This window comes from Anguilla anguilla, chromosome 3 (assembly GCF_013347855.1).
Source record: "Anguilla anguilla isolate fAngAng1 chromosome 3, fAngAng1.pri, whole genome shotgun sequence".
Lineage (NCBI taxonomy): Eukaryota > Metazoa > Chordata > Actinopteri > Anguilliformes > Anguillidae > Anguilla > Anguilla anguilla.
The window spans coordinates 42,135,001-42,279,179 of record NC_049203.1 but is presented as its reverse complement, the minus strand read 5'-3'; the positions used below and the strand labels follow the sequence as shown (position 1 = coordinate 42,279,179).

Here is a 144,179-nt window from a genome sequence, read left to right as displayed (position 1 = left end):
GAGAAGTCCTTGCAACAGTAGAGTACTCTGAGTGCAAACAGAGCAGAAACACACAGGGAAACGCATTTCTCAAAATGTTTATTTACACAACCAGAAGAAATGCAAGAAACCACTCCAGCCATTCTATTTTTGAATAGGAAACAAATTCCACTGTCCTGTGTGAACTTTTTGTGCCAAAACCACCAGGAATGTGACAACCAGAGACCACTCACAGATGAAGGACAACAATCTAAAGCATGTGAGGTGACAGTATTGCCAAGAAAGCCTGTTTTATATATACAGTAGGTGAGTCAGATGAAGCTCATAGTTACATACTGACTCATCAATGGAACAGGATAGGAACCCCAGAGTAGCATAAGCCTTTTCAAACTTTTTTATGCATATAGATAATGATTGTTGTTGTCATAATCAAACAAAAAGTCAGAATCAAGCAAAAATGAATATCAGTTTCCATTTAATAATATGTTGTTGATTAAAAAATATATATCTGAGGCTCCATTTTACAAAAGAGAGAAGAAACTGGTGATAGCATGAAGTCAGCAGGTAGGCTAAAAGATAAATTTGTTAGAGGACACTTAGGTTGTAATTGTATTAGTATTATTATTGGGGTTTTTAATAGGCCAGATATATGCAAATATAATGAAGCAGTTGAAGTTAAATAAGAATTTATACTGAATACTGCACACAGAATTCTTAGTGTACTTATGATTTAGGTCTACAATTTAAAAAAAAAAAATCTTACCTATTAAGAACATTGTTTAGGACATTTACATAAATGAAAAATGTGTTATGTTAGCATTCAAGATTTAGACTTGTATATAGGCTTGGATTAGATTTATAACCTCTTAAAAATAAACCACTGGCCTGTCAGTTCTTTAATTTGTTTTGTTGTCTGCTGAAATGCTGAAATCAAAATTGATGCATGAGCTGTGCTGATTACATTTGAAATGGAAGTCTGACTGATATTTCAAATGCCCACACTGTCAATGCATTTTGCATCTAGGTGCATTTTCATTCATGCATATAGAACCATCCATCTGTGTGTGTGTGTGTGTGTGTGTTTGTGCCTGCAAGCATGTGCACATGCACGTGTACAAGTTGGCTGGGTGCTTATGCATTTTTGTTGTGTGTGTCTGTAATAATAGGGCAAGTAGTCACAGGAGGAAATGGAAAAGTACCAGCCGGTAAGCAGCTGCACTGACACAATGTGGCCAGTGGAGACACATAAGCGCATCTTCTGCTCAGTTAACAAGAGGGAAGCAAGGACAAAGGAGGGGGGAGAAAGGATAGGACAAAGGAGAGAGGAAAGGAGGAGGTTAAGAAGAAAAGAGGGAAACAGGGAAGGAAGAAATTAAGCCAGTAAAGGAGAGAAGTATTTGGGGAAGAGAATGAATGAAGAAGAGAGTGGCTCCTATTAAAGAACAGTGTAAAATAATCAAGAGAATGAAGTGGAAACAGGAAGAGGAGGGAGTGAGGTAGAATTATGAAAATGAGAAAAGGAGAACATGCTGGTTTAAGAGGAAGAATGAAAGACAAATATTGCCTCCACCAGACTGTTTCAACAGTGTTTTAATAATCTCCCTCTTTTGTTGTCAGTATCAACGTGTTCCCTGGCTGTGGTTAAAAACCGGTTATTTCCTGGCCTGCTCACAAATAGCTCCAGTAGTTCCTTAGTTTATTAACTATCCTTGAGTTTTGTCTGCGGTGATCATCGAAAGAAAAGGATAGAAAAGCTATGGTGTGTTCTCTGCACATTGTACTGCCTTCTTGCTGTGAAAAAATCATGAATAAACATTACAGATTATACCAAACTCTGGATGCTGGAATTAATTTCTTTTACTGACCGACTGCTGGAACAGTCTGAGTCTTACCTTTCTGTGCTTTTTCCTAAAGGTGCATTAACAACTTTCCCAGCTTTTAAATGTAACAAGGACTAATGATTCTCAGTAAGGTCTGGCCATTAATACCATTAAGTTTGCAAATGCGCACACCTACACAATATTATTATTAATACTGCAAGTAATACTGCAACATCAATAATATAGAACAGCTCTTACATCCTCATTAAATGATATCCTTACATACTGGTAAGAAATAGACATTTGGATACCCCATGAATGTGTCCTTGTGAGCAAATATGTGCCAAATACGTGGTAACCTGAGAATTGTGTCTGTGTGCATGTGTGTATGCCTGTGTGTACAGTAAACTGCATGCATGCATTCACTAAAAGGCAGGTTGTTCATGGGCTTATGATATGAAATATAAGGACAAAGATTATTGCCATAAACAAGCTTGCTATCACCATCACCCCACTATTTTCCTTCATTCATTTTTCTTGTTGAACTCCTCCACATGGGGTAACAGCCTGTGTTGTAGTTGTTTTTAAACAATCCCATATGATAGGCAGAATGGTTTTCCACAGAAAAGAACCAGGACAGGGGGGGTGGTGGTTAATTTCTAAATTCAGACTACCCATATCAATACAACAGAATTCAATCCTGAAATGCGTTGAATACCTGGAGCTTGCATGCTGCACAATGGTAGTCATGTAGCGTCAACAGCAGCAGCTGCCAAGAACTGGACACCGCTGCATAGGAGCACAGAGGCCGGGTCTGTTAGAAACAGAATCTGGATCGTGGCCGCAAGCAGTGTGATCTCATGTCTAACGGACAAAGAGGTTCACTGTCCTACCCGGGTGGGAGTGGAGTTGTGTTCCTCTGCATGGTGTCTTAGGAAAACTCTTGTATGTTTGCAGTGAGGAGCCATAAGAACTGTCCTAGAGGCCTACATTCCATCTTTATTGGGAAGCAGGGCCCTGGGCATATTCAATGCGTTAACCTGTGGCTCAGGGCTCTGAAAGCCACTTTGCTGAGCGAATCACACGCGCCTTTCACCAATAAGCCTGCTAAACGAGAACACTAAACAATCCCCAACACCTCATTATTTAGACAGCGTCGCAGAACAAACAGCAACAGAAACAGTCAAATGAAACCTTGGGGCATATCCCTCCTGTGTTTGCATGAAAATACATGATTTTTTTCAGTTCTCATTCTAGATATGACCCTCATACACTGACATTGTCAAATCACGATCCTATAATGATAGTAAAATAAAATGGTATTTTGTGCAAACCATATACTTTATACCTCCATAGTGTAGGCAAAAGCACTGCATGAGGGTCTTGAGCTTTTTTCACTAGCTACATCCCCATCAGGATGGAACAGCAAATTTACTGCAAAACAATCACTTATCCTTTTTTTTGTTTAAAGGAGAGCCTCACTTCCATCTGTTTCAAAAAATTCAGACAGGTATAAAGCAGAGGGGGTAAGAGCAAAGGGACCACAGCTCAGAAAGTGCTATGGTTGGTATCAAACATGGGGAAGTTACATATAACCAAGATTCAGCTGCCATACGGGCTGTACCACATGTTTGGCCACAATCATTTTTTCTTTTAACATCCGCCAAAGGACAAGTGTTTCCAGGTTGCCCGCTGTTTGTGTATCACAAGACTAGAAGAAAGCCCTACATGTCAGTTCATGAAAACCTTCACAGTAGAAAAAGGTGGTTTTTCTGATGCAGCCAAGGTGACAAGGCAAGTTTTATCATGAAGAATTTGTTTTATTCATTTAATTACCTTCACTTTAACGTGCACTTTGGCCAACTATTTAGCATGCATTTTCACAGCCGTACTCAGGTCCAGCCCCTTGTTAAAGTAACCTACTTTCTATCCTGCTGTTCGTGGGCCTGTCATGCAGAATTGACATTGGAAATGCAAATAGAAATTGATCCATAGACAAATCTAATGCCACACACTTCCTGTACATACGCAACTGTGCAAAATTGTGTCCCTCCTCGTTTGAGAAAATGAAGGTATTGGTGGACAACGGCGGAATCTCTTTCCTCTAAGCCAAATAAAAATGACAAATGCCTCAGTGCAGTGTTGAGGGATGATACTGTGCTGGAGAAGGTGTTGCCCCTCGGATGAGATATTAAACTGAGGTGCTGACTCAGCATGGCCATTAAAGGTCCTGTGGCAAATTTCAAAAATACTTAGTATGGTGCCGTGGGTTAAGTGATCAAAAAAGACTTGCTGCATTTGACAACCTTACCATTTGTTGATCTACATGGTAAAATAAAAAGTAAAATCAAATAGATACATTTATGCAGATTAAGGACCACTGGATGGCTCATCCGTTTAGGAAATTGTTCTAGAGCATGGATGGGCTCCATGGTATATATTGAATATCTGGACAATGTCAGTGCCAACTGTGGTGAGTAGTCCCATGGCACGGTAGACAACTGGCCCTAGTGTTTCCCAGGGATGGGTTTCAGTTGGCCTGGATGATAGCATTTCATTGTGCACTACTGACTCTTGTTGGTCAATCGGACACATGTGAGTTCACCTGCATGAGCTCTGCATGAAGTGGTTCTGAGGAGAACACATGCGGACTTGCACTCTCCAAAATCAAGACCAGAGTTTACAATGTGGTCATGAAAGGTTATTTCAAACGGAGGAGGAAAGTGGGAAAAGATTTAAAAAGATTCATAAAGATTTATAAAGTTTACATTTTGCTATTGCCAACATGGTTTTATTCTTTGCATCATTTGCATGCCATGAAAATGATTCATGAATACCATTGTGCCTATATAATACCACCTGCTAGTGAGTACATCATAAGTCAGTGGGGAAATTGATATTCGGGTTCTAGAGTATAGATTTCAGCAGAGCAGTTTGCATAAACCAACACATATACTTCCTTTGGGCCCTCCTCTGAGTGGAACATTTTCTAGAGGCAGTCAACCAACTCAAAACAATCACTAATCAGTACACAACCACAAGGCCATTCTGAGACCTGGCTTATCTCTGGAGCTCCAAAAAGCGTTCAAATAGTGACATTCCATTATGGATCACGTTGCAGACAAGCTCTGTGTTTTCGTGCGCAAATACAGTAGTATCAGTAAGCTTGACCACGTGTCAAATGGAAATGAACTTTGACTGTGGTGCCATCATGGCCCATGTATGTACAACAGGAAATCAAAAGTTGTGCTCCCTGTAGATACTGTAACCCCCATACTACCACATTATAAGCAACTGACGATAATGCAATATGTTGTGGAAATAGAGGAACACAAACACAATGACTAAAATGGAGCTTAAATCAACAAAAAAATATTGATGAACCTACCCTTTGTTTATCTGAAAATGAGTTTTGTTGTGCCGCTATGTGTTGTTATTGTTGATGCTGTTCTTCAACCTTTTGTCTATCACTGGGATTTGCATGCTCCCCATGGGTTTTAAACCTTGAACATGTTGTACTTGGGGCTCCAAAGAGTGCTTAGGATAACAACAGTCAGCTGCAGGTGAAAAATTGATAGCTCTTTCATCTGCTTATCTGTTGGAGAAATCTTGAAGGCTGCTCAAACTTCCCTTTCTTTTGTTGAATACATACTTGGACGCTGAATGAATTTTCTTATCACAGCATTTCAGGGCTTCTGAAAACCCAGCCAACATTGAGCCTGATTCGAGCAAAACTCTGGAGACACTCTAAAATGGTTCAAATTTTACAGGCTTGCTGCAAGAGCATTTACCATCACTCACTAGCACCTGAAAAAAATATAAGGAAAATAGCAGATGTACATTTTCGGCACGTCTGCCAAATGGTTTAATAAGCTGCAAAAAAGGGCTACATTGAGGATTCAAATCACAATGTGTGATTTGTAAACTGTGTTTCAGCCTGTGTCGGTGAACCAAGTTGGCAGTTTGGAGGTGTAGCAGTTTGGCACATCTAAGAGGGCTTTTATTGAGCACCAGTGGCAGTATGTCAGCCTCCATGTGCAGGCTGGCGCTGTGTACTGTCCAAGGTAAACAGCACACAGTAGGTGGGGGCTGCTGGCAGCCATGACAGCCCTCTGGCCTGTTATTTATAGCTGTTAGCGTATGGCGGTTAATGTGTAACAAGCCCATGCTGCTTACTATTCATGCTACTTCAACAAGAAGGAATCTGGGGTGAGGCCTTGCGGTGCAGCTGCTTTCATGTGTTATCTTCATGGCGAGGGGAGAGGGTGAGTAGCCACTTTGGGAACGGGGACTGCTTCAATACACAGGCGAAAGGACAAAAGGTTATTCAGTTCAGCCTGCAGGATGGTCACATGATCCTTTCTCTTTTTTCTGTGTGGCTATTTATATACAATTCATGTAGTTTTTCAATCAACATAACCTTTAAAAAACTATTTTGTATCCCTAAAAACAAAGGGTGACTTTTTTAGTACAGGCCCCAAAACTTTGGAACAGTATGTCTCTTAGGTTTGTCACTTTTAAAGACAATTTTTTTAAAGAGTGCCATTTAGGGTTCTATTTTCTGGAATCATTGTCACATGGCACATGGGCACAGTTGTGGCACTAAAGGGGGACAGGGCATGGCTAGTGAATGCTGGTATTTTTTTGATTCATTAATAGCCAATCAAATGACTTCTTTTCATTCCCTTTAAAAGCCATGTGAATTGTGCAGGACGTACTGCCAAACTTTCGATTTTTGTAGTCTATGACTGAAATGAAAGATGAGGATAATGATATAGTAATCAGATGTTTCTCACAAGGCATTCTTTTGTGGGAAGTGCAGAGTAGGGCGTGTGGTTTACATATACTGTGGTGGCATTTTTCTTTTTTTCAAAAATTGAGTTTTAATGAATCTCATAAATAAGAGAAATATGTTCAAATTTTCTGCCATCAGAATTAAAATAAAACATTGCCTAAACTTTTACTATAGGCCTGTTTTAATTTCCCATTAAACCTGTAGCTAACTATGCTATGACCAAAAAATAATGACAACAGTATCCTGAAGTTTTATTAAACAAAATAGAACCAGGAAAGATCGGACAATGTGAGTGATCTCGTTCACAGCAGTAAAATTACTTGATGTTGCTCAAATGAAAGAAAGAAGAATTATAATGCAAGTCCATTAATTAACAACTATGGTATGACTTAACTGATGAGTTGTATTTTTGTCATGTCTTAAATACACTTATTTTGATCATTTATCTCCTGGTTCCAAATCAGCATAGGTTTGACATGTATTGCTTACTCATAGACACTGATAAGCATTGAAACAGCAAGTCTATCCCTATGCAGCATGGATGTAACATCTACATATAAAATGTAAATAGAACATACAAATAGAAGGGTATAGAAAAGGTGAAACCTGGTTTATACCGCACACATGATTAGTAACTGGTCAACAAATGAGGGAAGGCCTACAGAAAATCAAGATTTGCTGAAAAAGGTTTCCTTACTCTTACCTATTGACATGACTCCATTAACATGACGACGAAAGACAAAATAAGTGTATTTAAAACATGATGAATCCACAACTCATCCAATTCCTTTTTTGGTAATAAAATTTAAAAAAACATGACCTTCCTATTCGGGTGCGCTGAGTCTCTTCCCACTTCGGTGCACGGCAAGTCATAAAATTGTCAAATAGCTCAGGTGCGTTAAAATCCATGACAAAAATACTACTTTTACAGTGCAACAGCTCACAACATGTCATGTGCTGGCTGGAAAAACTAGCCCTTCATTTTTTTCTGTTTTTAAGTTACATATATCTTAGTTTGAAAGCCGTACATAAATTCATAATGTATCTTTGCTTTTATTGTTCTGACATTGTCTGTTTTTTATAATTATTTCAATTGATGGTATACCCTAAATGAACATTTTGAGGACACGGTTCAGACCTAGGTATTCCAAATGAGATGTCAATGTCGGGGCAACTCTGAGTGCTGTAAATCAGGCATACGAAGCTGAATATGTCAAACCTATGATTAAATAAGTGGAGGTAAAAGACTGGCTGGAGAAACAGTGACACTGTAACCCTACCATACCGGAACTGAAATCCTGCTTCTGTTGGATTATACAAGCCATTGTGTTACCGAGACATTCTCAGTTTCCTGATCCTTTGAACTCACCAGACAATTTTAGATAGACAGTTCTCCACTGGTAATTTTATATCTCCCCCCCCCCGCCCCTATTACATGTAATTGTTATCCCTCAAGGGTCCATTTTTGGTACACATCATACTGCACATACCTATAACATCCCTTTTCACTTTTACGCTGATGATATGCAGCTCTACTTGTGAACTCAGACATTTAAATGTGCTAAATGGCTGACTAAATGACATTAACTGTTTGATGGCCTGAAACTTTCTACGGCTAAAAAAAGATAAGTCAGAAGTTTTAATTCTCGGTCATAAGCTCGCAGTTTCCTTTACAGAAACTAAAACTCTCTTCCAGAAAACTTTGGACAAAAGGGCAAAAGGATCTTGATACAAGCCTAAATTTTGAGAAACACTTAAAAAGGTAAAGCTACTTCCAGATGCGAAAAAATATTTAAAATTAAGATATTTGTCCATTGGTGATATTGAGAACATTATTAATTTGTTTATTTAATCACAGTTTGACTATTGCTATTATTTTTATACTTCTGAGCCACCAAAATTTTGTTCAAAATAGCACTTGCCTTTCTGCAGTGGCTCCCAGTGGAAATGAGCTAATTTCATAACGCACTTTTAAAACAAGATTTGGGCTAACATTATTATTATTATTATTATTATTATTATTATTATTATCCCCAACTTTGAATGGCTAATTAAAAACTTGTCTCTATTAGACATCTCTGTGTTTCTCAGTTATGATTAGTTGGAAGGCACATCGCACAGCTGTTTCTCCAAGCTCTGTTTTAGGACACATAAAGTGCATGGATTATCTGTGGCTTGTAGCCTCACAGTGCAAAACCATTACCCAGGAAGGGAGGGATTCAGTCAACCGGGGAGACTGTGTCTTTCTCATCGCTTTCCAGTGAGTCAATCGGGTAATTACAGTCTGTTTGCTCAAACTGCTCATGAAGTGTCATACTCAGTCTCATGCCTGCGTGAGCTCAAATTGTGGCCTGTAGTGTGAAAAGAAGCAGAGGCTTCAGATCCTGTGTTTCGGAGGAGAGGACGTGCTTGTCCGCACTCTCACAAATTCATAGCAGAGGTTGGCAGAAAGTATGATTGTGTATTTAAAATTGGGAGAATTAAGTGAGAGAATAATTTTTTGAAATTTTTTGGGGGATGGGGGGTGAGTCCTTATCACATGGCCCATAGTTCCCCGCCATAACACTTTCAAGATTATTTTTTTCTTGATTTGGCTCTGTACTTTGGACAGTGTTTGTTTCCCAATCAGCCCTTGGAAGAGTTTTCTATAGTGCAGACGCTCTGCTTAATTAGCTATTGCCATGCTGGCATTTGTGCATACTGATGAAAATGCTGACATTTCAGTGATGGCCATTTTGTTTCTTGTGAAATCTTACCTCTTAATTATTTTGTACCATTACTGTGACACAACAAGCACAGCCAAGCACAGCAGTCGATGCACAAATGACAGCATTCAAAATGACTCTTGACTTTTCTCTTCTATTCCCTAAGGGAGTAACCCAGAAAATGAGTTAAACTCCAGCATGCAGGGGAGGACGGGGCTGTGCCGCAACACATTACATTCAGTCATGCAGTCACATCTTCCAAAATGGCGACACATTTACTGTGTAATCCCTGTACTCAAACATCCCATGAAGCTTTGCTTTATTAACCAGAACACCTGAATCAGACTCCAGTACAGAGAGATTCATTGTTTATTATTGTTCTACCAGCATCTATTACCTCCTTCATATAAAAATAAATATGGTTCTGATAACCATCCAGGTGTTATTTATGTTTCAGAAATATCCCAAATGCTGGATTAGAGAGGACATACTGAGCAGGAACAGGATTTGGGGGGGGCTGTGAGCTTTGGGGGGTGGGTGTCTGAGAGAGAAGGACTCATGGAATTTTCCACTTACCCATTAAATATTCACCACGGCTGCTCTAATGTCACTGATGCCATACTGCACACGTTAAATTGTCTCGGCTCACCAAACAATTTCCTTTTTTCTTTTCTTCTGTTTTCCTTTTCAGTTTCTCAAGGTGTTTCCATGAAGAGCCAGGCTTTGCAGTGCCTGGCCTGTGACAAGCCACTCAAGGGCTTTTGGGAAGGGAGGGGTGGAGCTCAGCTGCCAAAGCTGCAATACCACAGACAAAATGAAATCAGGAGAAAATAAGCATTCTGGGTTAGAGAACTGTGTCTGTTTATTGAAGAAGAACCACAGGACATCAAAGTTAGCATGCTTTATATTTGGGAGCTGCTGGGTTGTTTATTGCAGGGAGCTCTACAGTGTTGGTGTGAGCAGAATGCAGGTGGTGCAGGCTCCCAAAGCTTGGTTCTTTGAGCAGTGGGAGGTTCTGGGTTGACTTTTCCATAAAATCCAAGGTCATTGGACCACTTGGACCATTTTAATCCTTTCCTTTCTCTTTAAAAGCCTCTGAACTGTTGTTGCATCATTCTCTCTCCCATGGGGCGCCTCTACCTTCACATTCCCTTGTGCACCCTCACTGTAAATTTCCACAATACAATATTTCAGATCAGAGTCATGGTAAAAGCAGTTCCTGTTTCTGTAATTACCTGCTGCACCAGTAAGGCTGGGGCAGATCCTGTGATATAATCATCGCCCTGAAGAGGCTCTGGAAAATACAGTGCACTGAAACATTGAAAGAGGATTCAAAGAGAAGCATGCTGGGAAATATAATGATTTCAGCATCTTTCACACAAAAAACCATTCTGTTACATCAACAGGACTCGAAGCAAAACAAAAGAATGCCAAAAAATAACACATTTACATGCACATATGCGTGTGCACATGCATACACACATGCACACTCACTCATGAACACTCTCACACACATACACATACCCACACATATTCAAACATCTGCGCACATGTATACACATGCATACTCACAAGCACATGCACACAAACATACACGCACAAAAAAACAAATTGTCATTCTAAACTAATTTTATACTGATAAACTGTCGAAACAGTGCCATGGTTGACATCCAAGATTCGGTTGATGGTATCATATTTGACTCACCCACAACCTAAATTTAATCTAACCTAACCTCAGTTTGTCAATTGACAACACTACACTTACGAGCAAATTAAAGTCTGTGTTTAATCACTCTGTGAAATGGGATCTGACATGGAGAGGGAGAGAAAGTTTAGTGAAATTTATTCCGTTAGAATTTAAGAGACTCTATTTCACATCACATTCCAGGCCCACCAAAATAGAGAGAAAACTTGGCTTTGCAAAAACATTTTTTTTTACACAGAGGGTAGAAGGAGACCAAGGGAGACAAGGAGAAAGAGAGAGAAATAAAGAGATAGGGAGAGGGAGACAGAGAGCTGCTGCACTGCTAGAGAACAGAACAGCAGAAACCCCTTGTCTGTGACAAGCTGCTTGTGGCAGCGCTAATATAAAAGGGGCTGACCCAAGTACTTTTCCATTCGCTCCTCCAGCAGATGGGCTCCATCTTATCGCCATAGATACAGAGACGCAGAGGCAGCACTCTGCCTGCTTTGTTTCACCTATCGATCTAGCAGCGTGGTAGCCAGTCACACACCAAAAAGACAGCCCTTTTTACAGTATGCAAAGGGACCATTTACATTATTTGAGCCCATTTCCACCTGTGTGGTCATATATCCTACATAAACATCCGACCTCTACACAAACACAGACAAACCACCATACCGGTGGAGACTGATATTGAAAAAGGAAATTCAATAATCAAAATAAAACTAAATAGAATATGGAAGGGAAGAGGCAGTTTTTTTTCCAGCTACAGTACATTGCTTAGAAATTATTATAGATTGTAGAGGGTGTGTCTCCAGGGTGAGTTTAATATAACAAACAAAGATGTTTAAGTTATTCTAAGGGCAGAGGGGAAACAATGGGGAACATAGTTCCCTTTCGGTTTGACCATTTTCACCTTCCATCAGTGGCAGCGCTCAGGACAGATGTTGCATGCCTCCCTCCAGGTTCTGTACTGTTCAGCTCTCTTCCAGTGTTGAACTCCTTCCTTGATTGTTCTGTCTCTAGGAGACATGGAAGGGGCAGAACACTGTAGACAGCTTTTAGAAAGGCACATCCAACTACTGACTCTGACTGATGGTGAAGATTGTAATTGCAATTCTGAAGAGTAATTCTAGATCATGTTTTTTAGCTGTTAACATGTTTTTTACAGTACTGTGCAAAAGTCTTAGGCATCTGTAAAAAAAAAAAAAATGCTGTACAGCTAAGATGCTTTCAAAAATAATGAAATGAAAGGTTGTAAATATCGAAAAAATAATATAAAGAGCAGTAAATAGCTAAAAACTGAATAAAATCGATGTTTGGTGTGACAACCCTTTGCCTTTAAAACTACATCAATTCTCTTAGGTACACTGTCCTGCAGTTTTATAAGAAAATCGGCTGGTAGGTTGTTTCAAGCATTTTGGAGAACTTGCCACAGTTGCCAGCAGATGTTGGCTGTTTCACTTGTTTCTGGCTTTCCAGGTAATCCCAGAGACCCTTGATCAAGTTTGTTTCTGAAAAGTAGTCTATTACTTAAAGTTATAATCTCGAAGATTTCCGTTTCGTTCTCTTTGGCGGTACCAATGGCGAGAAGCGGTAATTGCAGGTGTGTTTTTGGACCTCACTTCCCATAGATCCAGCCGAATCCAACCAGTGTCACCTGTGTGACGTCGGTCAGTTGGCACCTGGGCCACGCCAACTACAACACTTACTATTTACTGAATAAAAAATCGTTGTTATAAAAGTAACATTATGTACATGCTCATTGTCTAACATTAGGCTAACTTAAGCTGTCTTTACACTGCCGAGCCGGGTTAAAATGCTGTAGCAGACCTGGGGTAGAATTAGTGATGATAAATTTCCACAAACGTTCTTTATCCACCTTTTGCCCGGTATGAACATATTTACACTGCAGAGAAGAATTCACGGGATTCGCTGTGGCTCGTGCAATTATGTATCTTGCGCACAGTAAACAGTCTTTTTCGTGAATGATTATTGTGTGATATTTTTGAAACAACTACCTTGCAAAATGTTGCCCGTGGTGTTTCTAGTTTTGGTTTTGCTAGGTAAACTGTTCGAGAATAAAGCTGAACTGGGTGTTAAATTAGCAATCAGAACAAGAAGAATAAAACAAAAACAAAGGAGATTTCATCAAAAAAGGGCATCAAGGCTGAAGGATATGAGGAAGCGTAATAAAATAATAACAACGCTAATCCATACTTCCGTATTCTTTTATTTAGTTTTCTCCGGCTTGACATCTTTACACAGAAATCAGACCTGGCTCTGCTCCACCTATACCCCGGCTTTATTCCGATCATTATAATATATTGATGCACTTCATGGCAATGTAAATAACGGTAACGTTAAGGCCAGTTCAGATCAATGATTCGCAACGAGACAAAACGGTTTTAGAATGTTGCAGCGGTGTGAACTGGAGTCCAGTCTCGTTGCAAATCATTGATCTGAACTGGCCTTTAGTTAGCCACATTGCAAAGTTGCAACAAAGTAGCATTGCATCCGAGAGACGGTTTGCGAGATCGGTACCGGTCGGTAGCGTTAGCTAGCGTTTTTTCTAAATGGTAAATGGACTGCATTTATATAGCACTTTTATCCAAAGCGCTTTACACTTGATGTCTCGTATTCACCAGAGCAATTAGGGGTCAGGTGTTTTGCTCACGGACACTTCGACATGCCCAGGGCGGGGGATTGAACCGGCAACACTCCGACTGCCAGACAAGCGCTCTTACCTCCAGAGCTATGTCGCCCCAATTATCTTTTTTTCTAATTGTTAGCTGACATTAGATTGTGTTAAGTACACTAGCTAGCTAGCTAACGCAACGTTACCTGATATGAGAGATGGATACTGCGCGCAACGTTGTCTAAACTAATGTTACCTTTCTTGACATGGTCCGGTAGCTAGTGTTAGCTGTGCAAATAGCTATGTAATTTAGTAACGTCACATTGTCATCAAATGTAATACGAAATCTATATCAACAAATAATATGACCTCTCATGTTACACAAAAACTTTTTACCGTTCCATAACCCCCCCCCCCCCCCCTTCTCTGTTATCGTAACGCTAGCAGACACCGGAAAAAACAGTACGCCGCTCACACACAAGTGACTTGAAGAGCGAGCCTGTTGCGTTAGCTCCACCTACCCTCTCTGGCGGACCAACCACTGATGGGTGATGGAAAATGCGTCACTAACTATGCGCCGCTTGTGATTTTTTCCCAGGAATGTCGCCACAGACATTATAATCATAAATTATAATAATAATAATAATATGAATTAATATAATAATAGGCTCAATTACCATTGTGTTACCTAATTCGGCGATAGATAGTGACTTAACAGACATTCATTTTAATGAAAATCTTAGAGATTATTACTTTAAAATATAACTTCATTTAACAAAATACAAAAATGTATCGGTAAAATTACATTTTTTGGAAAATTCATGTTTAGAAATCTCAAATTTCCTCTTTTCTGCTGACACACTAATGCAGAAAACAAATAAACATCTAAGACCAAATATATACTATATGTTATATTTAAAAATCTAGGGTGCCTAAGACTTTTGCACAGTACTGTATATATACTTTATAATTTTAAGACATTTTAATCCATTCCATTACTTCAACACTTCTGAAATAAAATCATTTGGCCGGGGGAGAAGCACTGTGTTGGTACTGCTCTCTAACGTTTGAAATTTTCTTTCCGCAGTACGCTCTAGCCCCACCCCAATCGTGATATCAGATGTCTTTGGAAGTGCTACTACGTCATATAACTGTCTATCAAGATATCGAGTAGGAAAATAGTTTCCCACAAATTTGGCTGTTTACTTTTTTTACTTCATTCTTTTAAAACTTGCCCTAGTCAGATAGTCTGCTGTTAGGGATCAATACGATGGAACACTGCCAGAACCTGATTGGTTTAAATGCACTATGGTCCTTGATTTCAAACCGGACAGCCTGTTCATAAACTTTCCAATATTCCACCAAAGCAGTCCATTAAAATATGTTTCTGAAGACATGTGAGGTGGGAAATAGGCCACGTAATTGCTGAATCTTGATTCATATTTGATCTGCAACACCTAGTTTGACAGCTTGATCCGAGTTTCATGTCCCAGGCGCAGCTGCCCTGTATGAAATCATTTGCATACAGATTACTTTATGCAAATGAAGATGGACACACCTACTCCAATCGGTCTAGAAAGCATTTTCCAAGAAAATGTGTAGTAGGGCGGAGCCAGGCTGGAACATGGAGTGTCAAAACAGGTGGATTAGGGGAGGCAATGTTCTCTAGTATGTTTGTTTATTCTAGAAAGAATTGCACTAGAGTATGTTGCCTGTAACCTGATGCTGTGGCCTGGTAGCCTGACATGCCTCTGTAGCAGGTGCCAGGTGCAAAGTTATGGTACCGGGAGATTCCGCTCAAAGTCCATAAAATGCATCCATCTATTTAACAATCTAAACATTAATCTAAACACCTTAATCTTTGTTTAACATTTGTTCTCACCCATTTTTGTCACAATTTTTTGTCTTCCCTAGCAATACAGGCATATGGTAGTTGTGTTGGACAAAATGCCTGTTTTACATCCCTCACCGAAAGACAGCTACACACTGAAGTTGACAGCGAGTTGAATGGACGGTTGGCCTGAACTATAACCTCACTGCTGGAAACCCTTGTTATTGAAGTCATATAACAAGGGCTTCTGTCAATGGGGCTATAGTTTACTTTATAGCGTATTTTTCCCAAAATAGGCCTCAAATCCCCTACTGTTATTGCAAATGTGGTAAATATTGCTTTTTGCCATTCAAAAGCTTTTCCGCGGAATAATTCTACAATTTGAGGAATCCCGGCAACGGCAGGTGGTATTTATGGAATGCATTCAGCCCATGTTTGCCTCATGCCCTGGGTCATATTTGATCACATTGCTGAGGTTCTTATCATATTTGGCATGTTGCTGTTTTGCCTAGAGTCTCTCAGGCACAAAAACCAACTTGACAAGTTTACATTCTCATATGGCTGAGTCGTGAATACCACTGACTTCCAGGAAAAGTTGCTGATTTTGTTCAATCGTTTAATGGATTGTCTCATCCTGACTGTTGTGAAAGTGTATAGTGCTGTTTCCCAGCATCATTCCTGGGGGTGGGGGGCAGGAATGCTATGAGTGTTTTTATTTTTCTGGTTCCATCTATGTTCTATTGAAATTTTGTTTGAGCTGTTAAGTACATTTCTGGATTGTACATCACTTAATGAGCACCTGCTGTTTGGTCATTGTTAAACATATTTCATCTTAGTAAATGTCTTTGTTCTAATGTATGAACTCAAAGTAAAGATGATTCTATCCATGTGGTTCTTACAGGCTAATTAGTGACACCAGCATGAATTTAACCACTGAAGAAACGGGAAGCCTAATAAAAGATCTTCAAGTCATTCAACGGGGCCTAGTGTAGTTATTTGTTCAACAAATTGTGCTACACAGAGACAGCTTCTCATTGTAATCAAAATATGTTGCATAAAATTGTTGTAAAAAACAAAAAAAACATTTGCACCTCCAAAAGCGTATTTCTTTTACAAAAGAATTTGTGGAAAAGTAAGTGCAGAAATAAAGATCTGTGTTCAATTAACAGCTTGATGAAGCTAATTACCTCAGGAACCATATACACAATGCCCTTGGGACAAGGGTTGGAAACACAAGAACATTGGATCCAGATGACTGTGTGGGTTCTGCTGTGTCAGTGAACAGATTTTTACAAGTGCTCACGAGTACTCAGAGTTTTCGGAGGAACATAAGGTTTGACATAAGGGTCCTGGAAGTAAGCATGCCAACACGTGCATTTGAGATGGTTACCTTGTGCCCTTCACTTTCTTCACTGGATGTCACCTGGCGAATGCCAAAACCACATTTACAGCCCTCATCCTCCACCTCATTTGTTTGCTGGTCTTGGTTTCCATGTGACCTGCGTGCCCTGTGTAGCCTGGGGGGAATATGTTATGCTCTATGACATAGTGCATACAGCTGTGGCTTACAGGCCTGAGCATGCGGCTAAATCGCTATACATTTCAGCCGTTCAGGAGAACATAAGCAGTAAGTGGAGGCAAGACCATTTATATGGAGGGGTACACTACAAATTATATAGATACCCTGCTGTGAGCAGCTGCATCTCTTTTCTCTCTTTCTCTCTCGTCTTTTTTGTCTCCCTTTTTTACCTGTTGCCATGGCAACCTTCAGGACACGTACCATTACACGGTGAAGTGCCCAGTGAATTTCCATCTCCGAGCCGTGGGGCATTTCTGTGGTCTGTATCTGCTTTTTTTGTGGCTGTTTTTCTCTTTTCTCCTCCTCTCCTCAAAGTGGCAGGCCATCCGAGGTGAAAGACAACATGACCATTGTTTGCAGCAACAGGAGGCTAACCACCCAGCCCTCACTTGTTTCCACCCAATACACCATTCATTCATTCATTTTTTAGCTTCCTTCATCACATGCCTAGGAGCAGAAGTCAGAAATAGAGGTTTTGTTTTCTATTTTAAAAATTAGCATTATGCTCTAAAATGGATATCATTAGCTTATCATTGATATATTTGATGGGGAAGCCAAGGAAATTTGTTAGTGCATCTTGATTGTTGTGCTAAAGAGGTGCTCATGGGACCTGCACATCCATAGCAAGGCCACTGAGGACATTGCAAGTTGCAGTTAGCTCTTCCACATTGATTTTCCACAGCACCAGTCAAAACAATCGTGCAGGTGTGTCTCCCAGTGTCAATCCAGATACAGGGCAGGACTGCTAATACCCAAGGATTAGGCATTTCAGTTTTAAGATGCGATTAACCTCAAAACATCACTAAACCTCCAAATCATAGTCCATCATGCCAAGCCACTATTATAGAATTCAGAAGGATGCCTTTTCAGATTCTTTGTTAATTATCTGTCACCCATCTTATCCAGGATTAGTCCAGTATTTGAAGGCGACCGGTTGGACTGTGTGAATGCTCTGCTAACCTTGTGGCAGTGGAGAGATTGATGAGTGGTGAATGCCAGATTGTCTCTCCAGTACTGCCAGGGATATTTTTACCAGGTCAGAGTGTCTCTCCAATTCAGCCAGGGATATTTTTTACCCCAACAAGCTTAGTGCTGGTTCTGTTCACAAATGGATGCTTATTATGGGCCTGTCTGGGCAGTGTGCGGTTTTGTGTGGGGCGATGTAGGGGCAGTTTGGGTTCTGTGGGGAATTCTCTTTCCAAAAACAGAAGCCTCCCCCTGTCTGTGTCTCTCATGCACAGCATAAACAAGAAATAGTATTCTGTTCCTTTCCTTTGTGTGGACACTAACTCCGTTTTCAACATATCATGTATGAATTTATTATATTAGTAATGAAAGTGCTGAGGAAGTCTTACCAAGGGTGGTCCAGCAGCATATAGGTCCTATCACATCATGTGTCATAAGTTAACTAGGTTGTTTTCTACCCAACTATTAAGTAATGGAGAGTCTTGTCCAAAGGGAAGGTAAACATGCAGGGATTATGCTTTTAAAAGAAAAATTTAAACAAAAACCCCATTCATAGGTCCAACTTGTTTAACAAGGGCAAATCATCATCCAAGTCCAAGTGGCAATGTCTCTGCAGTGTAAATTAAACCTTTATTTGTATTTGTAGAGAGGAGAGTGGGAAAATGGATCAAAGAATGTTGTGCGCATCACTTCAGTTTGCATGTGTTGTTTCAGGCTGTCATCGAGCGTTTCATCTGTTTTTCATTTACATCTCAAGCAAACTTAAATACATTGTGATCATTTTCAGTCTTCTCATTAAATTGTGTTTCAATCACGGGAGTCAAAGTCAATCCATAGTCAAATGGACATAAATACATTTCAATGATGGAAAAGCAGAATTGGCACTCAGAAGCCACCTTCCCGGGCATCCTATAAAGACATTATAGCCCATCTCATACAAGGAACCCACAACAATTAGCCTATCCAGGTTAGGTAGTGGTTTTCCCCATGACCTAGATTTTCACACTAGATTTTTCTACTATAAGACTGGGCAAGGCAGGATATTTACCCAATTTTATTTATTTATTTATTTATTTATTTATTTATTTATTTTCCATCGCTAAACTGTGCCCGTTCAATCATCATCATAATCAACAATCAACATTATTTAAAATTGTGGATACATGTACTCTTTGTTCTCTACACTGTCACTTTGAGAAAAGTCATTAAATGCACAGAATTTGTCATTTTAACAATATTTAAGCACATGTTTTGTTAAAGATAGCTTTTTAGATTTTTTAAAATAATTATCCTACTCACTCCCTCACACACAAACACACACACACACACACAGTTATACGCAGGTATTGTCCAAACAAATGCATGCAGATATATTGTCCAATTACCGATATTTATTACTTCTTTTAGGGTGCGGCTGGTGAAAATTCTGAGTGGCTAATGACTGTGGGAAACCACTATCCACAGTGGCTAGTCAGACAAAAGTTAATGTCTAGCCCTGAATGCAATGTTACATTAGTTAATCTGTAAAACAGTTGAGTACTTCAGTGAATAATAATTTTGGCAGAGACGTAAATCCTATCAACACAACACAGTTTAAGCGTTACCATTTTAAGATATGGTAACATCTTCAGCCAATATAGCTCAGTTATATGATCTCAAATAGCTAACATTAGCAATGGAAGTGTGGTTTATTGGCTAGAACACAATACTTATATGTGGAGTTGTTTTTGGTAAAATGCAACAAAAAAAATTTTGTTAGCCAAGTTAAATAGCTAGCTGTATTTGCCATTGATATGAGGCGCTAGCCAGTTTGCTACATTGGGAAAAAAAGCAGCTTAAAACTGGAAGAGCCTGACACAGATGTTTAACAGGGAAAAGTATAGCATACACAAAATTTGTGATGACAATTTTGTAATGGTGTTCTTACAAGTAAGAACAGTGAGAAGTGTTGTTTCCATTCTTAAAATAAATGTTCAAATTTCCCCCTCAATGTCACACAGCTCTAATATTTTTGATGTGCATAGTCTCATATTTGTGAAAAATTGTTGAGCGAGAAGATTCAGTGTATTTATCACAAGAACTGTGCCAGACACAAAAGGCCTTACGCAAGAACCTGTAACCATTTACCTGTTTCATCCCGGAATGTTACCGTTTTTGTTCACACAAAATTTTTGTTCACACAAGAATTCTGTAATTCTTAAGCTTCTTTCACACTTGCATCATAACCCATTAGTGTTTCAGTAATTTTCCATGTCGGTCTTGCGTGAACAGAGCCAGAATCGATTTTCTGTGTAACCTGTTCCCCCAATTTTCCGGGTCAGAACCCTTTCACACATGGAACCCGTAACATTTCCGGGTTCAATTCATCTGGGTTAGACTGGCCTAGTGGCTTTCTCTGTTCACACATGGGTCTCCTACATGGAAAATGTATTTGTCGAGCCTGTTCGCACATGACATGACCATTCCGGATAGATTAGGTAAGGCAGGACCCCAAGCGATGCAGGACAATCAATATTAACGTTAGTTTTCCTTTGAAACAGGCAGATATTTAGCTCAATAATAGTCTTCCAGCTATTAACTGGTTTCTTATTTTACAGATCTTCTCCCTTCTCAGGGACACTGAATACTGTAATTGAAATGATTTTTTTTTTCCATTATATGTTCAGATATTTCTCATTCATACAGTAATAATGGCAAATTCCCTGTATTCACACAGTCCTTATGAGAAATATGGCATTGTTCCGCTGTACTGTAAGCAGTATAGACAAAAATATTGTTAATAAATAAAGAAGTTATTAATATCTGCTGACCTCAAAAATGTCACTGTGACACTGAGTATGATTACTTGCATTTCAATTTTTATTGCACTGGCACTGAAGCTGAATTTTTTGTGGGATGTGTTGCTGTCTGAAAAGACAGCATGAGCCAAACCCAGATAAAAGATCAGTATCAAATCCAGATTACAAGCACCAGGGAATCCAGAATGTCTCCTCAGCTATCTGTTACATCAGAGGAGTATATCTGTCTACTGATTTTTTCAGTTTCAGTTCAGTCATTTGTTTGTAATGGTAAATGGACTGCATTTATATAGCGCTTTTATCCAAAGCGCTTTATAATTGATGCCTCTCATTCACCAGAGCAGTTAGGGGTTAGGTGTCTTGCTCAGGGACACATCGACACGCCCAGGGCGGGGTTCCAACCGGCAGCCCTCCGACTGCCAGACAACCGCTCTTACCTCCTGAGCTATGTCCCCCCTGTCGTTTGTAAAGCCAGCAACTTGTTCAGACCATGATTTACCATTGAATTTGTGGGTAATGAATGGACAAGATGATTATGGTGGCTGAATCTTTCAAACTGGTCAATCTGTAATCAACAGAACTTACATTGTGTGATTTTACCCCCCAATTTTGGCAATGCCAAGCAATATTCATAGGTCTTCATCACTGTGTGTACTCCATCAATCAGAGACAGGACAGACAAACATATGTCTCCTGTGAAGTCCATCCTGCTAGGTGCCACTTCTTTTCTCTCAGTGGTTCAGGGCCAGCTGCATAGTCACTTTGTCCCAGAATAACCCCGCAATAAACCATGTAGCCTGTTCACACACACATTTTCACTCATGCTCAGAGCATGAATGAAACCTTATAGCCTTTGGGTGTTCCGTTTACTTTATGCTTTGCATGATGAAAATAAATTATATGCTGAATACTCATATTTCTTGTTGCACAGATCCCCAAGTTGTTGACAGTAACTTATTTGGAAAGGCATGTTTTTTCAGCAGATGTGCTTAGACCGTTTATTGAATTTGTTTGGATTAGATCTTTATTTTCACCAAGGGAAATTTGTCCCATACATACACAAGGTTGGATAGATTTGGATTCCAGCAGAATAGATGCACGAATACCTGCATCCCATCCAAGCATGGCACTGGAAGAAAGCATTCTACTATATATATGTATATATGCATTATTGCACAAGTGTATACGTTGCTTTAGATAAGGACAGAGCAAAGGACCAGATATCTACAAAGAGCTGAAGTTAAAGTTTAGGTTAAAGTGTTATACTTTCAGGAATTGAAAATCAAAAAGAAAAACATGCCGTAACAAAAAAAAAACAACAACAACACACGTTGGTGGTCAAGGAAGGTAAAGCTTTATGGTGTGAGAGGAAGACTTGACTCGGTTTCCATCCTGGCTGAGAGACTCTGAACCATTGACTCAGATGCTGCTGTTGTATCAAATTACAGAAATTTTGTAGAGTGAACACGAGGAATGGAAGTGAAGAATTACTTGGAAAGAAACAGGCCGAAAATAACAGCAATGGCAATAGTCAAGTCTAGTCAAGTTTATTTGTATAGCACATTTTCATGCACAAGGCAACTCAAAGCGCTTTACATAGACAGAAATACATTACATAAAAATGTTGTTAAAAAAAATTAGAATTAAAAAAAATCTTAATAATAACAGTCTGTAAATATTTAAATATATGCGACACGGAACATTCATGTTTTTAGCTTAGTTTTAAAAGTGGTTAGAGTTTGGGCATTTCTAATATCTTCTGGGGGTTTGTTCCAGCTGTTGGTAGCATAGTAACAGAAGGCTGCCTCTCCATGTTTAGTTTTAACTCTTGGAATGGTTGATAAGCCAGCATTAGATGACCTTAAGGCTCTGGGGGGTTTGTATGGCACGAGCAGATCAGAGATATATGAAGGCCATAGCCCTTTTAGAGACTTGTACACAAGCAGCAGTGCTTTGAAGTTAATTCTCTGATTAATTGGGAGCCAGTGCAAAGACCTAAGAATTTGCGTGATGTGATCAAATTTCTTTGTTTTTGTTAACACTATAGCAGCGGCATTTTGAATAAGTTGCAGTTGGCGAATCGCTTTTTTTGATAGGGTTGTAAATAAGCCATTACAATAATCCAATTTGCTGGAGATAAAGGCGTGAATAAGCTTTTCTAGGTCCTGTTTAGGCATAAAGTCTCTGATTCTTGCAATATTTTTTAGGTGATAGTAAGCTGATTTTGTAATTGAATCGATATGGCTATTGAAATTTAATTCTGAGTCCAAGATTACAACAAGATTTCTAACCTCACATTTCGTCTGAAGGGACAGGGTATCAAGGTGAGTACTGACTCTCAGTCTTTTGTCATGAGCGCCGAAAACGATTATCTCAGTTTTATTCTTGATGATAGACATCCTTGTATGTTTAGTGTGTATACAGTACCAGCGATGTCCACCTTTTACAAATATATTAACAACTTCATGATTCACAATATTGACATTCTTAAGAAATATATCCCCTGACTTATTCCAAAGAAGCCACCTTGATTTCCCCAGAGGAAATGTAACTCCGAGGAAGATGTAATCTGTATCAACACAAGTTCTACCTGTATGCCACTTGAGCACAGCAGTGCTCTATGCTAAGCAAACGTTTACAACTTGTTTTTCTGGGCCTGTTCACTTATACTTGATTCATCCTGTGTGGAAGTGGCTTTGGGTAGGCTATGCAATGCATTTTTATTTGTGTGTCTGCACTAGTTTAGCATCCTTTACTCCTTTGCTTTCCAACACATACCCACTGAAGCTCACACCGTAAACCAGAGATCGCAAACTGCTGGTTTTTGACGTGTTCCTGCACTTAACTTAATTTAAGTCATGGATTGGCTAAAGAGTCTGCACACCTTGTTTCCAAGGCTTTAATTGGCTGCTGAAGGGAATCACAAAAACCAGAGACTGTGGCCCTCCTGGACTGGGGTTTGGGACTCCTGGCTTAAAGATGGATAGGTGTACTTGGTGTTTAATTACTCAGACTTGTAGTTGTTTCGCAGATGTCTAGTTGCCTTCCAGCCAAAAGTCAGTGCAAATATAAAAGGACAGGAAGCAGGAAGTATAAGATCTTTCAGAATTCAGAATCCTCCTTAAAAATGACTTACATATATGTGTGTGTACTGATAAAATAGCCTGGTCACAAACATAGAAATTCACATTTTTAAGTGTAAAAATATTGCTTACAGCAAAAAAAGTGAAAATGTGTTGCAGGTTAGAAATACCTTCAAAATTTTGTCAGTGTTGCAAGATACACTGCTATGAAAGATACAATATACTACTCAAGTGAATTTTAATAGTCTCAGTACTAACTGACAATCTTCAAAAGGCTTCAAAAATATCTAGCCATCTTTAAAAAAAATGTAAGAAATCTGGGCCCTCATTTATCAATGTTACATATGAACAGAAATGTTTGTAAATCATGTGTGTGTGATTAAGAAAAGTGTGGGATTTACCTATTTGTACTCATACTTGAGATTGTGCTTAAATTTAAGCACGGCTTTAACTGTGCTTACACACAGCACCTTGTGGTAAAAAAGAATAACTGTTGAAATACCATGCCATTTTACAAAGCCTATTTTGTTGGTTCTCTGCTTCCAACTTTTCTCAATATTGGAAAGGGAGACAAAATGCACCAATGCCATCCCATTGTATACACAGTGTAATAAAAGCACAGTCATTCAATGAATTCAACTTTGTCAACAGAAAAGGCCAGATTCTACTCTATCTGAGTTCAATATATCAGAATTGTCCTGCATCGATTTAACACAAGATCAGGCACTCCTCTCTGGGTGATGCCACAGGCAACTATTTTGCCAACCTGAGGGGTTGGTGGCTGTAGTCAGTTGACACCAGGTTTGGTTCCAGACTCTGGGGCATATTACTATGGTGACCCTTGTCTGTTAGCAGGATGAGTCCCCCAACTGCTTTGTTGTGCTCATAATTTTATCTCCCATGATTACAGGTGTCCCTGAAATGAGGTGTAGGTGCAGGACATTTCACACCAGCTCTGTCCCTCTGCATCACATAAACCGCTGGTGACCTGTAACACAAAAACTTCCTGTAACCTTATATGGTCTTACACTACAGCTGACCTTTAACCTTTTGTGGGCTTATATCACAGGGGACCTTTAACACCTTATGTGCTCCCAAATTGAAGGTGATACAGACTCCAAATGTCCCACATAGCAGATTCTTAACATTCAAATGCTTAACAAACTTTCTCTTCAGTGTGCTATAATAATATAAACTTGAGAAAGCCTTGAGGCTTTATTTTCGTTACATTTGCTTGGTAAAGAGAAACTCTTGTACATGTCCCTGAGAGGTTGGCAGTGGCTCAGCAATGGAAACTGTAATTTATGATTTAGACAGGTTCCGCATATGTGTTCATATTCAAGTCCTCTATATCATGAGTTCTACATTGTATGTGCTGTTAGCTTTATCGCTATGAGATATTCAAACCACAGACTGACCTCTCCCTTACCTGTTCAGTCCCATGGGAGCATTAAGCTGATCAGTGTTTTTGTTCTCATGTGTGTCGAGCATTCTGTGCAAAAGGTCACGGTTTCCTGCCTTATAAAATTTTTATTAGCACTTGAAACACAAGCTACGATTTTTCTTTTAGAAGAGGAGAGAGACACGATGCATTCAGTGACAGGTGTTCTGATATTATGTTTTCCATTCTTTTTTATTCTCTTTTGTTTTTACAAGTAGAAATCATAACTATGCATCATCTATGATCTCAACAACCCTGTAATAACATTTTCACCTTAGTTTCCATTGAGTTAGAGGATTTCTGCACCTGTTCTTTGTTCTTCCAGCCTAGTCATGAGCAGTATGTGTATTATGCACTGGATAAGGGTGTCTGTCAAATAAATGTAAAAAATACCAACTTTAACTTCATGTTCCGACACATTGAACATATGTGATTGTGTGTGTTTTTTAAATGTTTTTTTTTTCAATAAAAAATAATGATAAAAAAGCAAAAAATAAAATAAAAAAAATAAATAATTCTAATGCGTTTCTGACATGCACATGACAGCCAGAGTGCTGGATAATGAAAACAGATAAAGAGTTTTGTTTTATAATACTATGCAGTAACCCTGCCCTAATGAACTGCTTGCTTTTTTACCATGCTGATCAGTCAATTGTTTTTGGTTTCAAGGACACAAATGGGCAGGCTTGTCAGGGCATGCTCTCTCTTGCCTGTGGAAAAATACCAGCCAGAGAAGAGAGCAGAGTCTACCCTCGTAATAAGCAAGAGAGGGGGAGAGAGAACAAGAGATGCTGATAAGATGTTTAGTCTGTTCAGAATACCGCATTATCAAAGAAACACAAATCCGTCTCAGGCCTATCACAGGATTACAGAATCATTTCCAGTTAGTTATGTAAACAGATTATGAGTATTTCTTCATTGCGGGGTCGATTGGGGCCTGTGCTCATATAAAAGCTGCCAAATGAGAAAATCTCTCCGACTGCAGAATGAGTTCCACCCCTACTGTGTTTTTTCAGTAATTCATAATTACTTTCAATAGTATGGTATCAATACAAATGTTCTTTTTTTTATTGACGTGAAAGCGATTGGTACATCCGGCAAAGCCACATGTGTAATGCAATAATGAGTCAATATACAGTATGTGTGTGGACTCGCACATGTATGTGCATTTGTATGTGGAAGGGGTGCCGCTTGTTTCTTAAAGCTGTAATTACTCCTGTATCCTTCAGTGAGTCTCATTAAAAAATAACCCCCGCATACTCCACCAACCTCAACTTCTAGGATCTTGCTATTGTACCCCATAGGTGGGTACAAGGGCCTCTGTGATTAAGGTTAAGGTTTACTTTATTGTCTCCCAAGAGAGAAAATGGTCTTGGATCAGAGAGATCCAACTGCATAAAAAACAAGATATATCACATTCACAATACATACATTACAGTATAGACATTAAAAATAAACATACACATACTCACCATCTCATATTATATCAATCCATCTGTCTGCTATCTGTCTTCTGTCTATCTATCCATTTGTCTATCCACCTCCAGTTGTTTATTAATGAGTGTCATTGAGAGAGGGATACATGAGTGTTTGTAGTGGTTGTACTTGCACAAAGGCACCCTATACCTCTTTCCAGATTTCATTAACTGGTACACAGAATACAATACATGAGATGGATCAGGCCTGTCTGATTACGGATTGCTCAATGATGTCTTGGAGAGTGTAGGGTACAGGCATCCCTATCATTTTCCCTGCTATCTTAGTCAGTCTAAGGATCTGGGATTTGAGCTGTGCAGTAAGCTACCAAACCAACTGGTAATGCCAAATCATAAGGTGGACTCAACAGTGGCACTGTAGAAGATAAGCATGATGTTATTGTCAACACCATAGACTGTAAGTCTCCGGAGAAAATGGAGGCGCTGGTGGAAATGTGTGCATACACTTCTGACATGGGTACACCAGCCAAGGTTGCTCTCCATATGGACCCCTATATATCTATAGCAGCTGACTTGCCTGATGTTGTGCCCATTAATGGCAATAGGGCTGTCGCCTCCAATGGCATGGGGATCAAGTACCATGTCCTCTGTCTTTCTGACCTTGATGTGCAAATGAAGATCATCACACCACAAAGCTGTTAATCTCTGCTTTATGCTAATGTCAGAATTCTCAGTCAGTAGACTGAGAATTGCAGTGTCATCAGAGAATTTGACTGGTGGTTTAGATGGATGTGAAACAATCTTCCCCATCGTGGAATGAACATGTCAATTACCATTCGTGGATCACACCCAATATTTCATTTGTGGTGACAAATGTACAGTATGTAATTTAGGTTTGAAGTTGCACTTTTAATTGTGACTAGCTATTGTTAGGTAGGTAATAGGGGTGAGTCCACCAGTATATTATGTATTTTTTCCAGATATCACTGCAGTTTGATTACTACAGACCAATAATCGTGGTCGAAGGGACACATTGCATATTTTAGGTGAATGTACGACTGTATGCCTTCGTTGATACAGGGGTTGGCTGGTAGGTCACAGCTTAGGCTTTTCCATCTGCTGAAGGGGGAAGCAGGCCTTGCATCAAGCTACAAGGCAGGAGAGGCGTATGACTTTGCTACAATAGAAACACGAAGCTAGACTATGTAAAGTTGCAAAAAAAAAAAAAATCAGTAAAAGCAACAATGAAATTATGTTTGTGAATGTGTGTGCTCATGTTACCAAATTTCGCCATTCTTCCAGGCAGGCTAAAACACACTGAAACCTATTGGTGCTGTGCTAGTAGTGACTAGTTCCATCACCATTAAGCTAGAGCTAACTACCCCATAACCTTTCCACATATGACAGCAAAGTGGGAGTTTTGGCTACTGGATATGACCGTCAAGCATGAATGCCAGTATTGCTGTATTTTTGAAAGAGATCTGATTCTAGCAGTCTGTAGTACGATGTTACAAAGCTACTGACATGAGTTACGTTTACACCGCCTAGTAAAAGTGACCCAATTCCTATGTTTTCCTCACGTGGCACAAATCGGACACATACTATGAACGTGCAAACAGGAAAAAAGCACATGACATTTTCGGATCTGTTTTTGGCCACATTCACATGCAGAAATAAATCCAATAGGAATTGGATATCTGCCAATGGGACTGTCATCTAAATGCACAAATCAGATTTTCCCATTATTGGGATTCACACATCATTCAAAATGCAATATTCTCATTCTTTTGTTGCATTTGAATGATGCGTAACGTATATCAAATGCAAAACACTCTCCACATGTAACGGTAAATGTTTAAAGAAGTTAAATGGAGGACAAAGGTTCAGTACAGTGGCAAATGCCAAGGTTATGTGACTTTTAAGTATGTCGAGCGAAGAGAGTCAGTATAGGCCAAAATACAGGGGATGTTCATTGTAGACCTAAGACGCTTCGAAAAGCAATAGCTTGAACTATTATTTCTGTCTCATTTTGTGCCCAATGTAGAAGACAATATGGTCGTAGAGGTGTGGTTGTTTACCTTCGTATCGGTAACCAAACCCTTGTGTACGCATACAGGTTGCTTCAAGTGTAAGCCGTGTGAGCACAGGTATGGGAATTGGGTCACTTGTAAATGTAGATATAAATGGGTGGTCAAAAAAATAGGATATAGGCAAAAAATTGGAACTGGGCATCAAGACCAACGGTGTAAATGTAGCCATAGCTAGCCAAAGCAAAATGTACACCTAGTTGTTTTGTTAGTGCATGAGCTTTGTCCTATTTGGGGTGTAGGTGGGGTTGAGAACGAAGGAGGAGACATTTTGATTGAAAACACAGGAACAAGGGGAAAAATCCTGCATAGTACACCTTTAAAAGTCTTATAAGGCGAGTTATTTTAATTAATGAGTCCAGTTTTAAAAGGTAATTTTCATTCATGAACTATAACTAGTTTCTATTCTGTCATTTATTTCCTTAGTTCAGGATTTCCTGAAACACTCAACACATATTTTTTTATTCTTTGATACTAGGCCACTCCTAAAAATGAATGCAGACACACGCAAAACATTTTATGTATTTATTTTAAACCAATACATTTTACAGATATTGTATTTCCAAAATAAAGCATTTAGATATTTCCCTCCACACAGATAAGCCCTCTCATTGTACAAAGTACATTTTTGAAAGGGAAAACACTTGTCCAGGGCATGACCAGTTCACATTGGTGAACTTAACTGATATGTTTACTGTAAACCTCACAAAAAGAACCCACCAAAGAACCTCTATGACTTCTATGAGATCACTGTTTAAACTGGGTGAGAAAAGGACATATCAAAAGGCTGCATGTAAGCATCATCACAGTCCTTGGAGAACAGTTCAGGAAACAATAATGATCAAATGAGTAAAAGAAATAGTATAACAAAATAAAACTTTGTTGTACATTTTCTATGAACTACCTCTCAAGACTGTCACACAATCAGCTTACACATAGCAATATATATCTGAAACAAATGTTCATCTTTACCCCAAAAATGGTGACATGTAGCTTCTTTTAAATGTCTATCATGGATCAGGACTGAACTGATTATCTTTGATAATGTTCTACTCCAGAACTGGGAGTCTGATGCATTATGTTGGGAAGTAAAACATTAAACTCACTCAGTTACCATAACTTTCCTTTCACCATGAGAAAAATTAAGACACTGCAGCAACTTCCCATTGAATTCATGTTGCTGAATGTATGCCAACAACCACTATTATTATTTATTCAGCTGAAAGTCAACCCTGACACAGCTGAGTGTCAAAATGTAATATCAAGAGTTTCCAAAAGAACAGAACTGCATGGATTCATTTTAAGCAATAGCCAGCTAATCAAGACCAAAACTTAACTATATTTGAAAACTACATATGCATACTTTCATATGTAATTACATGAATAAATCCAAACTGAACCCAGTGAAAACAGTGACAACAATGAAGCATTCGGTTCTTTTCGTGAGTTTTCTGCAGGATATTATCATTACTGGAATCCCAAGAATGTCATGATGCAATTATGAAAACCCCCTCATCCAGCAGGTCACAGAGAGGCACCTTTCAGGATGGGACAGGCACAGGTGCTGTCAACACACTGGCAAGTTCCTTTTCTAATTTGCCAGCTTGCTGGTCTTGGTGAGCTAGTCTGGGGTTGCCTGGGTGTACAACCTCAGGTCCCTGATAACCATGCACACACCTTTAGGGATAAGGACCACTGAAGAACAGGCAGCTTTGCACTGCTGTGCTGTATAAGCATTCCTCGATAGCAAATTTCAATAATGTTTTCCTGCTTAGACACTATTCCTGATTGCAGAGGGATGTTTCCATTTTAAAAAATACATTTAAATATTATCTATTATCTTATTTTCTTTTAATCAGTTCTTTTAGAGAACACAAAATTGACAAAACCACGACCACTATCACTTCCATTAAATGCAGTGCATTCAAAATGAAAGACTCTCTCAAATTAGGCTCCTACAGGAAGTAAAAGTATTTGCACAGCAAGTAAGTGGGGCATCCCAATAAACTAACATGGGATCTCAGCTGATGTTATATCAGTGTTTGTTTTCCAGACATTTGTCAATAGATCATAGACTGATCTGCACCTCCTCCAAATGCCACAACTGTGACAGTTTTGCTATTCATTCAAAAGAAACACCCGTAATATGAATTTATGAAAACCAAGAACAGTTAAATAGCCCTGTATGAAGCTTTCTATATTTCTTGGTGTTTCATCAGAAAACCCAATTTTACTAAAAACATTTCATTTAGAGAGCAGTGGCTTGCTAATGGACTGCGGTTGTGTTAACAGACCTGCATTCACAGGAAGCACATCAAAGGTAGCTATTGAGCTCATGTTCTCCAACAGTGGTTGAAACAAAATTGGTGCTGACACCGAAGCACAAGAGGGGTGGGAGAAGCCCACTAATATGTACAAAATGCCCACCACGTTTAGTTTTGTCCAAAGCCAGTGTGACAAAAGTTCAGATTATAGTACAAGCAGCACACAATTCCTCTGAGTGCTTCCTTTTTCTGAAGGAAAAAAGCTGTCTGAAAATAGCCATTTTCATAAGTGGTGGGGGGAGTGCATTCAACTCCAAATGTTTTGCTGAAATCTTGCTCAAATACAATCAGTGTATTTGAGCAAGATTTCAGCAAAACATTTGGAGTTGAATTGGCTTCATGTTCACATATCCACCTTCATGACAGAGGCGGCAGATAAGTATATAAACCAATTACATCCCATTAACAGTAATTGGCAGCCCTTTTTACAATCATACATTGGCTTGCCAGAGCACAGGTATGTTTTCTGTGCACACACACACACACACACACACACACACACACACATATATATATATATATGCAAATCAATAAAGCAACAGTAAATCACATTCACAGTGAGAAATACAAACATGTAACGGACATACTTTCTATAATGCACAAGAAGTTACATTTCTATTCCATTACTTTCACACATGTGCTGCGTGTGCATATTTCATGAAAATGTTTGTTGATGAGTAGTGATGTTCACTTCCATATCATAATCCTGCAGCCATATCTGTAAGTTCTCTTTGTCAGATTTCTTGAAAGGAGGATTTGTTTTAGCCTTTATAAACCAAAAGATATATACATCATATTAATGCTTGGGTTTTAAGTTTTGTTTATTTCATAATCTTTGGGGGGAGTGCTTAATAAATACAAGTTGCAGAGCAGTCACTGTATAAAAAAGCCTGTTAAAAAAGTGTTTTCACAATATTCTTTCAGTACCAAATGCATAATTATCTATTTGGAACAAATTATTAAAGCTTAACATAAACAAATGTATAAGCTTATTAATTTCTTCATTTCGTCTTTGTCTACAGCCTTTTTAACATCAGAATTACAATTAACACAAAATCACAAAATGGAACATCATAACACCTTGTGCTTGTTCTATAAGTTGGGCATGGCAGCACTAGTGAAGTCCCTGCAATCTGTAAAGGCTTTTTGTGGTCTTTAGACCTCTGCACACACACCATGTAATAACAGCATGAGTAGTAATTGCTTTTGGACAATATAATACATTTAGACTGATGTAAACAGATTTACAGATGTCTCAAATGCATGTGTACCACTCAAAAGCACAGCACAGACCAAAAATAGAAAAAGAAAACACATACAGGATTGGTTAGAATGGTCCACACAACATTGACAATGGAAGATCAATTAAACTAAACCATTCGACTGTACAAACAAAATGCACATGTGCACTTACAAAATAAATCAATTACATTTGCGCAGGATATGGCTCCAAAAAACACTGCAACTCAGAGACCTGCTTACAGACAAAGTTTGACTTAAAAGAGAAAACAAGAATCAATTAATCTCAAGAGTAAATATATTAAATAAGGCCAACTTTTCAAGTTGTTTTCAGGGTTCATAGCACTGTCACCAAATGCAATGGAACAAATCTCTATTTCCCCCCCACTAATTATTCAAACGACTGCTATTTGAAATCATCCACCTATCTACAATACACTGTAAATATTACAGACCCCCAAAAAGCTTAACAGCTCTTCCACCGCTATTCATGCCCATTCTGGGTACAGTCTGCAACTACAAGGAGAAATAAACAAACATGAAGATGCCTAGAGAGCACACCACTAAGAGCCCCAAGTTGAGCATCAGTTTGGTTTTAGGGGATTCGTACAGCATTTCCATAATGAGCTGCTCTTCCTCCTTGGGAGCTTTAGGCTGGTCTTTGGCAGCAGACTCCTTGTAGCCACATAAACAGTCAAAGACTTTTATTAATTTCCCATTGCCCCCGATGGCCTCGCTGGGATCTTCAGGACTGTCTTGGCGTACTAGCACCACCTGACCATTCCCATAGTGTTCCATGGGTGTAGAGGCCTCCGTGCTGGGGGTCGATGGGTCTTCCGGGGTGGAGATCAGCAGCTTGATGTCCGCTTCATCCAGGCACTTCTCCTTCTTGAGGTCTGGCGGCAGCTCTTTGTGTTTGTTGCTGGTCCCATTGCAGTGGACGGGGCTTTTTTCAGTCAACTTGTAGGCCTCCTCTTGGTCCTTCATGTACAGCTTCTTCTTTTGACGAAGCCCCCAAATCGTTGTGGTTAGGACCTGCTCTTTGCTTGGAGGAGGGGTGCAAAGGCTGACCACAACCGCCACCAGCCCAGAGATCCAGAACAGCCCAGCTGCCACGTACATGTAGTGGATATCCTTGATGAAGATGGGTCGATTATCAGGCTGGTCGCAACGCGGTTCCCGGTAGATGAAGGCCAGAATGAGGCGGGTGGTCCCCAAGGTGAAGCCAGTCATCCCCCCCCAGAAGGCACCAGCCTCATTACAGCGCTTCCAGAAGACACCCAGTAGGAACAGGGCAGCAACAGGAGGGGTGAGATAATTGGCCACCTCCTGGATGTACAGATACATCTGACCCCCCTGCATCTCAATGATGACAGGCACCCAGGCAATGCTGATGACCACCATAAAGACCACAAAGAGCCTGCCCACCACCATCAGCTCCCTGGCGGTGGAATTCTTCCGCAACATCTTGTAAATGTCCAGCGTGAAGATGGTGCTGGCGCTGTTAAAGATGGAGTCCAGGTCACTCATCAAGGCGGCGATCATTACTGCCATCATCAGCCCCCGCAGCCCCACTGGCATGATGTTCATGACTAGACGAGGGTAGGCGATGTTGGAACAGCCTGCCTGGCTCCCACATACCTGCATGCAGTGCTCTGGGCTGATGCAGATCAGTTCGTCCGCAAATAGGATGCGGGAGATCATCCCAGGGATGACAATGATGAACATCGGCAGGATCTTCAGACAGCCCGCCATTAGAGTTGAGCCCTTAGCATGAGCAATGTTCTTGGCTGCCAGCACCCGCTGGACAATGACTTGATCGGCGCACCAGTACCAGATGGATGCTGGAGTCTGTCCAAGTAAGAACCCAGGCCATGGAATGTCCTCATCCAGGGGATCACGGAGCATTCTGAGTGACTGCGGCTTGGGGTGGATGCGGCAGGTGTTAGTGTAGGTGAAATTGCTCATTGCCAGGATGGCAGTAACGTTTGGTGTAGCTTGCATGTACTTGGTCCGCACCCCTTCCAAACCCCCAACCTTCACCAGGCTGATGATTGTCAGGCTCATAGCCCCAGCAATCATAAGCAGTGCCTGGAGGGTGTCGGTGTAGATGACAGCCAACAGCCCACCAGTGACAGTCAGCAAGGCGGTCAGGCTGATCAGCAGGATAATGGACAGGTACAGGTTCCAGCCCAGAGATTCGTGCATGAACAGTGCCCCTGCGTACAGGTCCACAGAGAGCCTGGTAAAGACATAGAGCAGGATGGAGAGGGCAGCAAAATACACCTTGAGCCGATTCCCACCATAACGCTTGGACAGATATTCTGGCATGGTGTACACTCCTGATTGAATATAAACAGGGATGAAGACCCAACCCAAAAGCTGCAGGAGTAGCAAGGCATTGAACTCCCAGGCCCCCACCGCGAACCCACTTGCTGCTCCAGATCCTGCCAGGCCGATAAAATGCTCACTACCGATGTTACTGACAAACAGCGATGCGCCGATGACAACCCAGGTCATTGAGCGTCCAGCCAGAAAGTACCCATTCACGGTGCTTCGGTTGGCCTTCCACATGGCAAATAAGCCAATAGCCACCACCAATACAAAATAAAGTGCCACAACGGCAATATCAGCTGCCTCCAATGATGGCCCCATTTTATTCATGATTGAAAATATTGATTAAAAACACACCTACTTATTTAAAAATGTATACCAGTAAAATATTTAGGAGGAAAATAAAATCCGTGGTGTGAATTTTAAAACTTTAAAAGGACTGACACAGGCCTGGTCAGAATGCTTTTTTCCTTTGGTTTGCTGTCTGGATGGAAACTGCAGAATCCACAGTCAGGTCAAATTTTAAAAATTTTGGTTAGATAATCCACCGCCCTTGTACTCTGATGATGCACAGGGGATATTTTTGGGGACGCTGTTGGTGACTGGTTTAGTAATACCTAGAGTTAAATTCCTGCAAGACAGCAAAGACAAAGACCAGATTAGATTCAGTGTGGGTGGAAAGAAAATACTAGAGTGCATACAGGTGAAGAACATGTGAACTCTGCTAAACTCCTCTGTTCAAAATAAGTTTTATGCCAAACAAATCACAAAAAGCATGGTTTCATAAATTTTATTGAAATCATTTCATTAGACAGTCTTACTGACATGGATAGAGCAAAAGCAGACTAAGCCCAGTAATATTGGAATATAGGCCTACAATTTGCAGGCTTTCAATGTTCTAATAACCTAACTTTAGATTGCAAAGTTTGTTTTAAAAACCACAAGTATTTAAGAGGGAAAAAATGTAGAAAACATTTTAGAAACACTAATCTATGCTTGTATATAGTTCCATATTTACTGCATAAAACCCATTGCTTCCAATGAATCTGAATCCTGAAGCTGACTGTTACATAATCTTTCCTTGCTCATTTAACATGCATTCACAAAAAACCCAAAATTAAAAATACATTTAAAAAACAAAGACAAATTAGCACTTGTTAAAAATTATAAGTAAACCAAATGACTTTCAAAAAGCTACAAGGTAGTGTTCTTCCAGGGCAGGGTAAAATCAGGCCAGGTATTACAGCTCTGGAATCCCAATTCCCCATTGACTAAATGATGATTTCTGCAGATCTCTCATACTGTTCTTCCTCAGCCCCCTCAGTCACACCAACCCTCCACCCCTAAGCCAGAGACTTCTGGGGCTGCTCCGTTATGGTCAAAATTTTAATACATCCTTTACACAAACAACAAACAAAGTTTGTTTTGTGCACACTGCTGCCATTCTTGCTTCACATCACTATCTACATCTTTGTTACTCTCAGATTCACTGCAAACTGGACTAAGGATTCCCTGCAACTGACCCCAGACACTGAAAGAAGCCTTTGTCAAGAGGATCTGTTCTCAGGCACAAAACAGGACACATGATGGATATTGTTATTCTTTGGTCCATACCAGGTTTATGAAATATTCTGAAAACATTCCATACACAAATATTCCAAAGACTGGGCTTATACAATAATTGACCTTTTATCTCTATTTGTACATTTCTCACAAATTAAGTCTTTCATCCAGAGGACCTTGCATTCACATTATTTCCCTTTTCCCTATAAGTAACTAAACACTGGACTGCATGAGACGGTTTGAGAATCACCACATGAGGTTAATTGTGAAAGAATATACAAATAATCGCATCTAAAAAAATTAAATTAAATTAAGCCATTTCTTAAAAATTTCTCAGGTGCCAGCTAATTTGACATGGTTGTGTCCAGACCTGTGTATATCATTATTACTTTGAGCAATTATTATTATTTATGTTAATCATTTGCCTCAGCCTTAATTTGATTGTGCATGTATTCACCCATGTGATTTAACCAATGTTAACTTTCAACTCCCACTAAAATTATTTCCGCGTTTTAAAACTCTGAACAAGCAATTGATCCAGAAGTAGCTTGTTACATTTTTAAACACAAGTTGCTAACGTTACAAATCGCTGGCCGATCATTTGTATTTGTCAGTTCTACAGACCGGCTACATTTGTACCACTTCATTGATAAAGATCAATGTTCATGTGCTCAGTCTCAAGTGCAATCACATCGGTCTGAAAGCACGCGCCGCTTTAGACTCGAATCCGTTTGAGAAGCAGACATTTTTTAGAATATTTCTTTCACAGGGCCAATAGGCTGCATAGCCTACAATATTCAGTCTAAGAAAACTTCTAATGTTAACTCTACGTATATGCATACTGTATCATTCTTATGTAATAATACTTACTATTCTCATTAATTATTAATAATGATAACAATTGCTGTTAGAACAGCTACAGCTACTACAGGATACAAGAGAAGGGAATATTTCTGAACAAAAGCATATTAAATATTACACTTAGAAGTTAGGCTACCAATAACATTTCTTCTCGACACAGAGCTTAACGTGGCTAGCAGAACCGCATTACAAATGGAATAGCTACTAGACGTCCTGATTAAATGTTTAATATTGCTTGGCAAAATTTGTGCGCCAACCTACATTCCCACATCACAGTAGCCTTGTTGCTACTTGCATAATTAACGTTACCAAATTTACACCGTCACTACTGATAAATTATAACCACATTCAGGTCATCTGTCATTTGTAAATGCATTTATTCATCCATTTGATTTAACCAATTTTAGCTATTCAACTTTCAACGACCTACCATTTTAATGACAGTTTTCTAGCTCCAAGCACAATAGCTTCTTCCATTTAAACGCATGACGATCATTTAAATGAATCGACATCTACAGACTTTAAAGATCAATGTTTATGTGGTAATGCTCAGGTGCAATCACATCACACATTAAAACATACACTGCTTCAGATGCGAAATCGTTCATTTCGTTTGAGCATCACAGAAATTTCTAGAATCTTGCTTCCATACCGCTATAATCTTGCTTCTGTACCCTACTTAGGCTACAATAATCAACATAAGAAAACTTGTCACTCGTGACAGAGCATCTGTAATTTCGTGTTTGTGTGTTACACCAATTTGCTTTAAATCTTTTTTAGCATGTTTTGTGTTTTACCTAGGCTATAATCCGCGACAGTTTTCTTTTCCGTTTCGCTTGTGGAAAATGGCATCGCTTCAAACAGAGCAGCCTATTACCAGCCTTGCCAAATGTTATGCTGCGCCATTAATTAGGTTTACATTTCCAAATAAAAAGTAGCTACACAACATTGGTTGATCATATAAGACCACTGTCCCTGTAAATGGCTAAAGTTCACGTGTAAGTACTCTAGAGTATGTCGCCACTTTGATACACATATAACAACCGAGCTAGCAAGTCAGCTCCCACATTTCTTTCATTCCTTAGTCTCTTCACCAGCTCCAGAATCCTGCGTTCTTTATCCGCTACACTAATCTGAATTCGCTAGTTAAATGTTAACGATAAAAACCTGTCACACTTACCATCTTATGTATCTTAGTACATAGCTATAAAAACAAAGTCGTTAATAATATGATGGGTCCATTCAGTAATGAATACTGTCTTAACGATTCATAAACAACGCAGTACTTGACTTGGAAGCACACGTTGCTTATCGTCAATGCTCTCTTCTTGCATTTGCGATGCTGAAGGACAACTCATATGTACAGAACCGTATGGCTACAGAATTTCTTTTTATGAGATTCGCATCCCACTCATTTGTCCAGTACACGCCCGTTTAACCTACGTAGCAATGTGACGTCAGCAGGCATGCTACGGCCAACCAGACTTTCAGTTCAACCTACTCCCGCCGATGAAGTGTAATGACAGCCCTTGACTGTTTATTGTCCAATGTCCGAAAACTTTAGTTGCTCACCTGGGTTTAGTCTATACAGAATATGTGGTTTGCTATTAAATTAAATATAGAATATAGCTCCAGGTAATTGCATTCGGCTAACTTGTGCTACCTACCTGAACTTGAAAGCAGACAGAAGCTTGCCTAGGCTATTTCCAGTGCTTTCCCAGTGATTACAGTACATCATGGTGTTGTAAGATTACTGATTTATCTAATCAGCTTTTTCTTAACCACTAATAGCAGAATATTCTAGAATATTCCAATGCATAAATTAAATTATTTATCATAAATTACAGATTTGCCATGCCAAGCAAAAAAAAAGAGAACATTTTTTGTAAATACAGTATATGACCAAAAGTATCTAGACATCACTTGGTCCCATGTTTTTCATGGTCTGGGTTAGGCCCCTAAATACCCATAATTTTGGATGATATGTTGTATGTCAGGTGTCCACATACGTCTGGCCATGTAGTGTATCTTGCCTTGTTAATGTCTCAATAAACCATTGAACATGACAGGAAAATGTGTAGGCAAAAGAATGAACTGATAAAACCAAGGAGCCAAGAAACTCACTTTAAGAACACAACCTCATTGACAGTGGCTTGATTGAAAATCATTGGTGGTAAAAATAAATAAATAAATAAAACAGACCAGCACACGCTAATTTTGATTTAGCTTTTCTATTAGCAGTTGGACTGGAATGTTTCAGAATTTGCATTCCTCCCCCTGCTAGTGGACACACAAGATACCTATTACCAAACGGGTGTTGCAACTTAGAGGTAGCATGGGAGCCATTGAACTGAGCAACAAGGCATTTTTCGCAGAACTCAGTGCTTGGAAGTAACTGAAAAATTCTGCATCATGCAGCAAAGAAAACCAAGTCTGATACTGGGGAGCCTGATGACAATGACTGTACAGGGGGAGTTCGAAGATAGCGCAGCTAACCATAATATCAGAAGCAGCTGTTGTGCTTTGACTCGATAAGTTTGAGACCATTTGACGAACATGTCCAAGTTGTGGAAGTATGCTTCTCCTATAGGCTTTTAATGTTTTTACATTTCTGCTTATTAAAGACTGTATTGATCAAGAATATAGTTAAATGTATGTGAAGGTCAATGAAGAACAGCAGGTGTTGTGTGTTATGTCTAAGAAGTTGAAGGAAAGACTGATGCATATGATCTAGAGAATATTTGGACCCCAACTGTAGGAGGAAAATTGTAAACATTTACTTATTGGAATTTTGTAAGTAACTTATGTTGGGAAACAGTCTTGTGCAGAAGACCTTTGAGTTGCAAGAGAAGAGAAAGGCCTAGAAAGAATTGTTTTTCTATATCTAGTTATTGTATAGATTATATTCTATCAAAATTAATTAATGAAAATCAAATTAATAACAGCAACAGTAATAATATAAACATATTCTGTTAGAACATGCTGGTGTGTTTGTATACGAGTTAAATATTTCATTTGGATTACAGCATGTATTGAATGCATTTAAAGTGCATGTACTTTGGAACCGGAAGATTAAACAAGTGTTAATCATGAGAACAAATACTTGTTATTCAAGTCATGCATATACATACCTCTGTAAGTGTGTTGTGAAATATCTGTAATTTATTGAAATGGAAATTATATAATAGTTATTGTTAAACTAGCTGGTGAAACATAAGTGTGACCTAGGCTGGGATAGCTGGAGTAGTGTGCTCAATGATATAGTGATTACAAGTGTGTCACCATAAAAATCAAACCCACAGTAATCTGGTGTTAATTTCAATACCCAAATGCTTTACTGTATTTCTCCAAAAACCGACAGGAATGATTGGCCTGAATTGAATCAACATTAATCTTTAAATCAAAGGCACGTTTGTTGGTTTTTTCCCCTGACAATTAGGTGTGTTCAATACTAACTGGCATACACTGTGTTTAAGATAAATACAAAAACATACATGCTACTCTCAGCTAATGTTATGGACAAATGACTGAATGTAAAAAAAAAAACACTATGAAACAACCAGCCTGTAATTTAGAGTGAATACATCTCACTTCCCAACGCTCACTCAACCATACTTTGGCTTCAATGCATCGATAACCAAGGATGTGATATAATGTGGTGTTTGGGTCATCTTCAATTTCCAATTCAATTTTATAATGAACTGCAGGGCTTTGATCAATAAATGTGTTATATTTAATCTCTGTACAAGTAACTATCTGTTATAGTATGATGTTTTTGACCAGTGGTACGATATTTAGTTTTAATATCAGAATTACAATACTTTAGCTGGTATGACCATGATTGGTTCGTTTCTCCAGAATTGTTATTTTCTATACTACAAATATGATCTAGCCAAGGACATAGCACTCAAATGAAATCTTCAAAGATATACTGAGATGTTGATGTACCATTTCTTTTGTTTGGAAAAAAGTTTCAATACAAACATGCACACCCTGATCACAAAAAATGAAATGACAAAAAACATTAATGTTGATTGAGTAAATGATCACCCACCCAAAAAAATACAAAATTGAAAAAAATTTAATAGAGTGGAATCCATTATCTATACCCGCTTATCCTGAGCAGGGTCACCGGGGTGCTGGAGCCTATCCCAGCATGCATTGGGAGAGAGGCAGGAATACATCCTGATCAGGCTGCCAATCTATCACAGGGCACACACACCATTCACTCATCATTCACTCATACGCTCATACCTACAGTATGGGCAATTTAGAGTCTCCAAATAGCCTACCTGCATGTCTTTGGACTGTGGGAGGAAACTGGAGTACCCAGAGGAAACCCATGTGTACATGGGGAGAAGGTGCAAACTCCACACAGAAAGGCCCCAAGCCAAGATTCGAACATAATTGTTTTCGACAAAACATTGCCTATTATGACATTGCCTAGTATGATCATAAACTCCAATAAAAAATAAAAGTTGTTTTACAACAACACCTAGAGGTACTAAATAGCAACAACCGCTTTGAAAAATTTCAGTCTGGTTTTCGCAAGCTGCGCAGCACTGAAACGGCCCTTCTTAGGGTTACTAACGGTTTATTGATGACTGCTGAGCCAGGGGACATTTATCATGCATTGATCATGGTTGGTATCTCTGGGACTGTGCTAAACTGGTTCTCTTCCTATTTGTCAAACCGGTAATTCAGGATTCCTGCAGGTTTCAACAAGTTAAATTTAAGACTTTTTAAGACCTTTTTAAGACCACTTTGAATAGAATTCATTACTTATTTCACGGCCATACTGGCAAAAAAAGTATGAAGAAAAATTACTATGAAAGAAGAAAACCCACAAAAGTCTAACCAAGCTGAGGATGTAGCATAATGCTTTATGGAATTTTTCTATAGGATTGGAGCTCTTAAAAGAATTCTGAGATGGGGAATTTGGGAATAAGGCGCTGTCCTATCATCCTACTACTTGAATAAAGAAACTTTGACAAGTTGGACCCCATAAAGATTTATAAGCACACTAATATATTCTTTCTTTTTAAAAATAAGAAAAATTTTGAACAACATAAAAAAACTGGTTCAGGGATGTTTTTACCAGCTTAGGAACATTTCTAAAATAAGAGCATTTTTGTCTTTTAGCACCACCAAAAGAATCATACATGCTGTTATTGCATCTTGTCCTGACTATTCGAATGCGTTGTTCTAATGCCTTCACCATTGCACTCTGGCTCAGCTGCAAACTGTACAGAATTCCACTGCTAGGTTAATTCATTTTTATATTATTTAAAGTGGGTCTGAGACAACAACAACAACAAAAAAGAAAACACTGGCTATCCTACAGCAGCCCAGTAGCCAAATTGTGACACACTGACAGCATATGTAGCATAGATTCCCCAGAATTCCCACCAACAGTGATGCAATGATAATTCAAAACATACTGCAGATTTCAACTTATTGTCAACTGCATTTAATTTTTCTTAAGTAGGCCTGCTGATCAGTTATATGAGCAACATATTATGTAGTGTAGGCCTAATGATATGCTATAATAATGATTTATTAATTATTTGTATTATTATAATATAATAATTTATTTGTAAGGAAATATCATGTAAATGCAACATCAGACAATATCAAGAAGAAATGTTCACAATACTTCCAAAGTATATTCTCTTCTGACATCTTGTCTTCAGGAAAGGTCTCTAACCTAGAGGCCTATAGTATGTATTTTAATTACCTTTTATCTCCACTTGACTTTCCTTGAATGTTGCTGGCTGTTTTTATGCAGTTATGTAATTATGTGGTTTCAGCAAAAACAGCTTTTAGCTGTAGGCTTGAGTGCCCTGTGGAAAGGGAAGCAGGTGTTCCTGACATGAGAGCCTCTCTGACCTTTTTAAGGGATATCATTCACCTCCCATACTTTTTCATTTATGGGAAATCACTCATCTCTTTTGCTGTATTAAAGAACCACTAATTTCTCTAACTTATTAGAGAACATCACTCATCTGGCCCAATTTTTTAGTAAAACAAGTTAGAAAAATTCAGCCATGTCCCCATAAAAACCAAACCTTAGACTTATGTCACTGGTTTCAGCAGGTATAATTCTAAAATAAATACAGACATAAAAGTAAGCCAATGAGAATAAGCTCCAGTGAATGTTTGTTCACAAAGATAATGCCATCTAGGCTCATAATTTTGAGTGCTAAGTGAAGCCCTGAGCACTGCTGCTGGCCACTGTGTTGAGTGTTAAGATGATTGCTGCAAACTGTGTCCAGCACTGGGCACTGTATCGAGTGGTGTGTACAGTGCTGAGCACTGTGCCAAGCCTCAAGCACCACTTGGAGCATTGAACCAATTAAAACAATTTAAACCCACCAGTATGTGGGAGTGTGGGTTTCTTAAATGTGGAGTTCAGGTTGCTTAACTCCACGGTTAATGCTTAATCTGCAGTCTCATTCCACATTTTCCATATTCCTTTGCAACCGCAACCACAAACAAAACAGATGAGCAATAACACACACAATAACTACAATAATAGCAGCCGGTGAATCACAAAAATCTTGAGGGAAAGCTATTGCACAGTTGTGAAAACAAAACATTTTACACAAGCAGATACAGACGGGTAACCAATTAAAGAAAAAACCTGAAATTAACGAGAGGAGAAACATAACAAATGCAGATGATTCCATACAGGTGTACTGCATAATACAATTAAGCAATTAACATCCTATCATGTTCTGTGGCATGCATAAAAATGTTGAGCAGGCTCAGTTGACTCGATTTTAGATCAAGAAGGCAAGAGGAAAAGATCTAAATGACTTGAAATTATTGGAGCACAGATGGCAGGAGCTTCAGTCACAAAGATTGTTCAACTGCCTAGTGTTTCAATAGGAACAGTGACTAAAGTGATGTCTGCATTTAGATCTATGGGGAAGACATCAGCAACTAGGGTGGGAAATTGTGGTCGAAAGCGCACATCCGATGACCATGATGCTTGTGCATTAGTGAGATATGTAAAGAAAAACAGAAAAGCAACTCTTCTGTGACTGAGGTGACTGAGAATGTCAATGCAGGACGTGATCAGATTGTGTCAGCGAGAACAGTTTGTCGACAACTACAGAGGGATATTATAGTCAGGCTGCAGTGCATAAACCCCTCATTACAAAGACATATGCACATTTCACAGTTCAGTGGTGCAAAAACCTTAGGCACTGGTCTACAGGGATGTTATGGTCAGATGATTCATCCTTCACCATATTTGTGGATGAGTGCAAGTGCATGGGTGGCGTACACCAAGAGAACTATACAGGCCTGAATGTTTGACCCCCTACATTCAGGGGGTCCAATGGCTCTGTTATACCATGGGGGGCATTTCCCTGGCATGGTCTGGGTCCACTTGTCGCTTTAGAGGGACTGGTTACTGTAAATCAACACAAAGTTATTCTTAGTGATCACCTTTATCCTATGATGAAACAATTCTATCCTGATGGGAGTGGTCTCTTCCAGGATGAAAATGCTCCCATCCACAAGGCCTGAGGGGTCATTGAATGGTTTGAGGAGCATAAAAATGATGTGAATCATGCTATGGCCTTCGCAGTCACCAGATCTCAACCCAATTAAACACCTATGAGAGATTTTGAACTGGCGTGTTGGACATCCCTCTCCGCCACCATAATCATCAAAACACCAAATGAGGGAATCTTTTGAAAGAATGGTGTCCGATCACTCTGTAGAGTTCCAGGGACTTGTAGAATCTATAGTATGCCAAGGCGCATTTGAAGCTGTTCTGGCAACTCACGGTGGCCCAACACCTTACTAAGACACTTTATGTTGGTTTTTCCATTAATCTGTCACCCGTCTGTATGTTAAGCATCACTTGGAAAATGCTTCTTGACAGCATGCTCTGGGGGGTGGCTGGGAGGTTTTTTCTAAGCAAATTATTAGATCACTGCTTTGTGTTCAAGGCTGATATTTGAGTGAATTCTCTGATGAAAAAGAAAAATAACCAAAAATTCTGAAAGATGTGTATAATAACTGATAAAACAGGATTAAGTCTACAATCCCTGGTGCTTTTTTCAATGCAGTCTATATTTGTAATTTATGTTTTATTATGACCCGCCGCCCCCCAATTCTGGGTCTTTTGTCAATGCACGCATTCACATGCATGGCCCCTCAAGATTCCTCCCCCACCCCTCATAAACACAACAAACCTTCAAATCTACCCCCTCTCCTTACCAGTGCTCAACAGTACTTAGTGGTACGATTTAGTACCCTGGATGAAAAAAGAAAGCATCTTACCTTAAAAAAAAAAAAAAAAAACGTTTTAGTTTTTAAATGGTAAATGAACTGCATTTATATAGCACTCTTATCCAAAGCGCTTTACAACTGATGCCTCTCATTCTCCCATTCACACACACCAACGGTGAAAGGCTGCCATGCAAGGTACCAATCAGCTCGTTGGGAGCAATTAGGGGTTAGGTGTCTTTCTCAGAGACACTTCGACATGCCCAGGTTGGGGGATCGAACCGGCAACCCTCCGACTGCCAAACAACCGCTCTTACCTCCTGAGCTATGTCGCCACATCATATAAATAAACAAACAAATAAATAAATAAGTAAATAAATAAATAAATAAATAACAACAACAGATTTACCATTTTTATAGGCTATAGTTATATTTACAAGCAACTACAATGACTACTGTAGGTCCAGTTGTTCCTGTAACTTTTTAAACATACAATAACAATATTCTATCTCCACATTCATGTCATTTTGAGGGATAGAGGAAGCAAGTTAGACCTGATGCATACATTATCTGGCATTAACCTTAGCAAACTTATTACGATTACTTTAATCCGTGCAACATCTTGGAAAACTGTCAAGACGAATGACTTTGATGTAGCTGTTGCTCACCGACTTGCTATTTGCATAACACAAATGTCCTTGACGTGAAAATAGGTTATCTCCAGTGGCTGACATACGCCCATGTGTTACTGTGAAGAGGGCTGTAAATTTCCACTAATTGTTAGCCCCTATTTGTAGGCGGAGCAGTAATTTTCCAGAGTATCTCACCCTTCCAAATGACGTTTGCCAGCTACGTAAAGGTAGATGCTTAAATGGATGCTTAGGGGGAAGACCAAACAAAATGCACATGGGTCGAATACAGACAATCGCGAAATGCGAAGGCGGTGCAGACGCTTACGGGAGTGTTTTCAATCGGCTTTGTTACCGTTGTCAAACCTTACGTTCACAAGACAATGAAACAAGTTATGCCAGTTAAGGTGAAGGCAGCTACACGGTTTAGAATACATAGCCTATCTATAATTTAACGTAGTTGTCAAACCATACGTTTACAAAACAATGAAATATGTCGACAAGTTCATGGAAGCTACACAGATGCTATACTGTCTGCGAAATGCGAACGTAAGCTACTTCCAGCGCGGCAGTCCCTTAAAAAACAATAAAAATGTACTATTTTAGATTCATGGTTATATGCGGCTATTAAATAGCTAACAGTAGGTGGCAGGACATCTTTAAAAAATACCTGCCTCAAAACATTTCTCAGTTTACCATAGCCTTTGTTTACATTCTTATTCTAATATAATATGAATGTAGGCTACGCTACTGAAAAGCAGTAGCCTAATGTCGCCGTGGTACAAAATGTAATTATTTGTGATTCAATCGCCGGCCTTTTTTATTAGGTACACCCTGCATTTACAAATAGCCTGCTCCTCCAAGCAGTATATGAATGAAGCATGCAGACATGGTGGATGTTTCGTTTTTTGTCCGACCAAATATTAGAATGGGTAAGATACGTGGTAGCGACTTTGATCATGGTATGATTCTTAATGCCAGAAGTGGTTCCTATATCTCAGAAACAGCGGGGTCCGGAATGCGGATACTATATTATAATTCCGTAACTGGTTCCTAATGAAACGCTTCATGATAACTTTGACGTTATTTGGTTTAATTAGTCTACGTAAACGAAAAACTGAACAACCGATTCATATTCCCCAGTCAACTCATTTCCTCTAGCAAAGTTGTGAGCCAGATGAACTGCGGAACTCTTGCCCACTTATGGGAGTGGCTGGTTGGACCGAATTCTTTTCAGCCAGATCTGAGCCACAACATTGCCGCAAGTCAGGTGGCCCTGATGTGGCTGCCGGACCATAAGCAATGAACCAGTACTGAACCAGAGCTATATATATATATATATATATATATATATATATATATATATATATATATATATATATATATATATATTATAAATGTAGTATTTAAAATGGACACTAAAGTGTTCTAAATGTGCCAATTATGTCTTATTATGAAAAGAGCTATAGTTCTTCGCGTGAAGTGACAGCGACTTTAGAACTACAGTTCCCAGTGTCACGGAAGTTTTATTGAGCTCTATATCCGTTTCTGCGCAGTACGCACTAAGTTTGACCTACACAGTAGGTAAATATGGCAGCGGCTAGATTGGTGCTGCAGGTATGACATTCGTAAAGATTCGTTATGTCAAAAATGTCGATTTTGTTCAGATTATGTGATGCGCGGACTATATAAAATTAACTCCAAGATAAAAACATTTGCACCTTCTTTTCAGCATTATTTGCTTAGGTAACAGTACGATATCAAACTATTTGGTTAGCTTGCTAGTTAGCTAGATGACTTAGGCCTTGCTTATTTAAATGATATTGGACACTTGTTTTTGCAGGACTGCATTCATTGAACTAAACTACCAAATCGTTTAACTGTTAACTTACGTGGCTGAAGTTCTCCATTCATTTAATTGTTAGAATGGACCACAACAAGCTGATCCCCTTCCAATAGCTGCTTTACTGTTTTATTGTAATTGTTATGTAAGCACTGCCGGTTGTAGATTTTTAAGTTCATTAGCTTACTAATATCTAGTTTAACGTCAACCAGTTGCCTAGCAGAGGACAACCAGGTCAAACCGTGTTCGTTTTAGGATCAGGGAAGATATTTCAATTGAGAGTTTCAAAGGAGAAAATAGCGAAATGTCATCAGTACATTCTTTTCTTTACTTATTTTCTTCTGTAGGTGCGCCACTTCAGCTCCACTGCGAGCAGGCCAGTGGCCAAGCTGGTCAGGGTAAGACATGTCGAACGGTTGCTTGTTTCCCCATATGAAGTTAACGGTTTCATCGTTTCAAACCGCTTTTGTTTCATAGGCGAAAACAAAGTAGAAATGCTCACGTATGTTAAATAATATTAATGGTCGCTACGTGCTTTACTAGTCGTGTGACAGGGAGGTTGGACGGGTTTGTCTGGATTGTATTTTCATTTAAGACCTTGCTTGGAAAGATAAAACCAACAGGCCTCAAATGGAGACTGATAGACCTCAGATCAGTTGCAGAAGTCAATGGTCATTGGTTAAGAAGGCTCAATAGTAATGCTTCCTCATTTCATAGCCTCCTATCCAGGTGTATGGCGTGGAAGGCCGCTATGCCACAGCCCTGTTCTCAGCTGCCAGCAAACAGAAGAAGCTGGACCAGGTGGAAAAAGAGCTGACTCAAGTCTCTGTAAGCTAGCTCCCCACCTACCTCAGCATTGCCGAGTAATGGCTGGTGCTTTCCACCTCAGTCTTACATTTGGAATACTACTCTCACACTTCAAGGAGCAATTTAATCTAAATTACTTTCGTAGACATATAGCAATATAAATGTACTAATAATTTTTTGAATGTTAAAATGTGATGTGCCTTAAACAAGGCGACTGGGCAAGGAAATGATTATAGGAATGATGTTTATCACTCAAGCATTTTGGTCTGTGCTGATAGTTAATCTGGTCTGAGTATATAACATATGTTACTTGGTGTGCGTAAAGCTGTTTGTTTATGTGAAGTGAGACAATGTTCACATACTTAAAACATACAGGCAAGAATGTCATAATACTCTAGCAGGTATCTTGACTGACAACCATCCCACAGGCCCTGATTAGAGACCCCAAACTCTCAAGTATTGCGATGAACCCCCATGTAAAGCGGAGCATCAAGCAGAAGACCTTCAATGATGCCCTCACCAGGGAGAAACTCTCCCCCATCACCATCAACCTCATCAGTGAGTACTGAGGACAATTGTGCCGAAATGTAAGGATACTGTCCATTTTGTGCACACAGAATGGGAGAGATCATTTAAAGGGATAATTCACATTTTTTTACTCCCTGCTACTCACCCCAAATTATATGATACATTGGGGATATGTCATGCTCAAGTCCTCTTGCCTTGAGTACATTTAGGTCAGTCTCTGTCAGCCATTAGCCAAATAACATCAGTTTAATGGGGGCTAAGAATCACCCCCTGACAGCTATTTAACAAAGACAATATTAATAAACCAAACTTAAATAAACACATTATTTTTATTTGTTTGCATAAATACATATCTTGTAATCACAATTTTGCCAATATAGGCAAAAAAAAGTAGGACCTTCTAAGCCAGCAGTGTAGCTGATTCCACCCCCTCTGTGACTGCCTTTACTGTGGCAGCAATTAGAGCTTAGCTGAAGAACAAAAATTTGAATGAATTGTACCATACTGTACATATGAAGTCCCTTCATAGTACAAGCGTTGCATCCATTCAGTACAGTTGAATCGCCCTCTTTTAGGTTAGTTTACAATGATTTTGAAAGTAAGGGAAAGCAAGTATAACAGTGTGAGAGACATGCACTGAATTCCTTTTTTGTATTATTAATAGATTGTGGCAGCCCTAAATCCCTATTACCACTCCCTGCGGACAGTCCTGACAGTTCATAATAGTTTTGGAATTGCACTTGCATTTTTTTCTATTGCTGTTCCGTCATTAAAAAAAACATTATTGAAATTGCAATTTATTTTCTCATATTCTACTTATTTTTTAACTTTACAATGACATGTTTACAGAATAATACTAATTGACAACTGGTAAAGATTCACTGTATGGCCAAAAGTATGTGGAAACCTGAGATCCAACATCTCATCCACAATTATGGGCATTAATATGGAGTTGGTCTACGATTTGCTGCTCTAACAATCTCCACTTTTCTGGGAAGGCTTTGTAGTAGATGTTGGAGCATTGTTGCAGGGATTTGCTTCCATTGAGCCAGAAAAGCATTAGTGAGGTCGGGTACTGATTGGGCAATTAGGCCTGGCTCCCAGTTGGCTTTCAAATTGATCCCAAGGATGTTTGATGAGGTTTAGGTCAGAGCTCTGTGCACGCCAGTCAAGTTCACTGTTCTCACAAAACAATTTCTTTATGAGTTTCACTGTGTGTCTGAGGGTATTGGGTATTGTGATGCTGAAATGCACAAGGGCCTTCCCCAAACTATAGCGGAAGCAGAGAATTGTCTATAATGTGATTGTATTTGGTTTATCTTTGTTAAATAGCCATCAGGGAGCGATTTTACGGCCCAATTAGATCTGTGCTATTTGGCTAAAAAAAGGCTAACAAGTAAGCTACGTGTACTCGGAGGACTAGGAGGTAGGAGGACTTGAGCCTGACATTCTCAATTTATCATATAATTCCTGGTGAGCAGCTCAGCAGACCTGGATCTAAATATCAACGATCACTTTAATGCATAGCCCCTGGGCAATGACGAGAACCAAAGATTTACCAAGTTACAGCTGTGTTATATGGGGTGAGGAAGTCAATATAATGTTTTGGGGAAACATTATATTTGCCCACCCACTTTTTAAAGTTAAATTATGATCAAGTGCTGATTTAAAAAAAAAAAAAAAAAAACTATTTTACTGTTAAAATTAGTCAGTTGAAAGGAAAAACTTTAAATAGGAGCATCTAAATTTTCAATTTGATAGGTGCCCATGGTTATCGTTAATGACCTCTTGAAGGAACAAGATGTCTCTTACTGACTGACTCCCTGAGTGAGTGAGCAAGAGGCTATTGCAGTCACTAACAAAAAAAAAAAAAAAGCTTCACTAGGGTGTGGAAAATCCAAATTAAGAGTTACAGGCAAATGTCTCTGTCTGTGCCTCAGACGTCCTGGCTGAGAACGGACGCTTGAAGTGGACCCAAGATGTCATATCTGCCTTCAGCAAGATGATGAGCGCTCACCGCGGAGAGGTCACCTGCACCGTTACCACCGCACAGGTAGCACACATGCATGCACGTGCGTGCACACACGTGTACATGCAAGCAATGTTTCATTAGCAACTCATGCATTATGTAATCTCAGTCTGTTGGTGGGGGTTTCATGAAGCATTTGTGTGTGGGGATTTAAGGTCTTTTTTTTTTTTAATTGCAGCCATTGGACGAGACTAACCTGGCAGAGCTGAAGACTGCCCTGAATGGCTTCTTGCAGAAGGGAGAGACTCTCAAGTTGGAGACCAAGGTGAGACTGTAGGGCAATACAATTACTGCTCTCTCGCTCTCGCTCTCGCTCTGTGTTGTTAAGTGAGTGTATTGTGTTTTTCCCTCCAGTCTGATCCCTCTATCCTGGGTGGTATGATCGTCAGCATTGGGGATAAGTATGTGGACATGTCCACCAAGACCAAGATCCAGAAGCTCACCAAAATCATCAGGGACTCCTAAGTCTCATGGACCTTAGAGGGGCCAGGGATATTTATAACATGTATGACAGTGTAAGAACAACATACCTTGTCTAAATGTTGCTGTTGGTAAATAAATATTCTGTAACAGTCTGTGCTTGAATTTCAGTGGCTTATAAATATTGCCATCTCGCTGTCCGTCTCAGCTTGTCTTTTGTTTTCTGCTGCAGCAGAAGTGGTTTGGTTCTTTACTTACGAAATGTAAGTAAAGCCAAGACCTCAGAAAAAAATTGTGCACCTCCACAAGTCCGGTTCTTGGGACCACACTGACACTGTATCGTTCTGGAAGAAGGCACAAATGAACTTCCAGGGCTGAACGAACTTTGGTCCGAAAGGTTCAACTGAACCAGAGGTCTTTAAAAATGTAAAACAAACCTGGGGTGTCCTGGAGAGTTTTCTCTCCTGTGATAGTTTTATGACTATCACCTTCCTAAAGAAGCAGGGCATCCAAACTACGGTCACAGAGACCCAGCTGGCTAAAGAATGCCCCTAAGAAGATCATCCTTCCTTTTATGTTTGAATGCAATTTGTAACATTTAATTGACACTTGATTGAATCGTCATGTGTATATAGATAATGGTTGTTGAGGCTTACTTTTCGGAGGTGTTCCAGTGTCATGCGAAAACCAAGGTGGTGCTATTTGGTTTTGTTACATGGAAAATACTTTGCCTGATGGTGAAGATTCCAACTGGCCTGCTTTAACAATTATTTATCTACAAAAAGCATCTCTTGTAATTAGAAGCAGCAGTAAACTTCTATGTTTTTAAGAAATATGCAGTAGCCCATTCGGTTACTGCCTAACATATTCATGTTTGGTCACATTATAAAAACCATGCGGCAGTGAATCTTTTTGATAATATAGTTCTTAGCCCCACTTTTCAAACAACATAAGTGTGATATGTTAATTTGCCAGCTTTCAGTCAAGACCGTCCCCGTCTGATCCCGCTATCACACATCTGACCTTCCTCACCACAGCCATGTTGTCCCCCTCTTTCAACTATACCTCCTCCCTTGTAGAACAACTTTAAAAAAAGTTTTCTTGGCTAGACATTTTTTGAGGAGCTTAACATCAGCCAGTGAATATCTGCTGTGGTGGACATTCAGGGGTTGGTATCTGCTGAGGAATCTGAAACTTGCATTTAGGCCTTGCGTTGTGCAGTGCTTGGTGCGGGCAGGATCTGGCATTTTTGTCTTACAGCTCATCTGCCATTTTTACATTTTCATTCCTGGCTGTGGCTATCTTTTGGTTTTTTAAATTTGATCTTGGTTTCCTTGGGACTATTTTGTGAGAAACAGTATGTGGTTTGGTATTTTTTTTTGTTCATTTGTTTTGTGACTGAACCTGTCCATGCCTGTAACATTTGTTGTTTAAGGTAGTTGACCCTCGTCATTAGATTGGACATTGTTTATTGTACATTTTTTAATTTTAATCCGGCTGTGAATTGTACATTTTGATAAAGGTTTGTCCAATAAGTTGCTCTACCTATCAGCAAATTTGGCAATTTAATGAATAATGAATATCTTTAATAGTAATAATTATCAAACAAAATCAAAAGAATATATTTTATACGTTGGATAAGTGAGAAGTTTTAACTGGTGATTTACTTGTGTTTGGTATTCAGAGTGCTTGATGGTAAACGAGGGTGTTAGCCACCGTTAAACCACTGGATTTGGAACCTAAAATGTTTTTACTCAATCCGTACAGTGACAACGTCATGCACTATTACAACATTGTATATGTGAAATCATAACAAAGTAGGACTCAGACTGGTAAGAGGTATGTTAAAACAAAAGTTTTGCTTTAATTGGATTGTTCTCTTCGTAGGTTTACATAATACAGTAACACACACTCAGAGGCCCAACAAACAATAAGACTGTTTAAAAAAAAGAAAAGAGAGATGAGACTTGCGTGCTCTCTGGGCTTCACGGGGATTGCAGAAATTCACTGGAACTGAGCTAATGTACATACAGTACGCATTAATACAAATTAATTGATGTGGATGGTGATAAAGGTAAGATAAACCACATCACCAGACTTCCCAGCTTCCCTTGTCTCTGCTTTTTCTTTTCCAACATTTAAGATGGAAAGCAGTTTAAAATGATTGTGGTTACAATGAACTCTTCAGTTTTTGTTTTCAGGAATGATCTTTATTATTTGAAAAAGGACCACACTGCAAAGGATACACTAGGACTGCTTTGATTAAATATAATGCGTTGGGTTAAAGAGAAGAAGTGCACTACTTGGGAGGGACTATACATGGCAAGCAGGAGACATCTGGAGGAATGTTGCTGGAGGACGCACCAAATGGTGCTTATCATCAAGGTAAGAGTAAAGTCTCTTGACCAGAAGTTTTATGGAATGGGTATTCTTAAAAAATAATTAAATTAATTAAAACTCACACAGAAAGACACAGGCAACACAACTTGCAGTCTCGACAATAGCTGTGAATGTTTCTCTCCTGCCCTGGCATGCCTGCCTTCCCCTCATATGTCTCCATATTCCATGTGACGTCCAACACCACTAGGGTAAAGCCAAAACCATCAGCCTTGTACTCTTCCAGCTCAAGTTTTACATTAGTACCCCAACTGTAACCTACAGCTTCCATTTTCCATCTATTACAGGGTGCTGGCAGACTGTAACCCATATATTGGTACCAGAATCAGACAAAGCCATTTAAACAATTGGAGTGACATAGTTCTGGTTTGGCACCAATGTATGTATACATTAGTCTGTCCTAACCCGGTTTTATTAACAATGATGTGCAGCTGTGTCCCAAATGTTGCTACTGAGGCCATCCCTGTCAAGTTCCAAGTGTAGCCTCTGCCATTCTTCACTTTTTAGAATCCATTTAGAGATGGAAAACCACATTTGTTAAAATCAAAGAGAAACATTTGTTACATACACAGTACAGGCCACCTGTATTAGGCTACCTGTGTTTCTTTTAAAAAAATATATAGGTAGAGAAGAATTCAGTTAATACAATATATGCACATTTATTGAATAACAAAACAAAGAATAAACTTTTTGTTTCCAATTCTTCCTACAATAACACAAAATGAGTTTTACTTAAAAATAATCTTAGACACAACTTTCCCTGAAATAGCTTAAGTAAAACTAATCCTTTAGTTTTACTTAAGTGGGAGGGAGGTGGAGGGCTAATTTGATTGTAATCTTATCTACATAAAGTAAAAAAAAAAAATAAAAAAAAAACACAGGCAGCCTAATACCTTTAGCATGTAGTGCAACAAAAGATGGAAAATAAAGAGACAGAAGACATCTCTCTTGTGTTGTCTAGCAAAAGAAACTGTCGTAAAACTGCACCACAACTACAGGAAGAACTCAATGCAACTATACAGAAACTAGTTTCCCTGACTACAGTGAAATGGTGACTACTATCTACTGTTCTAAAAGGATGTGTATCTGTGGGGGGGGGGGGGGGGAAGCCTTGCTACATGCTATTAACAAGAAGAAAAGACACCAGTGGGTCAACACTGGACCTAGAAAGATTGGGAAAAGGCAGATACATATCCTTTTAGACCAGCAGCTAGTAGTTTCATTTGATAGGCAACACCAGATATTTGTCTTCTGCCTCTGATGTTATCCTTCTTTCTGGCCTTTTCCTGTTAACATTACTTCCCATTAGCTAGGCCCTTCTGAGTGTGTACTGAACACTGTACTTCCTAAGCTTCTTTTCATTTTCTTGCTGGGAATAACCTTGCCACAATATGTTTATCTCTTTCTTCTTTGCCATATTTATTGCAACTTTAGTGTCTATGTTTCTTATACTACAGGGCAATGGTATTACAATGGTATTAGACTAGCTCTGGTTAAAAAAAATTAAGGTTGATAAGATTTCAGTCAATTAAACTACCCCTCTACCTCCCTCCCATCCTTCTGCCTCCCACTTTGCAAAATGATTCCGATAGACTTACAATAATTTATTTAATTGTCAGTAAAGCCAAAGGAGGCCATTTTGAGGAAAGCTGTGTCGAAGATTATTTTAAGTAAAACTATTTTTAAACCTTTTGTGTTACTGTAGGTAGAAATAGAAAAAAAATGCTTGTACCTTGGTTTATTATTCAACAAATATGCATAAATTAACTGAAATCAAGTAATTCAAATGTGGATAAAGTGCTTTTCTCAGCTTTTATTTTGTCGTAAAGTTTAGTTTCAACATGTAGAAATTACAGCCTTTTTATACATAGCCCCCCATTTCATGGCTACCTAATATTTGTGACATTTTAATGTTATGTAAATTAAAGCAGTCATGTTTCATAATTTCTCACATATCATTTGCAATGCAATAACTGCTGGAAGTCTTTCAGATTACCGAAAGTTCTCTTATACCTGCACTAATGAATCAATAGAACACACATGACTAATCATAAACACCTGTGAGGCCATTTGTCCCAGATGTTATGGTACTCTGAAATGAAGGGGACTATGTATGAAAAGTGCTGTAATTTATCCACTGTGAAACCAAACTGTATGAAAATACGCTTTAATAAAAGCTGACGATCTGCATTGTTTGATTATAAATATAAAATAGTGAAGCACAGAGCAAAATCAAGAAAAAAAATCAAGATATGTCTTTGTCCCAAACATTACGGAGCTCACTGTATATACTCCATTTACTTATGAACATTGGTATCTACTTTTACTGTGCAAATTACAGCAAACAATGATCTAAAGACAAGAGATGACAAAAATAACTGTTCCCAAGCTATCACCTCTGCACTCCACTCCTTCACCCTAAACTAAAACATTGAACATTGTAATCTTTATAAATAAAACAATCAGGAATTATTTCAAATGAAGCAAACTTAAAAGTGTCAACAACAAAATACTATAAAAAAGGATGTAAACCTCCTAATACAAACCAGTTGTCTAATATAGTATATTTAAATACTATATATTTTTGCAATATGAAACATTTTATTCCAGAGAGTAAAACTAAAATAAATACTAAATCCACCACACATTGCACCTTCATGCTGTTCTCTGACAAATCCCCTCTTAGAGCAGACTTTCGCCATATGATGGCTGACTGCAACTAGTACGTACGTTACTTATCAGGAAATAAAACTTTCAGTTACTTTATGAAGAGAGGCAAAAGACAAGTCACCAACATACCGTTATGTAGCCTACCGTTATGCAACTCCCAAACACTTCCAAACTGTAGACCTATAGTCTAGGCCTAAGTCACTTATATTTTAACCCTTTGAAGAGTAGGTTTTTTGGAATGTTTTTTTTTTTTTTTCAATTCAATTCCCATACACTTCCATACTATAAGCCTATACATCATTTATATCTTAGAAGTCACTCAATTCTCACACACTTCCATAATGTGTACTTAATTTATATCTCTAAATCAGCCAAAGATACAAATTAATATTGGTCATTTTTTAATCACACCTTTATACCATACACAATAAACACTGTATCTGCTATTTTGACACTGATTACTTTCCATGTGTACCTCTACGTCCCACGTCTGGACATTTTTTTGCTTTGTCAAGAGCACAGAGTGCCTGTAAGCGTAAATCCACCAGGTCTAACTCACCTGTTAACTCATGTAGGGCCTACCCTGCTTCAGTTTGCTATTTTTTGAAAGAAACGTGTATGTTTAAAAAAGGCTATAATTCCTGCTCAAATCACCTGCTATGGATGTAAATATCATCACATTGAAGCTGATACTTTAACAGTTTAACCTCATATTCATTGTTTCATTTCAAATACAATGTGTTGGAGTACAGAGCCAAAACAGCTAAAGTTGTGTGGTTGTCACAGTAGGGACTGCACTGTGTACGTATCTATGTTCTATATTCATGTGTCAGCAAACTGACTTGAATATTCCCTGGGGATTGGTTTTGTATACCAATGCATAAATTTGTGTAAATTAGGTTACTGAGTAAATATTACAGTAGCCTAAATGCACTACTGTATGTAGCTGTACCTTGGTGTTACTGTAAATGTTACAATGGATAACGGTAAATGTACTTGTGTGTTTCTCAGACTTCTGAGAGACGCCTGCAGTCCGTGTGACACCCCAGGACTTCTTAAAGAAAATAAATAGACAAAGGTTTCAGTAGACTTAAAATGCAGTTACACATTAAAATGCTGTAAATATTTACATTCTTGACACATTATTACTGTAAGAGGGAGAAAAAGAATGCTGCTCATGACCTGGGCTCATTTGCTAAGAACTTCAAAAATGAATCGATTTAAGATATGGATCTATGGAGTTATTTTTTCTTGCGTCATCAGGATGTTAGATGCTAAAAGCCTTTACGCTGTACATTAGCCTATTGTATCTGTGTGTTACGCTCTGAATAGGTACAGATATATCCAACTAGCCTATGCTACGAGTGCAGGTGTTTAATGGCAGGTACAATGCCTAAATGCACTGTTCCCTCTGCTTTTGCTCAACACTGAAATAAATGCTCTTGACACAGGACCTGCGAATCCATCCAGCCATTTGGATCTTCCATAGGCACCTGGGCCCTGTTTCACGTATGTCGCTTAAACAATCCAGGATAATTTATAATACATAAATTTTTTTATTAAACCTTTATTTAACCAGGTAAAAGATTAAATCTATTTTACCAGAGAGACCTGGCCAAGGAGGGAGCATAAAAACTATACATCAAAGTGAATGAAATCAAACTTATCTAGTGACTTAAATTTGGGCTAACTTACAATTTGTTTGGTCAATCTAGCATTGAATAATATCGGATAACTGCGTGCCCCTGCTCTGCTATAAAAGGGAGATGAATCGCTTGGCATAAATAGACACACAACAATGTGAGGCTAAAGTTGGCAAGATCACGTAGCACATTGTAACTGACCAAAGCAATATTTCTCGAACTCATATTGTAAACGATGTTGTTTTTATTTTGTTTGGGGTTGCAAATCACTAAATTATGGCAACACTGGAGAGGACATGGGGCGACATAGCTCAGGAGGTAAGACCGATTGGCTGGCAGTCGGAGGGTTGCCGGTTCAAACCCTGCCCTGGGCGTGTCGAAGTGTCCTTGAGCAAGACACCTAACCCCTAATCCCTAACTGCTCTGGCGAATGAGAGGCATCAATTGTAAAGCGCTTTGGATAAAAGCGCTATATAAATGCAGTCCATTTACCATTTACCATTTACCACCTCTAAAGAGCAAGAACTCATCATTGAGGGTTATGAAGAAGAGAAAGCAATCCTAAAAAGCAAATCAAACATTGACAGAGTGGCCAAAATGAGAGAGGAAGCTTGGCATTGAACTGCAGATAAATGAAATGCATAAGAAGACTTTCATTCAATGGCTAATTCTGTTAAATTTTGAAGTGGTGATAACTCCTAATATTTGGACTGTTGTGCCTACTGATAATGCCATCATAGTGAAACATTGAATTGCATTATTTTTAATCCCATGAGCATGTGACAACGGCTACAGAAGGGAACTGGCGGTCAGTCAAAGTCAAATATGAAAACTAATTGCAAACAGACAGTCTTTTTATTGTAATTCTACATTCTCGACTAGGTAATGTACAAGTAAGTGTTTAACCTCCCAAAACTATCATAATATAGCCAACAAGAAAAAGGCTGAGGTGCGGAAGTGGGGGGGGGGGGGAGTTGGGGGTTAGCACCCCCAACGTGCACCCCTGCTGAGGAGCTTGTGTTGCAGCACAATTTATTTGTTAACCTCTATTTGTACAGGGTAGGTTGACTGAGTATGCATGCTCTTTTGCAGCATCTCCCAGTGAATGCCACGCCAAGTATTCCAACCTACACGTTTATGGCTTGCGGGAGGAAACTGGAGTACCCAAAGAAAACCCAACACAGGCACAATGTCGCCACAATGCCAACGGGCCATTGGTGGAAGGCATCCCCGGAGGCAGCTGCTCTGAAACCAGTGCCTGGATGCAGCAGCACCTGTATTAGTGCTAGGTGCACTTTATCTTTTATTACTTCTGTAGGGCAGTTCTGAAACGTCTGCCACTTATCAGACATTCAAAGGAAAACAGACTGTTCTTTGTGCTGACCGGGAGTCAGCACATGTGATAAAGAGACAGTGCTCAGTTGCAAAACATGCGGCTAGATCAGCATTATGTAAAACTTAGTTTCCCCGTAATACAGTGCAATCATGTTTTGCATTGTTGGAAAGCCGATGTCATGGGGGCTTTGGTGGTGAGGGAACTGGCTAAAGATTTCGATACCTATGGGTCTACGCCCGGCCAGATACAAAGGTTAACCCAGTGTGATATTCTTACAGACATGTGATGTGTACGCTTTGGCAATAAGTACAAGTGTATTTCATGCCAATAAAGCATTTTGAATTTGAATTTGAATTTAGTGCAAGCAGGCTCATTGATCAGTACTGTTTTGTCATGATTGTATCTTTACGTGAGGTGTTTCACTTTTATCTTTTGGGTATATAAGGGTAAACGTGGAATGGTTTGGGGAGAGTCATCAACACGGTCTCCAACGCATTGTATGCATATAGCAATCTCACATTGTATATGGCCATTATTAACATACTGTACAATAAATTGCATTCACTTTTACCCGACATTCCTCTTTGACTCTTATCGCTGCAACCCTGGCAGTTTCATGGTCCTAACATACACATAGAACTCAGGATATCTGCACCTTGTAGTCACTTGCTTATACACTAGTGTCATAGCAGGATACATAATTGTATTTATGCAGGCTACGCAAGTCAGAGGGATGTCCGCATCTACCAAGATAGGCAGCGATTTGTATAGAGCTACACTACTGGTGGACAGCAGTCTCCTCCTTCTGTGCATAACTGTTAGCACAGAGAAATGGTTAAAGACATTACATTAATCCCGTTCCAGTAGCACCAGGTAAGATTACACGTGTGCCTTCACCACTCAGGTACCTCTGCTGTTTGGGATTTCTTACAGTTGGTGACCATAATGTGATAAGTTATGGTTTCTTGTAGTTGGTGACCTCAATGCTGTTTGGTGTATCTGAGGGGTTTATTATACCTCTTCTAAAACCCTTTTGGAATTTCCCCTAGGCTAATTCGATCCCCCATCATTCACAGTGACAGGTCATTCTTTCTCCTTCCTGCCTCCACCAACGGTGCCTTCATTTTTGCTGTTGGTGTGTGTGATGTCTTCAGGTGGATTTCTAGGCTATGTTCATGTTATACAGCTAACATAAACTTAAACATAAGTTTTTGCAGGCTTAAGACACTGTATTTGGGCTAAACTGTAAACCCAAAATTCTGGGTTTATCCCAAAATGTCAGAAAACCAATCGGGTTAACTCAGTTAGCCACATACGTGAAACATGGCCCTGATCTTTCTGTCATTGCAATGTAAACAAGATCAATAACAATAACAATAACAATAATAATAATAATAATAATAATAATAATAATAATAATAATTAAAAAACAAAGAAAGCGCACTTTACCACTCATTAAGAACAGCATTACTAACAGCTTATGCAGGCACAAACACGCATACAACTACATACACATACAACCACACACACATTCAGAAATACACACGCACGTGGTACCAGTGGGGACCATTTGGTCAGGACATGGTCTTGGAATACTGAGGTGTGAAGGAGGGGCATCTGAGAACTCCAACAGGAGTGGTGAGACCCGACTAGTAGACACTGGGGTCAAGGCTCGTCAAAGAGCTGCAGGTCCAGGCGCACCACAATCTCCCCAGTCGGAACCTCATGCAGAAGTAGCCGTTTGGTGATCGGACCTTTTGAACCCTGGTCCTTCTTAATGTCAGCCAGCCGGATCTCTGTTCTGCCCAGGAAGTCTGACAGGAGACAGAGATGGGGAGAAATTCACCTTGCTTACAAGTACCATGACAGTCTAAATACAAAATCCATATTGATTATTTGTGACACATCCATATGATGTCTACTTGTGTGACTGAATTTATGTATTTGTACAATTATGAGCTCTCTTAAAAATGGCATGTAGTGCATGTGCAGGCAAATGTACTGCTTGTGTGTGTGTGTCTGTACACTGACCATCAGGAGAGAACTGGTCTCTTTCAAACACGGTCACACACAGGACATCCTGCTCCAGGTCTTTGATGAAAAACTGGCAGTTAGAATTCCATTTGGGGTTGAGTGTGTCCTGCAGGGTTTTGGTGATGTGGCACTGGGACCCCATGGTCACCTCGCAGTATGGGTTGCTCTTTCCTGGTAACCACACATTACAAAAAAATGTGGATGCTACATACTGGTCCTTGGGATGAGTTCCCCCCCCCCCTTCACTATTAAGACCTTTGAGATCATAAGATAGAAAGCACTATATAAGTGAAATCTATTATTATTATTTTAATTATTATGACATTACTTGTCAGACATTCAGTACATGAAAGATTTGCACTGTGTAGATTTCCCACCATGCTATAGGCAAAAGCAATGAGCAACACATATTCTGGCTGCATGTAACATTTACAATCAGCCTCTGTTCTGTGATGTAACAGCATGGTCCACTGTATCCTTCAGACAAGCAGTGTCCTGTTATACTAAACTGAAAAAGCTTGTAGCAATTAAGGGACACTGAGGACACATTTCAGAATTGCATCAGTCATCGTGGTTGTGTGGCAAAACAGAACTCTTACCGTGGGAGCGGCAAGGCTTCAGTTCAATGCCCTCCACAATGTTCACCATCAGCCTTCCGATGCCTGTGGCTCTCTGAGACCTCACTGCAGCAACGGCACAACAGCACAGCCATCAGTGACACACTCCTGAGCCAGTGGCACACAATGACTCATGCGGATGCAACCCTAGGCTGGTGGCACACACTTGCATCACAATACAGCATAGTGTACTTGTGGTAAAACCCTGCCCTGGTACACACAGATACAGGCAAACAGACACACACTGTACCTCAACAACAGCAAATAAGCATCCACATGCAGTGATCTCATAAACTCCACATATTAAGGAATGCTAACAAGAGTAAAAGCATTTTTTTCACCTTGAATTGAACATGAGTGTGTGTGTGTGCGTATCTGTGTGCATGAGTGTGTGCGTGTGTGTATGTACACGTCCTGACAAAATAGACAGTGACTCCAACCCAGATAGGCCTTCTCCCTCTTCCTCTTCTCTGTCTCTATGTAGAGTTCTGAAGCAGCTTTGATCTTCTGCACCCAAGCCGTCCTGCAGCACAGACACATTACATAATGAGAGCATAGTAGATTACCACAACCACCTCATTATACTGGCTTCTATCTGTGTGAATTACACTGTCAATCAGATTGCTAATCACTGGTACCCTTAGTCTTCAGTGTGCAGGCCCTGTTATAATGTGAGACCAAGCTTATAAAATGCAGTCTATAGGTGTAGACCGTGTGTAGGGTTATACAGTGAGTGTAGACTGTGTTTAGTGTTAGACACTGGGTGTAGACTGTGTGCAGTGTTATGCACTGTGTGTAGACTGCGTGTAGTGTTAGATAGTGGGTGTAGACTGTGTGTAGGGTTAGCTATTGTTTGCAGACTGTGCTGTAAAAAAGTGGGCATAGACTCTTCATAGTGTAAGATAGTGGGGGTAGACTGTGTGTACTGAAAAATAGTGGAAGTGGACTATGTGTAGTGTATGAATTCTGGGACTGCGACTCTAGCTGAAACAAAAACCAGCTTACACAGGGGGTCCCCAGGACCAAGGTTGGGAACCACTGATGTAGAGTATGATAGTGGGTAAAGGCTGCTTGTAGTATATGATAGTGGGTGTTGATTATATAGCACATGATAGAGGTTTAGTCTGTGTAATGTAATGTCATATATGTAGATGATGTGTAGCATTAAATAATAGGTGTGTACTATGTGTAGAGTAATTCGGAGGTGTGTACAGTACCTTTCATTGATGCTCTCAGCCCGCAGGGTGTAGACACGGTCGATGTGGGAGATGTGGAAAATGGGTTCATCTCCCGATGGGTCAGTGGGCAGCTTCACCAGCACCTCATTCAGGAAGATGGGCTACGAGGGAGAGGGTGGGCACACGTAGGCACGGTGACAATGGGCTGGGTTTCCATTCGCTCTCTCAAACCTGACTCCACCCCTCTGGCCTCTCCCTCCTCTGCTGTAATCCACCCTCTAGCCTCTCATTTCTCCTTGGACCCACCCCTCCTGGGCCTGACCACACCCCCTCGCAGGCATGTCACTCACAGTCTTGTACATGCGGTATTGCAGGTGGGACTTGGGGCTGAAGACCTTCTCAGAGCCAGAATAGCCCAAGGGCTTGATGATCTGCGTCAGCAGCAGGAAGTCATTGAACAGCAAGCCGTACAGCTCCTTGTTGCTCTTGGCCTTGTATAGCTTGCCGCTGTGCAGAAACTTGCGTGGGCCCAGGCAGTTGGTCACAGAGTTGAACACCAGTTGCTTTGGGAGGGAGAAACAGAGAGAGGGGGAGAGAGAGAGAGATGGTGCGAGGGACAGAGGGCGAGTGATGAGAGAGCAAGGAGAGGATAGTTTCAATATCCAATCTACCTAATTCAAAGGTCTGCACCTCAGGTCCTAGAGAGCCACAGGCTCTGCTGGGTTTTATTGTTACTCTGCACTTAATTAATCAGTTAGAACAGTTGATAGTTGACTCACTTCACCTGGGTGCTTCAGTCTGAACTGGGTGCTGATTTTAGGATGAAAACAGAAACAGCGGGGCTTGTGGCCCTTCAGAACCAGGGTTGCAGAACCCGGACCAAATAACTATTTATAACACACAACTGACAACACCACCATCTAGTGGACACTAGATGTTTCTGTTAATATATTCCAGTTTTCACTGTAAGGGCTTGTGCGTGTCTGTGTGCATGTATGCGTGTGCGTGTGCGTGTGTGCATGCATAGTGTGTTACAAGTATACTGTACCTCAGACAGCCCTTCACACTGTACATGGGCCTGGATCCACTCTAGCCGGTCTGAGTTCTCCTTCTCCCTCACACCCTCATTGACCTGTGAGCACAACTCCTCTGCCTTCTCCAGGGCCTGCTTCAGGTGGCTGTGGTCCGGGTGGCTTTCTGGAGTGTTCTCCAGGATCTGAGATGTGCCAACAGGGAACACACATTTGGTCTACACATATATTTAGAGACAAATTGTCCTTAAATGTGTTGAAAACTATTTTTTAAAAATGAGAGGCTACAGTGGGTTTAACTTACATTTTAACAGAATCTTAACAGTGTTTTGCCTATGAAATGCAAGTAACATATAATCTGCCATATTATGTGATGATCTACAGTGCTATCTGTACACAATAGTTTATGTATTCTTATGTAACGTACTGTATTAACTGATAAATGCTAATTAGACCCAGATATAACACTCGAACCTCAAGAGTTCTTGACATGTGTGGGTATAAAGATATTCTTTATGATGTATATGTGAGTGTATAGTGTGTGTTTGTGTGTGGTGTGTATTGGGAGTGTGCATATGTGGACAGGGCCATAGCCAAGATTTTAGAAATTCTAAGGCTGTGAGTCCCAAAAAGTTAGCCAACTTCGATACTGGCCACTTGCATTAGCTTTCATTTTACTTTATTGTTAGCAGCTAGCATTTGAATGAAACCAGCTGCACGAGACCAGAGCTCCTGCAAGGGAGCGTACCTATGTTCCCTCAGCCACGATGTTCCCTCTAAGGATTTCACCCCCAATTTTTGTCCCGTCTTATGTGTGTGTGTGTGTGTGTACGAATTATTGCGTGTAAGCATTTTTCCTTACTGTGACAACCCTAATGTGCGTGGACACGCACACATGCGCATGTGTGCGCATATACACACAACCTGTTGAGTGTTTGAGATTTCAATTGCGATTCTTAGAATAACAACCAAATACAATTCCTACACACTCACACAGACATACAAACGTGCCTGCAAATGAACACACACACACTCATACACATATACATACACACTATTTCGCTCTCTCTGCATATTTGGGGAAAATACAACGATCTAATTTCATTCAGAACCAAAATTCTCTCTTTCCACGTATTACAAACATATCCCTTTACACATGGTGACCCTTTAATAGCTTTCAAATCATACAGCCTCTGATTGACCCTACAGTATTTACAAACTGTAAGCTTTGCAGTGGCCAGTTTTGTCTGTGTTTGTGTTTTTTATCCTTTTGCTCTCTGCTTAGACACACACACACACACACACGCACTCACTCATTCACTGATATTTGGGAATATTCGAGATTTTTTTTTTTTTACATCCTCATTCATACTTGATGCCCCTTTCATCGCTTCTAATTCAAATGACCTCCAGAGGAACCCATAGTATTTACAAACTGTAAGCTTTGAAGTGCCTTGTTTTGTCTGTGTTTATCCCTTTTCCCTTTGCACAGAAACACACAATCAATATCAACATTTGATTGTATGTGTGGTGTGAGTGTGTGTGTGTGTGTGTGTGTGTGGTGCGTACGTTCTTTATGATGAGTGGATATCGGGTGACTCTCTGCATGGGTTTGAGCAGGAAGCTGGAGAGAGGCATGCCCTTACAGCGCGGGTCCATCGCCAGCCTCTGAAACAGAGAAAGAGAGTAACACAGCACTTAATACACACACATACAATATGCACAATCTACACACACAGTCCTTATGCACACACACACACACACACACACACACACACACACACATACAATATACATAATCCACACCATACTCCCTATACACACACACGCATACACACACGTAAAGTATGCACACACATGTACACATACACAAATGTAGACACACACACACACGTGCTCACACATACACACGTGCGCACACAAACAGAAATGCAGACACGTGTACACACACATGCACGATCACACACACACACACGCACACACACACACATATACCCACACTCATATATGTACACAGGTATCATGAGTGTTGCAGGCCATGAATTAAGCAATTTAAAAAGGCTTTGATGTTCCAGGATCAGCTCTTTCAACTCTCATTTTCATAGGGCATAAATAATGTAAAAAGACAATTCAAAGCTTTTCAATGTGTCGCCAAAAAAACTACAACAAAATAAAAAGATTTTCAAAGGGCATGGGACCCAGGTTTAGCTCATTGCATAAACTGACATGCCAGGCCTCTCCCCCAGGCCGTTACCTTGACAAAGTCCTTGAAGTCAGGTAGCTCGTCTGTCTTGTGCTGAATGAGGGTGGCGCCGTTGAGCTGGCAGCTGCAGAAGCGGATATACGGCTGCATGTGCGGCAGCTGCGCAGTCAGGATGTCACCAATCATCTTCACTGGCATCCGCTCACCCGACATCTTCTTCCTCACACGCAGTGCCCTGAGATAGCAAGAGAGAGCAAATGAGAGGCCAAAGAGAGATGGATGGAGGGCGAAGGGAGAGAATGAGAGACAGAAGGAGAGAAGCCTTGGATATCCCTAGGTGACTATCTCTTGGCATTGAGTCAGGCAGGTAATTATTCTGTCTATAGAACATCCAAAGAATCCTCACCTTCCTCACTACCTACACTATACAGCTCCTAGTGCAGGTCCTGGTACTTAGATTCCTAGACTATTGCAATTCCTGACTCACAGGTGAGGTTTCCCTGTTTGCAACACCACTGCAGCTACAGTAATACAGAATGCAGCTGCACTACTTGTCTTCAATCTTCCCAAGCATGCATATGTCACCCCTCCTCATCTTACTTCACTGGCTAACAGACCTGGGTCAAATATGTATTTGTTTTGGATTCAAATACTTTTCTTTGCTCTATTGATCTTGCCTGGTGTAATTGAGGCTACCAATATAACCAGAAGGTGGGCTTAGCAGTTTTTGAGAGTATTTCATTGGTTCCAATACAACAGACACGATCAGTAAAGCGTAGAAAAGTATTTGAAAAAGTAAATGCATATTTGACCCAGGTCTGCTGGTTCCTTGTTACAGCTCGCAATGAGTTTAAAACCATGGCACTAGCCTACAGGGCAGCAAATGGAACAGCTCCATCATACCACTAATCAATCTTAAAACATCACACCAGTCAGATCTCTTTGTTCTGCAACCTTGAGTGGGGTAGATGGTAGGGACATATAGGAAGGGGGAAAGGGAGAAAAGGAGAGGGGCAAGAGAAAAGAAGGGAGAAAATGAAGATAGGGGCAGGTAGAGAGAAGACAGACAGAGAGAGGGAGAAGACATAAGTGGTGGGTGGAGGTGAGATGAGGGGGAGGGTGAATTGATGAGGAAGGTTGTGCTGAGGCGGGAGGGGGTCAGTTGAGGGGGGACTGGGAAAGGCAGTGTAGAACACAGGGGTGTGATTTTCATTCTTGACTCGCCGTACAAATTCATCATCATCCAGATTCATTGAAACAACATAGTAAACCCAATTATGAAATTCCCCTCCTCTCCCCCTTTATGCGCACCAAGAAGCAAATCTGATAGCATTTCTGTTTTTAGAAGCAGCCTTGCACTCAAACTCATTTAACTATACTAATTCATCCACATAATTTCACTTTCACACCAAGGCATTTCTCTGTTCTAATCAGCTGAGCAAATGGATTCCACAGAAGAACTAAAGGATTGGTGGTGTTGTGAGGGGAGGGCCAGTAGGGGGCGTACTTAAGCAGCTTGATGTTGCACATGATTAGCTCCTTCCAGTTGACGAAGATCATAGCCACCTCCTTCTCCGTCAGCAGCTCTGACTCCAGCAGTGGCTTCTGGAAAACCTTGACACAACAGAAACTTTTTTTAAGCATTTGCTCACACATTTAATCAACATTGTTTAATTGTTGCTGAGGGTGTGCAAATCTTGGCTTTCTCAGCCAGAGTTCGGACACATTCTTTCTGGGAAGACTTCACAGTTGCAAATTGCACCTTGGTGACCAGCTGCAGGCTGTCTGTCAGGGTGTTTGTAGGTATGCATGTGTGGATGAATGCATGCACCTTAGGCTGTACCTCAGTAACCAGCTGCAGGTCGTTGACGTAGTTCTCTTCAGTGACGATGAGCTCATGGGTGTAGCCCTGCCTCTTCCGCTCCATGGGGGTCAGCATGTCCAGCAGGTGCAGGTCAGAACACCCTGAGAACAGGACAACAGCTTGGGTTAGCTCTTCTCTCCTCCCTCTTCCTCTCCCCCCCCCCCCACTTCTCTCTCTCACACACACACCCTAGGTCAGTTCTTCTCTCTTCCTTCCTCTCTCCCTCTAACCCTCTCTTTCTCTCACACACACCCTGGGTCAGCTCTTATCTCTTACTCCCTCTCCCCCTCTCTCCCTCTCACTCACACAAACTCTGATAAATGGACAACAGGTTATTGTTGTTGTTGAAATAAGGTAGAACTGTATCAATAGCATGACATAATCATTTTTAAAAAATACAAAAACAAGGGCCCTGACAATGTCATACATTGCCTATTGCGGCTGGAGTCACAAAATCTTCAGCTGGTCACCACACTGTACAGGAGTGTGGTCGTACTCCTACGACCCTGACTTCACAGAGCTAATCCTAGGCTCGGCTGCCCTTCCTCCCAACAGGGGATGCCTGCTAACTCAAACAAAACATAAAAATCTCACCAGGACTACAATTCATTCAGCTATCAATCATAGAATACCCTGTGCAAGATTATTCGCTCAAAACCAGCCATTACCCTCAACCCTTTTATTTCCTTGATTATTAATCAGATCCATTCACTGAATAATCAGCATCAACCATTTTGATGCTCTAAAATTGTGTGCAATAAATGGTTGATACAGATTATTCTTTATATCCTAAACTTGGGCAGCATGTTCTTAAATCAGAAAATTATTTGAACAGTTGTGAATAATTGTACACTTTTTTTCTCTTTTCAAGTTCAGGTCTTCTGTCCAAATATTGATTAATGTGTTGACTACATTTTAAATGTGTATGTGTACTGCAGTCTGAACTTCATCTGCTAGCCTTTATTGAATGATGCAAAGCTGGTTCTGTATATAATTAACAAGAGATTCTCCTCTTTAAGGTAAATTTAGTCTTTGTAATATTTAAATAAATATGTCTGAATCAAGTTCCTTATTTGCATTTTATAATGTGAAAAGGAGACAATGTGAGACAAAGAAGGTGGTTACTTGCTAATTAATTATTCAGATAAATTCATTTTTATTCTACAAAACACATAAAAATGGGTTGAGGACAATGAAGAGATTCAAGGTAAGAGTACTATCTCTTCAATTTCAAACTCATTGACCACTACATGGTAAATGATAAATGGACTGTATTTATACAGCGCTTTTATCCAAAGCACTTTACAACGGATGCCTCTCATTCACCCACACACACCAACAGTGAAAGGCTGCCGTGCAAGGTACCAATCAGCTCGTTGGGAGCAATTATGGGTTAGGTGTCTTGCTCAGGGACACTTCGACACGCCCAGGGCGGGGGATCGAACCGGAAACCCTCCAACTGCCAGACAACCGCTCTTACCTCCTGAGCTATGTCGCCCCCCCGGCTCTGCTGTTGTACTCCTGTGAGAGGTGCATATCCCATATTGCAGATGATGTATTATGTCTGCACTATAACCAGCAGGATCAGGAAGGGGGGTGTGGTTTATAGTTCTGGTCACACTATTTAGCTTCAGTCCAGTATTCATTGGCCTGGTCCTGTTAGAGCCCTGATGTGAACAGGTGTCACTGTATGCAAGTCGGCCTGATGCATTACCCTAATCACCAGTCCATCTAGCTGAGACAGAGGTCATTGAATCTGTTCTGAACTGCTGCAGGTGAAGGAACACAATTCCCCATTACCCAGGGCTACATAGCCCTCTGCTAATGCTAATTTGGGTGTAATTCAGCCTTAGTAGTACTGCTATACCAACAATACCATTGTGCCGTTTTAATTAAAGGTCATTACTGGCCTTTAATTGTTCTTCCAGTAAACACCTGATGCCATTGGCTCTGATTGGTGAATGCAGTTCACATGACCAACCACAAGCACAAGCCCAATGTGGTTATGAACATTTATGAGGGAAAAGTAGGTATCTGTGTAAAAATCATTGTGGAGATGATGCATAGGAGTCAATGTTTCATTGGGAGGGCATTTTGTTTGCAGATGTGTCCTAGAACAAAGCTGTGAAATTTCATTTGAACAAAAATAAAATCACACCCATGTAGGAGCTGACATATGAATGTGTCAGTAGCAACCTCTTACCTTTCAAAATTGAGTCAACGGCAGCTAACGCTGTGCAGATTATCCAATCCGCACGGCAGGATACACACATAAAAATTGTGGGATATGCACCTCTCACAGGTATGCAACAGCAGAGCCCTCCCTGGGAACCAACCCTGGAACATTCTGGAGACCAGCGGGCAGCTCTCCACCAAAGCCAGCTCTGCCAGCCACCACTTTTCCCCCAGTATGCAGTATAACAGCTCAGCTGTGCGGTTAATGCATCAGAGGAGAGCATTTCCTACTCCGCTGGCAGACTGCAGGTCTCTGATCAATCAGAGGAGTCACTGGTCTGAGACGAGACCTGTCAAACGAACCCCTCCCTGCGCTTTGGCAATGCCTTTATGTCCCTCCCTCCAGGGCTGCTGGCCATACGGGCCACTGGTGTGGTCAGTATTGGGCGATAAACCACGGGTCCCATCCACAAACACACAAACACTGGAACAAGCTTTAACTGGATGAGCCAGTCTGTGGCACCCATAAAATATGTACTGGCCTGCTAGCTACATGCCACATACAGCTCAGTTGCAAAACTGCTTGCTTGCAACTTTTACCAGTGACAACACCAAATTTCTCTGCACCCAATACTAATGATAGAGATCAACACCCTTAGTGGTTGCTCCTCCACACAGAGAGGTTTAGGCAGTCATTTATATTGGGCGCTATGCACATGGCTAATGATTCAAGATAACCTTCCCTTTCCCACCAGCTACAGGGGCCTGGTGATCAAATCTAATGCTCAGCAGTTATTATGCTCGTGTATGCTGCAGCACTGTAATTTCTTTATGCCGGTGTGTTTACTGGGGTTTTTTGTGCACTGTTATTATACTGATTTTGTTTTGATGTTACAGTCTCTCCAAATTAATGTTTGAGGAAAAACTAATTTACCCACTGGGGATTAATACAGTATGAGCAGAAAAAGACATGGGCAGACTATGTATAAAAAGTACAGTAATGTCTATAAAGTGAAACCAAAATGTATAAAAATGTATAATCCCTTCAAATAAAAGCGGAGCAACTGCACTTTAACCACATGTAAACTGTTTGATTACAAATCGAAAACTGTGGAGTATAGAGCCAAATCAAGACAAAATGTCTTTGTCCCAAGCAATATGGAGCTCACTGTACAGTATACATCTATAGCTACCAATCTCCTCCATTTGTCCTTTTGAGTAATCTTAACTTCAGAGCAGACACACACTGCCAACTGGCAGACTCCAGGATGAGTGCGTTTCCGGTTTGGGGATACAACCTCGCGCTTAACCACCCGAAGAAAAGCAAACACGCTAAGTCTACCATTGCCATTGAGCCTTTTAATAGGTATTTTATACATGTCATTTTCTATAAAGAGAGTGTTACAGATTTGTTAAAGCTATGGATTGTTTTGATATATCGTTTTTTTTTTACATTCATTTTTGACAAAATGCTTCAGTAACCAAGTGCAAACGGAATGGGATTTATTTGTTTGAATTTGTTCCTTTTTCGATTGCTTGTGTGCACTGTAAAAGTGGAGAAAATACACAAGTTTATTCAGATACAATATATATATATTTATATATATGACACATTTCATCTGGATTTTTTGTGTTTCTCAAACCCAGGGTGGTCATTGTACAAAATGCCTCCAAGTTGCGTTGTCTTGTCTTGGAGGTCTCAAGAAATTATGGTAAGCCCAACCAATCGATCACAGAGCAGCAAAGACTGAATACTGTCACAACAGTGGAACCAATTTGGGAACGAGAAGCAAAAATTAAAAACAAATTTTAAACTTGTAGCTGTACACAGGAAGTTCAATTATCATGACAGAGTTACAATAAAATGACAATACTGTTACGCGAGAAAGAAAAAAATAAAAATAAATGCAATATGGTGCCAGTATAATGCTATATATTTCTTAAATGAAGGGCATGCTTTAACTGTATGAGGAGCGCAATAGCAGACCTGGTGTGAGGAAGCTTTGTGACAGCCAGAACTTGGGCAGGATGCTCCCTATAGCTTACTAGTAACTGCACACATCTTTCGGCTGTCTGAACGCTGCACCTGCATGGCGGACACAGTTCTGCTCGTGTTAAGTACATTCGCCGTCTTTGAAAAGACTGGTTTTTTTCTGTTCCTTTAAAAAGTAATTTCCCCACCACAGAACAGGAAAAGGATCCCAAGACAAGAGAGCTTATCTACAGCCAAAATGGGTGTGGTGTTAATGTGAATAATTTCACAATTAGGTCTTACGTAAAATATGGCAACTGTCTTTTAAAACTGTTGTTCTTTTTCAGTGGAGGGGAAAAATTTAAAACACTAAATATCAGATATTAAAAAAACACTATCTATTACAAATTTATTTGTTTATAAAAATAGACTAGGCCACTGAAGAGTGACTTGGGATATAGAGCCATCCAACTCTATAGACTCAGATGTTGAGATTCAAAGATATTTTTTTAAATTTGAAAGAAAAAAAAAGGATGTGATAAAAACATGTAAACTAGTTGAAGTCATCAAAATAAAGTGATTTAAAACAGAACTACTCCACCTCTTCAGGATGTACTTACACGTATAAGTGCACATAAAGAACAGAGCACTGAACCCACTTGCTCTTATCAACCGTCCTTCTCCATTTGTGGTGGTAAAGAATTGTTTGGTTTAAAACACCAATCTTTACTCCGTCACAAAAGCGCAACAAAATTATGAGAACAGCAAGAGCACAAACAGAACAAAAATAATTAAAAAAAGAATGTTTGGCATAACAACAAACAAAAGAGCAGAGGGAAACGTGATTGGACAAGTGGAGGAGTTCTGCCCCGCCCGCAATTTGTCTATGGGCAGCACCAGACAAGCCTACTTCACTCTGGCTCCCCTCCCATCTCCCCACCCCTGCAAAAGGGTTGGACCTTTACCCTCTGAGGCACGTGACCTTTGAACTCCTCGACTCACCAGTGTGACAGGTCGGTTGTGACAAGCAAAATCTTTCCAGGCGAGACCTCTGGGCGAGGTGTGTTGTGAACAGTGTAACCACAAGGAGTGTTTGTTGGCTGATAGTGGGTCTTTCTGTGAAGCTGTTGGTTGTAATGGGGGTGCTGGGAGGGGGTAATGTTAATAGGGTAGGGTGGAGGGTAACGTCCATTTGACTAAGCCGTCCTTTCTTTAGTTGTTGTTCGACATAAATCAAAGACGGTTTTTAAAACCAACAACACTGACAACAACATACAAAGAAGACTGATATTACTTTAACAGAAAGCCACAAAAAGACCCACTATCCACAATATCTGGCAAGTATTATTACTAGTCATTTTTCAGTTTCTTTTTTTTTTTTTAAATAATATTTTTCAGTCCAAGGATATCAAATTCATGAAATTAATTTAAATCATTGCTGTTGGAAATTGAAAGAGGCGGTGTTTTTTGTTGTAGTTGGTCTTGCGTGCATCTATGCTTTAAAAATGAGGTCATAACTACTCTGCAGTGTGTTCTTCTAGCCAGAGGGCCAGCTGCCAATCATGCAGGAGTCACATGATCAGGGTCTGCATCTCCCATCATCCCTCGGGGCAGAGTATAGGGGATAGTGGGTCTCTTTGAGGACTTTCAAGGTTGAGTGGGATATGGGCAACATATGATTCCTAGAGAGAGGAGGAAAACACAGCACATAAGCAAAAAAACTAAATGAAACAAAAAAAACATAAATACAAAACCAATTTCTCTCACCCCTTCACCCACACCACAACACTCAAAAAAAGCAATGTGCAAGCACACAAACTAGGAAAAACCAAAAAAACTGTTCATACACACACACACACACACACACACACACACACACACAGATGACAAAGAGCTATGCTACAAGGAGGGGAAGGGGCTGGGCGGAGCGGGATCTAACAGCAAAGGAACGACAGTGTGTTGTAAGGAACAATGTACACAGATCAACAGAGAAAGATTATAATATATATTTACATTTCATTATTGTTTTGGAGGATCATCAAACTGGCCAGGGTGCTGGCTCTTAAGGTGTGTAGTGTAAATGGTGTCACTTACATTGCTGGCTGGGGTCGGTGTCGGTGGTCAGTTTGACGTAATTGGAGGGGAAGAGGCCCACTGTGCCATTCAGCTCCCCTTTCCACCAATCAGGGTCCTCCTTGCTCAGCACATTGATGATCTGGCCCTTCCCGAAGGGGAGCTCGTCATCATTCTGTGCAATATAGTCGTACATGCCAATCACCTGACACACTGGAGAGAGAGAGAGTAGGAAGAGTGACAGAGAGAGAGAGAGAGATTTATTCCAAAAGGCTTAGCTGCATTCATGACTAGGCCATTGTGAAACAGCGTGTAGTAAAACAGTACTTCTGCTGCTGTTTTCACACTGTACTCCAGAAGCAATCATTCAAATAAGAGAGGGCCCCAGAGAGTTACACAGCCTGTCCTTCTCAGAAAGTTTTACTGGACAAAACCAATGCTTCAGCCTGCACTGGTGAGCCTGATGAGCAGGATCCCACTGGTTTACCCTTCCACTGCATCTCAACACTCCACTGGCTGTGTGTACCCCATGCTACACCTCAATATACTTCATTACTCAGATCAGTCATGTGTTTGTCATTAATACAGTCACACTCAATGCAGGTGTACAGGTGTGTGAATGCTAATGTATGCAGCACACGTACATGAGTACAGGTGTGTGTACATGTGGCTTCACATAACAGGTGCAGGTGTGTGAATATGTGAGCGTTAACAATACAGATACAGGTGTGTGTATATGTGAGTGTTAACAATACAGATACAGGTGTGTATATACGTGTGTTAACAATGCAGATACAGGTGTGTGTATATGTGACTGCTACAGCCTGATTTATACTTTGTCGCACGACCCTTGCTGATGAGGGTTCTATTGTCTCCATGGTAACAATATGCCAAACTCCTGCCAGTTTGTTTGACAGTTTAACGTTACATTTCTGAAAATATGGCAGCACTCGGTGAAATAACACGTATCAATGACAATAAATTTCAGTGTTCCATCTGGCTGTCCTATCAGCACTGTGTGACAGAGTATGAAGTTCTGCAAAACAAAATTCTAGAGGCACGCGACACTCAAAAAAAGTGTCGTGCCGCACTGTTTTCCGTTGAAAATTTGTCATCTTCGTCATGCAACACTTGACTGTTAACAGCACAGGTACAGGTATGTGTATATGTGGCTGCTTGCAGTACAGGTAAAGGTGTGTGTATATGTGACGTAACAGCACAGGTACAGGTATAGAAGTACGTATGGACACGTTATCTGTAAGAATGCAACAAATTCTGTACCTGCATTGGGCGCTGGCAATTTCGGAGGCATAGTCTCGGTGGGTGTGGTCTTACTGGTGCTGGGACTCAGCAGCTTCACGTAATTGGCTGGGAACCAGCCAATCTGTCGTCTCTTACCCCGGGCCTGATGGGGGGATGCAGAGGAGGGGTCAGCGAGGGAATCAGGGAGTCAGCAGAACGGGAACAGGTGAGAGAGAGGAGCGTCAACATGGGCGTGCCTTACCTGCAGCTCCCCTTCCCACCAGCCACCTGGGTTCTTCTTCCTGATGAGGATGAGCTGGCCGGGCGCCAGGGTGAGCTGCTCCGCCCCCGTGGCGGTGTACGGGGCGATCACCTGGGCGATCTCTGCGGGAGGGAGTGTGGGATGACAGGAGGTCAAAAAAGCACCCCTAATGCAGTCCATGGTTTTTTCCCCCTCAGTTACTCCAAGCACAGAACTGGATGACGTTTATTCACAGTGAAATCCAGCACAGAGAGGAAGACCCTTCTGCTGGCCAGAGCATTCCCGCACTCTCTGACATTGCTCTTCTGCAACTAAGACACCGCCCACTCACCTGGCTTCTTTCCCAGACTCCCCGTCTTCCCAGCAGGTCCCAGAGCCTGGGGCATGAGAGAGAACAGGGCTCAGATCTGCACCCTAAAGCTAGACTTCTAACGTGCAGTTTGTGTCACTGGAGAAGGAAACTGAAAAGACCACGTTGTTTGAGCATGAGAATGATCTGATCATCAGAACAGCCCTACCAGCCTGTCAGTAGCCTACAACATGGAGCAGCAGTTGCAAATAAAATTAAAAATTAAAAATTATGATACAGAAAACACTTCCCACAGACATTCACACCAGTTAAATTAAACATTGCTGTATTCTCTGTGCACAAGCAGCTGTTTTGACATATACTTAAAAATAAGAAATTCCATACTTGACTATTTCGAAGTTTTTAATAAAGGGTGCATTCACTTATTAACTGGGTCACAGGATCAGAAAGTCTGGGAACCACTGACCTGGATTGAATCTACCAATGGGTTAGGGCGAGGGGTTAGTATCTGCACTAAAAATCCCAACAAGTTCGCTCTGTGCGACTTTCGCTCTCAGCATGAGGACATGCTCCCTAGTGATGGCAGGGTTAACAAAACAGGGATACAACAGGCTGTGAGACTTGATCATTCGCTGCGCCAAAGTGGAACAAAGCCATTTGTTTGCAAGGCTAGTTTTCCTCCACTTTCACGCCCATGCGTCAATTACATTACATTACAGGCATTTAGCAGACGCTCTTATCCAGAGCGACTTACACAACTTTTTTACATAGCATTTTACATTGTATCCATTTATACAGCTGGATATATATTGAAGCAATTTCGGTTAAGTACCTTGCTCAAGGGATACAACGGCAGTGTCCTACCCGGGAATCGAACCGGCAACCTTTCGGTTACAAGTCTAGTTCCTTACCCACTGTGCTACACTCCGTCAATGCGTCCAGCGTGCGCAAACCTACATTTAGACACACCGGCGCGAAATGAGAAATGTAACTCCGGTTCCGCTGACGGGACCGCTCTCACCTCGGAGTCCCGGGGTTTGACGTAGTTTGAGGGGAACACCCCGGTCCTGCCCCCCACTGCCCCGGTCCACCAGTCCCCCTCCTTCTTCAGCACCGTGATCACGTCCCCCTGCTGGAACGTCAGGTCGCCCTGCTCGCTGCTCTCGTACGTGTACATCGCAGTGAACTCTGGGAAAGCACACCAGATGCGTTTTCGTAATGCACATAACTTCATACTACATCGCTAAGAACACACAAAATGCACTCCGTCGGCTATTTATTTACTATCAGCAAATACGGAACTGCGATTGGGAGATGGGTGTTTGGCAGGTCGATGGAATCGATGATGATTTGCTGGTGGAGCCTGTTGATTGGGTCGACGTCTCACCTTCCCCGGGTTCCAGGGGTTTGCTGGGGGAGGGGGTAGGCCTCTTCACACTGGGGGGGCTGTCTGATGAACCTGACTCAATGCTAGAGAGAAAGAGAGAGAGAGAGAGAGAGAGAGAGAGAGAGAGAGAGAGAGACAAAAAGGCTTAGTTGATGAATGCATGTTTGCAGTAAAGCAGACTGATAATGGCTAAAGAAATCTCTGTAGCCTGTACAGACGAAAACCGGTTGGCTCTCCTCACCTGAGGGACTTGCGCACAGGGCCGGAGATGAGCTTGACGTAGGATTTGGGGAACCAGCCCCTCAGGCCCTGCACCTCCCCAAACCACCACATGTCCTGCTGCTCCAGCACAGTGATTATATCACTCTTATTGAAGTTCAGGTGGTTATCCTTCTTAGCCCTCCACGGGTACAGAGCCTGGGCCTGGAGACCCTCCACCTTCTCCCCCTGAGAGAGGGGGAGAGGGAGGGAGAGAGAGAGGAAGAACAGAAGGAAAGAGAGTGAAGAGAGAGAGAGGGAGACATAAATATCGTTATTTAACAAACATAAATTGAACACTCATGCAGTTACTCAGGCTCTTATTCTCTCACTCTCCATGAACTGTACCTGTCCAAGGACAGGTGAGGGGGAGGAGCCAGTGAGAGTGGCGGGGGTGAAGGCGGAGCGCTGGCGGAGCTGTCCTGCGCTGGGTACGGAGAGGGAGGGCTGCGTGGGCCAGGCGTCCCAGCCGTCTGAGTCGGGCTTCTCTGCTGCTGCACTGGACGGCCACCTGCGCAGACGTGACAGAGAGGTCACACAGAGGTCAAAAAATGCGTTCAACGGTTAGCTAACATTTAGCCAGTTCTTAATAGACTGCAGATGTTTGCGGTAAGACATTATAGCTGCAGCATACTTCGAGAAGCTCATCTTGGGTGAGGACTGGATTACTCTCATATGGCAGATCCATCTGAAGATGGCGGTTTTGCAGATAAGGGGCATTCTTAGCACTGAATGAATAGACCTCACTCAGCCCTGGCAGTCATATGGCATTAAATGGGAGACAGGTCTCACGTGGTGCTGAAGTCGGCCCAGTTGCTGGAAGCGGAAGATGAGGTGGACGCAGCGGCTGGGGTGGGTGGGGCCGGGGAGGGCGTGGTGCCTGTCGGCGGGGTGGGCGTGGCGGTTGCGGGCAGGGTCTGTGCGGGAGAGGGCGTGGGCGTGGGCGTGGGCGTGGTCGCGACAGAGCTGGGCGTGACGCTGGCGGCGGGTCTGGGAAGGGATCCTGAGCCGGCCGCGGGTCTCAGGCTGGCGGGGACCTCCGTTTCGGGGATCTTCTCGGCGTAGTTGGCGGGAAACCAGCCGGTTTTCCCCTTCAGCTCCCCACCCAGCCAGCCTGGCTCGCCCGTTTGAGACTCATCCACCTGCGGGGTCAAAGGTCAGAGGTCACTGCACATACTAGCTTGAATCTTAAACCACCAATCAGACTTAAGCACACACAGTAGAGAACTAGCATGGCATTCAGGAGCAGAGTCTCAATAACAGAGCAGGTCTGTACTGTTGTATCAATGCCGATGGTGTGGTGAAACAGACAGGAAACCTCAGGTAGCCCACACAGCCAGGTTTACCCACATATTGCGATTCCTCTCCCAGCTGAGAGGTATTTTATTCTACACAGCAAGATTCCCTTCCCTTCAATTCAACTTCAGTGGAGAGATTTTATCTTTTACAAACAGCAGGTAGAAAATCATGAGACAAGTTAATGCCCTGGCGTTAAACTGAACGCTTAACGCTGCTCAGCGCCGCTATTCGTGCGAAAGGACAAACGCACTGAGCCACGTTCAACAGGCAAAGATGCGTTTCCATGGAGATTGGCCCTGTCATGACCTGCCTTCCCAGGGCAACGGCACAGAATGGGGCCTTTCGGTAATGAACAGGAACGGTTGACCACCGCACTTCATAACAGTCCAAATTTCTGGTTACTTCAACCTTATGGTGGTCAACGTCCTCGTTCTGTTCTCCCTCTTCTATTTTCAAAATTTTTACCTGTAACCTTTATTTCACCTTTAACCATGTAGCTCAGCTTCAGTTCTAAGAGACGTGCGCTGAAACATCCATTTACTGGATCACGTTATTCTGATCACACTGAGCTCTCGGTGTGCTTTACAGCTGCCTACGGCTTCAGGAACACAAGCCTATAACGCTTGTGTGTCCGAAGATGACGCTGATGACACATACTGCTACATGACACATGCAGACATCACCGCTCTCACAGAAGCAACATATCACGTGTATCCTTTACAGAACATATCCTATGCTGAATTAACGACACTAATTAACGCCTACTAATCCTTTCATTAAGGACGGATCCCAAAAGAGGGATTACCACTTTTTCCTTCCTCAATTCAGCATCATGTTCCTTTATTCAAAAGAATAAACACACAGCGCTAAACAAATGCAGATGTGGAGCAAGCAGTCTGGCTCAGACGATCAGCCAATGAGAGCGAGGCGCGAGGGCGAGAGCAGGGCATGATGGGACGGGGGTGAGCTGACCCACACTTACCCGTTCCCCTTTCACCTTCGGGAGGAGGGCACGTAGGGAGAGAATCGGGGGGTTAGTACCAGGGCTGTGGGCATGTGAGGCAGACCTGGGCCAAATCATTATTTCAAATGCTTCAATACTTTAACATATATCTAAAGAGCTTCACTGCTATTATTTTTCCTTGGCTGATTTCCAAGGCTGAGAAATGCTTCTTGCGAAAATAAGAAAAGGTTTTGCTCTATACTGAGTGAAAATGCACCTCATAGCTTAGCATAAAGGCATGTACTTTATGCTCAAAATATACTACCTAATGCCATCTTTAATAATTTAAACCACTTTTAAGTTTTTTTTGCACCGTTTTCATGTCACGGCACAAGAATTTGATAATTGCATTAATTCTCTGATCCCTGATGCGAGTACTTGGATCAGACTACCACTGACAATGAGTAGAATCAATGAAATAATACCAATCTTGGTACATTTCAACTGTACAGCAGATTTATGTGCAGACTACCTACTGTCGTTCATGTATAGAGTTGAGTAATCGTTTGTAATTAGTCCCAGTGTTTGTTTAGGACAGGAATGTGAAAAGTGTGGCACATGCGCTTATGGATTTCAAGACTTAGTGACATGAATGACAGCTAAACTTTTTTTTGCCTTTTTGCCCCTATTTGCAAGATTTTACTGTGTTCTAATCTATGCGTGAACCTGTAATAGGGTATACACAGCTGTCAGAGTTTAGTTTTAGATTATTAGTTTGTAGATTACTGCCTTTGAGAAACAGACAATATAATTTGGTCTGGCAAACTTGCTGTGTGACCATACGAAGGTTGTTACTTCTCTCGCTTCTTCTCAGAGTTGACATACGGGGGTTGATATCTGCTGTTGCCACCTGGGGAATCTGAACCGTGCATCTGGGTCTGGTGTTTCTTGGTGCTGGGTGTGCGCAGTGTCTGACATTTTTGTCTATCAGCTCATCTGGCATTTTTACACTTACAACCCTGAATATTCTGCTGTCTTTTCGTTTTGAAAGTTTGACTTGATTTTCTAAGAATTATCTTGTGAGAAACATGCTGCGGTTTGGTATATTCTCTCATTAATTTCTTTTGACTTTAACCAGTCCATGCCTGTAACATTTTTTGTTTATGGTAGTTTACCTTCGTCTTTAGGCTACAAGTTGAATAATTTGTTGCGACTTAAATTTCTTAATCTTAATCCGGTTGCGAGTTGTACTTTTTGATAAATGTCCAAATGTTGCTCTGCCTTTCAATAAATTGACGATTGAATTGATCATTAATATACTTCATAATAATTACCAAATTAAATCTAATAAATAAATGTATGTTTGATAAGTGAGGCGTTTTAACGATTGATACACTTCTGTTGAGTATTTAGAGTGTTGAACATTAAACAAGGGTGTTACCTGTAAAAACTGCTCGATTCAGAAAATAAACATATTTTACTCAACCATCACTGTCCTGACACAGCAAATCAGCTGTTCTTCAGCCCTGGTTTAGAATAAAATGCATCATTAAGTAAAATGGACCATGGGATTGGCCCCGCTCCTTACCATAATGATGTCACCAGGATTAATGGTGATCTCATCATGACTGCGAGCCTGGAAAGGGTACAGTGCCTTATAAAACACCACCTTCACCCTGTCCTGGGAGAACCCTGTCACTGGAATCTTCTCTGTGAGACAGAGAGAAAGAGAGAAGAGACAAAGAGAGAGAGCAAGATCGAGTGAAAACAACAGAGAGACAGAGAGAGAGGGAAGGCAACAGCGAGAGAGAAAGGGAGATTTCAAGTGATGAGATAGAAGTCAGTTTCCATAACTGCCTGCCTGATTTATCAATAACTTCAGTTTCTTAACAGAGTCACACCCACTGCTGCTTCACACACAAACATACAATGTATGTATAGTGAGCTCCATAGTGTTTTGGACAAAGACATTTTTTTTTCTTGATTTGGCTCTATACTGCACACATTTAGACTTGTAATCAAACAATTCACGTGGTAAAAGTGCAGATTTTTAGCTTTCATTTTTATACATTTTGGTTTCACCATGTAGAGATTACAGCACTTTTTATACATAGCACCCCCATTTCAAGTCACCATAATGTTTGGGATTCACAGGTGTTTCTGATTAGTCAGGTGTGTTTAATTGCTTCCTTAGTGCTTGCATGAGGCAGCTTTCAGTACCTACTCTGAAGTAGATACCTACTTTGGAGTCTGTTATCAGCATTTGTCAACGTAAGGACCAGAGTAATGCCAATGAAAGTCAAGAAAGCCATTATGAGACTGAAAAATAAGAAAGAAACAGTCATGGGCCAAACCTCAGGCTTACCAAGATCAACCGTTTGGAACATCATTAAGAACAAAGAGCGTACTGGTGAGCTCAGTAATCGCAAAGGGCCTGTTAGGCTATGGAAGACAATTATCACCATAATGAAGAAAAGCAAACACCTTTTGCTTTCTCCTCCCAAACACCAGTCTGACAGATCAAAGGCAGGATGTGTCAGTGACTACTGTCTGCCGAAGAATTCACTGCAAGATACAAAGCCCTAGTTAGTTGGAAAAACAGGAGGGCCAGGCTGTAGTTGTAGCTAAGAAGTACCTAAAAGAGGTCTTGAGGACAGATAAGACCAAGATTCATTTATGATGGCAAGAGCAAAGTGTGGAGGCCAAAGGCCAAAAACTGCCCAGGATCCAAAGCACCCCCTTCATCTGTGAAAAATGGTGGTGGACGTGTTATGGTTTGAGCTTGTAACTGCTGATAGCAGCAGCAGAATGAATTCTATATAGAAGCATCTTATCAGCCCAAGTTCAAGCAAATGCCCTTGCACTCATTGGATGACACTTCATCCTACAGAGGATGATCCCAATCATACTGTTAAGCTGCTAAAGCTAACATTTTCAAAGCCAAAAACTAGAAGATTCCTGACTGGCCAAGTCATTCACCCAATCTGAATTCAGCTGAACTTACGTTTCATATTCTGAGGAGGAAACTTAAGGCAGCTAGCCCCCAAAACAAACAGGAGCCTGAGATGGCTGCAGTACACGCCTGCGAGCATCACCAGAGTAGATACTCAGCACTTGATGTCTATGGGTCATAGAATTCAAGCAGCCACTGCATGCAAAGGATATGAGACTAATGAAAGTAGTAAAAAAATGTACTACTTTCATTCATATAACATTAATATGTCCCAAACATTATGGTACCCTGAACTGGGGGGCTATGTAAAAAAAAGTGCTGTAATTTCTATATGGTGAAACTAAACTCTATAAAAAGACTGAGAATGTGTACTTTAATTAAAGGTGAATTGTTTGATTACAAACCTAAAATTTTGGAGTAAAGCGCCCAGTCAAGAAAAAATATGCCCTTGTCCCAAACATTATGCAGCTCAATGTACATGCACACGCATACATACACGTAAACACACACAAGAATGCACACACACTCACCTCCCGTTGGCCAAGGTGCCTGTGTAGCCGGTTTGCCGATTTCAGGCTGTGGGGTGAAGAGTTTGCTGAGCTTTTCCTGCACGTCATTCAAGCTGCGCCCTTCCTCCAATGACACGTGTGTCATCCAGGGCTGGGGGGGCGGTGCTGGGGGCTCCTCCCCAATCTTTTCCCCCCACACGGACGACACCCCGTCCTCTACAGAGTCCAGCCTGGAGGGGGGGGGAGGAGTTGCATCAACATCTACACACACCCAGAAACTGACTGCAACACAGAACCCCTGCACTGGAACCTGAACAAACAACATGGGACTGCTGGTAGGTCATCACCCTAAGGCAGTGCTTATGTGCCTGGTTGGGCCCCACAGCCTGGCATCAATTTCTGACCATGCCAGTGAATTAGAGCTTAACTAGTCACTGTACATCAGTGACACTGTGATGTGCTTGTAACATGTTCGTGCCACTTGTCCCCAAGTTCTTCAATTCAAAGACTGAGCAGCTCAGCAACTGCACTTTGGAGGAGCGTGTACGTGTGTTTGTCCGTGTTCTCCCAAACTATAAATACAACTGGATATTCCAAACTTGGGGGGTGGGGGGGGGAATCAGGCTTTTAAAAGAGGGAAAAACAACACTGCCCCCTGCTGGTGCCTGTACTCACCTGGCCTCCTGCGAGTCCACAGTGCCCTTCTCCGGTATCTCCGCCCCTGACTCCACCTCCTTTTGCAGCTCCACCCCCGACTCCACCTCCTTCTGCTTCTGCCTCTGCTGCCTATTGTGGATCTCTTTCAGCTCCTGCAAGGAAGCGTGGGATAGCGGATACAGGGTAGAGGTGAGGTGGGGGGGGAGTTTGGGGACACCTGGGGCTCCACTGTTCAAAGCTCAACATTCACCACCACCCTCCCCTTGCAAGTACAGCTGGCCCACACTGTCCACACACTGTGCAGATGAGCTGCTAGCGAATGGGACTCGAGACTGGAGAGCTGAAGGTTTGAGTTCTTGATGGGATGAAGCGGAGCTACCCTTGAGCCCTGAAATGAATCTGCTTGTCCTCAATGATGCCCAGCAGTGCACAGGTGCACTGTAAGCTAACAACCGCAGAAGTAACTGCAGCGAAGCCTTGGATTGGGCAAGTGTGTGCACATGCGTAAGCACACGTGTTGTGATTGCCTGGAAGTGGAAATATTTCCCTGTTTAAATACTGGGGAACAGCTAAACTTTTCTTGGGTAATATTTCTGATGATGATCTTAGTGAACGATGTTCAATTACAGTCATGAGTGAGACATTTTAATTTTAATACATATTTATTTGTTTTCAATATACTATATAATTTAGACTTCAAGATAAAAAATAAATAGAAAATTTATTTTACTGCTTCATGCAAACACATTGGAATGTTTGTATTTAATACATATGTTCTTTTTTTGGTCTCGTAACACCAAAAATAGATTCATTCAGTAATGTCAATGATACCAGTATTGTGACTGGTTTGCTGTTGCAGACAAAGCAACAATTCAAAAAAAATATATTTTTATTAAAATCTCATTCCACAAACCTCATACATAGTAAAGAATATGGCACGTGATAAGCGGGATGGTTTAAATCCAAATCACAGATAAATGCATGCAATCATGCCACACACAGATTAAGAGCAGGGATCTGAAACATAGATCCTGAACAGCCACGATGTCTGCGTTTCAGCACTTAAAAGCTTCATTTAAGTCACCGATTCGGCAAAGAGACTACACGACTAGTTTCCAAAGGCCTAAACTGCTTGTTGATTAAAAGGAAACCACAAAAACCTTCAGATACCGTGGCTGTCTGAGATTGGAGTTGGACACCCCCAGCTCAAAAGCATTTCCATTGTGGAGAACAAAAAGCCCAACTACCATGCATCAAAGAACACAACTCCAGTTTAAATTCAGCACCACAGAAATGACAACTGCACTAAATTCAGCAACACAAAATCCTGTGGTAGAGCAACAGACTCAAGATCAGATCAGTTAAGGGTATACAGTAAGCACATTAAAAAGAGAAGTTAACAAGTGAAAGCTTTTACAACGGGCCAATCAGGAGTTAAACTATGAACTTCAAACTCCTACACTTTCCTTCCTGCACAAGCATCAATTTGCTCCTTCGGTCAATATAGAGTAGCGATAACCAACCCTGTTCTGGGAGATCTACCATCCGGTTGGTTCTCATTTCAACCCTAATTTGTCACACCAAACTATACTAATTAGCAGCTCAACAAGATCTCCAGCTGTTGAATGAGGTGTGCGTTGTTATGGTTGGAATGAAAACCTACAGGATGGTTAGATCTCCAGGAACAGGGTTGGTTACCACTGCTAAGGAGTGTTACAGTTTGTAGCCCTAAAACCTAGAGGTGAGTTAGCATTTTTGAGCCATTGGTTCTCTCTGCAAATTTCCAATTCTTTTTCCCCATAGGGATTTTGATTTCTGTAGAAAATAAGGTCTGTGTTAACAAAAGCCTAAGAGAGTTTCAGGTTTTGTCCTATGAGATAAATCACACCTGTTTATATCTCAACTGTGAATGTGAACTGTTTATGTGATTTAAAAAGGGAAGTTGCTAACAAGTTGCTTTATACCAAATTTATGGTTTGTGAGAATGGCTTTCCTGGAATCTGACTGGCCTTAGCACTTTCTAGCAAATATTACATCACAGGCTAATGGTTTTTCTGGCTTGAATTGCTGTCTCCAGCTTGAGCCCAACTTTCACAAGATCCGGATCAGTCAAAAATAGGGCTCAAAGCACATCCCTAGAAGATGTTTGGATGTATCTCAGAGTGCCAAACTGGCCAGGCTTTTAGTATCATAAGTTCACACCAAGGGAGACTGTGCCATGACTCAAGCGAAAATGGCGTAAAATAGGGTTGCACGGTGTACCAATACAATGGTAATTTTTTTATTCTTTATTCCCACGATAACCATTTTCAAGCCACATTTGCATTTTTTTAAAATTAAGCTATGGCTCGGTGGTAAACCATACTGACGATTTTCGAATGTTTTTTAAGATAAATAATCATCCATGTGGCGTATCAGCTTTTTTTTCTTTAATCAAACCTGATGAGATTGTATACATCCAAACTTCAGGCCCCGTGAAATGTTTCTGGGAAAAAGAAAATCACCACTGATATCACTGATATGGCTTTTGGCAAGACAGCTGATCAACAGCAAAGTAGTGCTGCTTCCGTGTAATCATGTGAACTATTAGGCCCTATTGTAAATAGAACTAATTACCCTGCGTGCAAGGCAAACGTAACCTATGGACAAATACCAGTAATACCACACATACCGGGGTACTGTTAACAAAGCATACGTGAAGAAATGTTACCGTGGGGTATGAAAACAATGATACCGTGCAACCCTACCGCACAATGCCACGGTACTGCGGAACCTGGCTGATATTTAAGGCATGCATATTTAAAGCAGCCAAATAACTCTGGGACAAACCAGCTACCAACACTTCCTTCCAATCATCTGCCTTGAGAGTAGTTACTTTATTATTTCTTGACTAAGAACATCCCACTCAGTTTCTGTTGCTAAGAGAAATTACAAGGAGCCCTAGAATGCCAGATTATAGTCTTCTTAAACTTGCCCACAACCCAACCTCTCCTAAATAATGCACTGTTAGGTTTTATAGTAAAAAAAAAAAAATATTAGTAGAGCCCAGCTACCCTACTGCCCTGTCAGTAGCAGGTCTAGGTAAACAGTCTTTGTCCTGAGGGACACACAGGGTGGAAGCTGCAGGTGTAGCAGAACTCAAGACATATCCACACCAGACTGCAAAAACCCCTGGGGCATCAGTAAGCGTGTGATTAGCTAGTTCCCTTGGCTGGGGGCCTGGGTCTTTTGGATAATCGTATCTCCTATTGGGCGGAAGTTTGAGATTGAGTTCCTTCCCATGTTTAGTGTTGGTGTGAGTCCCTCAGTCTCTCCCCTCAGTGCCCTGCAGGGCAGACAGGGCTGGTGTGGGCCTGGGCTCTGTGCAACACAGCACAGGCAAAGTGAGTCCAACGTTACATCAAATCTGTCCTCGATCTGTCCGTTTGACTTTGATTAGTTCAGAAAAAACACAGCACAGCTTCAAAAAGGGGTGCACTACAATATGTTCACCAGCAGGGGGCGAGTGGCAGCAGAGAGCCGAGCAGGGCTGGTGGGGGGTAGTGGCTACCTGTTGCCCCCTCTGCTCCTCCAGAGCAAGCTCCAGTTGCAGGGCTTCGATCCGGGCCATGTGGTCCTGATAGAACTGCCCCAGTGACTGACCCCCAGACAGGAAGGGCGAGGCAGGAGGGGCGGGGCCAAGAGAGGGGACAGCCAAGTCAAAGAGGAGGGACAGTCGCCATGGGGCAGGGGAGGGGGCCAGGGGAGTGGGGATTGGTCACGGTATGCCAAGAGCAGGGCAGCAGAAACAAAATGAGAGTAGAACATATGATTATGTGGCTACTCTACAGGCTGCATTCCCTATTTCAACCCCTCCCCCAGACACACACGCACACACATACACACGTACATGCATACAAACACACATATGCATACACAGGTTCTCACAAGGTCTGCTGTGTCTGACGTGTCCAGGCTGGATACAGTGTTCTTATGATCTGATTATGAGCTATGCAGTGATACAGTGACCACATTTACATGCACGTCATTATTGCAACCTCATTGGCGGTACTCAAGCGTTCCAGTAATGACAGAGCCCATGTAAACGCCTTATTCTGGGAAAAAAAACACCCAAAAGAAGAGGCATCAAAACCAGCCACACGGTCCAAAAAGCCATCTTCCTACCAGGCCTCACCACCAGGCTTTTTAATTAAGCCCAATGATTAGGTAATGTAAATAAACCTGCTGGTTTTCTTGAGTTTCTATCCCTGACCATTTTAAAAAAAACTGCTGTCTGCTATGCAGTCTTATGAAATCTTGTTTTTAAATTGTCAGATAAATTCATTCATTCATCCCAATGAATCACAGCTACGGCCATACCAGCAAGTAGGGCCAGTGCTGCCCCCTGGTGGACAGCCCCCCAATTCCCTTCCTGAAGTCAAATGTAGATATTCCAAGGTGTTTTTTTAAAGATTACAATAATACGGTTTAAAATAAGGTGTGCATATAAACATGGTCAGTGACCAGAGGAAGTCCTGTCCCGCGTTTCCCCCACCCATGAACTCAGCTAGCTGATTTCACTCATTCGTTCCACTTCCTGACTGAAGAATTGCGGCAATTAACAAATCCAGTTGATTGGAACAAAATACTGGAGAGGACTTCTACTTTCTATACGTAGACTTTCCACCTTTGTCAGTGACATTGGTGCAGAAAGACAGTGAGGGTTTGTCCGTCTGTCACACAAGAGGCCTGTGGGTTGTAACTGTTCGGTCATCACAGGGCTACCAGCAGTGTATGCAAGCTGTCAGACCTGAGGACATCAGTCGACAGGGCCTAACCACATCCTGGGTAAGTACTACTCTTGGACTAGGACCAGTTAAGGCAGTACTTGCTCTCTCAAATTCTCTTTCCATGCTAGAACCGACACCAAGCACAAAGCTGCCTGAAAATGAGCTGTTGTGTGTGGCAGCTTTAATAAGCTGAAGGCTAAAGCAACAGCATGCCACATAGTCAACTCATGTGCACGCGCGCACACACACACACACACACACAAACTTAAATATACACACACATATACATACACACACACTTATTTACACACACATGCACACACATACACACATATACACACACATATAGGGGAACAGGGAAATAATAGCAGAATGATCTGTCACGGTGACTGTTCGATTGTCCATCTGTCAACGAGTGACTCAGTCAGTTTGAGTGTTTGTCAGTGTCTGTATAACTGTGGCTGTCAGTGAGTGGCACTGCCTTTTAGCTGGTGTTTAAGGCCGAGTGCTGAAGCTTTAGCTGGTATTTATGGTTGTGTGCTGTACATTTAGCTGGTGTCCAAGGCTGTGTGCCGTACCTTCAACTGGCTGTTGAAGGCATCGATCTCCAGCAGTTTGGATCTGGTCTCCCGCTCCACGGCGTCCAGCTGGTCACGGAGCTGCTGCCGGGTCGACTCCTTTACTTCCAGAGACTTCCGCAGAGTCACCAGGGAGTCACCTGGACAAGAAAGCGGCTTAAACCCAGCCAGGAAACCATCAAGTGCTACGATACGCCCACATACACATAAACCACATAACCAACGTATGAACTACTAGGGAAAGGCTTGGCAGTGTACCTTACTTTTCAATATACCAGCATGATTTCATGCAGCGGTATACGCTTTTTCAACACCGTCGTCAACGGTATTTTTTATTGCTTTTCATCCAATGAATATTAGAACTTGCACAGTGCAGCAGTATGATAAAGAATTTGTGATGTAAACTTAAAGGGATAGTTCACATTTTTTAGACCCAGGTCCACTGAGCTACTCAAAGCAATTTATGTGATAAATTGGGGAACATGTCCGGCTCAAGCCCTCCTGCCTTGAGTACACGTAGCTCACTTCGTTAGCCGTTAGCTTCGTTAGCCAAAAAACATTGATTTCATGGGGGTTGAGAATGACCCCGACAGCTGTTTAACAAAGACACTGTCTGCTTGCATAAACATACAGTCAGAAAAAAAAACAGCCATTTTAGTTAGTTCTGGCCTGGCCTGTAAAAACGAGCCAGATGCAGACCTCTACTTTGCATGGGTCAGCGTGTACATAATTGGTCCCCCTGGAGATCTGGTCATTTTGTACACCTGGTAACTTTGCACAGTACATCATACAGACGCTCGATCATACGTCTTCAAAATTCAGCGCGTGCACCTAGAGCATGAGCTGGCTTACTGCACACTTAAATCACGGGTGAGCACAGGCTGGCACGGTTCTCATTCACACGGGGGAATAGAGCGGACTCACTGTGCACGCTGTCCTGCTGGACCTGTTTCAGCTGGTCGTTCAGACACTGCTTCTCCGGGATGAGCCGGCCCAGCCACTGCTGAGACTCCTGGGGGAGACAAGATGGAGGAAAAGACTCACACAGGGCCAGACCCAGTGCGTGTGCCAGCTGGTCCAGCACCAGGCTCCAACCTCTGCTCTTAATTCTTTAATTAGCCCATCATTACTTACTTTGGTTGTTTTAATCAGTTACAGTGCAGTGAAAACGTCCCCCATGCTAATCTTCTTTTTTTGCACATTTTGAATTAAACGCATATTGATCACAGCTTCAGTTCAAGTAAAAATAAAAGGTGATGTGATATAGCAAATAAAGCAGTAAGTTATATTTTATATTACCTACTGAATAAAAAAACATAACATTTAATATCCCTTCAGGAAAACATAAGTGTCCCCCATCGCATCAATAACTGGTAATACCTCTTAGCAGCAATAACTTCAACGAATCATTTTCCTTAAGTGTTGATCAATCTCTCATGTTGCCTGGGAGAAATTCTGGACCACCCTGTCTTACAGAAATGTTTCAGCTCTGGTTTTCTCACATAGCTCATACCAGTTCCTGTCAATGTATCAGACTTACAGCTGTGCTTAAGGTATTCTGTTCCAGAATACTCCGATACCTACAGTACAGAATACTCAAGCAAGTCTCTGCAAGTAGATTTTCATGCAGTACCAAAATGAATGGAAACCAATGGCAGCCTGAAAGGTAGGAAAAATGCATTTAAAAATAATTTTTAAAATAGCTGTTGTATGCCTTGGAAAATGGCTTGCAATAATATGAAGTACACAACATTTGTAACAAATGGGCTATAACAGGCAAAATACCAATATGGTCCTTTAAGCAGTGAGGTTCATCTATGATAATTTTTTACAGAGTTATTGGGGAGATTTAGCTGGGAGGAGCTCCACAGCTGAAGCACTCTCTACAGTGTGAAACATGGTGGCTGGGTGGGGATGGTTTAGGATTGCACTGATGGCTCAGGGACATGGAAACTGAGACTTTCAATGAATCCACCATGCATTCCACAATTCACAAGCGTATTCTGGAGCAGAATCGCTTAAAGAGCTAAAAGCCTATTGAGATGGGGGAATGGGCCTGGTGTAAGCTCTGCATGCAAGAAAGCCAGAGTTAGAAAGTATTCTGTAAGGAAGAGTGGTTCTAATCTAAGTAAGAGACTAATCGACACTTACAGGAAACATTTAGTCAAAGTTATTGCTCTAAAGGATGTTTTACCAGATACAGAACTTACTTTATCCCACAGGGTCATTAAATGTCTGATGGCAACTTTTTGTTTTGTTTGCTATAAAACAGTACATTTTATCTATGCTGGGACCCATGAGAAGACCAAAGATCGTTTTGGTTCAAAATGCACCAAAACTAAAAAAAAGAAAAAACGAATGAAAAAGACTTTAGGAAGGGAGACACAAACTTTGCCCAGAGCACTGCACGGAGAACGGGTAAAGACAGCACATTTGCCCCAAGCTCAAATATTTCACCGCAGTACATTCTGGGAATTGGATGAGTGTCAAGGGATACGGTTGTGTGTCATTGGACCAATTCATCCAGTTCGTCCAAACCTGCACACACATCCAGGCAGACACACGCACACATGCACGCACGCACAGCAAAGCATTGGTGCATCAGAGCACTGGTGTTGAGACCGCCCCCTGCAGGCGGCCCGGCGCCGGTGCAGGCGAGGCTGTACCTGCAGCTCCCTCTGCAGCTGCGTGATCTCGGCGATGCGCATCTCGCGGGTCTTGTTGGTGCTCTCGATCTCGTGCCGCTGCGCGGACAAACGGAAGCGCACGTCCTGCAGCTTCCCCTCCAGCTGATGCTTCTTGTCGTTCTGGAGAAACGACGGCAAGAAGGAGTGAGCAAACCTCCCTCTTCCGTCGAGGATAAACCCGCCATGGCGGTCTGCGCACTGCTCATCTGGGCCTGAGCAAAGGCCCGAAAGACAGTTTGGTCATTTTTACATCGCCATGGTGAGGAAATCCCCCCCCCTCTCTCCTTCAGCGCACCCTCTCCACACTGGACAGCCTCAACAGTCAGGTTCCTGGATTCACTGGGTCTCCATTAAGAATTACAAATGATTGCCTCGCATGGGCCTTGAGATTTAACTGAGGACTATAGTAAAAACCTTTAAAAAAAGAATAAACATGGAGAAGCACAAGACACAAACGAGTGATTTTACTGTTTCTGAGCCGTGCTAGCAGGTGGCTGACCGAGGCCTTGCTCAGTAACGACACTGGGTTTTACTGTGAATAGTGATGAGTCTGAGAGGTGGTGGGGTAATGTGCTGTGTGTAAATGTGGCGGTGGGTACCAGCGTCTCCAGCTCAAACTCCAGGGTCTTCTTGCGGGCCTTCAGCTGCACCATGCCCTCCTGCTCGCGGTTCCTCTGGGTCAGCAGCTCCTGCCTGCGGCTCCTCTCCCACTCCAGCTGCCTCTGCCTCTCCATCTCCCGCTTCGCCGCCTGGAGAAGCACAGTACTCTTAAACACCCTTACCCCTACACACACACACACACACACACACACGCACGCGTGCACAAACACACAAACCCTTACACACACACACACACACACACACACACACACACACACACACACACACACACACACACACACACACACACACACACACACATACACACACGCACACACACACACACACATACACACATACACACATACACACATACACACACACACACACGCATGCACACACTCATGCACAAACACACAAACCCTTACACACACGCGCACACATACACACATACACACACACACACACACACGCATGCACACACGCATGCACAAACACACAAACCCTTACACACACGCGCACACATACGCACACGCATGCACACACACACAAACCCTTACACACACACACACACACACAAACACACACGCATGCACAAACACACAAACCCTTACACACACACGCACACATACGCACACGCATGCACAAACACACAAACCCTTACACACACACGCACACATACGCACACGCATGCACACACACAAACCCTTACACACACATAGACACACACATACACGCACGCATGCACAAACACACAAACCCTTACACACACACACACATACGCACACGCATGCACACACACACACACAAACCCTTACACACACGCGCACACATACGTACACGCATGCACACACACACAAACCCTTACGGTGCATGTCCACTGCGTCGAAAGCAGCGCGATTTGACGCCTCCCATTCACTTCCTATGGGACAACCGTCAATCGGCCCCGCAATGCATTCTGGTAGCGGCGCGCTGAAGCGACGGGTAGCAGTGCGACGAAATAGCTGAGCAGAGCTCAACTTTATGCAAATGAATCCGTCGAGCGCGTTCCATTGAGCCAATCAGGTGAAGGCTGTGCTGCTGTTTCTTCAGCCGGCTAGCCAAGATCTTGTTTGTTAAAAAAAAGGTTCCGCGCATTTTGAGGATGGACGAAACACTAATTTCTGTAGCTGCATTCCCAGTGTTATACGAGGTAGAGAGCAGCTATTACTAGCTTCTTGTTGCGGTCCATGGCGGGTTTATGATATATTGTGATGTTATCTGGATTTAAAATCGGCAGCGAAATATCCGGTTTGATATACGATAGATAGCTAGCTTGTTAACTCGGCCCTAACTCCGCTAGCCCTAACCCAAAAACTTAATTAAAAAAAATTAAATCAGTAATACTTGGAGAGTAATGTTAATTTTATTCTGGTTATTCCACTCCTTTGCAAGCTTACTGGACCGCGTATGTTGTGATGCTCCTATATTTACACACGTTGCATGAACGGGAACACATTTTCAGCAGGACTTCGTAACGCCCACCACATTTTTTTTGACACGCCCCCAAGCAGCCAGGCGACGTGAAGCGACGCGTCGACACGCAATGTTTGACGCTGCAGTGGACATGCACCGTTACACACACACTCACATACACCCACGCATGCAGACACATAAACCCTTACACACACACACACGTACATACACCCACGCATGCACAGACACATAAACCCTTACACACACACACACGCACATACACCCACGCATGCAGACACATAAACCCTTACACACACACACACGTACATACACCCACGCATGCACAGACACATAAACCCTTACACACACACACACGCACATACACCCACGCATGCAGACACATAAACCCTTACACACACACACACGTACATACACCCACGCATGCACAGACACATAAACCCTTACACACACACACACGTACATACACCCACGCATGCACAGACACATAAACCCTTACACACACACACATACACCCACGCATGCACAGACACATAAACCCTTACACACACACAAATATACACACGCACATATGCACGCACACACGCACAAACCTTTGCACACACACACACACACCCTTACTTACAGGCAAGCACGCACAAGCACACACACATCTTGTCTCTCGGCACACTTAAACACCTCCTCACCTCTTTCCTCTCATCAACTCTCTCCTCCTCACCTCTCTCCTCTCTATCTCCTTGCGTCTCTCCTCCTCTCTCTGTCTCTCCAGTTCCCGCTGTTTCTCCAGCTGTTTCTCCAGCTCATGCTGCCTGCGCCTCTCATGCTGCAGGCGCTCCTGCTCCCTCCTCTCCTGCTCCTGCCGCTCCAGAGCAGCCAGCCGCTCCCGCTCCTTCCTCTGCTGCTCCTGCAGGGCCTGCCTCCTCTTCTCCAGCTCCAGGTTCCCTCGCTCGAAATTCTCCCGCTTCTTATCCTCAAACGTAACTGCGGGACAGAGCAAGCGGCAGGATGACGCTCCATCAGAACAAAAATAGGAGGAGCTACAATTTACCACAATGCAGCAGTGCAGTGAAAAAAACAACATAATATTAGAGTATGTGGTGACATTGGGGATGACATTAATCCAGTGGTGTCTGGCTCCTGTGACCCCCGACCCCTGACCCCTGACCCCTGACCTGGCAGCCTCTTTTCGATGCTCTGTGGGTCCTCCTCCTCAGGCTCCTCCGGGACCCACTGCTCGACCACGTGCAGGCTGGCCGCTGAGATCCCACTGCCCGAGCGCACTCTCCTGCACAGGCGAGAGCAATTAACTCACAATCACTGCCACAATCACTGCCACAATCACTGCCACAGACGAGCGAAAGGCAATCAATTCAAAGAATCAAAGATGTGTGAGGTAAAGGGAAACCGAGTGTTATATGCACTGATCAGCAATTAGCCAATGAGCCTGAGCAGCCGGGGCAGTGTTCAGTCACCTGAAAGTGGGCGGGATGAAGTCAGGGGGTAGGACGGGGGGCAGCGGCAGACCAGACATGGCCATGTCGATCAGGTGCATGGCCAGGATGAACTCCTCTGCTGTCAGCTTCCCGTCCTGGTCGATGTCCGACAGGTTCCTTCATACGGGAACAAAGAGGAAGCTTTAGTTGAGACTGCTCTGAGCAGCACAGTGGAGCAGTGGCTACAGCAGCAGTGGTCAGTGTAGAGCAGTGGTCAGAGCAGTAGTGTGGAGCAGTGGTCAGTGTTGAGGAGTGGTCAGAGCAGTAGTGTGGAGCAGTGGTCAGTGCGGAGCAGTGGTCACTGTGTACCAGTGGTCAGAGCAGCAGTGCGGAGCAGTGGTCAGAGCAGCAGTGTGGTGCAGTGGTCACTGGGGAGCAGTAGTCAGGGCAGCAGTGTGGAGCAGTGGTCAGAGCAGCAGTGTGAGGCAGTGGTAAGAGCAGTAGTGTGGAGCAGTGGTCAGAGCAGTAGTGTGGTGCAGTGGTCAGTGTGGAGCAGTAGTCAGGGCAGCAGTGTGGAGCAGTGGTCAGAGCAGCAGTGTGAGGCAGAGGTAAGAGCAGTAGTGTGGAGCAGTGGTCAGAGCAGTAGTGTGGTGCAGTGGTCAGTGTACTGTGTAGCAATACTTATGTGTACTTGCTGCATGCAGTAAGCGTATACAACCCAAGTTTGCCGCTGCAGCTGTTTTTCACACAGGATTTTTGTCTTACCAGATGGAGGCTAGCTGTGCTTGTGGTAAACTGGACTGCATTAGGATGGTTCTCGCTTGAGGCCCTACAGAGAGGAAACAGAATGAGCAACCTCAACACAATGCAGCCAGCCATGCGAATATTCACAAAGAGCCACACCTGTCCCCAATGGGCCCGTCCCCTTAAGCGTCCCACCCACCGACACTCCGCCTCCAATAGCAGTTCTACTGCTGTAGTGTATTATGGTAGGGCCAAGCACAAACTGTAGTCTGTCCGGAGCCGTAAATAGCAGCACCTATAGCTTTTCACTGTACAGGGAGGGTGAAGAAATGTTCAGCCCAAGAGAAAATGACAGTTTATCCAACTCCCATGGTCAGTTTGAACTTCCTGCAGCAACACTTTCACACCTACTGTTACGTCTTGTCAATTACACCACAAAGGGGCATGCTGTAATGGTCTATTACCAGAAGGGAAAGGGTTAAAAGATGTCCACGTGCATGGAGCATGTGCAAAAATGAAATCAATACACAAGCGAGACAATCAAGACAGGGAAACAGGTGTACACCACCAAGTCAAAGGCCTTTTATTCTTTTCTAAATTTTAACCAAACATTTTGTTTTGTTAATTTTTAAAAAGACAAAATTTAAACAAGCAAATTTAAAAACCAGGGTTATGAAACTAACAAGAAAATAAAATTAGCTACTTGTCTGGCAGGGCAATGCAAACAGGCACCTTTTGATGGCAGACTACCAAAAGCAGCTTAATATCATACAACACTGCAGCATCCGCAAAGTGTTTTATTACAGCGGCACAGCCCCCTAGCCTAGCGGAGAACGGTTCATCTCTCTTTTGTAGTGAAATATAAGACGCTATTAGGCTGGGCTCAAAGGACGTTAATGTGCGATCACAATCAATACCGGAGTCAACAGCAACCTGTTCTTGGTCTTCCGCCAACTCCCATTCCCCGCGACTCCTGTACAACTCAATCCACAATCCCTACCTCTTCCATTTAGAATGGGAATTTCCTGCAGTTTGCATCATGCGGTCAACAGCACCGTGTGTTACACTACGGCCGTTCAGCAGAGTGACTTGCACAACTTTCGCAGAGTCCACTCATACAGCTGGATATATACAGAAGCAATTCGTGTTAAGTACCTGGCTTGGTTTTCAAACCAAATAACAAGTGGTCCTTTGGAATGACTTTGGCCAGAACGCAAAAATAATCTCATTTTTTCTTTTTTTTTTTAAGTAAGTATGGCAGGCAACATGGAGCACCGCTGGCCTTTAATCGCGACCTTGTCATTAATGGCTGTGTTTGGCGTTCCAGTCAGCACCGCTACACGGAAATAAATCGTCATGAACATTTGTCTAGAGGTATGCACTTAAAAAACCTGGTGCATACATTTGGAAAGCTAGCACTTTGTAGCTAGCAAGGAGTAAACTTTATTCTTGCCGTAATTTGGCTAAAAACAATGTATTGTAGATCCACAACCCTGTGGACCTACAATACACTGCGTACATGCCCCCATTTCCTCTATTTGGTTCAGACTTTATAGAAATAGTTTTCACACCAGAAATGATGTGCACCGTGGTCCGAATGAAGCGGACCGGGACCACTGATTTTTTTGCAAACCTTTTGCACTTTTTTGATCCGGGCCAGAGTCATATTCATAGCATATAGCATAGCATATTCACACCAGCCAGAAAGATCCATACAAAGTCCGAATCAGATCAATGATTATCAAATGGGAAGCATTTCATGTGGCCTCTGATGTTTGGATGCTTACATCCCATCAGATATGACTACAAAAAAAAAAAAAAAAAACTGATGTAAAAAAAGGAGATACGACGTATGAGGCAGATTATTGTTATTACACTGAAAAAACATTCTGTAATCATCGACACAGTTTATCGCCCAGCCCTACTGGGAGGAATATTCTATAATTTAATTTAAACTGGGATTTCAAAATATTTTGCAGGAATATTTTGTATAGCAGCCTAACAGGTGCAGGTTGCATATTAGAGTTGTTTACTAAGCTATCCTATTTTTGAAATGTTATTCAATATTTCACATTGTTCATGTTTCTAATTTTAAAAATACTGCAGTAATAATATTGATTATTACTGCATTTTGATCCCTCTCTCCCCACTTATACCCCCTATCCGCTCTGCATTCTGTTCTCTTACAGATGCTGACCTCACTGAACTGCTATCACACCTTCCAACTACCTACTACCCATCCCATCCCTACACCTCTTCTCCAGTCCATCTCTCTTCACGTTCATTTCCTCCCTGATGAACTCATTCCTCTCTACAGGATGAGTCCCAACAGTCTTAAAATAGACGTGTCACTTCCCTGCTCAAGAAACCCCCCTGCTCTCTCTGTGCGGGCACTCCCAGGCACATCTCCTGTCTGTACTTGCCCCCCCTCTCGGTGGTGGAATGAGCTTCCCATGGTGGTCAGGGCAGTAGAGACCCTGTCCATCTTCCCATGTAGACTGAAACCCCACCTCTTCACACTCAAACATGGCTCCCCTGACCCCCTTTAGCTATTCACTTCCTTTCTTTTTCAATTTCCTTCGGGGATAACAATGTTAAACGGAAAGCTGTGAAAAGATAATTAATTGTGTAGCGTTGTTCACCTTTGATTACTAATTGTAGGCTTCTTCAATCAAATTTACATTTATTTATAAATGGGCCTTCTGTGCCTTCTTGGTTATATTGACTTTTGTATTCCTGAGACCAACAAAAATTAACTACAGTTTTTAAGCTGCTCTGGATTAGAGTGCATGCTTAGTGATTGTAAACCAGTGTCTAACTTTACACATTACAGAATTCCATTATTAGCACTCTTATTATTATTAAAATAGGCACAGCAGAGCAAAACTTCATGAACCCTAAAGCTGGTGCTGCTACAATGTGCCGTCCATTGCTGACTGATGTAAATGTGGCAGTCATAATGTTTTCTATGCAGAGCGAGGCCTTTCGTGCGCATCTTAAGAGCAAGAAACTGACTCCAGCTCTGCGATGGAAGGCCTCGACGCCCCCTACCAAGGGTGCGAAATACAGGCGGCGGCGGCGGCGGCGGGACGCAGTGACGCGAGGGTGCAGAGAGGGGGCGCCGGCGTACCCGTGAGATGGCCGCTCATCATCTTGTCCTGGCTGTTGAAGAGCTGGCGGTACTTGAGCCGCGAGGACTGGGGGACGGCCCAGTCCGAGGGGGGCTGGGCGGCCGCCGCGCTGCGGGGGACAGGGAGAGACACGGCGTCAAGGGCCCTCCGCACGGGAGACCTCCCTGAACACACACACGCGAAGGTTTCCCGCCCTTTCGGCCCGAGGCGGTGCCAGCTGAACGTGATGATGCGACATTATGGGACAACGTGTCCATCCAGCCACGCTTGGCACTGGCACAGTCAGGATTTCATACCAGACAGACCTAGTTGGCACTTCACGCCACAGAAACCCAGCGCTTTAATGGGACAAACCAGCCGGCCGCTTTAACCTTGTAGTGAGAAACAAATCTAGGTCAGAGCGGGTTGCGGAGGCGGCTTGCTTCCTCTGCTGAGTTTAAAAGCTTAACAGAACTGTGTCAATGTGCCAGTAAATGCCACAGGACAGGTGCGACAGGTGTTTCTGAGGTGAGTGACCTTTGACCTAAGGGACCTTGGAGATGGTTCCTGAGCTCAGTGCCAGCCACAACGTTAGTTTCTGAGGGGAATAGTTTCACTTCTGCCTGCTGCTCGGACTCCAGTGTTGCAACAAAAACAGGTTTCGCCAAAGACCTCATGTCACAATCAAATCGCCACTATCCAAAATGATGGCCAATGTGAAATGTGAGACTGCACACAATCACAGCTACACAGTTCTTCAAGGATTACTTCTTCCACACAGAACTCAATCACTAAAGGGGGTTGGTGTAAACCTCCATCGGTGTCCTAATGTGACCTTTACAGTGCGGTCATCATCTGGGGCAGGGCATGCTGGGAGGAAGTTGCATGGGGCTGTCACAGTTGTCGAGTTAATTGAGTGTGTGCAGAACAACAGCTTCCCTCTAAGGAAACAAACTAAAAGGCAGCTTGAGCACCCGTAGCACTGAACTCATACCCAGTACTCTCACACACAGTACTCTCACACAGACACACACATGCACATACGCTCAGCTACAAAAATACATACACAAACTGAACTCATACCCAGTACTCTCTCACACAGTACTCTCACACAGACACACACATGCACATACGCTCAGCTACAAAAATACACACACAAACTGAACTCATACCCAGTACTCTCTCACACAGACACACACATGCACATGCGCTCAGCTACAAAAATGCAAACACAAACTGAACTCATACCCAGTACTCTCTCACACAGCCACACACATGCACATACGCTCAGCTACAAAAATACAAACACAAACTGAACTCATACCCAGTACTCTCTCACACAGTACTCTCACACAGACACACACATGCACATACGCTCAGCTACAACACAAACTGAACTCATACCCAGTACTCTCTCACACAGACACACACATGCACATACGCTCAGCTACAACACAAACTGAACTCATACCCAGTACTCTCTCACACAGTACTCTCACACAGACACACACATGCACATACGCTCAGCTACAAAAATACAAACACAAACTCAACTCACACCCAGTACTCTCTCACACAGACACACACATGCACATATGCTCAGCTACAAAAATACATACACAAACTGAACTCACACCCAGTACTCTCTCACACAGACACACACATGCACATACGCTCAGCTACAAAAATACAAACACAAACTGAACTCATGCCCAGTACTCTCTCACACAGTACTCTCACACAGACACACACATGCACATACACTCAGCTACAAAAATACATACACAAACTGAACTCATACCCAGTAGTCTCTCACACAGTACTCTCACACAGACACACACATGCACATACGCTCAGCTACAAAAATACAAACACAAACTGAACTCATACCCAGTACTCTCTCACACAGTACTCTCACACAGACACACACATGCACATACACTCAGCTACAAAAATACATACACAAACTGAACTCATACCCAGTAGTCTCACACTCACAAACATGCATACAGTACATGCACATGCACAGACACACACATGCAGACAGACAATGAACTCGTATTCAGTACGCACATTCATACACGCAACACAATGACATTATAAGCACAAACACGGGCGCACATGTACTTGCACACACATATACACACATGCACACACACAGATGAGCAGTCTGCGCATTATAGCATGATAGCATGCTGCATGTGTGGGTGGGCAGGGCTCACCTGGGATTTTCAAAGGACTGGCCTTTCTGCAGCGAGCCACTGGAACGATTAAAAGAGGAGCTTTTGTTGAGTGCAGACGCTGAGAGAGAGACAGAGGGACACACCCATTATAGACTACCAGCAAACCATCATACACACCTATTATACTGAATCTAAAAAACATGCAAAACACACAACTAAACCAACATGAGAACTACCATACACACTGATCATACTGAAACTACTAACACACCAAGCACACAACTAAACAACCATGAGAACTACCATACACACCTACTGTATTATACTGAAACTATTAACACACTGAACACACAACTAAACAAACATGAGAACTACCATACACACCTACCGTATTATACTGAAACTACTAACACACTGAACACACAACTAAACAAACATGAGAACTACCATACACACCGATCATACTGAAACTACCAAATCAATGAACAGTGAAACACTGAAGACACACTCCAAGCATTAACATACACAAATAATATGCCAGGATCTTCTTTACATTAATATTTAACATCTATATAACACTGTCATTTACATAAGAATGCAAATGGGCTCAAACACTAAATACTGCTTTTAAAAAATACACATTTCCCTTTAATACTTCCCTTTAAATCATGTGGTATCAAGAAACAGAAAGTGCGTACATACGTGTGTGTGTGTGTGTATGCGTGTGGGTGTGTACATGCGGCGGATGTGTGTATGCGTGTGAGTGAGTGTGTGTACGCATGCGGGTGTGTACATGCGGCGGATGTGTGTATGCGTGTGAGTGAGTGTGTGTACGCATGCGGGTGTGTACATGCGGCGGATGTGTGTATGCGTGTGAGTGAGTGTGTGTACGCGTGCGGGTGTGTACATGCGTGTGAGTGAGTGTGTGTACGCATGCGGGAGTGTACATGCGGCGGATGTGTGTATGCGTGTGAGTGAGTGTGTGTACGCATGCGGGTGTGTACATGCGTGTGAGTGAGTGTGTGTACGCATGCGGGTGTGTACATGCGTGTGAGTGAGTGTGTGTACGCATGCGGGTTTGTGTATGCATGCGGATGTGTGTATGCACGCACGTGTGCCATACCTGGGTGTGAAAAGCCGCTCAGGGGCGGGATCATGGCAGGGGCTCCGTTGGCCATGGGGGGAACAGGCGGGGGCACAGAGGACAGGAGAGGCGGGGACATGCCCACTCCCCCGAGAGGAGGCAGGGGCACGGGGGGGACTCCCGGTACACCTGGCATCCCGGGGATACCTGCCATACCTGCAGAGAATGCCCTCGTTACAAAACAGTGTTCCGCTTGCCCCGCACACTAACTCTATATACACACCTCATGCTGCTACTCACTCACTCACTCACTCACTCACTCACTCACTCACTCACTCACTCACTCACTCACTCACTCACTCACTCACTCACTCACTCACTCACTCACTCACTCACTCACTCACTCACTCACTCACTCACTCACTCACTCACTCACTCACAGGCACACACACGCGCACGCACATACGCACACACTCACTCACTCACTCACTCACTCACTCACTCACTCACTCACTCACTCACTCACTCACTCACTCACTCACTCACTCACTCACTCACTCACTCACTCACTCACTCACTCACTCACTCACTCACACTCACACTCACACTCACACTCACACTCACACTCACACGCACACGCACACGCACACACACACACACACACACACACTCACACACTCACACACTCACACACTCACACGCACAGAGAATCCTTACCAAAGGGTGGGGCGGGGGGCAGGGAAAGGGCCGGCTGCTTCATGGCAGGCGGCAGCGACGGGGGCAGGGGGTGACCTTGCAGCTTCAGCTTGATCAGCTTCATGGCGATAGAGAACTCGTGGGCGTCCATCTTACCATCATTATTCAGATCAGCGAGAGCCCTGAATGGGGGGGGGGAGGGAGACAGAGAGAGGGAGAGGGAGAGAGAATAAGAAGAACATGGGCATGAGGATTAGGGGTCAGTGTGACAGAAATACATTGAGAAATTTATGAGGAGAAACACTGAAACATAATACAAGCGCAAAGGACACAGCCTGTCCTGTCTGAAACTCCCACACCAAATGCACAAAGAAAAAGAAAGGGGAAGGCCCTTTAGAAGGCCATGCACACTCATAGATAGAGAGATAGAGAGATATATCTGCACGGTGTCAGGATAGCAGTCTCTGCAGACTGTGTTAGATGTGGTGAGCGGGGTCAGAGCAGGGTGTAGCAGCACTAATCAGGGCAGCGGGCTCCATGCTGCAGCAGTGTGCTGGAGCAGTGTTGCTGTATGAGAGTGTGGGACGGCTGTGTCAGTCACAGGCTGGTGACAGGGCTCACCATATCTGAGCAAGGATGGGGGGAGGCAGGCCAGACTGGAGGAAGAAGTTCCTGGCCTGGTCACCTGGGGACAGAGGAGGAGGAAACACACTTATTCACACTGGAGCATAGAAAAAGCATGCAGCCAGGAGTGCACCTCAATACAACACTCAGCCCAACACAGCACGCATTTATAATACACATACAACACACACTCAGCCCAATACAGAACGCATTTATAATAAACATAAAACACACACTCACCCCAATACAGCACACATTTATAATACACATACAACACAATCACCCCAATACAGCACGCATCTATAATACACATACAACACACACTTACCCAATACAGCGCACATGTATAATACAAACTCATACCACACAGTCACACAGCCTGCAGAACACAGTCTCAGTGACACAGCCAGCAGAACACAGTCTCAGTGACACAGCCTGCAGAACAGTCTCAGTAACACAGGCTGTGGAACACAGTCTGTCACACAGCCTGCAGAACAGTCTCAGTCACACAGTCTGCAGAACACAGTCTCAGTCACACAGCCTGCAGAACACAGTCTCAGTCACACAGCCTGCAGAACAGTCTCAGTAACACAGGCTGTAGAACACAGTCTCAGTTACACAGCCTATAGAACACAGTCTCAGTCACACAGCCTGCAGAACACAGTATCAGTAACACAGGCTGTAGAACACAGTCTCAGTCACACATCCAGCAGAACACAGTCTCAGTCACACAGCCTACAGAACAAAGGCTCAGTTACACAGCCTTCAGAACACTGTTGCAGTTTCACAACCTGCAGAACACCATCTCAAGTCACATGGTCTCAGTCACACCGTCAGCGCACTGTAATTGTAAATAATGGAGGAGTGCATGAGGGGTGTAACTGAGTGTTGCCAGGACTGCCTTCACCAGGAGATTTTAGAGAGAGAAATCTGTCTCCGGGACCAGATGGAACGATAGGAAAACACCACTCAATCTGCAGGAAAGTGTGGCATTCCAACATTCTGTCACCTCAGAAATAAATATAAAAATCCAGACTGCTATTTTACATCACAAACCTAAAACCAAGGGAGGGGATAAACTCCTGATGCAATACGGATCTACTATCTTTCAATCCACAGGCCTTTTCAACAAGTATAGGTGCTTGTCTCGCTCTCCTAAGATAGTGCTTAACGATTCCTTCCAAAAAAGTAAGCATGAGAATCACGGTCCAGTGAGATGTGTGTGTTCTTTGATAATGGTGAGGTACTGTAGTGAGAGTCACGCTCCAATGAGAGATATGTGTTCATTGATGAGGTGAAGTATTGGTATATGCACTGAAAGTCACACTCCAGTGTGACTTTTTATTTAACCAATCAGAGGTCTCCATCTCTATGTAGCTGTAATCAGTCATTAGGGGAAGGAAGGGGTGGGTGGTCCAATGCAACAATGAGCTATGCACCACAGAGAAAATGTGAATGAAAAATTCCCACTAAAAAAAAACAGCCCTCCAAAATTGGATGATGGGGGGAAAAGAAATGCACCCATAAAATAAACACCGGCAGCAAGCTGAGACAGACTTCTGTGCTTATCCTGCACACAAAATGACAGCCGCTACCAGCTACCAGCACTGGTGCATTTATTTATTTTTTTTTTAAATGACAACACCGCCAGGAGCGTCTAAGTGGAACAGTGCCCCGCCGAAAGTTACCTCTAAAAGACAACTGGGTGGAAGACAGACTGGACAGCTGCTGAGATTTCTCCTTGCAAATCAGCAATTTATTAAAACATCGCCGACAAACATGTAGCAAGTTCGCATTCAAGGTTTCAGGAAACTCATGTGCCGCTGGGGGGGGAGGGCACGTGTCAGTGAGGTCACAGCCAAAGGGAAGCGGTCTGCGTGGCTTTCAAAATCCAGCCTTTTTTGGAGCTGTTTTTGTGTGGAACACAGGGCATAAACAGAGAGCTCAGTCAGGCTGAGAGAGGCAGGGAATGAGTCACCAACAGCCAGAATTACAGCCCCCTGACACCCCACCCCCCACCTGTTTTTACTGGACATCACATCAAAAAAAAAATAAAAAATGCAATCATGTCCTGGGTTTCTGGTTCATGCAACAGCACACTCAGAGGTTGGGGTGTGGCTCCGGTGCAAAATGGCTGCATTACGTAGGCGGGGCTACGCATTTACGTGGCCAGCCGGTTTAAAGGGCTTCGAGATCTGAGGTGGAAGGCGCTCCGTACAGCTCAGGCGGTCGATCGCGGCGCGCTCACCTGTGATGAAGCCGGCCGGGGTGGGGGCCAGGCTGTGGAACTGCTGGTCATGTTTGGCCCGTTCGTCTACAGAGATAACCCAGGCATCCAGGCCCCCTGAAAGAGAAAGAGAAAGAGAAAGAGAGAGAGAGAGCAAAGAGGAAGGCGTGAATCAAAGACTTCAAACCGAAGATCTGCAGATCCGTCGGTGGCAGACGCGCGGTCGCGCCGGAGCCGCTCACCTCCGAAAGGCGAGGGAAACTGTGCCATGGCTTCGTCCGTCAGCTGCAGCGGGACGGCAGGCTCCTGAGGGGGACAGACAGAGGGACACGCGCTCAGGCACGTTCCAATTCACTTCCTCTTTCCTGTTTTTTTTAAGATTAGCCAGAGCTCTTCCCGGACAGCGAGATGTTGACTTGACTTTCCAGAATAAAAAGGATTATTTTGAGGAGACAGCAGATTACAGGCTCGGAATTTCATCTCTGGCAAAATTCTAAATGTTTCAGAGCTTGAATGACCTTCCACAGGGTGTAAGAATTAACACCTACCATCAGCCAAATACGAGTTAAATTTTGACAGCGGCTGGTAAGATCTTTATTTTATTTTTTCCTTTGGCAGGCATATTCAAGATAAATATTCAAGGTGAGTATTCAAGAGCCATCCAAAGCATGCACAGTGTCAATAAAAATCTTCTAAATAAAACTAGGCACAAAGTACTGCACAGACTGCTTTGGTGATTCTACATACAGTTGTGACAGAGCTCTACTTTAGAACTAATCACAGCTGGACAGCATGGTACTGTTATTATTATGATTATTATCCATTATCATTATTGTAATTAATAGACTCAGCTAACACTCTCAAGGGTAACGTACAGAGCTTACTTTTCTATATCGAGCATCTTGCGCAACAGGGATAGCGTAGGACAACAATCCGATAACCCAAATACCTGGCAACCCAGCAGTCGGCTGAAAGTGCAGTCTAGACATTGTGTGCACAAAGTCTCGCTCCCTGTCTGTGATCAGTTTCAGCCACAGTGAAGCAGCCGCTCTGAGACGCACTCTGCAATCCCTCAGAGCAATCACATTTGTGCATCACATCTCCACGTCACGTCACTAAGCCAGCTTCGTTTGCTTCAGATGCACTGACGGCAGTGCGTTTGCACGGGAACCACGACTTTCTGTGAATAATCTCTCCTTAATTCCACCTCTTAATACCACCGCCCCTCTGAGCATCAGCAGCTGTGTGAGAGAGTGAGACAGAGACAGAGAGAGGCAGAAAGCGAGGAGATGAGAGTGTGCACATATGTGTGTATGTTGTATGCGTGTGCATGTGTGTGTGTGTGTGTGTATGCTTGTCAGAGCGGCGTGAGAGCACTGGATATGAGTTCAGTAAGCTCATCTGACTGAGAAAAAAATCCCCAGCAATTCCAATTCCATACAGAAATACTCAAATGTGTAACTCTGTCTCAGATGTGATTCATGTTTCCATGAGCACCAGGTCCCAGTACAAACTCAGTGACCCGCCCACATGCACATTGAGCAATTCAAGTCTGGTAAAGCCCCTAAACCTTCCCTCTGCAAGCCTTCTACCTGCTTAAAAAGCGAAGTGTTTAAAAGCACAACAGCTCCTGCAGTGACTGACAACTGTTCCAAGTGAGCCCGACATGTGTGTCCAGTCCCAGCCAGGTAACTCACAGGGCTTAGTGTTGCGGGTTTGCAGTTGGTTATCTGTAATAATATGAAATAATGTCCCCTGCAAAGGCTTACCCACAACACATCCCCTCTAGTGCAGACAGACACACACTGAGAAGGTACGTTCTGGTTTTTAAATCTCAGGAGGGACCTGGCTGGTAACGGACCCCCCCCCCGACAGGCAGCGTGCGCACGGTCCACGTAACCGGTCATAACCGGTTTGCGGCGTCCGACGCTGTGACACTGCGTTCCTTCAACCCCGAGGGTGCAAGTGGCCTCGGGGACCTCAGGCCGCTCCACGGCTAGGCCGTAAAGCTAACAGCAAACACGGGCCCAGTTGTTTGTCCATCGTCCCAGTTCATCTGGGGATATTTTCAGATTATCTGTTTGCACATTCGGCTGCTTTCGTTCATTACATGTGGAGTCAAAAGCAGAATTCGCTTTACTTCAATGATACTTCGACATTAGCACTTGTATGTCGGTATATATAAAAGAACCAGTGGTTGCGCAAGCCCGGGGAATGCTGCGTCTTTGGAACACAGTTTCAATGTGAAATTCAATTTAAAAATTTGCATTTTACAATAATTCATTGGCTTTCTGATAACGATAACTATTTTTGCCATGATAAGCCGACTCAGAACAATAACATAATAAAGGTTTGCTGCTCATAATTTCATCATGACACTTGATGAAACATTTGAGATGATATAAGCTACAAACTGTTTTGACATTCTGATCAAAACAAATTTTTGCTACACAGGCCAATAATATTTCAAAACCAGCTATTTCGGTTTTTAATTTAGGCCACTCGTGTTGAGCATGCTAGCGAGAGCATGACATGACATTAGAATCTCACAATGCTGCCAATGGCTGTGTTGCTTATTGATCATAATATTTACACAGCCATTGGTAGCATTGAAAGAGTCAGAGAAAGCGATTAATTTGAATGAAAAGTCAAGAATAGGAAGCCATGCTCTAGCTAGTTTGCTCAACATGAGTAGCCAAAATTATAGGCTAACAGAAATTGCTTGAGGACTGGCTCAGAGAAACAGGATATTTATTTAGCTGTAGTTCAAGTCTGGGTCATCTCCAGTTGTAATCTTAAAAAAGACCTTGGAATACAGGTGTTTACAGAAGGCAGCGTATTTTCCCCTGCACTTTGGCTCTTTTTTTCTTTTCTTTTTTTCTGCGTAAAAATCACAGAATCCTGCATTAATGTGACGACTGAGAACAGTAGCTTTAGGCTATATTTTGTATTAATTTCAGACAAGCTAGCTAACTAGTGACACGCTAACCAGTCAGGTTCACAATGAAACCTTATTTTTTATCAATAAAATGGCATTCCAAATACTGCAGAGATGGCTAGCACACTGAGAACCAATCGCCTACAATGTTGGGTCATAGTGGATGTAGGGGCTTGGGCATACCAACTTCAAGAAGCAAAAAATCCAGCTTTATGTACTAGCAACCCCCAGCACAATATTATGTGCTAGCACCCAGCACAGGGTTACACAGTAGCATCCAGCTCTGCTACACTACGGGTCTCCATAGGAACACTCACAATCCTAGCATGCCCAGCAAGTGCGTCTCTTTATCAGCCACCCATTCTATTTGCAGTGTATGAGTCAAGAGAACCTTCAAACAAAGGGCAGTACAGTGAAAGAGCAACTAAAAGCAGATGTGCGCGATTGTGTGCTTGTATTAGTGAGTATTAGTGTCTGTGTGCGCAAGAAAGTAAATAAGAATGAGAGAGTGAAAGGATGTGACAGAGAAAGCAAGAGAACAAGAGCAACATGTATATGTGAGAGAGGTGCAGAGAGAGAGCAAGACCGAGAAAGAGAGAGAGGCGTAGAGAGATAGGCTACTGCTGGAACTCAAGTGCTCAATATGTGCCCCACTGAAGGGCTGGATGACATCACCAAGGGAGTGGCACTCAGCCCATGTGACACACAGATCCGCCCAACAGATCTGCAAGTTGTCTGAAAGTCCAGGATGATCTGGTGGGGAGGGGTGAATTGCACTGTGGAATGGGATGTCCCTCCTACAGCACTGGGCCAGCTGCCTTAATCGCTACCAGCCTCTTCTCCGACCCAGACCATACCATCCCACGCACAAAACAGGACACGGCCTTCTGCAAAGACAGCAGAAACACACACACACACACACACACACAAAACAAACAAACACACACACACACACACACGCACATACACGCGCACACGCATATAGACCCACATTCACACACAGATACACACATTCACACCTCAAATGGCAACCCCCTCGCCCCACCCACCCAGTTCCTGCTTCTTATCTCCCGTCTTTGAAGTTTCCAAGTGCCCAAAAGGGCAAATGGTAAATTAAAGTTTCCTGACAATGCTGTTTGAAAAGATTTTTATTTTAAAACTGTATGTAATCATAAGCAGCCATAACTATAAGAATGTACGAGACAGACTGTCCCATAAAATGTACTGAGGGTTCCTGCTGAGCACATAAAAAGCAACAGGGATATTATTATTAATTCTATTATTATAATTATCCTTTAGACTCTGGTCTTAGTGCATGTTCACAGCAAGGGCTGTACATCGTCATGGTGACTGTAATCCAGAACAGGGTCCAGAGTACTTCCTGAACCAAAGAGAATGTTGTGTTCACTGGGATCTGGAGTCTGTCTCAGCGGTGATCGACCAATCAAGGCTTGTTTATTAATGCCCCACTATAAGGAACTGTTTCATTCGATTTCTATTTGTTTTATCCTGCACTCACTGTAAAGAATGCTGATGCTGACAATTTCCTTTACATTCAGATGTAACATGAACGCGTCCTCCTTGATCAATTGCACCTACAAATAAATACACAGGCTATATTTCTAAATGAAGCCCCACAACACAGTAATAACAATTATTCCCATATTATACAGACTTGGCTCATTGCCCTTTACCCTGCAATTTAACTATTCAGTGTATTTTCAGTGACCACACATTCAGCAATGAAAACTCTAAGGATTTCACCGTTCAGTCTATAATTGAATCCATACAGGCATCTTACTCCTTTCTGAAGGAACGAGCTGTCAAAAAAAGCACTTAACAGAAAATTAAAGCACTGCACAATCTGACTTTTAATCATCTTTTGCATCCACAGCTATTTCTAACATAATGGGATCCTAATTATACGTTAAGTGCCTAATTAAGGACAATTAACAGCTCATTACGATTAAGTGGTTCTATTTATGGCAGGAAGGAAAGCACAGTGGGTCCCCGGGATAGTCTGAAAACCGCTGGGCTAGATGATAGGGATTCAGACCATTCTCCCACGCTAAACGTCGGGTACAGGAACACGGGACACAGGCACAAACCGAAACGTCCTCTCTCTAGCCGTCACGTTACAACGCGCTAAAGACCTACCGCACCGCGCGCGCCGCCAGCGGCCGCGAAAGGCCGCCACGTCGCGTCAACATCCGAAACGGCGAGCCGGGGAGGAGAGCGAAACGGGCCGCCCGCCACGGCAGCGCTTCGGGACGGGGAGCGGGGTCGGAGCGCGGTGACTCTTGCATCGCCCTTCCCCTTCCAAACCGAGCCAGGAGCCAGCCACGTTCACAGCATGCCTGTGAACGGCGCAATATAAAACAGCCACGGGGTTGGTCAAAAAAGCTGAATGAATCTGACGGCATTAGCTGTACAAATTAACCAGGATCTCGGGTGAGGTGGAGGCGCGAGCTTGTTTGCTTCTCCTAAGCAAGACCGGGCACGCTCCTAGTCCAGGTGCAAGTGTTAGCTTGTCGAACGTACCCCTCTGCCGCCCTGACTCGCCGGATTGGTTTATTCTCGTTTCCCCCGGTGACTCAGAGCCGGGCGTTCTGTCGCAATCTCCACGGAGCTTCTCCCGGGCACGCTCGGCACTCCGCCACTCTCACGACGGAGCCGAAAGGGCCCATTAACATTTCGCCATGGCAACCCCCCGATCGAGACATTCCCGCCTCCCAAGGCCCAAGGGAAGAGCGCCGAAACGACCCTGACCAACAGGCCTCCGGACGGCAGTCATGTGCCACTACTCCCCCCCCCCAACTTCCCCATCATGAGGTCACTCCGGGTCGGGCAGCTGAGGAAGCCTGAATGGGGGTCTGTGTCACGGGTTCAACTCAAGCCCCCTCGCATTTACTTTCCATGAGTGAGCAAATAGAACCGAAATGTCTGAGACAAGGAGGGCGATGGAAGGTCTTCACGGTCACGTGACTGCTGGTGTGACCAGGATACTGCGATGTGAAAATTCTTTCACAATCCTAACGTGAGCAGTGCGCTGCTTCCTCTTGAATTGCTGATACAGCTGTGGTCAGGCTTGCACTTGGGCAGCTGTATAATGAACCGGCCCTCCTTACTGAGTTTCACATGAAAGCTTTTTAACTTTCGTATTGTCCTCAGGGTCAAAAATGCTGAGTTTAACAGCAGTGAAACACCCCCGACTTTCCTAGAGTGACCCTACCGTTAGGAAAAGTGAAATGGTGCCCTTTTTGCTATTTTTTCTAAAAGCCGCACGTCATTAGGATACAGACACCTTGAGTTTTTCTTAACCCCTACAGTTATGAAATAGGAAGTCAATCCAAGTTAAGCACCACACATATATTATAGCAAATAATAATAATAATAATGAATCATGATGTGTTTTTTGTAGTAAAAACAAGTGGTGTAGATCGAAGAAATGGTCTCTCTGGACTGTGAAGTAGGAAAACAGTTATTCACTAATTTCTTGATGGGTAACAGGTTGTTTCTACATTAAAAAGATTGATTTATGGTTTAAAATTCAATGAAGAGGCTTCATCACAGGCGGGTCATTTTTGACCCTGTGCACTTGGGGTAAATAGGCTACACAATATGAAGACAACACCAAGCTTAACTTTAAAGCTGAAGAAGCTAAAGACACGGGAAATGGAAGGGACTGAAGAGAGACAGAAAAAAAAAGATTTGGTCTGTGTCTCTGCCTCTTCCCGAAAGCCCCGGTAACCGATCCTCCACAGCAGCGGCGTATTTCCCCCAAAACAAATAAATCTCGCATTCCGCTCACGGTCAGCGGCGCTTTCCCCCCCCAGAGCCTCCACCGACGGCGCGTCACCGTCTCCCCCGCACGGTCGCCTCCGTGCGGCTCGTCCGTCACCGCGCCGCGCCGGTCCGCCCCGACCGAGGCGGAAACCCGCGGCCACGCGTCTCCCGTCCAAAATCGCGCCGCGCGACTCTCAAATAGAGACGGACGGCGGAAAATTCTCGAGGCGCGGTTGAGAACCCGCGGCGGCAGATTGTTGGAGCGGTGTAGCCGACCGGTGGAGCGCGAGGGGTATTAATAGGCTCCGTTCACACGCACGCCGCAGTGTGTGATCAGAGCGCTTCTGCCGCAAACGGATTCTGTGCTTCACTTTGACATTCGTCTACACCGAACGCGTAGTGGGCGGGGCATGCAAAAGAAGCAGGTTGTGTGTCTACTGGGTCCGTTTCCATCCCCTGTACTCTTTCTACATTTTTCAATTAATTGCATTTGTTATGAGTTGCATTTTGTTTCAGTCATGAGCAAGATAATTTATGTAGGCTACATACATTTCTGAAATAAGTGTCCTTATTCAACAGTTGTGTTGATGGTGCAGCTCCTTGAATTTCTCCTCCCACAACATCTAGCAAGTGTTTCTATTGTGCATATTTTGTTTTAAAATAGCCCCCACACCAAACTCATCGTTTTGAAAAAAAGATCCCTGGCTTTAAAAATTCTTTGAAAAATGAGTAAAGTTGGCCAATCCTTTATATAGTGCAAGTGCATGTAATCAATAGAATAGCCTATACATGCATAGACAGATGGATTTCTTATGTAATCTAGTTCAGGAACTATTGAAACAGCTCACCTAATGCTTGTGGTGGCTCATGAACTTGAAATTGTTGAACACATGATTGGAACGCACATTATGCGCAGGAATAACGGTAGCATTCTTTACTCATGTAATACAATTTAAAGGATCAGAGCCAAATGCAGTAAACCCAGTATAATCATCACAAAGGCAAACTTCCCTTAAGGGATTAACAGCCCCATTACCATTCCAAGCTTTGAACAGCAAGTGAAATAATGGCCAACACTTCATTCAAAAAAAATGGTGCTTTTCCATCAGCAATCAGAATCTGGTGTTGTAATGCTGTGCACATTAAGCTTATATTGTCCAAGAGCCTTTGTGGCAGACACCAACCAAACAGCCTACAAATGAGGAATCAAACAGGCTGACAGCAACAGTTTAAAGTCTTGATTTGATTTCATATATTTCCAGCTCGCAAACTGTGGCTCTTCATCCCTTCAGTGGTATTTCATCATATTTATTTATATATTCAAACAAAAGTACTTCACAGAACAAAACATTTAAATCAATGAACAAATAAAATATTAAGAATATTTAAGAGCAAATAAAAAAAAACAATAATAAAGATAATGAAAAATGTAGCCTAAAACACAGAATATAAAAGCAAACCAAGAAGGCAACAGTAAATAAGTTGTAGGCTATTCCACTTGAGAAGCAGTTCTGTTGTGCATTTTCAAAATCACCCTAACTTCCCACCAACATCATCCTACTTCCCACCAACATCACCCTAACTTCCCACCAACATCACCCTATTTCCCTCCAAAATAACCATACTTCCCTCCACAATATCAGAAAGAAACCTCAGCCTTTTTTCCAAAGACTGATTTTTTTTTCTTTCTGCCAGTGAAGGATTGTCCTTCAGCATTATAACTGCTTACTAATGCATCTGCTATACTCCACTGGCACAGAAGGGAACAAGGGAAGCACCTGCAGCAATACAAGGCTGCAATGAAAAAAACTGGATCATGCGTAGGCCTATCCAGCATTTTAGAGCAGTGCTGCAGAGCTTGGGCTACAGGAGGTCCGCACCAGTGTCATTACCTTGGTTGAGCTTCAGTGACGGATGAAGCACGCGTGCTGTTCCCTTGCGCCCACTATGCAAGCGGTGTAGATGAGACTTCTGTGACTCTGGATAACACAGTCTGTTAAATGTCCGTAATGTAAAGTAATGAGCATCCTACACCCCACGAAAGAATACTGGGACTCCCCCAGATTTGCAGGCGAGGCGAAGTTCACCTTTTGTCAAAGTTCCACACCACAATGGGAGCAGCAAAGCGACGCGAGCTGCACTCAGCCTGTGCCGTGGTGCCACATGAAAACGGATAAAAACAGGGGGGAAAAAAGTGGATCCAGCTGAGCTGGAAGATCTGCCAGGCAGAGCCAGCGCACTGCGTGGAAGCAGGGGGCCGGATGCACGCGGCCCAAAGCTGCCCAGAGCCAAGCTTTCCTCGGAGGGGGAACACAAACATCCTCACCTCTCAACCGCTCGTACCTGCCTACTCCATGCAGCCATGATGCACTGGAGAGAAACTGGAGATACAGGAGAGACACGGGAACACGAGCAGAGCACAGAGAGAGACGCGGGAGTGACGCAATGAGACACCAGCAAAACCAACACAGAGACACGGGAGCACAAACAGCACACAGCAGCGGCACAGGAAAAGTACACAGACAAAGCAGCACAAGCAGAGCGCACCGATGCACAGGAGAGACAGGAATGTTTAATAGGATACTTATGATACTGCAGCCTTCGTCATTTCCATCTGAGGATCTGCAGTCCTAGCTTAGCTATGAGGCCACTGGGCTATCTAAGATAAACTCACAGCAAGTGTTCAGTGGCCACTTCGTATCTATAAGGGGGACAGGGGGTACAATTTTGGGTTCATTTTGATATTTAGCCTCTTCCCACTGCTAGTTCTCCCGAAAATGAACTCAAACGGACCGTTCTGGAGTCCTCAGCTAACTTCAGCTGGTTTGTGAAATGTGTGAAACCCGACTTCTCTGTTTCATTTCCCCGATGCCTCCGGCACTTACCCTGCCTAAGATCATTGTGAGGCCTTATCTCCCTTCCAAATACAGAGGAGGAAGGAAAGGCTCAGCGCCAGCAGTCACCAGCGGCCATATCAGCAGAATACGGTGATGGATGGCGACCCGTGGGCCCGCTCTAGCGGGGGCTGATGGGAAGGGCCACGATACCTCCAACCAGCATCGCGGAGGGAGGGGGGGGCGACACCCCCCCGCCTGGCACAGCTTCCTCTTCGGAAAGAAAAGTTGCAAAGGAAAAGAAAAGGAAACGATCTGCACTTCCAAGGCCGCCTCGGCCGGATCTGCTGCGATCAGGACGAAGGGAGGTCACGGGTTCATGTCCTGAGAGGGCCGCGGCACCGCAGCTGTGCCCGAAGCCAATCGCTCTGGCGCAGGGCCCCTTCAACGCGGCAGGAGCCAAGCCCTGCCTGAACACTGTCACTCGCACGCACAGAGGAAAATCCCTGTAGGGAGGAGAGGCTAATCTAAAAGTACTAGGAATCGACGCCCCCCTCTTGACGAGGCTCGTCCCCAAAGTGGCCTCAGTTCACCCTTTCTGCCAAACGCTGACAGGTTTGCAGGGCGTGGTGACGTCAGAAGGGCACGTCTGAAAGCTGTGGTCACCCTCCCCCCCTCTCCGGCCTCTCCTTTCTGCCTTTCTCTGCAGGTGTCGGCCCTGATTGATGGGCAGAGCCAGACCGCTGCCCTGTGGGATCGCTGCTGCCGTCCCTTCAGACCCGCAGCTGAGAAACTGAAATCCTGCAGGATTCTTTCCTGCGTGACAGAGCCAGTCCCTGGAAAAATGAGGGAAATGAGAGACTGCTGATCGGCTAGAGGACCTTGGCAACAACCTTCCCGGAAAAAAAACATACCCAGCACAATGACAGACAAAAAAAACCTCACAGAGCAGTCAGTTCCAACCAGGCAGGAATCAATGCAGTGAAGCACTGGAGTGTGTTACCCCATCTGAAACTGCACTGGAATGTATTACCCTACCTCAAGCTCAGCACTAGAGCGCGGTACCCAACCACAATCTCTGCACTGGAGTGTGGTACCCAACCACAATCTCTGCACTGGAGTGTGGTACCTGACCCCAATCTCTGCACTGGAGTGTGGTACCTGACCCCAATCTCTGCACTGGAGTGTGGTACCCAACCACAATCTCTGCACTGGAGTGTGGTACCTGACCCCAATCTCTGCACTGGAGTGTGGTACCCTACCTCAATCTCTGCACTGGAGTGTGGTACCCAACCACAATCTCTGCACTGGAGTGTGGTACCCAACCAAAATCTCTGTACTAGAGTATGGTACCCTACCTCAATCTCTGCACTGGTGTGTGGTACCTGACCACAATCTCTGCACTGGAGTGTGGTACCCTACCTCAATCTCTGCACTGGAGTGTGGTACTCAACCACAATCTCTGCACTGGAGTGTGGTACTCAACCACAATCTCTGCACTGGAGTGTGGTACCCTACCTCAATCTCTGCACTGGAGTGTGGTACTCAACCACAATCTCTGCACTGGAGTGTGGTACTCAACCACAATCTCTGCACTGGAGTGTGGTACCCGACCAAAATCTCTGTACTAGAGTATGGTACCCTACCTCAATCTCTGCACTGGAGTATGGTACCCTACCTCAATATCTGCACTGGAGTGTGGTACCCTACCTCAATCTCTGCACTGGAGTGTGGTACCCTACCACAATCTCTGCACTGGAGTGTGGTACCCTACCTCAATCTCTGCACTGGAGTGTGGTACCTGACCCCAATCTCTGCACTGGAGTGTGGTACCCTACCTCAATATCTGCACTGGAGTGTGGTACCCTACCTCAATCTCTGCACTGGTGTGTGGTACCTGACCCCAATCTCTGCACTGGAGTGTGGTACCCTACCTCAATCTCTGCACTGGAGTGTGGTACTCAACCACAATCTCTGCACTGGAGTGTGGTACCCTACCTCAATCTCTGCACTGGAGTGTGGTACCCTACCTCAATCTCTGCACTGGAGTGTGGTACCCTACCTCAATCTCTGCACTGGAGTGTGGTACTCAACCACAATCTCTGCACTGGAGTGTGGTACCGTACCACAATCTCTGCACTGGAGTGTGGTACCCAACCACAATCTCTGCACTGGAGTGTGGTACCGTACCACAATCTCTGCACTGGAGTGTGGTACCCAACCACAATCTCTGCACTGGAGTGTGGTACCGTACCACAATCTCTGCACTGGAGTGGGAACTTGTCAGGGATTTGCAGAGAGTACACCAATATCATCTTTTCACCCTCCAGCAACACCAAAACAAAAAAACACACAAACTAGGCTATACCATGACGATCTTTGCGAAGGTCAGAAACAAAGTTCAAAAAGAGAGGAAATAAAAACAGGAAAAGGACGCCCTGGTAAATAAGAAACTGAAGACAATATTTAACCCTCGTTTGGGGTCAATTTGACCCTATTCAGTGCTGAATTCTGAAACACCAGTGAACCTTTTTTCATCCTGATACACAATGTGATCAGATTAGCTAAATAGTACACATGCAGTAAACATAAAGTCCTTTACCAACTTTGTGTACAAAGGTGTTGGGTGGGGTCATTTCAGTCCCAGGCTCTGTAGCTAGGCTATATAAAATGTAAAAAAAAAAAATATATACAATCTTATATTTTTTATTTCTGATTTTTGTGGGCGATTCTGATGGAACTATCCCATTCACATTCAGTTAGGCTACCTCAAGCTCTAAAATGAGCAGTTTCTCATCGACTGTTAATATTTAGGGATAACAAACTAATCATTTGGGAGACATTAAGTGAGTACAGTGTCAGTTTTTGCTACCACAATAATTTTGCATTGGTTAAACTGCTGGGGTCAATTTGAAGCCAAACATAAAAGGCGCCATTAAATTTCAACATAATAGGAGAGAAAATAATTCCTCCCACTCAACATGAAAATGTATGAATATCAAACTAGCATGGCATCTCTTTAACATGGGTAAGGCACACACGGTCAGACAACCAATGTCAACTCGGCTCCCTGCTGGCCCCTGGCACCCAAACAGGAGGGGAACGGCACGCACCTCAACACTAGGGCGTGTCCTGAAAGCTCCGAAGCAGGGGTTCTCAACCCGGATACTAGCAGGCCGCAGCGTCTGCAGGCTTTCGCTTTCACCTTAAAATCAGTAACCAATTCCGATCCAAGAAACCAGGTGAGCTGAGTTTATTGTGTATTCAGCTGCTTTAATTGGTAAATTAAGTGCAGAGTAACCAAGAAAACCAGGAGATCCAGCCTGAGGCCCTCCAGGACCATTTTTGATAACCACTGGTCATGGTAACATCAGTGAGCTCTAATGGAATCACAAAGTTTGTGATGGGCAAAATTCTTCAGCTGTAATGCTCAAACTCTTAGACATTACATTACATTACATTATAGGCATTTAGCAGACGCTCTTATCCAGAGCGACGTACAACAAGTGCATAGGTTTCATGATGTAGAGGCGCAAAAGAAACACTAGAGTGAAGTAAGGATCGTAGTGCCAGAAGTGACCACATCGATCAGGACTCCAACCCTGTAGAGTAAGCTTGTTCAGCAAGCAAGAATCCAACGCAAGTGACAGCCACAGCCACACCCACACAGAGCTGCACCTGGCTAACAGAGGTACTTATCACAGGCAAGAGATGGGAGAGGCCCTGAAATTAGGCCAAATGAAGGATATAACATCATTAATTAAAACAATCGCGCCCGATGCAAATACGTTTAAGAAAGAAATTTATGACCCAAGGACAACAGTGTCAAGACAGCATAGACAGCGCAACATGGCCCACAGACCATATGCTCTCCTACCTTTGGACTCACTGCTGGAAAACAAGCAAAAGGAAACACCTGTAATCATGAAAGATGAAGGAATCCCTAAAAGGGTTAATCTCAGTTTAACCCCATCACTGCTGACTCTTTTTTTTCCCTCTCCCTCAGCAAAAAGCCAAATGGAGGTACACGAAAACATCAATTAAATACTTGGATCTCAAAGAAAACAGGAAAATACAATCCCCTCTGTGTTTTCTTATTTACAGTCATATGGGCAAGCATATTCCACAGACTAATAAAATGTGGAAAAAAAAACATTTTACTGCAATCCTCTCAAAACACTAATATAATGAATACTCTAAAGTTGCAAGAGACTGGATTAAGGATAGACTATATTATTAGTACTACCCTAAAAATGATGTAAATGCACCCCTTGTAGTGTTTCACATGGGGTTGTTTATATTCAAATATGAATATTTGCTCACTATTGCAACTCATATGAAGTAATGTGCTGAAGGGTGTAACACCAGTGTAACAATAGCCAGTTAAAACCTGTAAACCCTCCCGGCTACAAACCCACCTCCCTTAACCACTGCTCTACACTGACATTAAGAGAGAGTGAGATGAATAAGCCTCACCTGTGCACGTCTACATGCCCCAGCCCGTACAACTGAACCAAAAACACCCGTTTTCTGAGGCAAAACATCAAGAGTAAATTCAACACAAGCACGACAGTTGATATCACTGCAGAGAAACTCCACACTACACATTATCTAAAATTGCATTTAAGCAGTAGTGAACACCGCGACATAAAAAACCTGAAACCTAAATCATCTTTATGGACCAAGGCGTAGGACCATAGCAACAGTAGTGCAAACAAACTGTTCAAAACTTGACAGTTTTGCAATGCGTCAGGGCAAGATAAAATCTTGGTTAAAGTGCACTTTTGTCCATGCTGTCCCATTTCCGTTTTTGAGCCAAAGGCCGACAAGTAACCAAAAGCTCACTTGATCATCACCTTTTGTCACTGAACAGCAATGTGTGGAGCACGTTGTAATTCGATTACAAAAAACTATTATCTAAGGTTATTTTGAAAAAGTTGACCACTCAGGTGGTCACTACTTAGACAAAGTACAACTGTATTATAACGTCAGCGAGCATGTTAAGTGCAAGATGTTGCAGAATGACATATCACTTGGTAATTGAGTGACTTGAGCTACAGACACAGCAAGCCAGTTTGCTTATTCACAAGGTACTGCATACAGCTGCAGTGCAATGCCCTACCAATGATGTAAACGTGTTTAGCTCACATTATTTAGCATACAAGGTGAGTTACAATCGAGAGACATCCACAGCATTCGTGTGAAGCCAACTACAGAAAATTCAATACCCCCTCTTTGAAACCATTTAGCTAGCTGGCTATTACAAAAGCACCTGTCTAACTTGTGACATAATCAAGAGAGTGTTAAAATGTTGCAGCAATATACTTATTGTGAGCGGTCTATAGACAGACACAAAATTGCACACTCACTGTCCAGTCTTCGAGAGCAATGAATTCAGCATCACTCCTCACACCATATCGTACCTAATTAGCAAGCTGGCTAACGGTATATTGCATGAACGGGCAGAAAATTGAGCTTGTCATGCTTGCCATTCAGACGTTGTAAGATAGTCCAACTGCGGCACATTATCTTCGTGGGGCATAAATTGATGCAGCTAGCTACGTTAGCTATCAAAACACCGTCGATTAGGCTACATTCATTAACGTTAGTTTAGCTAGCTAGCAAGCAAGGAATCTGCCATACAACTTTTTCCAGATTCATTTGGAAATAAAATGCGGCTTAAAAAACCTAACACAGCTACTCGGCTAACGTTATTTAAATGACATTTCTCATAAATGTGTGCGCTAGCATCTCATTGTACCGATCGGAAAACAGCGGCAGTGATTTTCTTCCAGGGTGACCCCAGCGTTAGGTAGCTGGCTAGCCTGCCGACGTTAGTCCTACTCCAACTAGCTAACGTTCAGCAAATGTTTCCCAAGACAGACCCATCCTATGTATTTCCCCTCGCGAAATATTGGGGGAGATATAAATACCAAGTTTGTGTGGGAAAACTACACTTCTTACCTCATAGCTGGCGCTCCATTATAAACGACTACCTTGCTAAATAAGAATAAAATATCTTAAAAACTGTAAATTCCTATAGCCGATGCCAGGATTTTCTCGGATACGAGCTCGGCTTTTTTTCCGCCCGTGGAGCCGCCGTACTGCTACGCAACCACAATACGCAACCTTCCACATACGTAACCACACCCTCCTGGGGTCGTTATTTCAAATGGACAACATTATAAACCAATAGAATTGCGGATACATGAATCATTGTTGTCGTCAAAAGCCTTTAACGAATAGAATCACTGATAATTCGACAGAAGACATTCCAAGTGGAGTCTCCGGTTTGCAGTTTATCCAATGAACTGATTCTGGATCAGGTTTTTTACTCTCTCATTGCATTTGAGTTTTGAATGCGGGTTAGGTTAGGTGAACCTGGATCGGTTGTTGCCGGGGGAAGGGCAGTCTTTATTTACGTCATCTTTGAGAAATTCACTAACTGGTTCTTGCTTCCTAATGACAACCATCTGGACTAAGTGATAGGCTCAAAGACAAATAAAATAAAACGCGTACATAAATTGACAGCAAACAATGACCAATCGAGTTTAAGCAGAAAACTCGTGGTTGATTTTTTCCGCAGTTAAGTTTGTCCAATGAAGTAATGCGTACCGGTACGCTGTTTACGGTTGTAAATAAGATCTGCGGCAGGCAGCGAAAGCGGGACGTTTCATTGTAACAACAGGAGTGTCGGTTTTGGGTAGGGTTGTCTCTTATTATTGATGTCATGACAAGCATTTTTGGACTAGCATTTCAACACTGCTTGGCAAAATTCCATAGCCACACACGTTGCTTCACCATCGATAGCATTTTGAAGTAGCCAAGTAGCTTGCTTCAAAATGTTATTTTAGTTATATTGCCAGGTAACTTAGCTTAACTCTGCTAAATTAGGCTACATTCGCGATACGACGATCCAGATGATCATCCCTCTGCACGCCTTGTTGACTGAAAACAAAAACAACCGAGCCAGTTACATTAAATTAGAGAACAAAAGTGGCATGCACGGTGATTGAGTTGTCGTTGTACGGACATCTGCTTACACGCAAATTAGCGGATAACATTTTTGCTATCCTCTCAGAAGGAAGGCGATGTAGCCATTCAATTTTCAAAAACGTAAAATGTCAGAAAATGGAAGTTAAAATGTAAACGTGTCGCATGCTAGGTAGGGCAGAATAACAGACTAGTAATGTGGCAGTTTCCTGTGGCAGTTCAACCGGGTAGTAAAGTTGTGTTTCCATTCTCCTTCCTCCAGAGCAACTGACCGCAAGAAAGAACATCCAGGGTCTGCTCGCAATATGAAGGGGTTGTACTGTAAATCGAGTGGAAGCTCAGATGTCAGATTTTTCATCCAAGAAACGGTGAGTGCTGTGCCTGGCCAAACCTACAGTAGGTTGATGTTTTATGTCTTGCATCTTTCCTACAGTAAATTACTCTTATTTAAATATTGTACAAAATGAATAAATTTATAAGCACGTGTGGATGGCCAGTCTCAGACACGACTTAAATTCCGTAACAAATAATGAGGCTACGGTACTGTGATTTTGCAGGAGCGGATCAAAACTTAAAGTGGCAATTATATAGGCATCTGCTAGGTATCTTGGAGTGATACCGGTCAACAAACTGTCCTTCAAGAACATCTCCACAGTGTGTCAGGCATGCAGAAGGGTGTTGTCCTGTACAACATCCAGAGTCCATCTCTCCTTGCCTACTCAGCTCAACTCTTAGACCAGGTACTGGTCATCTCCTGTCTGGAGTACTACAACTGCCTCCACCATCAGACCTCTGCAGCTCGTCTAGAACACTGTTGCCCGTCTGATCTACAGCCAGGCTCAGCCATGTCACTCCTCTTCTGATCTTCGTCTGCTGGCTACCAATATCAGGTCGCATCAAATTCAACACTTTAGTATTGGGCAGCTAAAGGGACAGTTCAATTTTATCTTCAAAAGGTCATCAGACCCTGCACACCAACTAGACCTCCTCGTCCTGGGCACCTGCTGCCTCCCTCTCTCCGTACCTAGCTTCCAGGTCCTGTCTCCTATCTGTTCTGGCCTGAGGTGGAATGAGCGGTCAGGACAGCAAAAATCCTGCCCATCTTCTGAAGCAGGCTGACAACCCACTGCTTCAGATAACACCATGGCTCCCCTGACCCCCTTTAGCTATCCTTTCTTTTTTAGATTAGTTTTCTTTTTGGGATAATGTTATAGGTATAGGTATAGAGCAGCTGGGTTATCTGTCGTATTTACTTTTGTTAGAATACAAATGATTTTGTTAGGTTGATATTACACCTATTTATTATAAATGTGCTCTCTGTGCCTTGGTGATACCACTATTTTATATTGCTGAGACTTAAGTTTCAGCAGTTTTGCTTGTTCCTCTGGATATGAATATCTGCTAAGTGATTGAAATGTAAATAGCATGGGTATGTACAAAAATCATCAGCATTCATAGAACAATTATTATGTAGTTTTACCAACCATCACTGCTCTTTGCTGTATTTATGAGGGTCACATCAATTTTATTCTAATTTAACATGGAATGATTCAGTCAATGGTCTTACTGTATATACTGTATAGTGGTACTCATGCTTCAAAGTGAAGTTATCAGCCATTGCTCAAACATCCCCATTGGACTCAACAAATAAAAACCATGCCTTCTTTATTTCTTCCATACCACAGGACCTCCCAGGCACACTAGGAAACTACCAGGTCAAAGTTCAAGTGAAGGCCTGTGCCCTGAGTCCATTGGACGTCAAGGTGAATTTGCTATGTTGTTCTGTCCATCCTGTTGCGAATAAGTGTGGTGTATTCTGGAGAAAAATTGTGAGATATTCCACGTGCAGGTTGTACCATCAGTCAGAATAGGTGCGTAATACTAAGAGACTATAACCACATAGAGGTCCAGGAGTCATTAAAAATCACAAAGAAGTCTAGAAGTTTCTCTAGGGTTGTGCGTGTACATTCTGTGACACATGCAGCGTTGTGGAGGTGCATGGTGTGGCATAGGTGGGACTGTGCTGGTACGTTCTGTGATGCCAGTAAGATTGTGCGGATGCATTTTGTGACAGGTGCGATTGTGGCGGTACATTCTGTGGTGCAGGTAGTTGGATCAGTAGGGTGCTGCCCTTATTGATGTCAGCGATAAGTGTAAGGAGCCATGTGGTGGAATTATCTGCTCTAGTCAGCCAGCCTCCAACTTTCATACTACTCAGTTTAAACAGCCTCTTATGAGGCCCTTTAAACTGTATTCGGCCCTAAATCCTCCTCCTGCTTTCTGCTCTCATGTTCTCGTTCAGTCGCCCGCAGTACTTCCCTTGACTATCATGTAGTATGTTTGGTCTTCTGGTCTTTTCATGCTCTGTATCTTCAGTGTTTGGCCATAAAGAGATAAGGGTGCCTGTTTCAGTTTTGTATTTTTATTGGACGGGTAGAGGAATAGAACGTCTAAAATATATTTTTGACGCATTAACAAAACATCCTGAGGCATTAGATCGACGCTGTTTCTGTTCTGTGTCTCCAGCTCCTGGAAGACCTGCAGCTCCAGAAAGACCTGGTTCCTGTGGCGAGGGAGATTGCTGGCATCGTGCTGCAAGGTAAAGTACGCATGGGGGTGGTGGAGGCTGTCACACCCTTGTGTGATAGAAATCCCCTTGTGTCACTGGGATTTTGCTGCTGTGTGCAGCCAGTGCTCATGCTGTGTTCAGCACTCCTTTCTTTAACACAGCAGCTGTGCACATGGTGTGCACACATGCTACTGTTAAGGTGTGTGTTTTATGATCATACAGCTTTTATCACCGTAGACCTTCCTTGAGTGCTCACGTGACCACAGATCATCTGAAGCCGTAGCATTGGACAGTAAAACGCGCTGTGAAATGCAATGCGAGTGCAAGCCAATTTTGGGTAGTTTGCAACACAGTGTTGGGCAGTGTGAAATGCAGTGTTGGGCAGTGTGAAATGCAGTGTTGGACTGTGAAATGTAGTTTGAATGCATGAAATGCAGCATTGGACCGCGTGAAATAGTGTGAAATGCAGCATGAGGCCAGTGAAGCACAGTGTTCGGCAGTGTGTATCGCTGTATAATTGTAATTCAAGGAGGTTTGCGCTTGTCTTCTGCGTGACCTGCTATCAGTGTTTACTGCCCTGTGCGGTTGTAAAACCAGCTGCCTCTGACCCAGTAACAGACTGCTGCATCCTTGACCCGCTCAATGCAAACAAGTCGGGTTCGTCAGTGAATGAAACCGCAGTTGTTAATGATTAAGGCTCTCACTTGTTTTTCTTTTTCTTTTCCCCCAGTTGGGCCCAAGGTGACATTTTTTCAGCCTGATGACGAAGTTGTGGGTAAGAGCACTCGGTGGCTGTGCTTATGTGCAGACAAAACGGAGGGATGATATGAAGGTTTTCATTTATCATCTTTTCTGTTGCTGTGGAAACCTTAGGCTCTGACACTTGGAGGTGTGGTCATGCTCCTGGCTCGTGGATCTGTCACTGCTCTGTTAACCCGGCCCCCTCTGTGATCCACAGGAGTACTCCCCCTCGCTGCAGAGGTGTCTGGTCTGTGTGACGTCATCCTGATTGATGAGCATTACCTGGGTATGTTATTTGAGTTGCACTGCAAGACGGTTTAGCACTGTGAAGTTATTGAAAATGCATATGTGTTCATATGATTTTGTGTCTGTTCCACAGTGCGGAAGCCAGAGAAAGTGAGCTGGGTGGAGGCAGCGGGTTCGATACAGGATGGAGTCCGCGCGTACACAGCACTACACACCCTCGCCCGCATGGCTGCCGGGCACACCTTGCTTCTGCTGGATGGAGCCAGTGTACGAGTCCGCTCGGTTTCACTGTCCCACGCACACATACTGTACACACACACACACACACACACACAAACACTACTGTCCCACTGCTCCAGTATAATTACACAAACTCCCCCTCTTACACACTCAACACACATGTACTCCTTACGCACACACGTGCACAGATACACACACACACACACACACACACAAACACTACTGTCCCGCTGCCCCAGTATAATTTACACAAACCCACCCTCTCACACATTCCGCACACATGTACTCCATACGCACATGCACACACACACACACACACACACACAACAGTGCCAGTTCCCCCAGCACACCTCACTGACATGTTGCTCTTGGTTAGCACCTAAATGGTTGTGCTGGGTAAATGTGCAGGACCTGTCATTGTGGAGCTAGGCTGTATTGATGCATGTTCACAAGTTCACATCTATGGGAATAGAACATACATGGAGAATGTTGAGCCTAGAGGAGAGAAGACATGTCTGCTGTAATACCTGAAGATCGCTTTCCTCTCTCTTTTTGTGTGTGTTTGTGTGTGTGCACGCGTGTGTGCGTACCTGTGTGTGTTTGTATTTTTGTGTGTGCGCATGCGTGTGTGTGTGTATACCTGTGTGTATATGTGTCCAGCCTTTTGGAGTGCTCGCCATCCAGTTGGCTCACTATCATGGGGTGAAGGTGCTGGCCTGTGCCCTTTCCCACGAGGACCAGCTGTTCCTGGAGCAGCTCCGCCCGCACGTGGGTAAGAGCAGGGCCGGGGGGGCATCGGTGGGGCTCTGGGTTGAGCGTGGCCTGGGAGACAGCCTTAGACTGTGACCGGGTGTGAAAGCGCCCTGCATATATGGAGTGGGGCTAGCATGTCTCTTTCTCCCATAATGAGGATCTTCTGTGCAAATCACGGTGAGTTACAGCTCTTTTCTGCTCATTTCAAGCGCTTTATCTCTCCCTGTGCATTCTGTCTGCTGTTCCACTACCTGCTTCTTATACATATTTAATGACTGCCTTTATTTTTAATGCTTTCCTTTTGAGCACTGAGTTAAGTTTGTGTGTGTGTAAGAGAGAGAGGAAGAGGGAGAGACACTGTACATACAGTATATGTCAATAAGGATAAAACAATATCCTCTGTGGAATCCCAACTATAAACCCAAAATCCTTTGGGATATCCCCCATTATAATTTAATTGGAAGTTCAGGTGCTGGGTAGCCCTGCCTCCACCCTCGATTGGCAGGTATGAGGGCTTGTCCTGTCTCTGCCTCACTGCTTTTCTTACTGACTCTGCTCTCTCTGCTCTTTCTGTTCTTCTGGCCCCCGCTGAAGGTGTCCAGGAGTCTGTGGTGGGTAAGTGCGTGTGTCTGGGTGTCTTTGTTGTGGAGCGTCAGCCACCCATGTAATGCACATCTCCAAGGGGGAAATATTCCCTGCAACTAACTCATCAGGTGCTTGGTCTGGGACTGACTGACTTGGCGCTGACATTGTGAAAGCCAAGGCTTTGCCAGGGGGCCCGGTTGGGGTGCTGCCTAATTGATTAGATGGATAATGTTTCTATTTTAATCAACCTCAGACCGATAGGTAAAGGTTTTAAAAAGTCTTGCCTGACATTGAGACAGAAGGGCGAGTCTGTCCCTTGGCGGTGGAAGGACAGGCTTACTCTGGGAGGCTTTGTTGAGGTTCCAGCAGGACCATCCTGCTCTTCGTCCAGAGACTGAAAAAAATGTATTCTTTTCAGATCGTGAATGTTTGCTCTTGATCTAAATGGAGAAAAACTGTTATACTGGGAAGTGTGGGGGTGCTGTTGCTAAGGAACGTGGCTTGTAAACAGAAATAAGTGGGATTGATTCCCAGGTTGGTCGCAGTCTGTAACCTTTGGAAAAGTGTTAACTAAGTGGCCAAAACTGGGCTGCATCTTTAAAGCTCACTTCCTTGTCTTGTTGAGAACGTTGCTTACTAGCGCCAGTTCAGCTAGCTCCAGTATAGGTGTTTCAGTATAGCGCAAGTCAATGGTAACAATACGGTCAAGTTATGGAGTAAATTTTTTCCACAAGAAAATGTAGTCGCAATAGATGTTTTTTCTTTGTCTAATGTCACTCAGTTTGTTAAGTTATTGTGTTATTTGGACAAGGCTAATAATTTGTGGATGAATCAGGGGCAGTTTGCATCACCCCTGAGCCTCTGTATCTCACGCTTAGTGGACGACCAGACTTCATTTCCCTACTGCACAGTCTCTGGCTCCAATTTGTACAACATGGCGGAGCCCACAGACTGCACTTCCTGGACTTGAAAATGCTTTTCACCAAGCCCACGGAGAGTCAATGGGTGACGTCACAGGGACCTTGTCCGTATTTTTCTACAGTCTATGGTGTTAATCTATACATTCAGTAGTTACCCAACTGTATACATGACAGTACATGGTAATCACTTAGCAGACCTTAAACCTTAAACCTTGGGTTCTGTGGGAGCATGTGTCAGCACAGGTGTGTTTATGATTAAGTACCGTTTCACACGGTGCAAAGAATTAGCATTCATTTTTATGATATTGTTGCTTGGCATCTATTCATGGCAGTACAGTATGACTTTGGGTTGCAGATGAGTACCAGTAGGAGACCCTGGACCTTGTCTTTTATCAGCCAGGGCCACACACAGTGAGCAGTCCCTCAGTATCACTACAGTCACATAAGGCATATGTGACTGTGGTGGGACTGACGCATGCACACAGGCAATTTGAAACCTGTGAGAATTAAGGAATAAAGCAGAAAGGTGATCATTCATTGAGTGAGTTTGTGTGATTGGATACCCTGAGCAGTGAGTTGAGTTAGTGAGTGTGATTGGATACTCTGAGCAGTGTGATTGGATGCTCTGATCAGTGTGATGAGTTAGTGAGTGTGATTGGATACTCTGAGCAGTGTGATTGGATGCTCTGAGCAGTGTGATGAGTTAGTGAGTGTGATTGGATACTCTGAGCAGTGTGATTGGATGCTCTGAGCAGTGTGATGAGTTAGTGAGTGTGATTGGATACTCTGAGCAGTGTGATTGGATGCTCTGAGCAGTGTGATGAGTTAGTGAGTGTGATTGGATACCCTGAGTAGCGTGATGAGTTAGTGAGTGCGATTGGATACTGTGAGCACTGGGTTAAGTTAGAGAGTGAGATTGGTTACTCTGAACAGTGTGATGTGTTAGCGAGTGTGATTGGATACTCTATCAAAGTGGACTCTAAAAGTGGTTATTTTCTGCCCCCCTCCTCAGCGCGGGTAATCAGCCTATCAGACGGAAAGGTGGACCTGGTGGAGTCATGTCTGGAGGAGACGGGTGGCCTGGGTGTGGACATCGTGGTTGATTCTGGAGGTGAGGGCTTCCCCTTGTGTGTAGGCAGGACAGGACATGCCAGGCAGACGAGGGGATTGGCCAGTTATTTAATTTTCATACTGTCATCATTTACGAATACATGCCACAGATCCCTGGCAGGTAGACGTGAAGTGGTTGATCAATCTGAGCTCGATGGCACAGACATGCTCATTTTCCATTATAAGTACTGCTGGCTGGATTTGTAACCTAAAGGTTGCAGGTTTGATTTCCAAGTAGGACACCACTGTTGTACCCTTGAGCAAGGTACTGAAACGTAATTGCTTCAGTATACAGTGAGATCCATAATGATTTGGACAGACATATTTTTTTCTTGATTTGGCTCTGTACTCCAGAATTTTAGATCACTAATCAAACAGTTCACATGTGGATACATAAAACGTATTGTCATTTCTACATGGTGAAACCAAAATGTATAAAAATACCCTTTAATATAAGCTGAGAATGTACAATTTAACCTCACGTGAATTGTTTTATTACAAATCTAAAATTGTGGAGTACAGAGGCAAATCAAGAAAAAATGTCTTCTTCCCAAACATTATGGAGCTCACTGTATATCCAGCTACATAAATGAATACTATGTAAAAATAAAAAATGTGCAACAAAAAAAAGCTATGCTAAGTCCCTCTGGATAAAAGTGTCTGTTAACTGCCTGTAACGTAGTCAGGTTAGTGCAGTACTGGGACGCAATTGATTTTGTCCTCTCAAGGTGGGAGAGGCAAAAGCCAGCAATCCTTGCGTTAGCCTTGCATTAGCTACCACTATCTACTCACTGACAGGGTACCAGTGGTATTCAGTGTGATATGTGAGGTAGTAGTCAACTTAGTGTTTTGAGTTGTAAAATACACATTACAAAATATGGCAGTTAAGATTTAGGCCTACATTTAAAAGAATGAGATGCTATGTGATCATAGACAAGGTCCAGGCAGATTTTTCTGGAGTAAAGAGGCTCTAGAGGCCTCTTCACACCAGTTTTTGGAATATTTTTTCTGACTGGGAAGTAACATGGTAGTCCTAGCACAGAGCGTTGAACCTGTTCTTCTCTGTTCTTGTAGTGAGGCTTTACGACGAAGAGCCCGACCACCGACGCCTGCTCCCACACAAGCATGACATCATCACACTGCTGGGGGTCGGAGGTCACTGGATCACCTCAGAGGAAAACCTGCAGGTGGGGTGGAGTCAGGGGACTGGCACAGAGATGTGCAGACAGTGTGGGACTGGCTGCAGCGCTTTGATCAAATGTGCACTGTTGGAGGGGTTTTAGATTATACAAAGAAAGCCTATAGGGTGGTCTGTAGATTCAGATTTTATTTGGTTTAAAGGTAAATATCGCTTTATTTGAGAGCACCTTTGTGTGTACTGCTGTCAGGTCTGACTCTAACTATGTGGTGGCTGCTCCTCCCCCAGCTGGATCCCCCAGACAGCCGCAGTCTCTTTCTGAAAGGAGCCTCCCTGTCCTTCCTAAATGAAGAGGTGTGGGGTGCATCCCGAGCCTGTCAAGGGAGATACCTCCGTATCCTTTACCCCCACCAGGGCTCCATCTCTCCTGGCCACTCCCCCATCAAGATTGTAACTCCCAAATCAGGGCCTTTCCTCTCCTAGCTACTTCCTCCCCAGTGTTGCCTCTCTCCTTACAACTTCAAAAGTGGCTTTCTGATTAATGAGCAGCCAGCTCACAATGACAGGAAATCATCCATAGAAGCCAGGAAGAACTTTCTCTAATGTTTAGAACATTCCTTCTAATGCACTGTGATTAGTTTGCTTCATTTTACTACACTCTCTCGCTAGAATCTAGCAAGCAGCTGGATGTTTCCTGGGCATGTCTGGTACTCCGGTAGTTTGGTGGTGGGGTAAACATTTCAACAAGCTAAAGTATATCATTGGCCACAGAGAAAAGGGCATTTGTTTCAGTCTCTCACAAGACCTGTAGTGCTCTGCAACTGGACTTTACTTGAAGTCCTGTTTCAGTTCTAAAACATTCACAGCCGAACAGCAGCACAATCGGAAAAAGTGTATGTTCTTTGCGGATTTGAACTGTTTGTTTGGTGAAACTCTGCACCAGTGGCTGACGCAGATTCAGATTCTACTGTTGTGATAACCACAGGAAACACAGAAAGGACAGTGTTTGCTGCAGAACATGGCAAAAGCAAACAGAACACAACAATGGCTGCGGTAAAGGAGCAGAAACATGGACAGATGGATGTTGATGACTTCAAAGTCACTTCAGTTTATTTAGTGCTGGAAAAAAGAAAAGAAGAAAGAGAAGATATTTGTCCACGCAATAGGACAAGGAGACTGGACACACCCACCCATTTTAGACCAGGGCTGCTCAACCCTGTTTCTGTAGATCTACCATGCTGTTGGTTTTCACTCCAACCCTAACAAAGCACACCTCATTCAATAGCTAGACATCTCATTGAACGGCTAATTGCTAGAATCAGGAGTGCCAAATTAGGGTTGAAAAGAAAACATATACAGGATTTTAGTTTTCCAGGAACAGGGTTGGGCAGCCCTGTTTTAGACCAATTGCAGGTAATCTCCAAACTGATGTTGGTGTGCAAACGTCTCGGCAAGTTTAGCCAGCAGGGATCTGCACACTGTGATGGCTGAAGTCAATGCAGAGTTTTGATTTCTCCACAAACGTGTCATTTAGTTTGTACAAACTAGCTGACGTTCGTTTCAAGTACACTTCCAGTTTAACACATGCCAGCAACCCTGACTATAGGCCTCTCTGCATTTTCTGTTTTTCCTGAAAATAATCATAGATAATAATAGCTCATTTTAATTACCTTGATTGTTGATATTATCGACTCATACCAAACTGGAATGTTTGTTTGCAGTGGAAGTACTTTTTCTGGCTTAGTGTGGAACTCTTGATCGATATGAATATCCGGTGCAGTGTTTCAATCTTAACACCCACCCCTCAGACATAATGAAAGATGTGGTTGAGAAGCTCTCCAGTGGAACTCTGAGGTACAGCATGCTGCCATCCCGTGTGTGTCTGCTGATGATGATAATGTCTAGAACACAACTTTACAGATAAAATGAATAAACAAAAGGAAAATGAGTTTAAACACAAAGGCAAAATAAAAAGACAAGATAGAGCAGGGCATGGAGAATAGTAATCGAGGTCATGAAAAAAGCTATAAACCCAATGTTTGCCATTCTATACAGACCACAGCTTGAGGACCCTGTGCCTTTTCACAAAGCCACCGTTTCCATGGAGATGGTGCAGCAGAAGAAAGTCAGAAAGAAGGTGGTGATTCAGCTTTGAGGAGGACCAGCCTTTCCAGCATTCCACAGTAGCCCGGCAGTGAACCAGATCACATGCACCAAGTCGTCATCTTGTCTGTCCATGTAGCTACATTTCTGGCCATCATTTTGTGTTGTTTTTTTGTGTATGAACCATTCACACTTTACAGCTTTCACCTGTTCCTGGTATTAAGACAATGCTACAAGTCAAAGTGTTAGATGGTATATTGTTGTATATAAATACTCTGAAATGTTTTATACGTTTCCTTTTTTAATTGAAGTGGGCTGAACTTGGGTGGGGCCAGGAATCACAGCGAAGGATGGGGATGTGCACACAGCTGATGGTTAAGAGACAGTTAGGCCATGATGTCATTTCTCATGTGCTGACCCCAGGGGTTTGAAAAACTGAGTTGTGCACATCTGCTCCAGTGGTGGAGGCAAGAGAAACTCCTCAGGCTTCATTTAGCTTCTCTTGCCCTGTGCTTGTAATGAAGCAGGAGTCCCCAACCCTGGTTCTGAAGAACCACAGGATCTCTGGTTTTTGTTTTGACCTTAAATTCAGCCACCCGTTCAGACCCAAATCCAGTGAGGTGAGCTAATTGTGTAATTGCTGCTTTAGTTGATCAGTAAAGTGTCGAGTAATAACAAGAACCGCCTCCGATGCTTCTGCGCCACCTCTGCATCTAGTCAATTTGTTTACATTTTGTGGTGTTCTCTTTTATGCAGTTACCTGTTTCCTTCCATGCACATAACTGAAGAATGTCTGTACATGGAGTAATGAAGGAAACTATGCCAATTTTGGCTTGAGGCTGGCTATATGAGCCATTGGAAAATAGTTCTAACCAAAAATATGATTAAGCACTTTATCAGGTAGGCCATTAGGCAGTAAGCCAAAGTCATAATGGTGACATAATGTCACTGTACAAACTACTTTGCAGTTACGTAGAAATGTATTTTCTTGCTTTAGATCTATACAAGCCTTTGTAAAGCCAGCAGGTCATCAGAAACTTATGCAAACATTTTAACTGCCTGGGCCAATCAAAAACATTATCACGTCTTGGGTCAATGCCATTAATTCTTCTTGCAGTAACCCTGGTCTTTTAACTGTACTGCCATGTCCCTGAATTGTGGGTGACTCAGAATAAAGTAACCTGCTTAAATACAGGATTATATCAGCAAACAACATTCAGATATGTGTAATGTATAATTTTCAATATTTTCAATTTTCAATATGGAAGTCAGCTCATTACTGTTCCAGCTTTACTGGGCTCTATGCTAACATTTTTTTCCAAGGAGCAAATGTGCTACCATGTTTAAACACTTTAGCATACTACAGCATCCCAATGAGTAAATTTGTTCCTTAATTATTTTTCAAGTTGGCACACATCAGTTTTCAGGAGCAAATGCTTCAAAAATGGGAGCACTATAGAACCCTGCTTTAACTGAAAAGCTATTTTAGCTGTAGCCCTAGGACAGGTCTCAGCTGTAACATCTAAGTGAAGATGGTTCGCATGGACATGCACCCCCTCTCTCCTTCTGTTACACCCCCACAATCCAGCTCATCATCTCCAGAGTGGTGTGTGCGTGAAGATAAGAGGGATTTGCATGGAGGAAGGTGGGTTGCAATCACCTGGGCCTGGCCGTACTGGGGGGAGGGGCAGGAAGTGCTATGGACCACAGCTGTGCCCCCCCTCCCTCTCTGCCTCATTTCTGCTCAACTACCACCCCACAAGAAAGTCTATCTCCCATACTTCCTGCTGACTCACCCACATGACCGCAGCACCACATGAACCATATTTAGGTCGCTTTCAGGCAGTGGACTGGATATTCACTCAGACCAGTTTCCTGTGCTGTGCTCTTGAATGTATAGTTTAATACAACCTTGAAGGCTTAGAAATGTTATGGCTGCTGCACCAAGAACTATTGCATGACTATAAAGTATGCAAGAAACAGAAATTCATACAAATTCCCCACATGCTTGTGTAATTGGTAAGAAAGACAACTGCAAAAGTAGCACACATTAATGCATGTTCCTCCCACCACCAAAAAGAGCTTTCTCAGATGCCCGATGCAGGTTACACAAATCTTATTAGCCAACAAGTATTTTGCTTTCCCAGCATACTTGACCAAAATTATTACCAGACATGGTGTTATTCCCTTTGAGAAGTTAAGTAAACATACCCAGTACAGTACCCATAGACAGTGCCTTTATAAAGTTACACCCCCCATTGATTATTTCTCATTTGCTGAATTGCAAAGTCAAATTAAAATATTTCAGTGGGGTTTTTTTTCTACTCGCATGTAAACCTCTACAATATGATTTAATAAATACATTTTATTGAAAATAAAAACCTGAAAATGACTTGAGAACTATTCACCTAAACTGGGCCAGTTGTTTATGTATTTAATGTGAAAATGGAATACAAGATCCACCTTTGTTGACTTCAGATTCACCTGTGTTGGTCACAACTGCATGATTTCAGAATGAATATCACCAACTTTGTGAGGTCTCAATTGAAAGAGCATATCAGATCAGACATGCTACTTGAAGCTCAAGTAACTGCCAATGGAACTGTGAGACGACATTAGGAAGTTTAAAGCTGGAGAAAGTTATAAAAAAAATATGAGCATTATTATTTCCATTGTAATAAAATGGGAAAGAATTGGCTGAAATGAGAAACTGCCCAGAGATCAATAATCTCTTCAGCCCTTCAAAGATCTGTCCAGTGGGGGAGTGGCTAAATAGAAGCCACTTCTGAAAAGGCCAACATTAAATCACACCTGGAGTTTACAATGAGAAATGCCAGTATTCTGGAATGGCCCAGCCAAATCCATGGACAAATCCATCTGAGAAATTGTAGTATGACCTGACAATTGCTGTCCACCAACGCTCTCCATCTGCTTTAGCGGAGTTGAAAAAAATTTGCACGGAGGAATTGCTAAATCTGTAAAACTCAGAGACACGCCCACATGTTTGGTGCACACGCTCAACAATTGTGCTCGGCAGTACTACCCCAGTCCACAAGCAGGTAATCAAGTGTGTACCCTAAAACGCAAGACTGCTTATTGTTTTTCCACCTGCTGTCTGAGAAAAAGATGAGTGCCACAACATGTTCCCATAGTGCCACCTACAGGACATAAGCAGGAACTTACAAACTGCAGTACACACAATTTTTAAAAAATGTTCATTGTATTCCTCTGTGCAATGATCTGACAACAGCCCCTTTCACAGGGAAGGCACATTCCTGGAAACTGAAGGGCCAGCACAATAAGTACTGAAGACCCTGACTGAACTGCAATGCTAAATATCCCCTCAGGCAAAAAGTCCTCAGGCAGAATCAGGGCCCACTTTTCCCTCAGACAGGGCCCGTCTCACATGGTCCTCCACTTCTAGTCCAGACCATCATCTCTGCTTTACTTGGACATTGGAAAGCTATGGTCCACTGACCCGGAAGATCACCTGGGCACCCCACTATGGCTGGGAGTCCCTTTTGACATATAGACCATGATCATGAGGGTGGATTCCTCCTTCAGCCGGCCTTGTTACACACATTCCTTATGTGGGTAGTGAAACATCACTTGGCGGGGCTTCCTCCTGGAGATTCTTCAGGACTTGTTGTGAATGTCCCAGAATGCCCTGGGCCTCAAGTCTGAGACATTCCACCACAGCTAGCTGTTCCCTCACAGCAGCCCCTGCTTCTTGCTTCAGGACAGACAACTGAACACAAAATACAAACACAGAGACATCTCACCACAAATTCTGGAGGGATTTCAAACCCTATATTTATACATTTTACAATCAACAATTGGCATTTAAACAACCATCATCTTATATGTCCAATAGATACATCTACTAAAGGAAAATGATAGTTTAACTATAAAGTAGTCCTTAATATTTAAAGTCTGTAAATTTGTATATACACGCACAAACCAGGATAGAGACGGGTACTGTAACAAGGTATGTAAGGTTAAATAAACTCTGTTCAAGGGTACAACAGAAGGGTCCTATAAAACAACATCTACCTGTAATTACTATATTGTCATTTTCCTTCCCTTGGCAGTTCTTCTCTACACTACAGACTATCTACACATCATACACTCACCCTCTGCAGCGCTTTAGTGTTTTCATCCCCAAGGTACTGACACAACATCCTGGCCAAGTGAACACTCCATTCCTCTCTGTCCTGACTCACTGCTGCCCCCAATAGGACACCTTTCCAACATGAGCTGAAATGAGATGCACGTACACGTGCGCACACACACATTAAACATAAAACCAGGTTTTTTTTGTGTTTTTTTTTTTTTTAAAGATCCCTTGAAGAAATATGATACTGACAATGTATATTTGGAGGCATCCATCCAGGGGAGAGAGAGCTCAGCCATACTGATTGTGAATTATTGCTCACAAGCAACCCGTTTGTCAATCGGGCACGAACAGTTTGTTTGCTATAGTGAAGCGTCTAACATGAAGTTTCTGCCTCCAACTCACATCTTTGTATGCTCAACTTGTGCACAGCAGTGTGGAAAAGAAGCAGCAGCCTGACATCATGTGTTCTGGAAGAGTAGATGTTTTTGAACCTTCCTAAATTATTAACGAAGGCTGCAGCAATTAGCATGATTGGGGAATACAACTAGGCATTCTACAATGGGAGGAAAAAATTTGTTTGAGTATAGGACAGGCCCCATGGTCTGGTACTGAATTTGATCCTTGCCATTGCCGACTTTCACCAGCAGCCCAAGGCAGGTGACCGGCAATTGGGTTTAGCATCACCCAGGGAAGTGAGGGTTTCAGACAGCTTAGATGACAGCGCCTCATTGTGCACCAGCAAAGTATTTGCATTAGGTCTGCTGATCTTACTATTGGTCTGGTTTGAGGGACAGCAATCTGAGCACAGTCATCAACCTCCAGGAGGCTCCATCAAGCCCAAAAGTCAGGTTTCTGTCACAGAGAGAGAGGCGGATAAATAGCTGATTGAGCAGGTTTCATCTAAAATAATATGGAACACAGGCAGGATGGGGAAAACATGTCAATGACTTACGCTAAGAAGTCATACTGCTTCAAGAACAGCAGCTTCTGGGCAAACTGCTGCACTGCTCCAGAGAGACAGAGCTGTAGGTCACCTGAACAGGAAGAGCTGAAACTTAGATGATGCAAACAGCTAATTTTCCAGAACTTTAGACATTCAAGACATTCCACAGCATTAAAACAATAACACTTAGCAATAAACTTATCATTACTGCTGTTTCTGTAATGCCACGTATGAATGGGAATCATACAGCCACTGTCATGTCATATTGGTCATGTGCAATTTGGTGATATGCATGTGGTGTGTGCTTAAATTTATATAAATGATTTGTCACTCTAAATAACTAGCTCTGTGCCCGGCAGACCTTGATGCCAAAGTGTTGTAAAACATTCCTTCACACGCACAATCAAAGGAGAGACAGAAGCATCACTCAGCAGCAGACAACATGAAAACTCACAAACGCACACACCTATGCATTGTGTATTCACTTTACAAATAACCGATCACGCACTTTACTAAAGCGCCATACATCTGTTACCTCATTTAACTTCTAAGCTGAGACAATTAAAATTAGAAGTTCTGATTCTGTCTTCTCCTGTACATTTGTATTTAAATTGCCAGTGAAGAGCTTTGCTGACACTGGAGTTTCCTCCAGCCTCTCCCTGGGCCATCACATTCCTTCACTTCATGTGGGTTTACTGAAAAATGCAATGCTTTTTTTTATTAATAAAGATACTCCACTGCTCACTTGGATCCACATAGACCACGCTGTGAGGGTTTCCCAGGGCAACAAAGCCGTACTCCAGCAGGAGCTTCTGGTTGTCATGGGGACCGTAGCAGATGAAGGCCTGCTGGAACTTCCTGCAGCCCTGTCTGCTGCGGATCTCGTAGCACCGCGTCTCCTGGCTGAACCCAGCATCTACCTGGAGGAACATGCTTGGTGTCAACGCACCAGTCTGTATCTGGTGGAACAAATACACTTACAACACAGGCACATGCACACACCTACACAGTAATAAGTAACAGTTACAAGAAACTTATTATTAATATTACTGCAGACTCAGCTGGACCCAAAATTAAAAGCCCAGATGTCCAGAGCTACAGTTTTTTCTGTCTGAGAGGGGCTGGTGTTCTACTCAGGATCTCACACATGGCTCCTTGCCAGAGATGGGTGATTTTGTGTGCATTCTGTCATACATGTGTGTTGGTTGACAAATGCATGTGCTGGGTGACGCATTCACATGCGGTCATGCCGTCCTCACCTGCACTAAGGCACAGTGGTTCAGCAGGTCGAGGTATGGCGCCAGGGCGTACACATCCTGCTCCCGTGAGAGGTACTGGGTCTGCGGGCGCTCCATGTACACGGTGCGCGTGTTCACACTGCACCATGCCCACCGCAAAGCATCGAGGGTGAAAATTTCATCCACGGGCCGTTTGAAAAGAGGCTGCAGTGAACGAAAAAATGGCAGAGAGGAGGAGAAGAGCTCCAAGACCCTGCCCCTCTGATCCAAAGCCTTATTCTGTAGGTCTCCCGGCAACAGGCTGATGACATCATCAGAAAAATAGACAGGACATGTGTAGGTTTTGGGAAGGACATCAATGTAAGGCTTCCACTGTGACCCCGCCCCCAAATGTCTCTCAGAAATGAGAAAGACGCAGAGGGCTAACACAGGAGACACTGAGGGCTTCCACCTGAAAGATTATGGCAGCAGAGAAAACACAAATGAAAACTTCAAAAGACACAGAATTAACTGGTTTTACTTGCTTTGCAGACACACTTAAACCAGTTTAGAGTTTGTATTTTATGCATGTCAGATTGGCCAAATTAAACAGCTGGATATACTCACTGGCGCAAAACAGGCTGCTCAAGGAAGAGATGGAAATAATGCAACACATTCTTCAGACCAACCAAATCCTCAGTGTTGCTGACATTGAAAATCTTTACCATTAAAGCCAAAATATTCCAATTTGAGGCAGCACAGCATATTCAAGAAGAGCCATGACAAAGGATAATACTGTGTCAATTCATGTGCTATTCTTTGGCATGCCTTGTCATCCATATTCATATACTATAATATTGCACTGCAAGCTCCTGTTACTGAAGGGAAGCCTCCTGAAATTACTTTATGTTGAGAGAACAGAAGGAATGGTTAGTCTTAATACTGGTCTACAATAACACTCTCATAGGAGTTTGAGCTTTTTCAGATTTTACGTAACGTGAATTTAATTGTATACATTTTTTTTATTTAAACATTTTAAACATTTAGAGGACACTCTTATCCAGAGCTTACAATAAACACTAAAGGCACTAAAGTGTAATAGAAAGCTGCCTGTTGATGGGAGGATTCCAATGGTTCAATCAAGTGCACTTGCTGCCAAAAAAATCCTGGAATGGCTCAAGCTGCTACGCATTGGGTGTGACATTTTCCTCCGTGTAAAGGCTTCAGCAGCATTGCACCACACAGGATCTCATAAAACAGCAACCATCAGCCCACAAGTCCTATTCCTTTAACACACAACATGGCATTCCCTTTTTCCAGGAAGCTAACCTCTTGATGTATTTGCCCAGGTAGCTGCTAAGGACAGTCTGTGAGGTCATCAGACAGCTCTCCGGCAGGGACACAACCAGACCACCCACCTGGATAAGACAGGAAAACAGCGTCATAGAGCAGGACTACTGCAAGTCTCACCACTGCATAAGAGTGATTATCCCACTGAACAAATTACCTCAGCCCCCCAGTTAAAGGAACTACTAACACTTACACAATATTGCCTTTTTTATTTTTATTTTTTACGCCATTCATTTATGCAGCAGGATGTGAAGCAATTCAACTTAAGCACCTTACTCAAGGTACAATGGCTGGGCCCTGCCTGGAAATTAAACCTGCAACCTTCAAGGTTACAAGCCCAGTTCTCTAAGCAATGCACTTCAATGATACGTATGACATCCATGGCTGCTACTACAAAGGCAAGGCCCTTTAATGAAATAAGTGCACAAATGTTATTCTTGGGGATGCAGTTTGTTTACCGGTATAGCCTTTGTCGTCATGAGTCCTCTCCCAGTGTCTAGGGGGACAATTAGAGAATGAAATGTGACAGAAGTGAATGTTTGCAGCACAATGCTTCGCTGACACATAATTAAAGACCGCCAGTATGCCGTCCTCATTCAAGCAGTTGGTTCAGCTCCAGCATCATGCATGTCCTCTGCCTGACAGTACCACCTGCTGGCCTTCCAGTATGTCTCTCACCATTAATAATCTTATCCTTGCCCAGCTTCATTTACAAATTGTCATTGACATTTATGCACTAACATTTTCATGTTTATTATACATGTGTTATGTAATCAGCCTTTTTCCAATTAACCGGCACCAGCCAGAGGCAGATGGGCTTCCCTCTCAGAGTCTGGTTCTGCTCAAGGCTCCTTCCTTCTACAGCTACCACTGTTGCCCTGCATGTGCTCTTGTTGGGTTCAGGCCTGGATTGCTGTGAAGCTGCTTGGTGATAATGCCCTTGGGGAAAAAAAGCACTACACAGATAAAACTGTACTGAATTGAACTGAATGGAGAAGGGAGGAAACATACTCGAGAAATGCGCTGGGATCAGGGATTTGGAGTTAAAGCCTCGTTTGTTGAGCCACTTCCTTAGTTCCACATACTGAGAGTCGTGGCACAGGTTCACTGGAAAAATACATGCAATCATGTATGTCTATCAACAGTAATGTTTTCAAAATACATTAACAATGCCGACCTCATGGGTCAATTTCAGTGTGCGTAGCTAGAGTTTAAACATCAGGTTTAATCCACAAGATCACAGAACTGCATTAGCCTACAACTGGAAAATCTATACAAAGCTATGGAATAAGGATTAGCTGTTCTAGTAATCATACAGTCCTGTGAGCTAGAGGTTTAAACTACAGCTAAGCACACTGTAATTGATCCAATATGTTTCTTCCAATCAAGCAAATCAAACAATGAGCGAACAAGAAAACGTTGCTTGTACTCTTCTCGTGAGCAGAACAGCGGTGGGTGCAAATCACGGCTTGTTCGTCAGCCTGCTTTACCTGTTTGATCGACGTTCTGACTTCTGTCCCGTCTCTTCTTCCTCCGCTCCCTCCTACCATTTCGGCCCCCCATGGTGATTTTGGGAGTCTATGGAGAGGTAGCTAGATACCCCTCCTGATGGGAAACCTCATCACAATTAAAGCAGGGACAACATGCGCATGCTACCAATTCAATTAGGAATAAAGGCTGTGATGTTTTCAGTATGACATGTTTGCGAAAAAACGTTACCTAATAAATCAGATTTACAAATAGCTCAGTCGCGTATCATGCCGGCAAGGCACGAGAATACCAATAGCGACACATGTGAACTTCACACATGGCACGGCTATGCGATTCATGTTTAATGTTACAGTTGAAGCAATAATCATTCTCCTATCTTGCGATCACCTCAACAAGGTAGTTTGTTAGCAAACAAAAAGTTAAGTTGACGAGTCACCTTTACCTGAACTCGGTATTTGATTATATGGTCCCATATGCTCTCGGTGGGTACCGTAGTAAAGACGTCACGTGGCGTCTGCTTTGTTTTTCCGTTCTAGTGCAGTTTCTTACGAGACCATCGCCAAACTAGCGAAGTGCTGGAGAAAACACGGGCTGTCGGCATGCAATTTTAACTAGACAGGAAAAGCACGCCTTCAGCGAACCAAAGCTTGTGAAGTCTTGGAAGTACGTCTGTACTGCGCATGTTGAGGGCAATAAAATATCCACATTTTAATAAATATTTTCCCAAGACCTCTGGACCAAAACAACAATTGTTTCACAAACTGCTGCACATAATGACATTCACGATCAAAAAAGTGTACCGTTGAGGTATTCTTTGGTTGTTAAATCCATTGACATATGTACATGTGTCTATGGTTAAATCACCTTGGTTTTCTACGTTGCATTGACTTTTGCCCTCAAGCATGCGCAGTAGAGGCTGGTTCCCGTTACTTCCCAGGCTTCACCGCGTGGCTCCTCCTACTCTCCTCTTCTTGTGTACGCTCTATATGCCCGTTGCATAGACTGTAAAAAAATATGCCACAGTTCTGAGCCATAGAGTGTATATAAGTTCAAACCTTAACTTATCTTCTGCACAGCTGAAAATATAGGGACCCAGCACAAAAACAGCAGTTTCCGTATATACAAAATACCATGAAATAAAAGCTGTGTCTGTACTTTTGTCTCATGTTCATCTTTTGATCTCAAATCCAAATGCCTTGAGTATATAGCAATAATAAATAA

The 144,179-nt window shown here is 42.7% G+C and overlaps 5 protein-coding genes and 1 long non-coding RNA gene across 13 annotated transcripts; 3 read left to right on the top strand and 3 right to left on the bottom strand.

The window, feature by feature from the left end:
• Positions 1–5,840: 5,840 nt before the first annotated feature.
• On the top strand, positions 5,841–10,499 carry LOC118224222. Its single transcript, XR_004764606.1, has 2 exons — positions 5,841–6,064; positions 9,991–10,499. It is a non-coding gene; the product is annotated as an uncharacterized LOC118224222 (long non-coding RNA).
• An 18,854-nt stretch (positions 10,500–29,353) lies between these two features.
• Positions 29,354–38,572, bottom strand: slc5a3b (solute carrier family 5 member 3b). Its single transcript, XM_035410151.1, has 2 exons — positions 38,344–38,572; positions 29,354–35,370 (listed from the first exon to the last, which is right to left on the bottom strand). The coding sequence occupies exon 2, from the start codon at positions 35,067–35,069 to the stop codon at positions 32,922–32,924; it is 2,148 nt and encodes a 715-aa protein (XP_035266042.1). The 5' UTR covers positions 35,070–35,370; positions 38,344–38,572; the 3' UTR covers positions 29,354–32,921.
• An 8,980-nt stretch (positions 38,573–47,552) lies between these two features.
• On the top strand, positions 47,553–51,859 carry LOC118223238 (ATP synthase subunit O, mitochondrial-like). The gene is made up of 7 exons (XM_035409490.1): positions 47,553–47,653; positions 48,227–48,277; positions 48,597–48,707; positions 49,115–49,244; positions 51,155–51,267; positions 51,422–51,508; positions 51,598–51,859. Exons 1-7 carry the CDS (start codon positions 47,627–47,629, stop codon positions 51,706–51,708), a joined length of 630 nt encoding a protein of 209 aa, XP_035265381.1. The 5' UTR covers positions 47,553–47,626; the 3' UTR covers positions 51,709–51,859.
• Positions 51,860–58,885: 7,026 nt separating this feature from the next.
• Positions 58,886–122,573, bottom strand: itsn1 (intersectin 1 (SH3 domain protein)). Of its 5 annotated transcripts, none has more exons than XM_035409481.1 (40): positions 122,407–122,573; positions 107,127–107,190; positions 106,906–107,001; positions 104,655–104,718; positions 104,055–104,215; positions 103,377–103,553; positions 102,293–102,371; positions 100,091–100,200; positions 96,982–97,045; positions 96,256–96,393; positions 95,956–96,068; positions 95,502–95,764; positions 93,310–93,459; positions 92,690–92,830; positions 90,948–91,035; positions 90,024–90,163; positions 84,695–84,828; positions 84,041–84,249; positions 82,146–82,267; positions 80,597–80,611; positions 79,108–79,457; positions 78,664–78,826; positions 78,299–78,504; positions 78,058–78,140; positions 77,692–77,858; positions 76,692–76,737; positions 76,361–76,482; positions 76,138–76,261; positions 74,878–75,069; positions 68,616–68,737; positions 68,280–68,386; positions 66,824–67,007; positions 66,139–66,237; positions 64,587–64,754; positions 63,889–64,101; positions 63,578–63,699; positions 62,801–62,883; positions 62,343–62,426; positions 61,741–61,914; positions 58,886–61,523 (listed from the first exon to the last, which is right to left on the bottom strand). In XM_035409481.1, the coding sequence occupies exons 2-40, from the start codon at positions 107,152–107,154 to the stop codon at positions 61,375–61,377; spliced, it is 5,250 nt and encodes a 1,749-aa protein (XP_035265372.1). In that variant the 5' UTR covers positions 107,155–107,190; positions 122,407–122,573; the 3' UTR covers positions 58,886–61,374. The 5 variants fall into 5 exon arrangements, with proteins under 5 accessions (XP_035265372.1, XP_035265373.1, XP_035265370.1 ...); XM_035409482.1 differs by lacking the exon at positions 122,407–122,573 and adding an exon at positions 121,812–122,226; XM_035409479.1 differs by lacking the exon at positions 122,407–122,573 and adding an exon at positions 116,494–116,523.
• Positions 122,574–122,988: 415 nt separating this feature from the next.
• Positions 122,989–134,126, top strand: cryzl1 (crystallin, zeta (quinone reductase)-like 1). Of its 4 annotated transcripts, none has more exons than XM_035409486.1 (14): positions 122,989–123,145; positions 123,698–123,803; positions 125,121–125,198; positions 125,962–126,034; positions 126,735–126,779; positions 126,963–127,031; positions 127,125–127,258; positions 127,892–128,003; positions 128,579–128,599; positions 130,502–130,600; positions 131,674–131,786; positions 132,026–132,131; positions 133,546–133,591; positions 133,793–134,126. In XM_035409486.1, the coding sequence occupies exons 2-14, from the start codon at positions 123,741–123,743 to the stop codon at positions 133,890–133,892; spliced, it is 1,059 nt and encodes a 352-aa protein (XP_035265377.1). In that variant the 5' UTR covers positions 122,989–123,145; positions 123,698–123,740; the 3' UTR covers positions 133,893–134,126. The 4 variants fall into 4 exon arrangements, with proteins under 4 accessions (XP_035265377.1, XP_035265380.1, XP_035265378.1 ...); XM_035409487.1 differs by lacking the exon at positions 122,989–123,145 and adding an exon at positions 123,173–123,308; XM_035409488.1 differs by lacking the exon at positions 122,989–123,145 and adding an exon at positions 123,320–123,450.
• Positions 134,127–135,721: 1,595 nt separating this feature from the next.
• On the bottom strand, positions 135,722–143,889 carry setd4 (SET domain containing 4). The gene is made up of 11 exons (XM_035409485.1): positions 143,401–143,889; positions 142,958–143,072; positions 142,479–142,574; positions 141,926–141,963; positions 141,447–141,535; positions 140,160–140,589; positions 139,646–139,820; positions 138,910–138,991; positions 138,729–138,809; positions 137,974–138,097; positions 135,722–137,588 (listed from the first exon to the last, which is right to left on the bottom strand). The coding sequence occupies exons 2-11, from the start codon at positions 143,028–143,030 to the stop codon at positions 137,427–137,429; spliced, it is 1,350 nt and encodes a 449-aa protein (XP_035265376.1). The 5' UTR covers positions 143,031–143,072; positions 143,401–143,889; the 3' UTR covers positions 135,722–137,426.
• Positions 143,890–144,179: the final 290 nt, after the last annotated feature.

What these genes read in the sequence shown, in the direction of transcription:
- LOC118223238 (XM_035409490.1), top strand. Translation starts at nt 47,627, where the DNA reads ATGGCAGCGGCTAGATTGGTGCTGCAG. An exon ending in CGGCTAGATTGGTGCTGCAG is followed by an intron (nt 47,654 to 48,226) that starts GTATGACATTCG and finishes TTTCTTCTGTAG; the next exon opens with GTGCGCCACTTCAGCTCCAC. An exon ending in AAGAGCTGACTCAAGTCTCT is followed by an intron (nt 48,708 to 49,114) that starts GTAAGCTAGCTC and finishes ACCATCCCACAG; the next exon opens with GCCCTGATTAGAGACCCCAA.
- itsn1 (XM_035409479.1), bottom strand. An exon ending in TCAAACCCCGGGACTCCGAG is followed by an intron (nt 76,738 to 77,691) that starts GTGAGAGCGGTC and finishes CTCATGCCCCAG; the next exon opens with GCTCTGGGACCTGCTGGGAA. An exon ending in GGTGGGAAGGGGAGCTGCAG is followed by an intron (nt 76,262 to 76,360) that starts GTAAGGCACGCC and finishes TCCCCCCATCAG; the next exon opens with GCCCGGGGTAAGAGACGACA.
- slc5a3b (XM_035410151.1), bottom strand. Translation starts at nt 35,069, where the DNA reads ATGAATAAAATGGGGCCATCATTGGAGGCAGCTGATATTGCCGTTGTG.
- cryzl1 (XM_035409486.1), top strand. Translation starts at nt 123,741, where the DNA reads ATGAAGGGGTTGTACTGTAAATCGAGTGGAAGCTCAGATGTCAGATTT. An exon ending in GATTTTTCATCCAAGAAACG is followed by an intron (nt 123,804 to 125,120) that starts GTGAGTGCTGTG and finishes TCCATACCACAG; the next exon opens with GACCTCCCAGGCACACTAGG. An exon ending in CTGTCAAGGGAGATACCTCC is followed by an intron (nt 132,132 to 133,545) that starts GTATCCTTTACC and finishes CCCACCCCTCAG; the next exon opens with ACATAATGAAAGATGTGGTT.
- setd4 (XM_035409485.1), bottom strand. Translation starts at nt 143,030, where the DNA reads ATGGGGGGCCGAAATGGTAGGAGGGAGCGGAGGAAGAAGAGACGGGAC. An exon ending in GATCCCAGCGCATTTCTCGA is followed by an intron (nt 141,964 to 142,478) that starts GTATGTTTCCTC and finishes TTGTCCCCCTAG; the next exon opens with ACACTGGGAGAGGACTCATG. An exon ending in ACACTAAAGCGCTGCAGAGG is followed by an intron (nt 137,589 to 137,973) that starts GTGAGTGTATGA and finishes TTTTGTGTTCAG; the next exon opens with TTGTCTGTCCTGAAGCAAGA.